Source organism: Coturnix japonica, chromosome 15 (assembly GCF_054131305.1).
Source record: "Coturnix japonica strain WE chromosome 15, WE-NBRP24, whole genome shotgun sequence".
In the NCBI taxonomy this organism is placed as follows: domain Eukaryota; kingdom Metazoa; phylum Chordata; class Aves; order Galliformes; family Phasianidae; genus Coturnix; species Coturnix japonica.
In genome coordinates, this window is record NC_140677.1 from 13,553,049 (window position 1) to 13,687,237 (window position 134,189).

The 134,189-nt window shown below is 42.3% G+C and overlaps 1 protein-coding gene across 5 annotated transcripts; it reads right to left on the reverse strand.

Moving 5' to 3' along the window:
* Positions 1 to 14,238: 14,238 nt before the first annotated feature.
* FBLN2 (fibulin 2) lies at positions 14,239 to 115,590 on the reverse strand. Of its 5 annotated transcripts, XM_085516542.1 has the most exons (20): positions 115,517 to 115,590; positions 112,083 to 112,205; positions 105,221 to 105,281; positions 103,431 to 103,564; positions 70,649 to 72,114; positions 41,232 to 41,343; positions 39,076 to 39,205; positions 35,443 to 35,629; positions 33,694 to 33,900; positions 31,332 to 31,448; positions 30,784 to 30,885; positions 26,114 to 26,248; positions 24,293 to 24,430; positions 23,828 to 23,971; positions 22,038 to 22,166; positions 21,391 to 21,516; positions 20,212 to 20,328; positions 19,224 to 19,352; positions 15,610 to 15,733; positions 14,239 to 15,166 (listed from the first exon to the last, which is right to left on the reverse strand). In XM_085516542.1, the coding sequence occupies exons 5-20, from the start codon at positions 71,985 to 71,987 to the stop codon at positions 14,809 to 14,811; spliced, it is 3,594 nt and encodes a 1,197-aa protein (XP_085372668.1). In that variant the 5' UTR covers positions 71,988 to 72,114; positions 103,431 to 103,564; positions 105,221 to 105,281; positions 112,083 to 112,205; positions 115,517 to 115,590; the 3' UTR covers positions 14,239 to 14,808. The 5 variants fall into 5 exon arrangements, with proteins under 5 accessions (XP_085372668.1, XP_085372669.1, XP_085372667.1 ...); XM_085516543.1 differs by lacking the exons at positions 103,431 to 103,564; positions 105,221 to 105,281; positions 112,083 to 112,205; positions 115,517 to 115,590 and adding an exon at positions 97,407 to 97,543; XM_085516541.1 differs by lacking the exons at positions 103,431 to 103,564; positions 105,221 to 105,281; positions 112,083 to 112,205; positions 115,517 to 115,590 and adding an exon at positions 96,263 to 96,408.
* Positions 115,591 to 134,189: the final 18,599 nt, after the last annotated feature.

Consider the following 134,189-nt stretch of genomic DNA (forward strand, 5'->3'; position numbering starts at 1 on the left):
CTATCTGGCTTTGTAAATTGATATGGAGAAGAACTTTTTTGCCTATACCTAATGGCTTTGCAGTACAGTTTCTCTGCAGTTTCCATCAAGTATAGGATAATACATGCACGCTCATCATCTTGATGCAGAGATTTTACACAGTTCTTAGTGCTTGACTGAACTATATGGAGATTAGAGGAGTTTTGCCAATTTCCTTGCTACCACAAAAGGGGAAGGCTGGATTTCTCCTACCTTCAATGCTTGATAGGACGATATTCAGTAAAAAAATAATATTACAAAAATCCCTCAGCACAAACTACTGTGGGGTACATGAGGCTCAGAAACCAGTCTAAGTACTTTACTCTGTATAAAAATGGAATGCAACGAGCATAATTTTAACAAATAATCACTCTGGGGGATGTTAGAAATAATAGATTCCTCAGATTGCCTCTTTTACCTTTCCTCACTGGTCTTTAAGAACTGTATATTTATGGTGACTGAAATACATTCATCAAAATAACCTTCACTGCAGTGTTCCAACATGTTGTTTTTTTCCATCCAACTTTTCCTGTACTGCAAAGCTACTCAATTTCAAAAGATGCTCAAAATCTCTTGTTTGAGGAGACCTCACTGTGGATTTCCATTGACTTTGAATAGATTACTCACAAGAATAAATGAATTAAAGAACAAATTGGTTTCTTGGTTGCCCTGCACCTCTTGAGAGGCCAGACCACCCCTGAAACTAAGCTTCTCCTGGAGAATGTGATGCATAGCCTACGTAGCCCTCAAGATTTGAAGTAACCCAACTTGAAAACCCCGCTGGTATCTGTATTTCATCAGGAAAGCATAACCACAACAGAAATCTCAGGTTTGCAATTTTCTGGAAGTTTGTTTAGTTCTGAACAAAACCCTTGAGGCAGAGCGTTGATATTATGCTTTCTTAGGTGCAGTGACAGTTCCCATCACGTTTCTGACTATTTTGGCTGAGAAATGTAACACACTACCTTGCTTTAGATCAGTGGATGCCCCTCTTGAGGCCTTTATCCTCTGAAGCTGAGAAAGGGTTCTTGCAACAATTTATCATAAACGACAAAAGCTTTTAAAAATACTGCTCTCATTCTGGCATACCTATAACGCTTAGGTTTTGTTTTCACTCAGAATCTTATCTCAGAAGAGCAGAATCATTTGGCTTTAGTGGTGCAGATACAACCATAGGAGCCGAATCTTGCAGCCTGTCTGCTTCAGGGCCACCAGATCACAGGGAAGCAAAGCTCCAGAAGGAGAACTCTGAGAATGAAGGCCTACCTATAACACTAGAGCTAGGTATTACCTAGCAAACTGCACTGTCCATCACCTCTGAAAGCTGTTTGCTGCCCATTGCACACCTTGTGATTTTTGCATATTCTATTACAAATAAATAGTGTTGGCTCAGCACATCCCTTAACTTGCACTTTGCTCCACCTCAGCAGTTTCATGCTTTTTTTCTTTTTGCATCCAGCCTACATTAGTTATATAAATTTATGCCATAACTGGAGGTAGCGGCCACCAGCCGTAAATTTACTGGGACTTGTAAAAACAAAAACATTTGCACAGGTAGAAGGAATTACGGGACCAGAAGGGGAAATGACAGCTGTAATGTCACCTTCCTGTAGTATTGTGCAGTACATTGGCATGTTATGAGAACAGAGAATCATAGAATAGTTTGGATTGGAAGGGACCTTTAAGATAAGTGAGTTCCAGCTCCCCTGCTATAGGCAGGGACACCTCCTTCTAGACCAGATTACTCACAGCCCCATCCAGCCCAGCCTGAATTCTTCCAGGGAGGAGGCATCCATAGCCTTGCTAGGCAACCCTGTTGTGTTTCTGCACCCTCACAATAAAGAATTTCTTCCTGATATCTAGTCTAAATCTACCTTCCAGCTTGTTTTTTTGGTTTTTTTTTTGCTACATGCCCTTATAGAAAGCCCCTCTCAAGCCTTTCTGCAAGCCCCCTTCAGTTACTGGAAGGTCACTATGACATCCACCCCAGAGCCTTCTCCATGCTGAAAAGCCCCTGCTCTCTCAGCCTGTCCATGTAGGGGAGGTAATCCAGCCCTCTGATCACTTTTGTAGCCCTCCCCTGGACCTCCTCCCACAACTCCATATCCTTGTGTTGGAGGACCCAGAACTGGATGCAGTACTCCAGATGGGGTCTCATGAGAACAGAGTAGAGGGGCAGAATCATCTTCCTTAACCTGCTGGTCACACTTCTCTTGCAGCAGCCTTCCTGGCTGTCAATACACATTGCAGGCTCATGCTGAATCTTTCATTAACTGACACTTCCAAATCCTCCCCAGGGCTGCTCTCAAGCCATTCTCCACCCAACTTGTATCTACACTTGGGATTCCCCTGATCCAGGTGCAGGACCTTGCACATCACTGACTGCCCACTGAGAACAAAGAGTTCTACCTCAAATTTCAACACAGCACCAGTCAAATTTCAACTTGATGCACCACCAATTTACACAATGCAAACAGCTAATTAAGCAAGGTCATCGTGGGTACAACTCTAACCACAGCTGATTCCATAGAATGACTTGGAACCAGTACAGGTTGTGCAAGCACATCCTGAGCCTGGCAACGTGACTGAGGCTGCAGCCGAGTGAGATGGAGGGTGCAGGTGTGGGATGCAGCTCCTGTGAAAGCAGCACAGTAAGACAACTGCTAATTAATTCAATACTAAAATACTTGCTTAGGTAAAAGGCAGCTTCTGTAATCTATGCAGATTTAAGCAGCCAAATTGCAGCTTCAACATTGCTCTGTTTGCATTATTTTTCTGAAAGACTCAAAGACTTTCATCTTTGTGAAGAAATAACTGTAAATCATCTCAGTTCAGACATATGCGGTAGTAACTCGTGAAACCCACAGATCAAAGTTCCCACTCCTGTCCTCATATCTTGAATATCTCTAGAATCTCTTCTACTCTTTCTGGACTGGTGTGATGTGCTGAGCTTTAAGAGCTGCAATCCAGAATAAGCAAAAGACTTTTGTTGGCTTTCCACTCTGCTATCTGTTAATGTTCCACATTAATGATGGATGGCTGAGAAATTCAGGAGAAACATCCAATGAGCATCAAATTTCTCCTATGAAATTTTGAAGAAAGTCTGACTGAAAGGATTCTCAAGACTGTCCCTTCAATCAAATAGCCAACATATGCATTTCTATTCCTTATTACTACTAATTTCTATTCTACAGAAGTTGGATAACATAAGATCTGATTTGATTACGATTATACAATTTTCTAGCTTAACACACAGTGCATACATATGTATTTTTATGGCGCTTGTAACATTCTTCTGTCTCATACATTTCACTACAAGACAACAAAAGCATTAGGAGGAAACCTAAGCAATGAACTTCTGCAAGGCTAACAGTTACTTCAGCAAACTTAACAGGACTCATAGGAGTATTTTTCAGATTACATTTTTATTAAGACATTGAGGTTAATATTCAGCTGCAACTTCCTTTCCCCCCCCCAACCATTTAGCAACATCTCCACATACAGTCTGCATTAGAGGCATTTATTTCAGTTGGGGCTTTAATGTTTTTCAGTTCCGCTTCAAATAAATCATTTGATCAGTTTCCATCACTTACTATCCTATCACTGCCTGTCCTAATAAGTAACACATTGAATTTATCACCACCTTCTGCCACCATTTATCATAATGTCTACTACTATCACCCTTCAACAAACCTCACCTCAGCACTGAGGATACGCAGGATTTTGTCCACATGAACTTAAATGGCACATACTTTCTGAAGCCCTTCTGATGTTAGTAACTCAGATGGCCTGTTTTTCTGGTTGGTTCCTCCCCCATCACTTTCCCCCCAGAGGAATCATACATAGCTTTACTGCCACAATAAGTAGATTTATACTTATATTGGACTATTATTTACTTCCATCTGCTACTTAAAACCTAATAACAAACAATGAAGTTATTACTCAGTCCATAGGATACTCCTAATCTAAATTTAGATCCAGTACAAATCACTGCTTATTGAAACTTTCTAAGTAAATAAATATTCAGCAACAAAACCCTCAAGGGTAGCAAAATAAACTCTTCCTCTCCCATCCTTTGCTTAACTTCCCCGAGGTATCCAGGAAACGCAGCATGCCTTAAAGGTGGGTAAATACAGACAATCTTATCAAGCATGGGAAAACAAGTCTACAAGTCAAAACCTACCAGTGTAATTTTGGTCATGGAGGTCTAGGGATACAAGAGAGATAAGGTTTGAAAGGGAAGAGATCACATCTTTGTTACATGTTAGAAAGCAGCAAGCTATGGGCTAAAAAATGCTTTTTCAGCTTGTATGCTCTAAAGCTTGTCTGGTGTGTGGTGTGTTTTTTTCCAGGTACATCTCAAAAGCGATGCTATCTCTCCCTGCAGGCTTACAGTGCTTAAAATGTCAACTCTTCTTCAAGATGTCTGCTTTGCACCTTTTGTCTGTTCGCAGGGAAGCTGCCTCCTGCCACTGCTTCTCATCCCTCCCACACTCCTGTAGATAATAGTTTCCAATTAATTGATTACTTCTACATCAACATTAACCTCATTTCCCTACACAAAACTAGTGACAGAGACCACAGAGCTTGCCATATGAAATCCTATTTATAGGACCCAGCACTCGAAGTAGACAGAAGAAAATCTTGCCAGTAAGTTCAGTGCAATATATGCATGATAAAAATCAGCTGAAAATCATGAGGAAAAATCTAGAAAAGGATTAGAGGGTAAGATCTGGTGGGTGTAGTGAAATTGGATTCAGTCCTTCCCCCCAAAAATAAGAAAGGCCAAAGCAAACTGGAAAAATGCTAAACCTATATTTCAAGTGCCAAGGTAGCATTTTTATATATTGTATGCGGGGGAAAAAAATAGTCTGTCACATGTCCATTCAGTGCATGTTAAGGGACTGCATGCCCACTCTAGAGGAAAGCAAGGAGAATGGAGCTTAGCTGATTTACCCACTCACTATAGTCTGTAGCAGTTCAAGGAATTAAGCTCTGGTCTCTTCCCAAGGAGGGGCCCACAGCACAGCTGCTCTGTCCCTTGAAAAGAGCATTCCCACAAACAGCCAAAGCAGCTCTCTTGGGTGAAGTCCCACCATAGTTTTGCAGAGGGCAGAAGGGAGACAAGGCCTTTTGGCCAGCAAAGCCACACACATGCTCAAGCCTCTTTGCCTCACCATGCCAGGGGGTCAAGCAGCCCAAATACAGATACAGCTTTTACCCACTGAAAATCATTGCTAAGATGCGTGGTGACCTCAGCAGTAAAGAAAATGAGGCCCAGGAAATCAATTGCCGTGTTCTGTGCTAGCCTCCATCTCAGCAGCATACAGGCAGTGCCACCTTCCAAGAGCAAGGGGACGAGGTCACAGATCGTGCCAATGATGCCTACATCCCTAATGAAGATCACAGTCTTCCTACCAGGTCAAATAAAAAAGATGCAGTCTCTTGGCCACAGCTGCTACCCAGGGCAGCCCAATCCTTAACAACACAATGTGCACTCACATTACAAATGCCAGCCATGCTTGTGTATTCATTGCCAGCAAGAAATCCACCCACTCTTCTGGCTCCTTTCTTCAACATTATGTCAGTCTGCTATAAGCCAGTGAAGCTGGCTAGCTCCCTGCTCAAAGCCCTACACTCATATAATCTAAAATATTCCTTCCTTCTGCTCTTGCCATCTTTCAGCAAGGGGGAATCTTGCCTCATACCATTTTTTTAGAGCCAGCCACATGCCACACTGCAATGATTTCATCAAAGTCTACACGATAATCTTGCCAACAACCCAGAACTGGAGTGCATCTGCTGAACCACGGTAAGCCTCAGCACTTACAGTTTGATGGATTTAATTCCTTGCAGCAATGTCTCAAAATGGTGCTTTCCCATTCTACATAGTGGAAAGTCTCCAGGAGCACGTCTCCCCTAGCTTTCAGTATCCAGCATGCAGACCAAGCACACAGAGGTGGGGCTCACTGTGAGGATCAGATGGTCATGGCATAACAAATGGGCTGGCCTGGAGATGGGCTACTTCCCCAACTGCTACTCGTTAAAAGTAGTTAATGAACCATACAGCTTATTATTTTAGGGTCCTTAAAATGCTACGCCATTAAGTCTATGTTTAAATGTTTATTGTGCCTGTTAGCTAATCATTAGCTGACAACATGACTAGGATAACTGCAACTCTTTCAGTCATCGCTTTGACCAATTGTGCTTAAAAGAAAGTCTTGATTTTGTGGAACTTCTTGTTTTGTGGGTGATCCCCTATTTGTTTTTAAGTGGTTCTTTCATTTACTCCCTCCCCACAGACCTCTGACAAACTGATTATAGGCTCTTGGCCTTTTCTTGTGAGTAGTTTGTTGTCTGTAAGACAGCCCTGCAGCACAAGAAGGGAGGACAGTAGGACTTGCCTTAGGGAGCTCAAAAATCCTCTTTTAGTTCGTTCTATAGAATAAAGATCAAATCAGAGCATCACCAACATTACTGGGAGTCTTTACATGTACTACATATCTTGAGATGACTAAATACTGTTCAAGTAAACTGAGGCATCTACCAAAAAGAAAAGCAAGTTTCATTTGAGGTAGGAAATCCTTTCAGCTCAGCACAGAATTGAAATGTGAGGATTACTGAAGATGTCAGCATTTCTGCAATAACGGTGATTGTGAATCATCAAGGAAGAGGAGTCAGAACTGCACAAAGACTATCCAACACCTTCAGCCAGAGCCTGTACTTCTGAGTTAACTGTCCCAGCCCAAGCTTTCTCTGGGAACCTCAAACCTCCAGGCATTGTGGTGAGCTCCTGAACCTCTGCCATTCAGCACAAAATATTCTTGGCAAGAGCAATAAGGGCACTTGTTCCAAATAAGGAGAAATCTAGAAACTGGTTTGTCTCAGCTGCCTTGGAGCCAAGCAAACCAGTCAAAACTCATGGAGATGGACATGGGAAGGAAAAAAGGAAAAACAGAAAGGCCCATATGAAGCAATAGAGTGAACTTATGACTGTCTGTCTGGCCAGCACCCTCAGATCTCATTAAAGAGCAACAATGATGAAATATGTTGAGAGTAAGCACAAAGATCTGATGAAAGACCTTGAAATGTTTATGCTAACACAAAGTTTCAGTTTCACATTCCACACAAGATTTTAAAATAATAGCAGTGCCGGAAAACAGAAGAATGATCTTAAAGTTTTGACTTGAAAGAAAATAATAATCCCAGCTACCCAGTTTTCCAGTAAAGCCTGGTTTGCAGGACAGGTTTAAGAAGTGGTTCAACTTGTTTGCAAGACAAACCAGAGGTGGAGCCACACACTTCATCAGGCTGCAGCATGGCCAAAACCCTGACTTAGAGTTTAGAGAAACAAGGTCCAGCAGAGCCCCTGGCAGCCAGTAGCAGAGCTGCTCAGGTGAATATGGCACAGCCTCATTTTACACCATGGAGAAGCCACCCCACCACATTCACAGTTCCTACACAAGTATTCACTAACAAGGTACTGATGAGTAGAGGAAGAATAATTTAACAACTTGGAAACAAGAACTGAAAAAATACACGCAGGGAGCTCACGTGCAGTTTTAACTCCAAACAGTTATTACTGAGCCTAACTGCCCCCATTCTATTTCCTCTCTGCTTTGAACAACTAATGGTCCAAGAAAAGCAATCAGCAGAAGAAAAATATATTCTCTCCATCTTTGAACTGCTGTGACAAGTTTAAATGCATCATTTTCCCTGTTCTTATAAAGCATATTTCTTCTGTGGCTAAGATAAGAAACAAGGAGAAAAATGGTAGGAGAAGGTAGGGGGAAACTATTATTTTATTATGTAATTAGATCAGTATTAGAAGAAAGTGATCCTGCCCGCAAATCTTTACATTATTGATTTTGAAGAGAAAGCTGCAGTACAACTGGGATAATAAAACACCTTGATTTGCATTTGAAAATGGCAATCCCTGCCTGCAATATGGCGATGTACAAAATAATTCAGTTAGTATAATGGCATAAAACCACCGACAAGTGGCAGATTTAGGAAAATAGTGGCTTTGGGTAACAACTGGTCTTGGACTTCCTTCTCTTCCAGTGTCAATAGGTAAAGAAAAGAAATCCTCCCATCAATCCTTTAGTTTCTATGACTAGTTCATCAATCATTACTATGCCATTACCTTCCCTGAAACATGTCACCACTTGAGCTGTTCAAGACTGTCAGCCATACCACCACTAAAAGGAGAAACAAAAATGAGAATAAAAATAACCAGTCTATGTCCACAAGCTGAGTGAAGGACCTGAACGCTGACTGTGGGCAATGCCAGACACTGCCATGGCGATGCCCACTGCTCCTCCCCAAGTTAACTGATAAAAAAGGCAATGCTTAGGGATACAAGCTGGAGAATCCAAAACCCACGTAAGAACAAGTATATAACATTAAATGTCATATTTGATCTCTTCCACAAGCAGACTAAAAAATAATAATTAAAAAAAATTTTAAAAAGGGAAAATAAGTTATTATTTATTAGTGATTTCCCAGAGCACTCAGACAACAACACCATCTCCTGTTATTCCCAGCAGCATCCAGAACAGCTGCCTTCAAACCTGCCACATTGCACAGTTTAATACTATAGTGTAATTTAAATTATTACTCTCAGATGCTGGACAAGCAGATCAATAGCACTGCCGTGAAACCAGCAAGCTGCTAACAATGGTGCAGTCTCTCAGCAATCAATGAAGAAAAGGCTGATGGGCTTTTGAATGATTGTGGTTTTGAACTTTTTATAGGGACAGAATAGAGGAAAAAATGCCTCCTGACAATAAGGGAAAAAAAGCAAGAACACTATAGGATGCACCTGCAGAAGGGAAGAGAGGCTACAAGTGGAATACATAAATGAAGATGAAGACTGTTGCCAATTTAGAAGCACCAAATACAGCATGGAAGTCCAGAGATTTCTAAGAATAGGCAGATTATGAGGCATCTGCTATGCAAGACCCTCACATCACCAGGAAGAAGGAATTAGCAGAATTTAGGCCAAGCCTTGGAACAACATCTATCTGACCACGGTATACACAGCTGATACTGTTCTTACAGAGTAAAGCAACTCTTGTATTGAATGCAAGATCTTCTAGAGGCTGTAACTAAGTGCAACAGATCTGCACCCAGTTATCCACTCAGAGCCCAAATCAGACTCTGAGTTTTCTGAGTCCCAGTCAAGTATTCAAGCCTTTCCAGTTAATGGCATCACTTGCATCAGAAACAGCTACTTTTATATAAATAAGAATGCAGACTCTTGCAAGTGCAAGCCCAATTTGGAGAACCATAGTCTAATATATGGGAAGATGCAGGGGAGCGTCTGCTATAGAAAAACTCACTCTACAAATACTCACAACTCCAGTTATAGATTCCCCTGAACTACAAATTCAAGCTAAATGCTACGCTGATTTTGGGAATCCTTGAGGATCATGACTGAGCTCCACACTTGTGCCCCCCCAACTCCAGTGATATTGAGTCACTGCAGAATTGCACCTTGCTCTCATCAATACCACAGTGCATTCACACTAATTTACATTAGGCAATACAATATATTGGTATAACATTGCATACATGGCCTAATTATAAAAACGTCTGAAATGCAGTACATCATTATGGTGACATGCAGCTGATAATTACACTAACGGCCACTCACAGCCCCCCTCCCTACCCACAGTAGGTATTTGAGACAGTATTGTATATTTACTCCAGAATTACGCTCTTCTACATTAGACAGTCTGAAGCTGTACAAAATACTCCTGGTCAATGTGAAAGCTATTTCTCAAAGGTACGCCTGAAAGATAATAAGATTAATCGTAACAGTTGTCTGCAGCAGCTAAGATTAACTGGGATTATTCTTTTATAAGCCTGTGAAGGACATCAGTAAGAAGAGAGGGAACTTCATGATTCAATGGCTGTAGCATCTCAACACTCTATCTTAACTACAGGACACACAAATTTTCCTTTGGCAGCAAGGGAAGGCATGTTTTCACATACCCTGAAACACATTTGGGTGTTGAGCATTGCCATCCCAACCTAATGAGGGAAAATCTTCACTTTCGAGGTGCAGTGACCAGCATCTATTGGGTATTACAACCATAGTCAGAAGGGGCCTTTTCTGTCTCAAGGACCTCTCACTTCTATGACCTTTATGCTTGGAGCATTTACTTTGTTATTGCTAACCAAAACAAACTTTTTATCATGATACACTGTCTAGAAAGATCTCTGTGCTTGTCAACCCTGTATCACTCCTTACATATTTATTCGAATTCCAAAAACAGCATCACTCTACTTCAAACATACTTCATTCTAAGATCATCAGCCATTTCCCCAAGCTGAAAGCATTTTATGTACAACTCCTCAACACTGGTGCTGGGGAGAATCTGTCCTCCTGTACAGAGCACATGTCTGCAACCAGTAGTTCTGTAATCACAATGAGCCAAAACCACTCTCTGGGGCATAGCTCGTTGGTGCCTACAATAACCAGAACAGCATCTCTACACTTCCATTCTCTCAAATCTCTATCTTCAATATCCTTAATTTAAGCGGAGTCAGTTGTTGTTAACTTTTTCCACAATTACTTTCTAAAAATGGTGACACAGAGAGAAATTTACCACTTTGCGTGTTTTGCTATTATTCCAAAATAGAATGAGACTTCTAATTTATTGTGGGGAATTTTTGCAGTTAGCACAGTTCTTGGCTATGGCTCAGAAGACTTGTTGATGCACAAAGGATCGCCTCCCCTCCCTCCCTTCCTTCTCAGTATGTAGGGCACCACATCAACATCCCATTCCTCTCCATTCCCAGCTAAAAAAAGAAAATCCACAACACATGTTAGAATTTATTACTCTATCAGGAGCTTTTGCTCATGGGAAGCCAGCTTTGCCACTTTCCCTAAGAAGCCCCCTGAGTCAGGTGGGCTGAAAGATACCATTCCTCCCACACACCAAGCAGAAATGAGAACAGCACATGGAGCTCTGGGGCAAGAAGAAGCACCAACCTGCCATTTCCAGCAGTGTGTGCCAGGGTACACCCAGCAAAGGCCCTTGAGGAACAAAGGACTCTTAAGCTCTGGAACGTTCCTACCCATAGACTATTATTTATAAAGAACAAGCAAATGAGAAAAAGAAGTGTTTTTAAAAGACAAAAAGCTCAAGTCTGTGAATTTCATTTCACATGATGGAAACTGGATATAATTAAATCCTAGTTTTCAATAGCCATTTCAAAATGAACGTCTCGATCACACAGAGAACCCTAAAAGCAGGAAGATATTTTTTATTTAACCTCAGAATCTATTTTTACTCCTGCATCCTAATTCTCCCCAGCTGGAACTTTCTCTTCATCACAGCACAAGTAAAAATAATGGAAATATGAAAGCATAAAAAACAACTACAAAGAATATGGAAAGAGAATCTGCAGCAGCTTCCCCCTGTCCCACAAAACAAATGAAAGCAACTTCTTGCCCTTCCAAGGTCTAAAGGAAAAAAATTTATCTACCCATAGAGGACACTGGTTTTAACCACATGCACAAGCCTTCACCTAGGACCAGGTGGAAATCCAGATTCATTACTACAAACATTTATCACAAGATAACCATAAAAACTTACTTTTCTTAAATTCTTGCTCTTCTTTGCTTTCCATCTTGTACATGCAGCTTTCAGCACTCTCTTCTTTCCACACACAATCCAAAAAACAAGACTTTTCAGAACACCACCACCTCTGATGCCATACAAGCACATGGCACAAGCACACACATAGACCCAGCAGGCAAAGGGGAAATAGCCCCCATCCAGTACCCAGCTCCACCCAGAAGCTGATTGTAGGCAGGTGCTGGTACCAGCAAAGCACTACCAGCTGGGGAATAAGAGGCAATTTGTTAGTTTCACAATGACTCCATGCTCTCAGTGCTGAAGCAGTCTATAGATGGGCAGTGCCCCAGGTGATCCCCATTAAGAGGGAGCAGCTGCACTTCTTCCAGGGAACTGCATGTGCAAGGGAATTGTCTCCTTGACTGACTGCTAATCACAGCAGAGGAATAGGGGAATGCTCAGGATTTCACCTGCTCCCTGAAATACCTCCACCCCCACACATGCTGCTACATGTGTTTCAAATGGGGCCTTTGAAGAAGAGCCCATCTCATGCCATTGTATTAAAAAACAACATTGCTGTTTATCCTTAATTCCAGTATCAGCCTCAAAAGATGATCCACAATATAAGATTCCTAAGTTTGGAGTCTTTTTTTTGTCTCAACCTGCAAAACTATGGAATAAGAGACATAAAGATGTAAAGAAATAAAGGTGAATAAAGTTCTGTTTGTGTGATCTTGGAGCTAACAGCAGAATTTGGGCCCACTAAAATTCACCAGATACAAAGAGGTCATTTCATGGAAGCAGGGAGTAAACGATCTGAAAAATTAAACAGAACATGCATTGTTCAAAAAAGCTCATTTCCCATCTTCCAATTTACCACCAGCTTTTTCTTTGCTTGGACCAGCTGCACCAAGCAGCCATTTCTACATGTATCAAGTGCCTGTTGTACACGGTGCTAATGATGACATTTTTTAATAACACAGCATTTCTCTTATAATCATATGCAAAGCCTTTCCTAAAACTCTCTTCATCAACTACCTGTCTATAAAGTAAAAAGTCTGTGCTACAAACTGCCAGATCCTTAAGATGATTGACTACGGTTGTTTTTCAGTCAGCAGAAGGTCTCCGAGTAACAAATGCCTTGTCCATTTGTTCTTTAACAAGAAAGGCTGTTGGCACATGAATATCATTTACGCTCAATCACACGCTAATGCTGATGGAAAACTCTGGGTTTCAGTAACTCCTATGTGTCCCACTGGGGCATGGAGAAACATATCACCACTTAACATGTATGCAGCGTAATGAATCTGGAAGGCGCTCCTACTCCTTCTTGCAGTTGTCTCTTCATCTTTCCAGGCCTGTAGCTGTAAGATATGCATTAATTGAAATGACAAATTGAATAAACATGTGTTTCTCTGTTGGCATTTCTTTGCTAAAAGCTTGTGAAACTGGTAGCTGTGGAAAACAAAAGATAGATGGAAGATTGCTTTTACAAAATTACTTTTATAGACAAAAGAAAACAACAAAACAAACAAAAACAAACCAAGAAACTTAATGTATGCAAACTTTCAGATATCCCATATTTTACAACCGAGGAATAGCAATATTTCTTCTCTAGTAGTAAGTCTTTATGATGTGAGACACAGAAAGATTTCTGCTTTATCATCAATAAGGGAGTCTGAATTAAAGAAGTAATTTACCTGTAGTAGTAGAAATTGGCCTTGGGACATAATGAACACAGTACATCTCCCCTCTCACTCTGTTGGTGGTGGTTACAAGACTTTAAGATGTATTTCAAACAACTGTTTTTACAATATAATAGAAGTATTGATTATGGCCTAAAAAGCCGTAAGATTTTATTTCTCTTTCTCTCTCTCTCTCTTTTTTTTTTTCCTTTAATTATATGTACGCACCAGTCAAAATCAGAATGACTGTAGAAAAGAACAGATTATCAAAATGCAGTGTAAAAAACATCAATATATTGTAGCTATGTTTTTCCATCCAAACATTTTACGGAGTAATTATAGCCAGAACAAAGGAAGTTCAGTGAATTTCAACACTGGAGCTTTTTCTTTTCCCTCTGAAAAAGAGACGTTCTGATGTTCATTTCTAAATTCTAACAAACACTTTGATTATACTAAGCTTTACCACATCTGGCCTTCAGGTTTGGACCTCTTCCAGTTTCCTGTGGAACTAGAGGAAATCCAACTCAAAACTGAAGTTGTGCTGTTTCTAAATGGCATAATACAAACCACCAACTTAAACAGCATTTTCCTCTGCGTCATTTGGTAACACAACTGAAGAACAGAAGCAACACCCCTTTTGTTTATTTAAAATAGTAAATGATGCCTCAGCAGCACACACAGGACTTAAAATAAAGGGCAGCAGTTGATTAGTTCCACATTTCCTCTTTGACTTTCCTTTAAGGATTATAATACATCTAGTCTGCACATATGGTTACCTAAATACAATGCTTTTGTGCAGAGAAGAATTCCAGAACCTATAGAAAACTATTAAAAATGGCAGTGCGAGCTTTTCCCCTGAAGCACAATATCCTCTGAAGGCCAAGGTCTTGCCAAAGTCTATCATAGGAGCAGTCCTACTAAAGCAAGGCTCAGTCATAGGCTTGTTCACTGGTGGAGTTTTCTTTTATTTATATATGTATTTTAAGGCAACATATTATAAAAGATGGAAAGAGGAAAACAAACCTGTAACATGAGGTGAGTCAGCTGTCATTGCATATGCACAGCCCTTGACACAGTATCTCAACAAACAAAAAACTTCAGTGGCCAAAACATACCTTTATGTAGTAAAGAGAAACTGCTCAAGCCTTTTTCTCCTAATGCAAAAAGCAGTGCTCCCAAGTGAACATTTCTCCTCTCTAGTGCAATACCTTGCAAATGTGACTAAACCTAAAAGTAATTTCTAAGGAAAGGTTCCTGCATTTAACACAATGTGCGTACTGCCTTTCTAACCCTCCTTTTGCTCATTGTCAAATGATGATGTGAAGAATTATATAAGAAAGCAAAACAACAAAGAAAAAAAAATTAACTTAATTTACACAACCAATAAAAAAAAAAGTTTAAAGCAATGACAGAAAAATAACATAAAGGCTACATACGTTAAATGCCAGTTCAACAATATCAAGCTTTGGTAGCACAGAGCATAGCACCAATAAATTCCAATGTCAATACATGCTTCAGTATGCATGAGCTGTGATGAAAATGTAAATTTTGGCAAGAAAAGTAGTGTATGTTCCCTGACGCCACAGTTTCATTTCGACATCTAACAAAAAGTCTTTAGGCTCTTTGACCTGTCGCTGAAGATAGACAATGCCCGTGTATGAGTTCAGCCTCCGAGTGCTGAAGTAATTTTCTTCATTTCCTTTGTTGATAGTAAGGATTATGTTGTCTCCAGCATAGGCAGGTGATGGTCCAATACGGAAAATGTGCGCTGGGACCATGATGTTGGTTTGGAAGTTCAGCTGGTAATAGGTGATGCGCACTGGGGTATTTTGGCAGTCTAGATAATTAAAGCAGCTGATTCGTTCACACCTCCTGTGAGAAGCAAGATGAAGAACTGTCAGTGTCCGTGTAGTGGGTAAATCTTATATGCATTTCAGAAAACTGAAAAGTCAAGCAAATCTTCAGTCTGTACTAGGTAAACAAAAGTCCCACAGATATTAACCAACAAGCCCCCAAACCACTCTAATAGCTGTAAGAGTAGATTTTTTAAAACTCAGATACAAACAGAGCCCTTTCAGAGCTTTGGTAAGCATGGGAAAGTATGACTGAAGCTCTGGTGACTGCTATTATAACAACAGGAGATAAACGGAATCTCTGGGGTCTGGAAGAATGAAGAGAAAAACTGACAATTCTGAAAACTCTATGTGCTCCAGGGATCATAGCAGTTTATTACAGCTCTGAGTGCTTTGAACCACCCCCATACTAAAGCACTACATAACACCAAACATGGCTACTACTGCAGCAGACATACTTACATGTCTGACACCTTTCTGTAGTTGGAGGGGCACTCAAAGGACAGGCAGCGGAAACTGCCCTGGATGTTATAGCAGGACTCTGCAGCTGAGCAGTTGTGTGTTCCTATTGCACATTCATCAATATCTGAGGAGAAGAAATCAAAGGGAAAAGACATGGTAAGTAATCACAGTTTATGGGCTGTAACGTGCTTACAAGACAGACTGTGTGTGCATGAGAAACAAGTCAGGGTTTGGTTCTGTGAGCTGAGGGTTCCCACTTTGGCTGCTTGGTTGCTGTGTCCTCAGTAACTCAGCTCACTGCCCACAGGTCTGCACTGTGAGAGCCCCAGAAGAAACATGGGATGTGAAATGCTCAACAGACGGGCTGTGTCAGGTCCAATGTGTCACTTTTTGGTTCTTGTTGTGACAACTGAAGCATGTCGATCCCAATTCTGTTACAATTCACATCTTCTGTGAAAAATAAATATTCCTTCCTTGACGTTATCAGTTAGTAAAAGTTGTTGGCATCACTGCACGTCACACACAATAAACAAGAGAGCCCACCATAAGCTGCATGTGATCCCTCTTGCACTTTCTGCAAGCCCTCCCTCTACGTGACAAAGGCTGTGGCCAGACATGGCCAAGGCTGACTTCTGCAATGACCAGGTTTGTTTCTTGGCTTTGCAAACATTTCCACACTCCTGCAAACCTTGCTAATCTCATTCCAAACATATCTGATGCAACACAGGGTTTAACTTCCAGTGGAGAATAACCATGAGAAAGAAAAGAGTTTTAATACTCAAGGTCCTCCTGTATTACAACTTCCCACAGCAACAAAACATGGAAGGTTCAAAATGAACAAGGAAGTCTAGACAGAATTGTCTGTGTTGTCATTTTCTCTCTTGGTCCTGATGCATCAAAACCTGAAGTAAGCAATATTATAATCTAGGCTGAAAGAAACAGAATGGTATAATCAGATTGTGGTAGGCTAAGGCAGCAGAAACCTTAACTTCCCAGAGCAGCCAATCTGTCCATCCCTGCAGCTGCTGTGTAGGATCTCTGCAGCCATGCAGACTGAAGATCACTTTTAAACAGTTTCATGAGTAGTTCCATGTTCATAGCTAGCCTATGCCTTGCAAGGTGTTTCTAAATGAGTGAGGTGCCTGTACAGTTTGATGTGTGAGCACAGCGATGAGCTGAATAGCTGGGAAACATCTAACTGCTTTCAGGTGGCACAGCATATATATGGGTTAAGATTAATGCAATTAAATTAAATACGAGGATCCGCCCTTTATAAGAAATAACGTCACAGGAGACAACAAAGAGCAGTTAAGGCTCAAAGATACTTAATAGCCTAGAGCATAAATGTTGGTCCCTAAATAACACATATCCATAAGCCCAAGCCACGGACCTTAAAACACTGAAAACCAGACGCAATAACAGGAATCTAGCTTGAACAGAAAATATTGGCAAGGACCTCACAGTCACATTGTGTACTCCCAAATGTCTAGACAATGCACGGAGGCTTTAGAATGAAATAAACGCTAACAGACGAACCACGTGAACTGTGCAGGACTCTGCAGTTCTGCCAATTGTCACAGAGGAGACAGACTCTTTGAAGGAAACCTATCACCTCCCTTTCCCCACATCGCCCCAGGATGAGAACTGATTTCATACACTGCGCTGACTGGTTTAAAAGCCTTGCAAAGAAAAGAAAAGTATACAATAGGAAGTAAGAGAGAATCAAAGTAAATTAAATCCCTCGCTGATTCTCCAAAGTGCCCCTAGGTGAAAAGAAAATTTCTTCCATATTGTAATCATTGTCATGAAAACACTCACTTCACCAGTTTGGCTACGCTGCAAAATACCATACACTGTTTCTCCAAAAAGATCCATATGTTGGGATGCCGTTACATGAGACACGACTCATTTGTCTGAAAAAACAGGGTACCTAGGAACTGGTCAGATGACAGGCAAGTGAGGCCAGATCCTCACCTGATGAAGCCAATACAACCTTCTTGATTATAATCCATCTGACATCAATTCAGACTGTTTTTCTGACCATATTTTCAGGAGGCCTCCATACCTCACCCTGCCCAGACTGGTAACTACACGTTTGCAGAGCTCAGAAGTCTGTGCTGTGTGTTTATTTGTGCAAAAAATATATGGCAAATATCCAAGTGTTCTTTCCAATGCCTGACGAAATGCCAGCTTAGCCAGCCATCCGCAGAGCTGCTGCACATCTGCTGAGTTCTGCGAGTAGACCAACTTCATCCTCTAAGGAGGCGGCATGTACCAGATGGTGTAGGTTCTTTGGAAAGGTTTTCTGTATGTTAACATTTAACTCAGCAGGGCTGGTGTATGTAAAAGGAGCCCTTTTCACCAAGGGTGAGCATGCAGTGAGGGTTCATATGATAGACAATACAAGTACAATCTATATGTTCATGTGCCAAACATTCTTCCTTAGAGACGGCTCTAGCACCAGGGTGCCCCTGGCTCAGGACAGCTGTGCTGGTAGATTAAGGCAGTGATTCACACCATTAGCTCTGGAATACATCCTTGTCTCCAATCTCAGTGCTGGCTGAGGTGGTAACAAGCAGGCCAGTGCTCAAAATTAATGGCAAACACAAAAGTCTGAGGTAAGTGACAGCTGCAGGTTTTCTGGAAGGTGGCTTTTACATAAGAATATAAATGCACATGGATATAACTGGAGGTAGATTTGGAAGTCTTACTCAAAATCAAACTAAAAACAATAACAGCTTGGGAAGACTCTTACTGTCATTCAGTTCATTTCTCTGGTCCCAAGGCAGGTTCAAGTATGCTCCTGCCATTGGTGATTTACACAGTGTAAATTCACTGCAGTTACCACCAAGAAAAGAATATAAGCATAGGGGATATGTAATCAAATGCTATATGAAGCGTTCCTGAAAAAGTAAGAGCAGGAAATGCCTGGTAGTGAGTGTAACCAAATGCAGGAATGCGTGTAGAGTACATAGAGGTAATCAGATCTTCAATCTTCATTACAGAGTCAGTGCAATCCTCTGGAAATGGGCGATTTTTGCTTCAAAAACAGACAGCTGCACACCAGATGAAAACCATGAAGCACTCAGCACACATTTCTATGAGTCAGAGACAAGGGGTGTTGCAGTGGAGGACACACGTCAGTTACACTAATACTGAGTAACACCAACATAGTTAAGTTTAGGTGGCAAACTCCAGGATGCCCACATCCCCATTACAGCTCCCACATTCACTCTCCTAGTTTTCTGGATCAGGAAATCACAACTTACAGTGAAGCCAAAGATCTGCACATCTGACACCTCCAAAAAACAGATCTGATGAACCATGAGGCCCATGTAAGCAATCAGGTGCCCCAGTTCGGGTGGTGATGTAAATTCTCTTAGAAATAATTAGCTCACACCTACAGTTAAATAGGCTCACCTTTTTTCTTTAAAATATGGAAAAAGTGACATTTTGATACCAATATCTGGCTATTTTGTCAAATTAACAATGGCTTTTTAACAATGGCTAACATCCAAAATAGTGACTTGATTGAATAATCTTCATGTCTTAGATCATTCAGAGGACTAAACTTTCATGACATGCCTCTTTCAGTTCCTTAAGCTCCTCCTTACCTCGACAGGTCCTTCCATTTGCTGCCATGGTATATCCCTGCTCAGGACAAGCACATTGGTAACTGCCAGGAACATTCACACAGCGGAAAGTGCAAAGAATGCCCGCGCTTTGCGTGCACTCATCGATATCTGGGTAAAACAAACAAGCAAACAACAAGAAGATACAATTACGGCTATGAAAAGGAAAAAAAAAAAAAAAAAAAAAAAAAAAGACATAAGAAATCTCCAAGAAAAAGCAGTAAAATGTAAATAAATTTGTACATGAGTTATTTCCAAAATAGTCTTAAAGAAGAATGTAACCAGGAAGATTTGACATTGCTCTAGTACAGTTGATGGTGCTTTTTGTAACATCAAACACTTTTGTAACATCAAACACTGAACTGCTCCATGAACTCATGGAAAGGCACAGTAAGTCCAGGCACATCTGGGTTTGAAAATGCCACCCCAATATCTTGGCCATTCATCCTCTAGGATTGTTTTTGGAGCTCTTTTGTGCCTGGAAGCCTGTGGGTTTCTTCACTTTCTTAAACAGAGACTCTCTAAAGTATGTGTCAGTATTGCTAACCTTAAGAGGAAAAGCTAAAACCCTTACTCACTCCTTTCTGATCACTCTGCTGCTCATTCACGCTTCACCAGTAGAAGTCAGAGAAAGCCTCCATCCAGCCTTTGGTGAGTGGTAGTTATAGCTGATGATACATAAGTAAACCCCTCTCCTGTCCCCAGTTTTTGAGCTGCAAGCTGTAGCCCCACGAAACAATAACATCGCTGGTTGTACAGTCACACAGGTATCTTCCAGCCCCAGGTGGACGTGAAAATGACTTGCATTTTCCAGCAGCCAAAGTAACTACTTGCAGTTTCTGCAGCAGGGTGTAACTTACAACTATCCTCAGGCATCATCTGCAGCATCAGGTGCTGCTGAAATTTAGACAGCACTTAGTGTGAAGGAGTGATATGTACTTCACTTGACACAACAAAGCAGCAGCCTTACCTTTACAAGAATGGCCATCTTCTGCTAGCTGGAAACCTTGCCTGCAGTAACACTGATAGGAACCGTAAACATTGGCACACTCCTGGCTGCAGGGACTTGTATCACATTCATTCACATCTGCACCCAAAAATAAAGGTACAGGCATTACCTTATTGGTTCAGAACACAATCTTGATTGCAATCTCTCCTATTCTAACATTACTATGCTTTCCTTTTTCTCTCCTCTGGAAGGAAAGGAAAAAGTATGTGAGGGAAAAGAAGAAACTGAAGAAACAAAAATGAAACAATCAGAGCTTTGTTTTAGCTGAAATATTTTAAATTGGATCTGAAAGCTTCTACTGAACTTTTGGTTGGTTTTTGATTCATAGCAAAGGTGACTGTGGGACAAAAGATATGCCACTATAACACTTCAATTGCAGCACTCCTATCTATTGTAAAACCAGAAATTTACAATAGTTCCAGATTTTTGATAAAATAAAATGAATATTAAGAGAAGTTTTACTCATAGGGAGCACCAGTAAATGTGCAAACATTGCAATGCATCCAAATCTCATATACTGGAAGGTCTGTGATAAGAGATGTTCTTTAGCTGGAAAAGAGTTTCTTGGTATGCATTAAAACCATAATCCCCTCTGCTTCAATAGACCAATGTTTTCCAAAGCCCAACTGCCTAAACGATGTGACATAGCTTCTAAATGGTGGTTGTGCTGCATATGGCAGAGCTGTCCAGAGCCAAGTTTGAACAATGGCCAATTACTTAGCACTCGATTGTGAAAAGAAAAAACAAGGAAAAAAAAAAAAAGGAAGCTTAAGAGATTATAGCTGTGAGTTATGAGTAAATATAAGATGGGATAGGAAAGGGTGCCCCGAATGCTTTGTGTGTCTTCATCTTGTAAGGATTTGTTGGGAATCAGTTCTGCAAACCTACAGCTTTGCCCAGCTCTTGGGGAACACTGCTTGTGTGGGAGCTATGGGGAAGACTTTCAGGTGCTTTGCTGACTGGATAAGTACAAGGCACTAAGATGAGTCCACTCCAATCTGAGTTTGAATGTTTAATTCAGTACCTAAAATTTCAGCATGCATACATCATAGGCTTCCTGTATTTATACTTCACCTCAAGTTCTCTAGAGTTCCTTAATTCACACTGCATATTTAGCCTCATGGAGAACAAGTCTCATACCTTCGCAATGCTTTCCATCATAAGACAAGTGGAAACCAGAAGTACAAGTGCAATGGTAGGAGCCGGGGGTGTTCTCACACGTGTGCTGACACAGGCGTCCAGGGTAATTCCAGCATTCATTTATATCTGACAAGATAACAAGCAAATATACAACTGACTTAGAAACAAAAGCATTAAAAGAGATGCAGGATGTTTTTTTTAAGTGTCAGAGATTGATTTGCAGAGCATAAAATGCTGCAACCTCAGATTTTTTTTCTGTTTGCCTTTATGCTTTAATTGGTGTATAGTAGTGATAAAATACAAAATGCTCTATCATGGTCTCTTACGAAGAAAGTTGTGAAGACTTTAGAAAGACAGATTTCCTCATCAAGAGAAGCATAACCTGCAGGAAAATACTTTGCAGATGACTTTAACTGATAACCTGCAGCCAAACTAAACCAAGGACACCTCGTCCATACTCATTGCAGAGGGGCAGAGCTCTAAATAGCTGGTTGACTGAGCGACGGCTGCTTTGGAGTTGAATCCATTATCTTCTGAGGCACTGCAATGCAGAACTAATAACTGCACACTACAATGGTGCTAAATACCGCCTTGAGGTCCAAGGCTCAATCAATCAGTTGTTTCATCTCAGCTTGCACCTTACATACCAATGCAGCTCCTGCTGAATGCATCATACTGATAGCCCATCTTGCAGTCACAGCGATAAGTCCCAGGAAGATTATGACAAATCTGTCCTTCGCCACAGCGGTGTACGCCAGTCTGACATTCATCCACATCTGCAGAACCAGAGAAAGCAATTAGTTTTAAATAAAGTTTGCTGAATGTCACAGTTTATGGAAAGAAAATAAAGTCAGAAGTAAATAACAAGGGCAGAAAGTATATGATTCTTCTGATCGACAGAGCAGAGTGAATATTGCTTTGCCCACTCCGTTCCTCCCAGACACACATATCCGCCATATATATCACATATAAGCCAAACTTTTGAAAAGCAATGTTATTTTAAAAGCGAAAGTGGCAACTTTCAATGCAATGGAGCTTTTCAGCATTTTCAGCATTTTTAATTTTAATTCTTTTAATTCTGCTCACACCGTACCATTTAAACACCCTGTTCTGACGCTCTGCCATTGTGCATTGTGTGAATCACTGCGAGCCTCTTAAAGCAAACTGAGTACTGAGAAATTCTGCTTCTCCCTTGAACTAAAGCAATTGCTGTTTTTGACTCCAGTTGTCCTTCCAATCCTGCTTCTGTTCTGTACCTTTTGCTCTTTCCCACTGTTGATCTTTTTTCTTTTCCCAGTCAACTCACATTTTTATACTCCTCATGGTTTCTCATCAGAAATCCAACACCGACAAATTAGCTGCTTCTGCACTCACATGCATCACTTCCAACCTCATTTTAAAAACTCGCAGATGGAGATGAGAGTTTTCAATACAGGCTGATTTACAAGACTCGCAACATGGCTAAATAGCTCATCAGTATTTAACAATTCTCTGTAACCATCTGTGACAAGATGCATCAGAAAGTGTGATTAGCCCACAGAAACTTGTATTTCTTCAAGTATTCTGAGTATTGCCTTTTCCTAAGCCATCAAATCCTGCTTCCTTCCTATTATCCACATCTTCAGCTACTTTGACAATCCAAGTCACTGTTCATGTAAAATTAATTAGGATAGCAGTCTAAGGTAGGAGGATCTCCTTACTGCAGTGCTTTCAGTCGCTGCCCTATTTCAACTCATAAATTCAAGCACTATTTCATTTCAAAGGGTTCCTGGTCAGTTCTTCACCAGGCAACAGCCTTCACCTCTGCAAAGCAGTCATGTGCTGTAAGACAATAGGGAAATGGGAGTAAGCTCCTTATCACAAAAGCTTGGATCTGGATAAGTGGGAGCTGTGCCAGCCATGGTCAGAGGTGCAAATACTTCCTTCCAAGCTTCAGCAAAGATTCCTACCATAGCAGTCTCTGCCTGCACTGGGGCTGGTGATGGCAGGAATGCCACTCTCACAGCAAGGGATTCCTGATCGGCTCATTTCTGCTGAAATGCTGCCTTCTCATTTTTTTCTAAGATCAAAGGTAGTATCACAACAAAGAAGTTTTTGGTTGGGGAGAAACATTTGTAAATTGTTTTATTTGCAATGAATTTGAGTGCAACAATTCCATTAGTTTGTCCAAACTATATATCATCCCACTGCATTCAGCCTTTAACTAGTTCTCATATATCATCCCACCAGAAGTACGATGTCGTTCATGATAGTTACAGCACTTTTCAGTTAAATCTGACCTGGGAATCTAGTTAACCACTGTATTGCCTTGAGGAAAATAACTTTTAGCATTTTAGCTTGGATGGCCCTGGGGGAAAAATCATGAAGGATAATAAAAAGAAAATATGACAAAGAGGAGATTTTTTTGCTTGGGGTCTTCTATGGAGTTTGCGCTTACCAACACATCGAGTTCCATCCTCATTGGAGTGGTAGCCTCTGCTGCATGTCAACATGTTCCTCTGGCAGGTATAAGACCCAACAGTGTTGATACAGTTGAATCCTGGCTTACAGGGCTCAGGAAGAGATGTGCATTCATTAATATCTAGTGGGGGAAAAAAAAGAAAAAAGAATTAGAATAGTGAGAAAAGCTATTTAACCTTTCAGGTCTGTTTTCTTCCAGCTGTCACTTCTTTTCCTTCATTTCAATTTATTATTTTCTGAAGATAAAAGCTGAAGAAGGTCTGCTATATGATAGCAGTTTCAAATTCAATACGCAAGTGTGCATATCTCTAAAACAGCAGCAATGTTTAAGTACACAGCAGGATATAAAGAAAATTACATGCAGTCAATGCATACCCCTTGGACAGGCTAAAAGGGAGAGGAATTTGGCAGTGCTGCTTTATCTGTTATTGGTCAAACTTACCAACACAGTTTCCCTCAGGATCTTGTAAAAATCCATCCATGCAACGTTGCTTTGACTCACAGTAGAATGACCCTTCTGTATTCTGACAAACGAAGTTGACTTTGCAGCTGTGAGTTCCTCTCTCGCATTCATCAATATCTGTTAAGCAGATCCCAACACCCAATTGTGACTACTCATTTTCAATAGACTTCCTGGCTAGTTTATAACTTTACTCAGAAAGGAAGTTAGGAGGCATCATTTGAATGAAACATCCAAAAGTGCCTTTGGGAGAATCGAGGGTTTGCAATGTTTGCTCTGCAACCACTTCAGCACAAGCTTCAGAACTTGGCAGGTTGTGCCATGGTTTGCTGCAGGTCCCTGCTGCTGTGTTCACAGCATCTCTTGCAAACCACTAATTCTGAAAGATCTGCAGATTTCGATCCTGAAGGCTCAAATTAAAACTGAGTGTGAATAAAACATAAACAACACTATTTCAAAAGCAAAATAGTCTTGTACAATTTACATACCTCAAGAATTCTAGATACAAACAAGTTTCCACTTATTTTGGTAATAAAAGAGAACCTCACTTGAACAGGTTTGGGATTTCATTTTGTACACAGGCACGCATGAGGAAATCCTAGTCCTCCAAGCAGACAAGGGGAGAACCACGGGCCCCCTCTCTTTCCATTCCAACTCCTCAGTCAAACGTTAAGGTCACAAGAGAACATCCCCAGCCTCTCAGAGGATAATGACATTAATAACTCTTTACCCTGAATGTATAGACTGAGATAAAAAAAAAAGTGGAATTCATGTTTTCATAAAACTGCAAAACAAACAGTTACGTGTGGGCAGTTTTACACTGAGTAGATCAGGAATTGCAGTCTTCCTTGTAAGTTATTAATTTTAAGGCTACTTATAATAACCGATTGTAAATTTTGTAGCTTGTTGCAACCTAACTTTAGGATTAGAGAACAATTTAGAATGGTAATAAATGTTAGATAAGCCATATTGGTAATGAATGTTTGATATGTCACAGAATCTGATGGAATATAATAGTGACAGCCTAAGAAATCCAAAGTTTACTTATGAGGGTTATATATAAAGCAAGACTTCATACTATTTCTATTTTGTCAGTGTTGAGCTACATGCCAGGAGCTAAGTTCTTTCCTCAGGTACCTCCTATTCCAGTTGTCAGGAAGCTCTTGTGTGAAAATAATTAAAACTCTGATTTTGTCCTGGAAAGGAAGGCACACGTGTCTTATGCACACTCACATACTGCAGAGCAACTTCTGCTAGGCTACTGCTGCTGAGCTTTGCTCCTCCATTAGATCCACATACAGGCCAAGAAGGGGGGGGTGGAGGGGTGGGGAGGGGAGCATAGAATAACTTCTTAACCCCATGACCATTCACAGTGTAAATAAATGCAGACAGACATCCTAAACACAGGAAGGCCTGCACTGAGCCAGCCCCATGATCCGTTCAGGCTGTGATTCAGCCTGAAAGCAAACAGCATCAGCCTCTTCAGGGAAGAGCAGAGCTTTCCAGAGTAGCACAGTATGAATTCCTCCATTACTGAGATCTCACTCTAACCCCCTGAAAACTGCGCAAATCCTACTTCACAAGGTTTCCTATATTTTCCAAATTATTTATAGTTATTGTTGGAAATTGCTTCAAATGAGTGAATGTACTGAATAGACTTAAAAAGCCAAACATTTCCATGATGTTCTGCCTTTTTTAGTTCAATCCTGATATCACAGACCAGCAGCAATAAAATGCTTAGTAAACCCTTTCTTTCCCTTCCTGATAAAAGCAATTGCTTTAGTGGAAAAACACTTGTCTTACCAACACATTCTCCATCCTTAAGTTCATAACCTGGCTGACAGCTCAATTCCTGCAGACATTTAAATGATCCCATCGTGTTGACGCAGTGTTCCCTCCGCTGGCAGGTGTGCGCATCCGTTACGCATTCGTTGATGTCTACAAGAAATGGTTAAACAAGTCAGTGCCTCATGTTTATGAAGAAGTTTGCCTCTTCCTGCTCTTGTTTGGAAGGAGTCAGAAGCTCAAGTCAAATCATTTATTGCCAAAGATATTCAGTGCGGATGCTGCCACAGCGTACTGATGAAGGATGTTTTGTTTCGGCACCTTTTGCTAATACAGAGTAACATTAAGAGATACTGCGCAGCCTGAGCTGGTGAAGGCAGTCAGCCCATGGCAGGGGGGCTGGGGCTGGATGAGCTTTCCTTCAACCGAAGCCATTGTATGATTCTACGACAGAACTGATGAAATACAACGATAGGCAGAGGGCTTCCAAAATAACTGGATAGAAACCACCTGGATAACTGAGTGTGAAAGCGCTGACTGTTCATTACCATGTTTTCACAGCTATGACTACGCATCAGTCCTGCTGCTACTTGCCACATAGAGGAGCTGTTGGTGTGGAACTGCTGTGACAGATAGGTACTGAAACCTCCCACCTTGCTGCAGGTGTAATAATGTAACTGGATAAACATGAAAACACGGATGGAGGAACCCCAAAGGCTAAATCAACCTCACAAGTTTGTATTTACATCCTTTAAAAGATCTGATCTCAGCAGGTAGAGCGCTGGAAAAGTTATTTAAAGAATCCCTTAAATACCAGATTGTGGAATGTAGGATACAATTTGGAAAAAATATGCCGCATGTTCTGCTATCTCCCATAAAATAATTTGCAATTCAGGTTTTGCTTGTTTTAACAGTGAAAGTGAGGGATGTCAAGATGAGCAAATAAAGGCAACAAAGAGAAGTGGGATCTTAGGAGAGAAACTTTCTTCCCATTCCTCACACAATCAGACACATTCACAGATTTCCATACAGCTAAGATGTATTCCCAGAACAAAGAAAGAGATGCCAAACACGACCAAAGCTACTACCAGTCATCTGCACACAGCGCTGTTTACACACCACACAATAAAGCAAGCATTGTTTAAATAAGATTTTTGCTTTGGCTGTAGAACATCATTCCCAGATAAGTACAACATCAAAGATATTACTTCCCCGTGAGAAGCACGAAAACAGGAAAAGCCCCGTTAGAGGCTTTTGTCTTCAAAAACATGTCAGCTTGTTCTCTGCCAAGCAAGTGAAGAGGAGCACCACATTTCTGATCCTGCTGAAGTCAGCTAACGGGTGATATGCACTGAGATTTGTAAGACCAGTATGTTAACACCAAAATAAAAGAAACTCCCATGCTGAGAGAAGAACATCAGCTGTGTGGATCTTTCCCACCTAACTAGGCTTAGTTCTCAAATAAACTTGAAATTAAAAGAGGACAAAAATATCTGTGAAGAGCCACTCAATACCATGCACTGGTGCAAGTCTTGACACTGATTTAAAATGGCTTTACAACAGACCTTTTCTTGCCAGCCACAAAAAGTCCCACATAAATACACTGTCAGCACAGTGCTGCATTCACAAACTTATATCACTTCGGTAAGATGTCAAAATTACAGCAAGGAGGAAAGCATGTTTGAAATACAACTTGAAACCCAGAAGCTAGTAAGTCAAATCTCTAAACTGTGAATCTGTATGAACTTCACCACTTGCATCCTCATGCCATATGATGCTCATTACTACACAGATCATAGAGCTTTAAAGGATAGGAAAGCAACTGAAGCTGTGACACTGTGTGACCGTGATGGTGATAAAAAGAATGTTAAAAACATTGGGAGAAGGACATAGATGGAAGAAGGTGAACGCATTCACCCATGATATTGTAGCTATAGACACTACTGCTTTCATTAGTGACAGGTCTCCAAGTGCTCTGTTTTTCCAGGCATTACCATATAACACTAGAGCAGCTCAGGCCTGTGAAAAAGTACCCCAAACAGGAATTCTTTCATAAGCACAGGCCCTGCCTTCTTAAAGAAAATGAAAATCTCCCAAATGTGCTTTTAAAAATAGATTAGTTCCCCACAAGAACATTAGTAGCAGGTATGATATAGCAAAAATATGATGCATCTTTGACTTTTATACAAAGAAATTTTTGCCAAAATTATCAGAGGACTAATCCACACTTTAGAATTCCAACATACTTGAACAGATCTTTTCCACTGCCTGGGCCTACGCAGACTTCTTTAGCTTTATTTATGAAGTTTTGCTGTTTCCTGTGTCTGAGAATTTGGCAACACGGACACTGTGCAGGGAGATCGACTGCTATGCAGTCAGTTCACTTTAACAGTCATCAGTACAGCCGTGCTCATCAAGGGTATGAACTGTTCTGATTTTCAAGCAAAGTTGTTTGCATCCTGAGAATGCAGTGCTAAGTAAAAAGCTGAACAGCGTACAACTCACAGTGTTAAGTGGCTGAGCAAGCGGTGCACATGTGTTTTTACTAACTCATATTGAAATGTCATATGCAAAGATGGCTAGAGAAAAATTTAGTACAAATGGTTTAAATGCATTGCAGAGCATGGAGAATTATGATGCTGTGCTGAACCGTTTATGCCTATCATCTTACCAGCACATTCTCTATGCCTGTTGAGTATAAAGCCCTCTGAACAGATCACTCTGTGGTTGACACAGTAGAATGATCCCAATGTGTTCACACATAATTGTCCTCTGGAACAAGCGTGAGCACCTGCGAGGCACTCATCCAAATCTATATCAACATGTTGCAACCAAAAGGGAGAAATAGAATTCTATTAGAACAATTTCTGAAATGAAACAACATTACTTTCACACTGGAGATCCCTAAATGAAGTGTCTTGGAGCTACCACATCGGCACTTGCTATAAAAAACAGTGCTACACTGAACATAAAGCTGGAATAAACCCTCAGAGATCATCTAGCACTTGCTCTTGCCTCTGCACCCTTGTCCTTCTTAAAAGTAGGCACAGATGTAACACACCCACTTCCCAGGTAACCTATTCCACCCTTAACACCAAATACCTTTTTTTTAATGTAGATTCTGAATGTCTCTTGCTAAAATTTAAACTCATTACTTCCACTGACATTCCAGAATTTCTTCACCTCCTGCAGGAAAGTGACTGCCTTGAAATGTCCCTTTTGATTCTGACATTAATTAATCAAATTAGCTTCCACCGCACTTGAGTAAGCAATGCACAGTGAATATTTATCTGGCAATATTAAATTCCCATTTTCTTCACAGGCTATCTGGAATTCCATCAAAATGATTTGTTATTCAATAAGATATGAGATTAAGAGGGATGTGGATCACTTGTGAGCAATTCTGAGTTCAGAAACTTCTACTTGCATTTCACTGCCAGCTGTTACTGTTCTTGTACTTACAGATTTATAATAAAGGTACATCACAGGGCATTCTTTCTAACCCCCAAAATCTTTCTGGTGCAGAGACATCCTTTGTGACTACACAAACATGTCAATTTAAAATTGATATACTGTAAATTATCACGATGCAGCTTTGAAATTCACTGTTCATCATGTGGATGCCTGAATGACAGTGTCAGGTGAAACCCAGGGAGCTGTACCAGCTCACAACAGCACATTCATCCCACCAGTGAAGCCTCAAGTTTTCAAGGAATGCAAGCAAAAACAACAACAACAGAAAACCCAACAGTCAAAACAGGTAACTCAGCAGATCTGTAGCTCTGGGAGGGTTCCTCAATGAAGCAAACATGCCTACACTTTACCAGCTACTGTTCCCAAGAAGAGAAGCTGCACATCTTTAGCTGAACAGACAGCCTGGGGAGAAGAGGCAGTAGGAAGAGACACCTGAGAGGGCTCAGAAGAAGTCTAAGACACTGGGGGAAAAGAGTACAAAACCAGGCTTGTCTTCATCTTAAAACACACAGACTGGATAGACATGCTTCAGAAGTTAGTTGAGAAGCTGTCCTGGTATTCCTTCTGCCAAATGCTCTCAAAGGATGTAGTTTTCTCTGTATTGCAATTCACAATATTGAAAATAAAGACTGCTTAAGGAAATATCTTGAAGTCAAAGACCAGTGGGATCTAATGACAACATTGGTGGACAAAGGTCAACTGGTGCCTTCTACCTGGCCTTGTGCAAGGCTTCTGACATGGTCCCATACCACATCCCTATCACTAAACTGGAGATGGATGGATGTGAAGGATGGAATTCAGGGTTGTGGTCCATCTATGTCCAAAGTGGAGCCCTGTCACAAGTGGTGTCCCCCAGGGGGTCCATCTTGGGACTGGTGCTCTTCAATATCTTTATCAATTACACAGACAGTGGAAATGGATTTAAACCAAAAGAGAGAAGATTTGGGTTGGATGGTAGGTGGAAATCCTCCATTCAAGGTGGTGAGGCACTGGCACAGCTTGTCCACAGAAGCTTTGGATGCGTCATCCCTGGAGGTCTTCAAGACGAAGATAAATGGGTTCCTGGGCAGCCTAATCTGCTGGAGGACAACCCTGCCCATGACAGGGGTTGAAACTAGATGATCTTTAAAGTCTCTTCCAACCTAAGCCATTCTATGATTCTATAATTTAAAAACATTTTATCTATGTCTCTGTGTTGAACCTTAACCACTTACCTTCACAAGAAATCCCATCAGCCATGATAGTATATCCAGACAAACATGAGCATACAACATTTCCTTCAACAACACTGCATATGTGCTTGCAGGGGCCATTATCTATACGAAACAAAATTGCAAAATACATTAGTACTCACAACACAGATCAGATGAAGTTACAAATGTCTGGGTCATCAAAATATACTCCCACCTTAAACAATGGGGAGTGCAGTTTGTAAACAACCTGTCCAGGAATGCCTAATCACTACTTACAATCCTCCTATTACACAAAAACACACCTGTGCCACCTCTATTGTTTAAATTACACCACACAGCTGTGGTGGTTACTTTAAACTAAATAGCAGGTGTGTAATAAACCTGAAATCAGAGAACAGCCTCCAATTACCTCCTCAGGTTTCCCTTGATAATTCCTCAGGCTTATACCAGAGGTAAATAACTAAGGATGTGCTCTGAAATCAGATCAGTAAAGGGATGTGTGGAATTTTATTCTGGCTCTTCAAAGGTTCCTCATCAATTTGCATCTGCAATTTATCCCTCTGACATACCTTTACACTTATCCTGCTCCTCTTGTAAGGACACGATGAGAAGAGGCTGAGAAGGAGAGGCTGCTGGGGGGATAGTGGCTTCTACTTCCAGCCTTGTCACCTGTCCTCGGTCAGGATCTGTAAGGAAGGGAGGCAGATGTGGGTTAGGGTGGCATCGCATCCTCCTGGAACCCTGCAGTAAGGGCACCTGTTGCATTCGTCCCATTTCATCATGGTTTGTAGGAGAAAACATTTTGATGCCATGGACAGCTGTCTATGAATGGAGCTAAACTGTTTCACAGGATGCCATGTGTTTGATGTGAGCAAGTGTAACAGTGCACACATGCAGAGTGCTGCAATTTAATGGAGATGCTCACAAATGTCATGGATATGGATTAGGGAGTTTGGTTGGATAACTTCCACAGAGTAAAATACATCAACATCTAATGAATCAAAATGTTAATTTTATCAAATGATGATTTAAGGATTGTGGCTGTTTTTAATTTGGAGTAAGAAGGAAAAAAAGCAGAACCCAAAACAAGTTCAAACTTTTCATGTATTTCAATACAAATGGAAAGCAGATGCTCACCTTTAAAAGCACAGAATACTCTGCAATGACTTTTACAAAGCCAAATGGGAAACATGACAGCTGCTGTCATCAAGATTTCCAGCAAACAGTAACTTCAAAGGTATCAGAATGGGATTTTGGTTTGTTTGTTCATTTTTTTAATTATTATTTTAAAGCAGCTTTGTTACACTGCTAAGAATAATCCAGTTTCTAAATAGCATCAAAATGTAAACTTAAATCCATACTTCTCATCACCCAGAGAAAAGCATGACCCAACAAACAGTGACAACAGGAAGGAAATAAGTTCATTTGCAATACAAGTTTTGGGTAGGGAAGAGTGATTTCATCACAGATAAAACAAACCACAGACAAGCCATGGGCCACAATACAAGAAATGCCAATGAAAGACACACATTTATGGCATATCCAAATGCCACAAGGCACTGAGACAGGTAGGAACACAAAACATGGTATCTACCCACAGGACACCAGTGTGAGATTTAAAGATGTCTGGTGAAGTTCTCTACACTCAGAACATGACAGATGTGCACAAATGCAGGGGAGTGATGAGGAGCAAAAAGCCAGAATGCCACATCGCCAGGAAGAGCATGTATGCTTTAGATATGGCTAGTGAGGGAAGTGCCCTGCCATCGCCATTGTCCAGCCGATTAAAAACTAGACTCAGCATGACATGATGACAGTAGCAGCCCTTCCATGCTTTACTCTTCCTATGCATCTCAGCTGTGCCATGTGCAGTCCTCTACCCTTGTGTCTCAACTCTCTGTCTCAGCGGAGCTCTGTAAAACCCTCTACACCTCTTGGCACAGCCATAAGCACTGCAGTCTTGCAGGTCTGCCAAGAATACTGACTCCTCAGATACAGCTTAACCCAAATCTGCATTTCAATGGAGTTAGTAATGAGAGAAGCAAAGCAAAGCAAAACAAAAAAACACAGATATGCTCCAGGTGGATGATCAAGCCAAATTTTGCAGAACTAAAATAAGAATCACTTTCTTTACCTCTTTTGGATCAGGCTCTTTCCCCAGAATTTTAATACACATAACAGAGCAGCCAGCTGCTGCAGAAACGCTGTCAAACACATTATTGATGTAAGCACTGTAACATCATGTTGAGAAGAATGACATAATGAATGCTCATTATTTGGCTTGGGCAGAAAGAATTTGAAGTCTGAGGAATTTTGTCATGGGATAGCAACACTTTTTTTGCTTGTTAAGTAATTGAAAACACTTGTAAGTAATCTAAGGTTTCAACTTCTTGGGTTATCTGATTTGAAATCTTGCCATTGGAGAAATCCAGACATCAATTCAATTACTACACAATAAATGCTCTTTTCATGACTTCCTCTACAATTGCCATATTTGGATTTTGTATCACTGAAAGATTTTATTGATTTAAGATAAAAATTGAAGTTCAGGAAGTAATGCTGTGTGTCTGAAGCAAATGAAGTTTGTCTAAAGGAAAGCTAACTGTGAAATAGAACATAACTCTAAGGAGGAAAGATATTCTACTAACAATCTTCACAATTCCTTGTCTGAAAAGTGGAAACAGTCTTGCTTTGAACACATTAAGTGTTATCCTGATATTATGCCACAGATAGACAAAAAATGAAACACAATCTAAGTTTCCTAGGGTGTTGTTTTTCTTGATGTTTTTAACCAGCACAATTTTCAGGAATAACATCCCTGTTAAAAACTTCACCATCTACAAAGAAGATAAAGAAAGAAAAGCTTGGTAGATCAGTAAATGCAGCAGAAAGCCACCATTAACCACAGTGTTTCCTGCTCACGTTCCTCACCTGGAGCGCAGCTGGTCCCATCCTCTTGCAAAGTAAATTCTGGGAAACATGAACACTTGTAGGACCCCACAGTGTTTATACACAAATGCTGACAGAGTTCCCCACCATACAGAAGACATTCATCCAGGTCGTCTCCAGGCAAGTTATTTGACATTTCGGCTTCGTTACTGATGGACAACGCTTCATTGTGATCTTCTGTCTCTGAAACTAAAACAGAACAAAACATGCTGGTTCTTCAACAAGTGCTCTGGCATGAGGTATTCAGTATGGAGTGTTTGTTCATGCAAACTCCAGATACAGTAAAATCTACCCAAAATCTTCAAGGACAGGAGAAAATTCATCCATCCTGAAGATAAGCCCAGTGTTGAATATCTACTGCGTCTTTCAGTAGAGATGTACGGACAGACATTTCACAGAAGCCATGGAGTAAAAGACTGATGTTGGGAGCTCCCCTTTCACCCTAACAAACACCACTGCTATCACCATCTGTAATACTCTATACTGTAATACTGAAGCCCCATCTGAACTACCTCCACTGCAGAACCACACTGATATTTTTTTAATTTCAGGAGCAAAGGTTAACCAGTCAGTTTGGAAACTTTTCAACACCAATATCTATTGATTTATTAGCTAATTCTGCAGCTAACATTACAATATTCTGCAGCCCACTTATCTACTGTTTTTGAACACTGGTAAAAGCACTCGCCATCTTTCATCTCTTGACCAAGTTTGGCAAGACTTTGTGATATTAAAATGAGTTCTTCAGTGAGTTTCACAGTCGTCTTGTCTTAAACACATACATGTGAATTTTGTCGCTCAGTGGAATCTCTGTTACATTGAAATAAACCATTACTTATTTTGATAAGAGAAAAAAAAAGAACAGCACCATTTATCACATGAGAAGAGAATGGACAAAATGTGAACCCTAACCTACCCAGGAGGTTACAAAGCAATTCATGCATGACAGGTAGCTGCAGAGTGATGCTGGAAGGAGCACGACCTTGGGCTCAGAGTGGAAGCATAGCTGTTTCAGCTCCACATTTGTCATGCTTCCTTTGTCACACCTTGTTTGCTGCAGGGATTTGACTTAGTTCTTCAGCACTGCTAACTTCACATGTTGAAAGAACAAACAAAACTTGCAGTGCTTTGGGACTTGTGCACCAGGACAGCTCCTGTGCTGTTCAGTAGCATAGTAGGAAATCTGTTCCCCACGGGTTTTATTGCTACCATAATGGATGGGACTACTTTGTCTGGAAAAACCTCGTAGTTCATTTCACACAAAAGCTTTCAGGACAGCTTCTGCAAAAAGGCAATGACAAACTTCAGCTTTGCTTCTTACAAAGGATTGGTGGCTTCCTGTCCACCAGTGGTCTAAAAACAGATTAAAAAAGAAAAAAGAAAAGAAGAAAAGAAAAAGCTACCATACAGGTTGCACCCCGCTGGCCTTCATGTTGCACTATGCACATCACCCACAAGAAGCACCAGTACTGTTTGATGTGCAGCAGGTCTCTGCACTGTGCGGTTCTGGGGGAATAAATCACTAAAGGGAAGGTATGTGTTGAGGATCAGAAACACCTACATATCCTTTCCTACTTCAGAACAATTTTTAAGAACAAGTCACTCTGTACTCAGTCTGAGAGGAAAGGCAACTGTGCTGCTATAGCATTACTATTTCCAGCACCTCCCCACATGGCAGCATGAGATGGAGCCTGTATTTGCAATGTGTTCAAATTAAAACTGGACACTTACTCTTCTCAGGTGTTGCAGTTGGCGAAGGTTCGGGATGCTTTTTTATTTCTGGATGGATGAAGTGATCTCCGCCTTCACAGCAGGACAGCATCACGTGGCTGCAGGGATAGCCCAGATTTATGTTGGACTCACAGGTTTTCCCCTCACTCCTTAATCGCAGGCCCAGACTGCAACAATCACAGCATTGCTGAAAAAAGAAAGAGATCATTAGTAACAAGGGTTTCATAAAGTCTGCTTCAGGGAAGAGCCCACACACACACCTGGAACTGATCTTCACTTTCTTTAACAGTGGAACATCTGGGAAAGCACTTAGTTTGCAAACATCAAAGCTTTACTTCTGCTTGTTTTTGCTATTCTTGTAGACGTGGGTCAGCCACAATTAAGATACAAAATCTTGCTGTTACATCAATTTCAGGATGTAGCAGCACTACAGGTTGCCTTTTTCCAGCTCTTGCATGTAGCCATTGCTTTGTTTGCAGTATATTGGAAACAAAATAATACAGATCCATGCATCTTTGTAATAGATCTTGAAAGAAGGCCTGCTGCTTGAAGCAATGTGAAAGAACTGTAAACACCTTGAATAGACACGAGGAGCAGCAGCAGCCCCTGAGCTCTGTCAGTGACACTATTTCCTCTACAGGGCAATGCCCAGCAGACCCACTGTGACCTTTAATTACCTGACTGTCATGGACCCCATCCCACTGAAGCAACGCCCAGAGAAAGGCCAGGAAGTATTTTATGACCTATTTGCCTTTCGTTTCTTTCCTGAGTGAATCCAAAGCAGCAGCTTCACTGCAAGGCTGATGCAATGAGGCACCCCTTAAATACAGTTTCTCCTGTGGCTTCTGCTGCTGCAGGCTGCAGACAAAAACAGCCTTGTGCTTTATTCCAGCATATATAAGCCTACTGCACATTTAGGCCAGAAATGTGTTACACAAATTATATCAAACTATATCAATACTGTATGCACAGTGGATCCTTAAGCAAGCAAGGAAGCTGAGGGATTGTCTGCTACAGAGACATACAGAGGTCATACGTGAATTGAAGATGTTTGTCTGGATTTAAATAGAAGTGTCCTGACATCCCTAATGCGGAGATTTAAGATGCCTTCACTCTGATTGAATAGTTATAAAGTTCAGGCTATTTCCCTCTGCAGCACTTCTGCTAATCAACACACCCAGCTCAGCAGTGCTCATTTATAGTTTGCAGCTAAACTCCAAGAGCCTCTATGAACCAAGAGAACTGATTTCAGCCTGTTCAAATATCCAGTCTCTGAGCAGGCGTCAGACACATAAAATGAAGGCCATAACTCAAACTGGCACCAGTTAGCTATGTCAACGGAAAGTCCAAGGGCTGAACAGAAGAAACTGAACTAAGCTCTCCCTTCCCAAGAGAGAGATCTCTGACTTGAGGAGAGTGAGTAAGAAAAGCGCTGTTGTAAGGGTTGGGCGCAGAATGGGAATGGAAAAGAATCATGTTTCATGATTAACAATCCTAGATTGGCATCCACATTAAAACAAAGTCTGTCTCCACCAAGGAGACAGGAAAACTTGCTCGCCAGCAGCGTGATCTGCAGAAACTCTTCTGCTGAGTCACTTTCTTCAAGAGTCAAGCACTGCAACTTTAGAGTTTCACGGGTATTTCGCACACACTGTGTGTCCCTTGAAAACAGCTCATGCTTTATGTCCATTACTTTTTTTTCTGAAAGCTCCCCAAATATCGCAGATAGCAGAAATTACTCATTGTTCATGTTTGCAGACTTGCACTCCCCTGAAGATTTGGTGTTCTTCCCCAAGATCAGACTGACATCTGCACTCAAATGTGTTTGTGAGAAGCTTACAGCACAGCTCCCAAACATGTTAAATTACTTTTTGACACTAAAGGGAGTAAATCATATGTCCAAATTAATCACTTAAAAAAATCTAACTATCATAAGCTATGGTCATGCTAGAAATTAAGAAAAACCCTGTTTTCATCCAGAGTCCCCACATTTGACTCAATTCAAAATTCTACTTTCTGTAAACATACTTAAGTTTTCATACATGTATTTCAACTTCCATATTCAAGATTAAAGGAGTTACATACAATACATATTTCAAGAAAGTGCTGTAAGATGTTGTAATTTTTTTGCCATGAAAAATATGTTTTTTTCAGACAGTTTTGATTCACAGTTACCCCATGTTCAGGCATCACAGAGGGTACTAAATCAGTCATACACTTTTGGGTTCACATATTTTCCAGATGTCTCATTTTCCAGTAGAAAAATATATGCACCAAAAAGTTCCTCCCAAAACACAAAAATTTGAGCAGCATTGACTTTCTGTTATCCAGGTTGGGGATTTCTCCAGAATTCTGCAACTCACTTAACAACAAATACAACTATTTGTTCACTGACATTGAGAATCATATCTTGAGAAGTGTTGTTTTATTCCAACTTGCTCGGCTCCCTCATGTTTATTACCTGGGAGTAAAAGCCCTGAAGACATTACACTGAGACTGGCACAAGGGGCTCTTCCATGAGAATATTTTGTGACTTGCTTCAGCTACAACAAGAACAACAAAGTTTTCTCTCCCCATTCACTTCTGAGGAATGGCACGTGCAATAAGACTTACTGTACGCCCTGCCTGGCATGCTGAAGACCCTTGGTGAAAACCTAATAATTCTATCACACTTCAGAATTATTTTGTCTGCTTCCAAATGCAGAAATTCTCTTTGCATGCTAATGGTAGACTCTGAGCTCAAGTAGACAGTAGTTCTGAAAATGACAAATTGGCAAACCTAATTAAACTTTAAACTCTGGAGTAGATGCTCATGCATTTTGCTTTTCCAGTGAACAGTTATCCACAAGAATCACCAGCGTATAAGAACAGACAGAACTAATGAGTTTCCTGCTGAGACAACAGAAGCTGCACTTAAACTTAGATATAGCTATGTAAATTATTATCAGAGTGAAATGAATTCTGAAATGTAACCTTCTGGTAAAAACAAGACAAGCAAGATGCTGAATCTTCAAACTGGTTTAAATTGGTTTGGCTCCAGTGATTCTCATAAAGCAAATTTCATTTATACAAGCTGAGGCTGTGGCTTGTGGTTTGTGATTTGAATCGCCGGCTAATGGTCTGCCATTGCTAATGAACAAAAGCTTCCATCATCATCTAAAACACTTGTTCATCCAGTCCATCGTTTTGTTTAAATGAGAAATGAGGCTGCAATTCAATATTATATCCAAGCAAACTGTTCAATAATGGGTTTTCCCATTAGGTCTTCAATTGAATTTTGTATTGTCATTTTCTGAAGACTTCCACCACCATAAAAACCAAAATGATCTTTTCAGCTATTTGCAAAGAAAGGAGGCACAAGTAATACAGCAAGTTAAACCTTAAAAATAGAGATGAATGTAGTTCATAACAACATTACCACAAAGTTCTACAAGGGGCTGCATCATCAGGCAATTGAAACGTGAACACTACCAGCCAAAAACCTGTTGTTCTTCATAATTCCCCTGCCTTACTCCTGCGACTTTATAGGCTACTGAGCTCCATAATAACTCATGAAGAAGTTACTGCTAAATACATGAAATGAAGTCAACTCATATTCAGAACAAAACCTCCACAAGCAGCACTGCAGCTCACCTTATACGATGATCCTCCACAGGTATCGCTTTCCTCTGGTCCACATGCATCTCCCTCCTTTGCAGCAATCATGCCAGCCAGGCAGCTATTCTCCTTGACAGTGGAGATACAACACTGCTTCTGAGCGATTCTGCAAAGGATCACAGAGGCAAATGTTCACTGACATGCAGAGCTACTGGATTCACAATACATTCCACACTTTCAATGTCTCTGAGAATCAGAGAAATATTTATATGCAAACAATTTTTATAGGTCAGATACTATTATCACTGCTACAAAATACTGTCATCCTTGGAAACAAAAGCTGTTCTTTTCTAAGCGCTTCCAATTCAGAGCTTTCAAACTAATGGTTCAATAATATATATATATATATATATAAAAAAATAACAAAAAAGAAAGCTGTATCTTTTTTTCCAGTTGGAACCAACTGGTGACAGCCACTTGGCTACCTTCAAAATGCCAGTGGTTCATATGTCTGCTTTACGTCCATATGTTTATTCTGGATTCCATAAAAGAAGTATAACCAGGAAGTGGTGGTTTGAATTTGATTACAGGAAGGGGATTAATACCACCACATGCTTTGCTTTCTAAGCTAGTACTAATTGCCAGCTAGAGAAATATATGTACATATTTGAGCTAGGAATGGTTATTACCCAAATACATTCAAGAACAAGTAACTTACCCATTACAGCTTACCAGCGCAGCAATGCCACTGTATTAAACTGACATGAGTATCCACTGTAATGCAGGGGGTCAGCAAAGTCATGACCCATACAGCTGATGCTAGTACCACATAAACAAACATTTCTCTGCTCTGATAACACACTGCAGTCACGAGATAAAAACAACTAAATAGGGTCAGATGACATTTCATCCAGACTGACATCCTGTCCTTAATACAACCAGTGGTGCACAGTCTGTGAGTAATTTTAGATCTGGCTATCAGTGTCCCAGGGTTTCCTGTATCTTGCCTATTTTAAGTTCATTCATCTAGATGAATTTCTACTCATTTGACTCTTTCCTTGTAATACCAGTTACAACAAACATCTCCTACATTCCTATGTAATTACTTCCCACTGTTTAACAATACCAGTGTTGTCTGTACCATCAATGAAAACAGACAAATCACATTAAATAAAGATTTCACAGATAAGAAATGTTTGTTTTACTGCATGACATTTAAGAGTTCTGGATAAAACAGAAAAATCATAAAATTCACACCACTATGCAATGGGGTTTCATATAAAACCTTCATGCAGATAAAAAAATATCAGCATGTCCATCATGTCCATGACTGAGAAACACCTCACATTCTTCTGCTCAAGGGAAGTGAAGCATTGCACTTCACATATCACTTGCTCCTACCCATCTGCTTTCAAGCTAATCTTGGCCTGAACACTTCTAAAGCATCAACTTCAATTCCAATTAACACATTTCCCACCCTGTAGTTAGTGCTGTTCACTATGCAGAGATGGGCGAAGTCAGGATATGAGTAGAAAATATCCATAGCCATCAAGATACATCAACAAGTAGCTTCAACAGTTACACTTTTGCCATGTGAAGACTCCACATTCATCTTTATGTATCTGGGCATACAGATAGGTGTGTGATGAGCAGCTCCACATGCTGGCACAGCTTCTAATGAGAGCAGCAAGATTCCTCCGTGCTTTTAAGTTTTTCAAATACTTCTCTATATTAAATGTACCTTTAAATGGGATATATAGAGGTGTTCCTTAAATTGTTAAAACTGGGACAGAACAGAAATTCTGAAGTATAACAAATGAACTTCTGCTCACAGATTCTTTTAAATCCCAGGGATTCACAGGGACATGTGAATCCAAATGGACTGCCAAATGGAATAAAAACACATTTAGATACTTTTCTATTTATTTGCAACTTAGAAACAGCAATATGTGAGAGGAAGGAGAAACCTTATTAAAAGGCTTTTGCTCTGATTGAATTTAGAGGAAAGGGAGAAGGAAAACCTTCATCCTATTTTACCATGGTATGTTGCAGTCTACCAATAACTTACATCAAAATAAAACAGTTCCCAGTTCCCAGTCTGTTGGACATTCCATTAACTGGACCACTATCTAATTTATTCTAAAGGGCTGCTCTCCACATTCATATTATATGATTGTTTTTGACTTACGTACCTGCAAATATCACCATCCACTCCACTGATAGGAGTTTCTGTGCACTCCCCGTTGTCTATAGCCCACTGCTGTCCAGCTCCACAGCAGCTCTCAATCAGTTCCTTTGTAGAACCTGTACAAAACATACACAGCGAACATTTGGTGTGGAATGTACCGCGTTTGGCTCTGCTTTCTTACTTGAGAAGATATTTTAAATAACAACTGGTCAGGATTTGTATACATTTTATTTAATCCTATGCAAAATAATTTCTTTTATATATATATATATATATATATATATATATATATATATATATATATATATATATATAATATCAGAGAATTGTATGATATTAGTGAGGAAAGGAAACAGAGTTCTCAGCAAGTGGCTGTCTGCTCACTGACTCCATTTGAATCAACTGAATTTGGCCTTAATCAACCTCGGAGTATCCAAGCTCAAGCCAAACTGTACTCAGCTGTGTTCTCAGAAGACAGAAATCCAAGCTATTTAACATAGAAACTTGCATTCATTTTTACGTGGAAGTGTATCATTAATATTATTTACACTAAAGTTCACTGGAATGGATTTTAATCTTCAGTTTTACAGCAGTGTAACCCTCCTCACTACAGAAGAATAACTTGGCCAATGGCCATTATCATAACATAATTCTTAACATGCTGGAATTGTACGCTTACTACTGTAAGAGATATTTTTAGTAGTGGGTGGAATACTTAGCTATATATCATACCTTGTAGATTCATTCTACTAGTGGCAGATATGGAATCACCAGCCCTCTGCCCCAGAAACATGACAAATAGAAATAGATAGACAAATAGATAGAAAGACAACATTGATACCAGCAGTACCTTGGTAGAATGATCACCTGCTCATGTCTTTCAGTGTAGCATTGGAAAAACAAGACAGAGTTATAAACAGAAGACATAACTGTCCTGTAGACAAGTCAATCCCTGATGCATTTGAAAAAATAAACTGAAAAATGTTGTTTGGCCATCTCCAACCCAGAGCACATGGCCCCATTTCCCACATCCCAAACTTTGGGAGCAGTCATGCACTGTTGGGTATGAATACAGTAAAGTGATTCCTTTCAGAGAGACAGGAGCCGTGCTATAAATGCTTCAGGGCTGTGATTTCACAGTATTGATATACATGTCAGCACACATAATAATGACAGTGCTTTAGACTCATGGGCAGTGGCATCGTGCTGACGAGTTGGAGCACTGCCTGCACCCTTCCATCTAAAGTGCTCTAATTCCTTTAAAATCCATTTATATAGAGACAAGAAGCATTTTGTGCATGCTATTAACCCTCCCAGGCCTGTCTCTGGCATGGATTGTTACCATGAAGAAGAACCAAGACAAAAGCACCCTGAAGCTGTGCCTGAAGTTGAGATGTAGATGTGTGGGCACAATGGACCTTGTGTAGATCCACATTGCTCCCTGACCAACACCCAGCAACCCACACTGCAGAACAGTGTAATTCCAAGGTCATCCCTCAGCCTCTTTTTAAGTAAATCTCTCCCAAATCAGTTCTGCCTACAGTGGCAGAGCAGGCCTCTTTGCTTACAAGGGTTTGGGGAAAAATGCCCCTGCTACAGACTGGCCACTGGATATCAAGATTAAGGGGTTCAAATGATGCATAGTTTTATCTCCTTAAGAAATCTGGTACTTCTGCAAATAATAGAAACCTCCTCAATGAAAAACTGTTTCTTTGTAAGTTAGGAGTTAGCTGTGCCCTAACAGCTCTGAGCACTCCAGTTGCCAGATGGAGCCCATTGGGATGGTCTCGCTATATGCCTATGCCACAGCACCAAGGATGAACAGGGTGAGAGGAGCTCAGGGCTGAACCTGAGCTGCCTGTGGAGGTGAGGGACTCTGCATGGCTGTTGCTTGGTGCTCTGCTTCTGCTGAGCAGTGGGGCCCAAGAATCTCCCTTCCAACAAGGAGCCCACTAGTGTGCAGATGGGGACAGTAAGTGATCCCAATCTGAACTTCTTGGGTTTGGGACAGAAATATTTGCATTTTTTAATTACAGTTTCCAATGAGAAAGGAAAATGGTCTGTGGAAAATAACTGTTTGTCTCTAACTCCAATGGATGGAACAGCAGTAGTCTCATGGCCTGGAGCAGCAAACATTGTACCACCTAATGCCTAACCCTTCAGTATGTTTTGGCAGTAAATCAACCAACAGAAACTCCAGAAAAGTACTTATCTGTGTGAACAATGGACAAGAGGCAGGGTTGTTCTTCCAGGAAGAAGAAACAGTGCTTTTTTGTTCCCACAAACTCCCATCATGACATTCCATGTGCTTACAAGGAGAAGTGAGGAGGCACAAAATAATTCCTGTACACAGATCCTGAATCTTCTTGAGGGGGAAATGAGGCTGTGCCTCAAATTTTTCTAAGTTTTACCTTGTTTTCTAGAAGGTTTAGGGTGAGAGACAACCCAAAGCAATGCTGTCTCTGAGAGTCTTGAAAGCTGTGTTACATGTACGAGGAGCTATATGACATGAGAAGGATGGTATCTGCACTCAGAGTAGGCAGAAAATACAGCTGGTACCAGATAATTACAAAATGTTACTACAGAACAGTTTTTCAACACAGTTTTAATTCAATCCCTGGAGGAAACAACATTAATTTTACCAAGTGTTGAAACACATTCATAGCTACAGTGTTGCTAGTTTAAGAACACAGCAGAATTACTAATACTGCAGTATTCTACTTGATTTATAATTCAAATAAAAATGAGCTACTCATTCCTCACTAAAGATTCAATATCAGATTGCCTCATTGAAGTGCCATACTATTAAGCAGTCATATTTACAAAATATATTGCCTCTTGTTATGATCTTGCGAATAATTAAATCTAGAATGCAGTTATCATAAAACGAACAAGCTATTGCATTTCATCTCAATCAAGAATTTAAAAAACCGAATGATTCATAATAGATCTTGCAGTCATTAGCATGGATTTATGAGATTTTGATTGTACAGTAGTCAGAACAAATATATACAACTAGATACACACACAAGACTGAAGATCACAAACGCTGGTTGGAACCTCTCAGCTGTATGTATAACAGACTTATAAGTTATAGTTATAACTTTTAGGTAGAGTTATACCTAAAAGTTCGATGGGAGCTTTATTTATTTGGGGCTTTCATGATTTAGAAGTAGATTCACATCTCTCATGCAAAGCAAATTCATCTGAGAAAAGCATAATTCTGAATGTTTGCTATACTGTGTGCATTTTCAAGTCATTTAAGAAAATACCCCTTAACAGATAATTTACTATTTATGAATTTCTTCACTGGAAAAAAAAAAAAGTAATTTATTTCAGGCCGCACTGCAACATGGCATCGTGTCTCCTCACTCGTTTTCAATTTTCTAACTTATCTTCTGCAATTATCATTCTACATCACTTTAAAGATATGAGACTAAAGCACATTTTGGCCTAATCTCAAAACACTGTGCATTGCCTTTTAGAGACATTTATAATTTAATGCAAATATTTACAGAAACGTTTCTCCCTCCAAAGAATTTTAACTCATCCATCTCTGTGCCTTAAAACGTCATGCTGTCCCAGCCCCCGGCCCCAACCTGATAAGAAGTGGGATGGCTTCCTATTGACTTGGGGTCATATTAAGGTTTTCCATACACAGCTTTTCTGTGCTGCTTCCAAGGAAGCACATCTTCAATTCAGAAAAAAATCTGGCATATGTGCTTTTTAAAGAAGTTTCACCAAAGCTCAAACATTACACTGAGGAAAACACACAGTTAAAGGTATTTTTTTCCTCACATGGTGAACCATAAATTTGTTAGAATAGTAAAGAGATTTTCAAGAGACATACCCCACCAAATTTTATTCCCCGGTATTAACAAACCATGCTCCATGAACTGTGAAACATCAGCCAGCTGTATGGCTGATCAAGCAGGACGAGAATATTTCAGCTTTTTTTTTTCTCCAGAGCTTTTTTGACCTTAAATCAAAGTTTCATTGATTTCAGCTTCACCTGAATTTCCACTTAGAGCATTAACACAATTTAACACCTCTGATTTCTTCCATTCTCACTTGGGTTTCACAGAACATTTGCACCAATGAGTGACTCCAGACACACAGATACCTATTCTTTCAGAAATGCATAGACTCACTGGCTGAGCTATTACTACATTCTTATTCACCATTTCCCTACTTAAAATGGTGCCCTTTTTGTATAGTCAGCACAAGGCAGATGAACCTTAGGTCTTCTGCTTTTCCCCATGGCAGATGAACCTTCATAGCTTTTCCTCACAATCACACCAACCAGTTCATCCATCTCTCCCCTCAAAAGCAGTACACACATTACATTTTGGCTATCAGCTTTAACATAACCCAGATTTCATTCATTTAAAATAAGCAATGATTTCCCTCTCTACTAAAAACAACTGTAGGAACCATAACACATTAAAGAGCCTTAGATAATATTTTTTGTCAACAGAGAGACCCAGATAATCATACATATTGCAGGGGCTTGGGTACATCCATTTGATCCAAGACACAGCTCAAGTTCAGTGCTAGTGTTGCTCACAAATAAAGTTTTCTATTACATAAAGACACTGAACCACGTTCCAAATGAAACACAAATCACTGAGACAAGCAGCATTTCAGGGGCTGAGCAACATGGTGGGCCCTGACCCCAAGCAGCTCTCTCCCTAATGCTAGCTTTAATTTATGCTGTTAATTGCTGGACTCAGGTACTCATGTGTGAAAGAGGCAACAATCACAACTGAGCTGAGCACTTGTTCTTATAATGAAGCATGCTGTTCATATGCTATAGCAGAGGAAAAGAATATTCCTTAAAATTACAGTACTTAGTTTTTGTGGAGAAAAGAAAAACACCCAAAAAAAGTAATCCAAAAACAAACAAGAAACAAATGAGATAAGGAAATCAGTTTGTGCACAAGGATTAATTTTGATGTAGAGCCTTCCAGAAAATAAGGCACTCAATGAGAACACGTCTTCATTTTGAAGGACCTCATTGATCATCCAGACGGGAAGCTGACAGCCACAGCTCTCAGGCTGAAAAGTACTGTCAAAGAAGCAACTGCACAAACTGCCCATGTGCAAAGAGGGCATAAACCAGCCCCAGCTGCATCACCTGCAGCAGGCCAAGGGAACAGCCCAGCTGCTGGGTGCAGGCAGTGGGTCTGTCCAGTGACATCCATGGCTCCCCAAGTGGCAAGGCACAAAGGCTGGCTCCTGATTCACTGGAGTACAGCACCAGCATTTATTAACATCTTATTTGGTGTAAAAGCTCATCTGGTGGGATAGATTGCCTCTAATCATTGTCACTAACCAGAAATGAGTGCAGAAAGAACTGAAATATCATTAGCTCACAACAGGAGCGGTTTCCACCACCTTTACACCAGCACACATGGCTGAGGAGGGAATCAAAGCACAGTGCTGCTTTTTCTGCCCAGCCAATGCTCAAGGCTTGCTTCCCTCTTCATTATTAACATTAAAAGAGAAAAGTGCAGCGATTTTTATAGCTTTATGTCTATCTTCCCTTTTAAAGGAAAGGATATCTATAGACCTATGCATACATATCACAAGAATTATTTGCTTGCATGGGAGAAATAAGGCATAGTATTACCTTACCAAATAGTTTTCTGAGAACATAAGACCATGTATTACAGCAAATAATAAAGAACTTCAGACAACAATGATTAACTTCAAGCAGCTTTTCAAATACTGAAAAATACCTGTTTGCAGTGGGACTTTTATCTGCTCCAACTTCTTCCTCATTTAAAGATTAAATAAATAAAGAAATGTACTCTAAACTTCACCTCCTAATAGGTTGTCATTTCTTATCTTATCAATAGTTTGAGAGACTTCATTAAATTCCCTCATTGAATTTCACCATTTGGTTGTGCGATGCAACACGTTCTTCTCTTGATTTATCTGAGACAGCTAAGAAGACGTTTTAATGAGGAAAGGTAAAGTGGAGAAGAACATTTATCTTGGCAAAAAATAGGGGAGGGAGGGAAGGGTGATAACACAGCCCCAAATCCAGCTGCTTTCACTTGACGCTGAACTATCACTTACATCATGAGGACTGGTTAAGCTTTCTTCAGGACCCGTTCCCAGATACATTAGCATATGGGCCATTCTGTGCAGGTTACTGCAGGCTCCTTAAAGTGACCCTAAATTTTACTGAAATGAAAGTTGCTCCTGAGCGTTTCCATGACCAAACCCTCCATTAGCTCATTGCTGGGGAGGAGGTTTAACCCACCTGTGCTCATTAGGCTTTCAGGCTCCTCTCACTGCAAATAATGAATAAAGCCAATTGCAAGAAAAATATAGGCTGAGCCAAGAGTTCAACACATATCTCATGGCATCAGTCTGGTACTTAATCCCTCCCTCCTCTTTTCCAACACCCTCTTCCATTCCTACTGGGCTCAATTTGCCATGCCATCACCACAGCAATGCAAGTGATGCTCGCCACACTTGCGGCAACCTGCCTTCATTTTGAACTTCATACAGCAAAGCATTTTTCTGCCTTTTCCTACTTCCTCTTCAGTCACCTGTGTCTCTTTAGAAATCCTTCCCACCATCCACTCATGTTCCCGTTATATCACCTTCACTCCCTGGGAGGCATCTGCTTTCCATTTCAATCTGAAAATGCTCTGTTTCCAACATTATTCTTTTTTCATAAATTCCTTATGCTGGCTTACTTGGCAAAATACGAAGAGTTGTGTCTGCCCAAAGGCACAATGAAAAACTGGATAAAACAAACTGAATGTTCTCATTTTACTACATGCTGTACAATACAGACATACATCAACATAACCTCAGCCAGGATTGTTTGGCAGATTTTGTTCGAAGTGTGAATGAATAGCAACCTTATATTCCCTCTGGCTTTAGTTCTGGATAATCCCAGTAAGTCAAAACTTGCATTACCTGTGCCAGAGGTCAGATAATTTAGACTATGTTTGGTCCTTAAAGTTTCCATGACAGCACACTTTATTAGCTCCAGGTTGAAAGGGGGGAGTGGTCCCAAAAAAAGCCAGCTAAATGCATTCTTTAACCTTTCCTCATCAGTTAAAAACTTAAAACAATTTCTTTCTGCCTTTAAAAAATCTGACTTATTTGGATCTGTCCTTCTGTCATTGAACTTAAAGTACAGCAGCTCATACGCAATCATCCTTCTATTAGCTACTACAATAACTCAAAGGAGTCATAATGTATCTTGCCCTTCGGCACAGCCTTGGCTGTATTTACCTCCTCAACGTTTTTTCCCCAGATATTGCACAGTGTATCTGTGCTGTCTGTTGGCCTTCAAAAGAGATGGAGCTATGGAAAGCCTGATCCTGATTATTCTTGCAATTCCTATATAGCGAATTTTATCCTGGGGCTAAGCATGTTCCTTTTGGTAGCTAGGTAGGCTCCTCCCTTCAAAGCCAGCATTTCCACCAGCTTAAATTTAAAATGAAGGGGTGTAATCAGGGGATGAAGTCAGGGACAGACTGCCAGAGCACTTGGGAAAATTGGGTAGGATCACTCAATCTGCTGCAACTCCCGCATTAAGTAACAAAGAACACATCTGAAAGTGCATTAGTTACAGATTGTCCAAGGGAACTCATTACAAAGAGTCACACCAGGCCAAACCCACAGGCACTCATCTTTTGTGATGCAGTTGTAAGCCATCAGGTAGTTGTGTTCTGGAAAGCAAACCAACATCCCAAGCAAATAACCACTGCTTTATCAGCTTTGACCAGTAAAGCATGGACTCTGACTACACACTGAGCTGCATTGTTGGAGACCCTGTGCAGAAACTGTTCACCATAAGCACTCTTAATGTTATTTTGTGGAAACAAGGCCAAAATTTTCTCTCTTCACAACCAACTCAAGTGAAGAAGGAAAAAAAAATGAAGTCTATCATTGAAGCCATTCACTGTGAATTGAATGTTCATCTCTATTAAGAACCACACTGAAACAAACCGGGGAGATGCATTCACTGACTCATCACCAGCTGCTGGTGTCAGCTCATTTTCTCTGCTACATTTTTCAATACAACTTTGAAAGTAACTTATAATGTACTAATAAAGTACATTAACAGCAGATGCAGCAGGCCCAGCCAAGCAGCCTTGCACACCTTGCTAAGGTTAGAAATAGTGTGATTACATGCTTCAAGAACCTGCCTGCTCCCCATGAAACACATCCCCCCTCCATCTCTCTTTGAACACGGCTGAGGATTGCTCACCAAAAAACTCAGAACGTAGAAGTAAGGAAACCACTGAGTTTCTAATTACTGCATAGGGATCCTTAGACTAAGAAGAAGAGTCATAGGGCTCCAGCCTTCCTTATTTGGGTATCCTGCTGTACTCCTTGCTAGTCCTTGTCAGGTTTATAATTATAAATCCGATTGTTTATTTATTTTATGGTGTTCTGAAGAGCTCCCTCATTTCCTTTGGCTTTTCTTTATGAAGTTCTGCAATCAGTGTTTGTGCAAGAATTTCAGCAATAATGATGGCAGCCCAGGGCATTTCCTGGATTAATGATGGGCTGGAAGAGCTGATGGCCCACGGTTCTGCCTTGATCCATTAACCCCAAGGAGGTTTAAATTCTCCAGGAAGCATTCTGTGCCAGAGCGGTTATTGCAATGGAAATTCAGCAGGATATTTTTGTCAACAACATAACAAACTTCCTTTTATCCCCCACAAATGGAGGAGGAAGTATTAATTTGGATGGGTGAATAATGATGTTTGGAATCTTTCATGGGAATTCAGCAGCCTCCAGCAGGAAGTGCATTGGGAAATTTCTCTTTTGCTGTGCAATACGTGTCAGAACCAGAGACAGTCAGAAGCAAGATTTTTAGACATTAAAGATATGGAGTTTTCAAGTTATAAATGAAGCACCTTATTTGATATTGCTATTATGAATTTATAGAGGAGTTACTGAGTGACTCATTTTGAACATCTCCAGCCTAAGTGACCTCCTTCCTCTCCCTGGTGCAGACCTGTGTGTCCTCACTGGAGCCTTTGGCCACTACATACCAAAAGAAATGCAGTGACACAGACAGTTTAAGTCCCTCTAGTCAAAAGGTAATGCCTCTCAGATCACACACAAAACTCACATTTTTTGTTTCACCTCCATTTTGCTTATTAAAATGTGCAAGTTGTGCTCATGAACTGCTCATGAAATCACCTTGAAATAAGGTCACTATTGCTGCAAGCTGTGGCAAAGGTGGATGTTTTCACTTAACTCTATAGGGTTTTGACCAGCACCCATGGCAGCCTACAGGACATATCCGATCTTTATTAAAAGGAGAGCACAATGCCCTTGAATATGCAGCACAACTATAGTCATGCCTATTTTATATCAAGTCCTTAGTTCTGTAGCACTGATGCAGCTTATCCACATGGTGAATGAAGCCCTTTGCTGACTCAAGTCCTGTACAAGGCACAGTGGGAACAAGTATGACAGTGCTTCCTACAGGGAACATCCAACAAGTTAACATCTGTCTCCTTCAAAGCATGAAATAATCATAAGAATACTGAGAATTGATTAGCATTTCATTAGCTGACAGCTTCTATCTGTCCCTCCAGAAACTATTTCTTCAGCAGACTCAGCATTTTATGTATTCTGTGAGCTGTAGAGATAGTTGCAATGCTTTTCCTTCTGGAGATTTTACATGCACATCGATTTAAACAAGCACAAACACAGCTGGAAAGGCTCTAGCTTGGCCACACAGCCAGTACAGAGCTGAGATCCTGGCCAGCCAAGCAGGGCTGGGTGCTGCAGCAGTATTGGGGCAGGCTCAGCACCCTGCACACAGCACCTGAGATGGCTGCAAGTTAACTCTCAGCTGGAACTCCATCTCCTGCAATGGACTCTGGCTACACTTCCTACTTGGAAACTATGGACTGCAGCCAATTTTAAAGGAATTTACATTCCAGAACATACTTTACTTTGGAACCAGAGATGAAGAGAGAGAAATGGGACTGACTTGTGAAGAGCTCTGTGATTTAAATGTGTTTTGGAACATTCTAATTCTAATGAAGGGTGGAGGAGTCTCCTCATCTCTCCCACAAACACTCTTTATAGTTATTGTAAGAGACATCCAGAACAGAGAGAAAAAGAGAGTATTAATAAAAAGGCAGAATTTCACATACTGCTTCATCTATACATTTCCAAACTACAGGGTCTGTTACTTGTACACACAGAAGTAACGAGTCAAGTGTTCATTTTCTTTCCTTTCTAATATTCAAACCAAAGCTGAGAAAGCAACATCTGTGTACAGACAGCAATAGTACAGGCTGACAAAACACATGCTAGATAAGGGAGGAGATAATGGAGAACAGAAGTAGCTCAAAATCAGAGCAGGGGAGTAGTCTTAATGGTCTGTTCAAAGATGAAATTACAACTGAATGATAACATTAGGATGGTTCAATTTTGAAAACTATTGTCCGTGTTTCTTGCTTGATTCAGCCTACTAATAGGTAGCAGTAGGTGTACAGTCTTAGTTCTGTACCAGAGGCTGTTGGCTATGCAATCTATACAAAGCACTTAGTGGTGATAGAAACCTCCTAGGGGAACATGTAAGAAAGGAACTAAGTGTCTGTAAACTGAAAGCCAGAAAAATCTGGACATAGTTGCAAATGGAAAATAACTTGCTGAGTCATAACCCAAGAAACTGGGATCCAAGAGGTTGAAACATCAGGCTCCTTGTGGCTGAGAGATCGTGGAGCACCACCAAATCAGACAAGTCCACATAGACAAGCACAATGCTGAGGAAGATATGGATCCCTTATAATATTCAATGAATTCTGGTGCTTGTTAGCTTAACAACTGTGCTCCATTAGCTGAGTTAGCCAATAGATCCAAAGGAGACAAAGCTCATTTATAGTCTCAGGCTGCATGATGTTGATGCAGAGTCAAGCTTTGTGGTGTTTGCACGTGTTTAAAATAAAAGGCTTTCTCTCACTTCTCTAGAGTTCTCGGTGGCCAAATAATTTCTAAGGAAAATGAGTACAATCCTTACATCTTCACTTAGAAGCCCATTTTTTCTGGATGAAGGAAAAATATACTCACAGCCCAATAAAACATAAGTAATATCTTCATGTAATCCCAGTAATTACTTCATACAAAGCTTCTTATATGCTGAGGAGCTACAAGCGTGATCACGGTAACCACTGACATCATTAAAAGCAAGTTATATAGTCTGCCTTCACTCTAATGGTGGCTCCGCAGCCTGAGCTTGGTCTCAAGTGTGTGGTTACCACCTTGACTGTGCTTCAGTCATCCAGCTGCATTACCACCCTTGGAATCAAAGGGATGTATTTATAACCCGCACAGAGACCAAAAAGCACTAAGCAGGTATTTTCTTCAGTGCTTTTAGTTCCTGCATCAATACACTTCCTGCAAAACAGATTCTCTAAACAAGGTCAGAGCACCAGAAGACGAATGAAAGATAAACTCACCCCCTCCCATTCTTTTAATAGAACCAGGACAAGAAGAGAAACATCTTAGTGCTGAGTTCTCATATGCTGTCTAGGCACACTGGCTGTACTATTTATACACACTGACATCATTCTGTGTGAAGCACTATAACGCAGATTTTTAATTCTGTAGCTGACAACCTGATTTATTTTGTTAGTTATGTACATGAAGGTACTCAGCAAAAAATAGCTCTTTTACAAACTACCCCATAGAAGAAGTGCTCTGCACATAATAGCAGGTTTCTCAGACACTTGTAAATGATGACTTCTCTCTGAGGTCTAATCTGCTTTTCCTTGCATTTGCCAATTACACCTTTATATGCTGTGTCTGCAGTCTCAAATGGATGTGAAATAAAGCTTAAAAGCCAAATACAACACTACAGAGTATCCAAAGGAAATCCATAGCACTCAGGAAGGTGCCAGCAGCATCCCCTCACGTTCTCTCCCTCATCTTCCTTGGGAGATGCAATTTCCCACCAACTTCTCATCCTCAGAAAGGCTTATGAGGAACCAAGCAGCACATCCCGCACATCCCAGAGGGGATCCTGGTAGCAGGAAAGGAGGTGAGATCCTGTGGCAAGGACCCTCCTCATCTTCAGAAGACCCCAGCTCACATTAAAACTCAGTAAATCAATAAGCCCAATACCTGACTAACTTGTGTGAGCAGAAATCCTCTTGTACAGAGCTCAGCAGGGAGCACCAATGGGAGCAACACACACCACAGTGCAGAATGGGACAGCATGTTCTTGGCAGTGGCTGGTCACCAGCCAGATCCCTCCCCCAGCAAGGAATGTATCTTTTCTTCATCAAGGGAGAAGTTCAGCTTTGAACTTGCTTCTTCTCCCAGTGGACAAGCACTCATTAGCTGCCAGCTGTTTCCTAATCACTGGGAGACATCAGCTTGGACAAGCACCAAGCAGGGCTGAGAGGAGGTGAATTGTTCCCCCTGGCCATGCAGTTGGAAATACAGGGTCAAATTCAGACTTCTGGTGTGGATTTGCCAGTGTGGGTAAACCTTCCACTAAGAGGTGTGGAAAGAAGATGGGACTTTCAGCTTCAGCAAGGTTAGGACCACCAACAGAGTTTATTGGCAAGGCTGCTTCCTTGGAGGCGTTGTTTGTTTTAAAATTCAAGTTAAATGCATTGCAACCACATTATAATGAAAGATTGGCTATGGGGCAAAAGGCAAGAAGAAAGCTCTTGGGAACATCAGTTTTCTAGGCACATTGTTACAAATTCAGTTTCTGTTAACAGAAAAGCACCATCCACACTTCCAGGTTAGCTGTGCTCTCTCCAACCTTCTCGCCTCACCCACATTACACTGGCAAAGGCAGTAATGTGCAGCCAGCTGTAACCACGAGCTGAGTGCCACTCACATGGCGTGGTACCAAGCACATAAGAGCACTGGCAGCCCAGCTGCAGGAACAGACACATGTAACTACAGCACCAGTCCCCTAAAACACTAAGCAATGCCATCTGAGCCCAGCTGATTTCCTTTAGCTCTTACCCTGGAAGGTTTCTACCTTTCACTACTGGTTTTCATCTCTGAGATCCTTAGTCTTTGCTGACTGCATACATACTTCCTATCTTATTTTGATCCTCTTTGCTTATCTCCCTGAAAATGCTATCGCTCTTTCAGTGTCTTTTTGGAAACACTACAACAGAAAATAAAATAAAATAAAATAAAATAAAATAAAATAAAATAAAATAAAATAAAATAAAATAAAATAAAATCTCTTCCCTTCTATGCCAGGACCCAAAACAAAAAAACACCTAGCAAACCCTCAATTACTGACATTATGTTGATGGGGCACCACACTGCTTACATGATCCATCTGCCCCCCTCAGCCCTTAGTCACTCTTATATCCTTTTGCACATTCACTCCCTGACTCAGCAAAGCTGTTGATTTCAGTCAAGGTTCCCAGTGCTTGGAGTGCTGAATGTGCTCTTAGCCCTGAGCTCATTTCTAGCAGGTATGGAGGGGAAGGTATGGGAAGAGGTGATCCATCACACTGCTGGCAGCACCAGCATGCGCTGTGCACCTCTGCACCACTGCTGTGCACAGCAGCCTCAAACCAATGGATAAAATGAAAGTGATGTGATACTTGCACTGAATCCACACAATTGGAAAAGATTTTATTCCGGTGCAGCAGTTCACTGATTTAATACCACTTCTAATCTCCACAGTGTGCACATGAACTGACTGGCACAAGTGAATAACATTTCAAGAAGTTGAAAGAACATGGAAGACTGAGTTAACAGCTTTCATGCATTCATAACGATTTTAAGATTACTTACATTTGCAGCATATGAAGTATAAAGCAAAACCATCTGACATGGCATGACAATTTGTTATTTAAGGCTAATTACTTCCCCACACCATCCTCTGTTAAACTAATAATTAGTGCAACTCTATGCACTCGATTTGCAGATTATAGTTATCCAGAGGGGAAGCAATCTTAAACATTGAAAGAAGTGAAAAGAAACCTTCTGAATACAATTTTGCTTTCTACCTTCTCTTCCTCTTTCAAAATTCTCCTATATTACTGTTGCTGAATTGCCTAGGATGAGGGAAGCTTTCATCTCACAGCTTCCCAAGGCTTTGTGTCAATCTACATCTAAAACAAAAAGTTGGATGACATCAGCTGTCACTGGGAATCAGTGATTAAGAAAAGATTTACAAACATCTGTACAATGAGATTGGCACATAAAGCAAACAAGCAAACAAACTAAAAACAAAAGCAAATGAGAACAATGCATTGACATTCAAACCCCAAAGATTACATTAATTCCCAAGAGCCAACATCTGGCTTCAAACAAACTCAGCCCAAGAGCAGCAAGAGCCCAAATTGCCCAATTCTCTGCCAGCAGCTTACAGATCCATCTCAAACAGTAATGGTGCCGGCAGGTAAGACTTTCTAAATGCTATTTCCATGGAATAGTTCCAAAGCACTTCGTGTTTAAGAAGCCAATTAAATTTGATATGCTTTCTTGACATCCAGTGATATTTGCTAAAAAGAAAGACTTAACATTTTTAACTCTTGAGGTAATGTTTTCACAATCCAGGCCAACATATGAAAACAAGTTATAAGCTGAGTTTGTGAACCATATTGCCAGCACTGTCTACTCAACTGTTGCAGGAATGTAAGTGATCCAAAACTTGTCAAGGCTATACCTGCAATCAGCAATTTAAAAATGATTCCAGATTAGAACTACAGTCATAACCCAGCAAGTGTTCCCACTGCAATCTGTCCATGTTCTCAGCAACTATTTGTATTTAACTTCTAAGGTCGGCCTGACCTGACACCAACTAGAATGACTTCCAGCTGAGGATATTTCCCTTCAATAAAGCCGTAAATTTGAATCCTATCAGTCTAACCCACAATAATCACTCTTTGTCCATAATCTTGAAATTCTTCTCAATGCCTTAAGAATGGCTTTGTCTGCTAGAATGAGGCACTGCTCCCATTCATGAAGTTGTATGTAGCATTGCTGAGGTCATCTTAATTTTGTCGTCATTGCTCACATGACTCTTTCCTTCTTTTGTTACAAATAGGTCCATCACACATCACATTCCCACAATGTTCTTGGTTGTTTTTTTTTTTAAGATGCAGAATTCCAGCTAACAGCTTTATTTTGTTCTGTTTTTACCATCTTAAGGAGGTCTTTTTCTTTTAGTAGTGGCAGTCTCCACTTCCCAGAGCTACAGCAATACAAATCCCCCTCCTACCTTCCACTCATAAAGAAAAGATCATCTAATTTATTTTTTTTTTTAAATGAAAAAAACACATTCATTTTCTTCTTATAACTCACAGGGTTTAAGGAAGCTATGTTAAAGGGATCATGATAAAAGATAACACAGTGAGAGAGGTTAATATCTCCCAGTTCTCCCGGCAACAGCTCCTCCAACAAGACTTCTCTAACAAGAAGGCAAAACATTTAAGCCAAGCTCCTGATCCATGTCACTCTCCCAAGTGAAGGCTGCCAACTCTCATGCCAAAGCCTTCGCTGCTGCCAAATCATTCTGGCTGCTGAGCCAAAGGGAGAGGAGGTGCAGCATGGCTGCTGCATGCAAGGTCCCAGCAAATTCCCTTGAGTCAAATGAACAATCAGAACACTTGGGTGCTGGAATGACCCCATGGCACTAAGGGGATCCCCGGGCGCTGCTCACGTGAGGCAGGGCCCCACTACTGGTGCCCAGTGGCAGCGCCCAGGGTTGCAGCTCTGCCTGAAGCAGCCCACATCACTCCTTCCTCTGGGAAGGAGCCAGAAGATTGTCCTCTCCAGGCAGAAATTATCCTTAGAATGATCCCCACCTCTGCTAACACTGAGAAGTTCATGCAAACTGTGTGCATTGTTCACTTGATTTACTATATCTGCAACACGCTCCCAAATCCCCCAGGCAGAGTTGGCTGGAGTAGCTCTAGCTCACAGGTATGAGCATTACAGTAGTTGTGATTTACTTACATAGAAGAGAAACAAATTGCGTAGCTGCAAGTTTATTTCAGCAGGCAAAAAAACCAGCCAAACAAAGCAACAAGACCAGCCACATGTTCTCATTAGATCTCGTGTATGGCCCTTTCTACAGCTTAATCTGACTTTAAAAAAAATCAGAAGGGTGTAGATCTGCTGCGTCTTATAGTACATGGCTTTTGAATAACATTGCCAAGGTTTGTACTTATGAATAAGCAATAAATTAACTAAATTGAAATTCATCTCTGGAAGACTTCTTTTGAAATATCTATACTCTCAAAACTCTGCTTGCATAACCAGTATTTAGGACAACTAAGACCATATTTAAGTGAAAAAACAAATTTTGCTATTTTTTAAGCGGGTAGACCTACATCTTCTTACGCAAATAGTTTTCAGTGCAGAGACTGCAAGATGAAAACTGCCTGTGAGATTCCTCCTCCCACAGAGCCATCTCAGAGCTCTGGAGGAAGACGTGTTTGGGCTGAGCTGGTTGGGCTGATGGAACAGGGGCCATCCTGTCCCTGGTTCTGCAGAGCCCACCAGTGTCTGGTGTTGATTTCCTGCTTGGTGAGCTCAGGCACCCCACCCCCAGGTGCTGTCTGTACCTTGCTTCTCTTCCTTCCTTCCACCCAGAAAACTTCAGCTGAAATATGAACTGTTGGAGCATTATGTAAGTCTGTTAGTTAATTAAAACTATTTTTACTCCCCCTGGCGCCCCTCACTCACAGTGTTGCTCATCCTGTTCCAATCACAGCAATCCTGATCACACAAAATCACAAGGCACAAAAACAATGTACGAACATTCACAGAGTGGGGAACCACTCATAGTTCATTCTGCTTCCTTCAGGTTTCAAATCTACAGTAAAAGAAACACCTCTGAAATAAAACAAGAAAGTTTCTGTTAGCTAACAGAGGTATTTAAAATGAACTCTTAAAATCAAAAGGTGCCACAGCTGCCTGCTACCTAGCCTAGAGACAGCCTAGAGAACAAACCCATTAGATCTAAAAAACACAGATGTGAAGTGACAGACTGACGTTCTGGAGTGATATAGAAACCCACTCATCTGCTCATTAAAAGACAATTCAAAAATAAATTTCTCATCTTGTTGAATGGAATTACTAGCAAACAGTCATTAATGCCACTAAATAAATCTTGCAGCCTCAGACTCTTTAATTTCTTGATTACATATGCAATACATACCAGGAGCTTGAGGTAATACAATAAGCAAGAGGACTGAATCATTTTTTGGCTATATAAAGAGGAGATAATTTATAAATGTACGTAATTTTAACAGACTGACAGCTGAGGTAACCACCTCAAGTGACAGATATATCTCAGAGCTGTCTGAGCCATGGCACTGTGCCACAGCTCCTCATTCATGGAGGGAGTGCTATTATCAGCATGCAGCTTTACTTCTTGGATTTCCCCTCGTACGGGAACAAAATCTTTACCCAAACACAATGCATGAAGCTTAAATACCTGCCAACAATATGAGGAGTGGGAAAGACAATTAAAACAAAAGATCTGCTATAGAGAATCACACAAATATACAGCCCAGGAGTCACACTGCTATACAACTAATAACAGCACAACTCAAAGGAGCTCAACTGCAGGGCCAGTTTGGAGTGCTTAGCTCAAGCAGTGAGGGCTCAACAAACCAAAACAAGTACGTTATTCACGGCACTGCCCTGTGTCAGACATCAGATTCCACCAAAGGCTGAGAGTGTTGGGCTACCAATAGGACTCTGGTGGTGTTTCACAAACATTAAATGTAGCATTAGACCCCAAGAAGAGCACCCTTCCAGCTATCTCTCACATGTATTGTGCCCTTAAGGCACCTGTGCATCATGCCTTCAGCCCCAGGCACACGTGAGTGTTACAGGAGGCTGTGCTGCACAACAGATTCAAGATGTGAAAACACAAAATGTGAATTTTTAACCCACAGCTTTCTTAAAACTTGATTTAAATTTGAAAGTGCAGCCAGAGCTGTCAGTCACTTGTATGCTAGAAGGAGAATGAAGTCCTTAGCAAGGCATACATTCTCACAGCACAATAGCTTTGAGAGGGGAGGCTGATGATAAAGAAGCTGACTCAGATTGGGAATTGACATCTTGAGAGCATCTGCAAAGCAGAATGGACGAGATCTCTGCTGTGATGAGTCACCAGAGGGATGCAGGAAACGAAGATCACTCAAAACAGGAACAATTATCACAGCAACATAATGTTGCTTAATGGGAAATTAATGTTTTATTCAAGTGATGTTTGCTAGATGTAATTCCTTGTATCCAAGCATGTCTAGAACTCCAGCTCCACCTTTAAGGCTTCAATCTGACTTTCTGCTCCATCATGGTCTTCCAGAGTTGCACAAACTCGCAAACAACAGACTGTGCCTCCTGACAAGGAGGAAAGCTGCACAAAATACACTGAATGTATCATACACAATGTATATGGTTTGGCTGAGGGTTTGGTTTTTTCCACCTTTTTTGTGTTTTTTTTTTTTTTAATAGATAAATAAAAGCTCTTTAGAAGCAAATGTATATTATAAAAGATTAATTAAAAAAAAAAAAAAAGTGATATAAAGTCTTCTATAGAGTTTGAAAGACCAACCCACAAAAAACACTCAGTTCCAGCCTTATCCACAAATGTAAACAGTTCAAGGGGGCTGGTTGTTGTCCACAGCCTGCAAGTAATTAAGCACTAATTCTCTACCACCTACTGAGGAAGAAATTGGAGAGGAAATATGACACAATCTTAAGGATGCACTTTTCAGGCCAGGCTCAGCTGATGTCTTCTGTGCATCTCTAGCATCTTCACTCGACTGGTACTGATTTGCCCTCCCATCTGAAAAATGAACAGATGGAACTAGAAATCTCCAAAGGCAGAACCACAGACTTTTATCTCAAAGTGAGAGATTTCCAGTGCAAACTGCAGTAAGTTCTCCAGATACTTTCAGTGCCACCCACAAAGCAGGAGGACAGGAGGAAACACTTCCATTCCCTTGAGTGGGACTCATTTGCAATAGCCAAATCCTTGAAAAGACCTTCATCTCATTTCACCAAAACACGTTTTGTTTCCACTTTACTTGCAGATTCTTTTTCACTGAAAGAAGATGAAAGGCTTAGAGGCCTTATCTGTAATTAGACACACATTTGCCACACATTCCTGGGACAAATACACTGAATTTACCTTAATGGGATGCTTTTATCTATGTGAACTACTTTAAATTTGCTGCTGCTTTCTTGCTCAGTAACATCTGCAAAATAAAAATCATTCGCAGCAGAGCAGCATTATGGCATTTTTCTGAGCTTTCCAGACCTCCTGGGGCAAGAACAAAAAAAAAAAAAAAAAAAAAAGAGGAAAACGTTTGAAGCTTTAAGGATTTTTCCCTTTGCAATGCCTCCAGGCCCATGCAAACCCATGCTGGAGCTGCTTGGTGACGTCAAGCACACCCGTGTGCTCTGAATCACTGACTGCAGCAGCCCGAGCTTCGGCCTGACTCCTCAAACCCACTCAGGTTTCATCACTCAGGTCCAAGTTTTGCTTTGGCGGACAGACTATAAGCTTAGTCCAGACCTTTATTTTCAATTTAGATGAGTAACCATGGCAACTATGATACTATTTTAAACCATTCCTATTTAGCCGCCTCCGGGTTGAAAGTAAAATAGAAAAACGACCAAGCCCACCCTGTCACCCATCCCTCTGACAGCTCATAGTGTGTGATGACAACATAGGACACACCTGCCTGCTGATTTATCTTACTGATAACTTCAGCAGCACTCTGTTTACCCTCTTTTGTGGGTCTGAGCAAAAGAAATGCCTTCATTTGGCTTTCATGCTCCCATGTACCTGGCTCCTCTGCAGTTCTTTGCCTTCCTCGGCTCCTCGGCTTGAGGATAACCAGGTGCATCATTGAGGTCCCTCATAAAGACAGTTTCCCCCCATTCCCAGCCACCCCACCGTTCCAGGCACAACACAGGTGTGCAGCTCTATGCTGGAGTAGAAAATGGTGTTAATTTGTCTCCTCTACACTTTGGGCACAATGCTTGATAAGCAACTTAGCCACATGCTAGAATTTCACTTTGTCCTTGTTCTATGCAATACTTGCTACAAAAGGCAGAATTCTGCTAAATCCATCAGTTTGCATAATGGGCAGTTATGGAAGAAAAATCCAGGCAAGAACAAGCTGTGAGCAATGGTGCCCTGAAACACAGTGCCAAGTGAAGCCGGTCTACGCAGTCACTGCTGTTTGCAAGCTGCAGTTAGAAATGCCCCACACGTTGTGCTGGTTTTGCAAAGCAGGACCTATTTTGCATTACTGTGAGGATTTTCTGAGTCTTTGGGCTCAAAAGAGTTACAGAACAAACAGTTTCCTGCATCCCTAGGGATGCCTCATGCTGTGGCTTGACATCCAGTTGCCAAACCTATGGGGACGTCTGCAACACTACACTTTTTCGGAACAAGATTGGATTTTCCATGTGTTTGTATCTTAAGTCTTTTCATTCAGCTAGCAAGCATTCCTGTGGCACCGTGTGAACCCATGGTTAACATTGCCAGTTAAACACTGCTGCTTCTAAAACACTGACTCTCAGTTACATAAATGGTGGCAGTGGCCGCCACCACCACAGAGCTGACCTCTCTGTTTGGGACAGCCTGACACAGGTAACATGATTGGAAGTTCTTCAGTGTCAGGAAGAGAGGGGGTTTGGTTTGTTTTGGTTTTTGCAACCCATACACCAGCACTGGCTGTGTTTGCACATTCATCCCACATGTTGTGTAACTTCTGGAATGAACACCAGTTTGAAATTCTAGGCTCCAGCTCAGCCTGCATCCCTCTGCATGCAGGTACAGCTGTGCCTCCTTACTGGCTGCACACACAGTGCCAACCTAAAGCTGGTCTGCAGGAGCCTGTATGCTGCATCTTCTCCTAATTAGATCAAGATACAACACAGATAAAGCCTCAGCTTCACCCTTTCAGTCCCATGTGAGACAATGCTGATAAACCTGCTCTGTATCACCAGCTCTACCAGACAGAAGGGCATGAGAGCAGATAATGTGCTTTGCATTCTTGGGAGAATGGCAACACGTACCCACAGCACTAAGCAGGTTACAGTACAGGCTACAGTGCCAGAGGTATCCGTGCTCTTTACTCCATGGCTAACTTGCATTTTCCTTGTGCTGCAGCAATGCTCTCTCCCTTGTATTCATCACTGGCTTTGGCAGCTTCCAGGTTCTGATGACTCTGGAGCAGATTCAAGCTGCCAAAGAAAACCTCAGCAAGGTGGCAGCAAACAGCCAGCCAAAACAAACAAGGCAGAGCTAGAAAGCCTCTCTACTTCATCTCAGAAAATAGAATCAAGCACCACTTCAGCATTGTGGCCCTCTGGCCTTCCAGGATATGGGGCTAATTCCTTTATTTTGTAGCATACGTATATTTTTCTTTCTCGACATTAAAGAACATAAAAGTGCTGTGAAGGTTTCTGCACTAGTAGAAATGCCTACTTGTGTTGTGACTGCATCAAAGTAGGACAGGATCTGCTCCAGGAACAACAGTATTCCGACCAAGTATGAAGGCAGTTCACAAGGACGATCCTCACACTAATTTATTTATGAGATAACACAGGTACTCTAGGCTTATCAAGTATAATAATAAATTGGTCTCTCTCTAAATGGAAAAACATAGCTACAGTCATCTGAAAAACTGACTTTAATCCATATGCTTGTGGTCAGGCACATGATTAACTCCATGGGGGAGCATGGGCTTTTCCACACCAAGCATAAAACAAAGCAGTGTGAACATCAGTTCTGTTGCACCAGCACGGATGGGAAAAGTCTGCTCATCCATCAACACCAGTACTTTTTTTTCCTAGAGGAACTATGCTTGCAGTGCCAGATGAGAGGCATTGAGCCCCTCCTGCCCACCATACATAATAAGGTGGCTCACTTGTGACCTCAGTGCCATGTTGTGCTGTGTGCTCTCAATGCTATTGACTGCATCTCCATAAACATCCATTACCCAGACATTCAATTTGGGGAATTTACAAACAAAAAGACAAATGGCTCTAATAATGTATTTGTATAATGATCATACATTTCACGAGGTATTCGCTTGCTATAAATTAACTGTAAGATCTGGGAGAGGAATTTGAGCCTGACAGGAAATATAACAGACAGAAACAAATAAAGGTTTTTTGCTGCAAAAAAAAGCCTTGTGAAGTGAGACCAGCTCACTTCACCATTGCACACTATGAAATGTAAGGAGGTCTTCTTTAATGAGGGTATTTTGTTTTTAGGATTTCTAATGGTTAACAGTTGCCCTATACCATTTTGCAGTAATATAGGAAGAAGTAATACAGCTGAAATGAGTGTATATCTTCCTGGAAGTAATGGGGTTAATATAGCACTGACAGAACAGGATTTGACCTTCAAAGTCTTATTACAAGGAACATTACTGACTCCATTTAGAAGCTGAACAAGTAAACTCCCTGAAATATCAGGGTCAGATTTCAAGACTGCATAAATCTGCTTCACCATACTACAAAGGGACTTCAGCGTTACCTAATAAAGGTCAGATCCCATAGCCTATAGTGGTGCAGACAAACAGCAGTGCAGGTGAAGCATCCCAACCATCCTGCTGCAGATGAGCTGTGTGCCCTGCCAGGCTGTGCTGGCATGCTGGGAGGTCGGCACTCACCCAAGTGAGAACAGCAACGCAGCACTGAAGGTTAAAGGTGGATCAGTTTCTGCACCAAAATGTTTAATTCATTTAACCTTCGCATTTGAGTGTGAGAATAAATAGTAAACTTAAACTGGCATCTGCTGCACCATACCAGGATATGAGACTACTCACACTGAAAGACAAATATTGGTTGACTCTAAAAGACTCCATTCACTTGAATTAGTTGGTCATACCAACACAAACAATAAAGAAACAAGTTGTTTAATTCTTTTTCATCTAGATTGGTCAACTTTTACCTAAAGCCAACGCAGTGGGAGCCTCTGCCCATCCCACTGTGGATTCCAGGCACACAGCAGCACAAGTCGTCTCCTGTTGTGCCTGGGGCCAAGCACAAAGGGGAAGGGGCACATGCAGTCCTGAGAGGATTTCTGCCCAGGGACATATCTGGGCAAGGCCTATGTCTGTATTTCAAGAATACATTTAAAGCATGTTAATTAGTTTAAAGCAACAACTCAAAGTCCTGAGACAAGATTTTGGAAAGCCTACATATTTATCTCCAATCCCACTTGAAGATACAAGCAAAACCACAACTTGCTTTTGACTACATTCAATCCAAACCAATTGAAATTAAACATTTATGTAACCTGGTAATGTAAAACAGACTTTGTACCGAATTCTTTTGATTTCACTGCCATAAGTTAAGACAATGCTTATCAGCTTTGATTGAGAGCCAGTAAAAGTTTTATCATTAATACATGAGACATTACTTAAATGTATGTTATCTTCAACAAAACCAGTTACTCAGAGTAAATATCTTACAAAATCCCTTGGCTAGAACACTGTAGTTTTGAACCTGGAAATGAAAACTGCTGGTAGTTTCATGAAATAAGCAATTCCAACACAAGAAAACTTAATGCAAATTGCAGAGGAAAATTCTTGGATAAGGGAAAATTATACTAATCCAGAGCAGCTTATAGGCCATAAACAAGATGTTTTATAGAGCTATGTGAAAAACTGCAATTGCGCCTGCTTGTGCATTGCAGAGAAACAGCCACCAACTTGTGAGTTCCCTGAGCATGGAAGGTAAAGATGCACCACAGGTTCTCACCAACATAAGGGAAAAGGTGCACATTTTTTTGATATTAAATTTTTACGTAGTGACAAAATAAAGTTCATCCTTAAAACTTATTTATCTGTGAGACACACTCACATGCTCAACTTAAATCACCTTAGTGGAAAGGTATATAACAGTGTAAACAAACGTAACTCTTTTGCAATACAGGCTGCCCGAGATGCAAGCAGTAGCTTGCTGTAGGATCGGTAACAGCAAATGGGGAGATTTAGGTAAGATGTTAGGAGGATGTTTTTTACCCAGAGGACAGTGAGGCTGCCCAGAGAGGCTGGGGGAGCCCCATCTCTGGAGGCATTCAGGGCCAAATTGGATGAGGCCATGGGCAGCCTGATCTAGTGTATGACAACCCAGTTGGAACTGGATGGCCATTATGGCCCCCTCCAACATGATCCAAGTGATAGCATGACTGCTTTTTCCCTGCCCTTCTCTCATGGGCTTGGTGTCTGCAACACCAACTCTGGGGTAGGAGTTATGGACTTTTTGATGGCTTTGGAAGACAATCAGTCATCTCAGACTCAGCACAGACAGATTGGGAATAGTCAATAAAACATAAAACCCACTCACACATAAGGAGATCTTTGTAAAATCCCAATTACTGCTGGCTTGTTACTTAAGAATCCCTGAGAGGTAAGAGATATGGCTCGCTGAGAGGCCTGGGGTAATGAAATTACAAATCCTTTCATGAGTAAGCATAGGCTAGAAAGCTGCATTCCTTTGGCCCACATATTTGAAACTGTTCAAAAGGTTATTGTCTGACAAAATTTAAACAAAAATTACTATTTGCTTCCTTCTAATGAGCTATACTCTGTGTCAATACCTCAGTGATTGATTATAACAACACAAACACTACTCCAAATAAATCGCATTTAAATTATGTTTCTTAAAAGAAGAACTCTCAAGTACATACTATAAATAAAGAGTAGGTGCCATCATCTGTGAAACCCAGGAGCTTGGGGGTCTTGTCTTTTCAAGAGCTTAATTAAGTGGCACAAGACGACCTCCATCTCAATTCCACAGTTTGTCCCCAGCACATTTTAATTTCATAATTGAGATCAAATGCTTTTGCAAACTAGAGATGAAGCTAACTTATCACAGAAGATGGATGATGTTTACCCCTACAAAATAGGTACAGATCACACTGAAGTGAGCAGCTGCTCTGTTCAACTTTGTGAAGAACAGAAGAAAACAGAAATCTATCTTCTCCAAAAGCTCAACTTGCAAGGACCTTATGTCCTTTGGTTGCCATCTCCATTCCATGATGACTGGAACAAGGTCCTCGTGCCCTGTGTTCACAGCCTTGTGCCACAAGCAGTGTTTAGTGCACACCAGCCTGAACTTACTGGTCTCATTAACATAGAAAGTAGCAAGAGATATGCAAAGGGAGGGGGCTGGGATTCCCCGATACACGGCAGCATCCAGATAGCACCTGGTAAGGTCAGACTGACATTTTGGGCAGAACATCTATTTTGTGGTTTTCTTTTAAAATGCTTCTCTATTTTATTGTATTCTCATCCCTCTCTTTCTGCAAGTCCCCTCACCTGCCCTACACTCATTCACGCTATCTTCCTCCATTATCCCTCTGAAAGCTGCGCCTCCCAAGAGACAGCTGAACACTTGCCTGGGGCTGTAACTCAGCCCAATTCATACTGCTGGCCTGAAGGCTTTTTCTCCCTACATCCCACTCTCCCAGGTTTATTTTTATTCTGCAGTGATCTTAGTTTGAGGGCTCAGAGCTGATTTCTTCCTGCTGTAGAAAGAGCTGGGACCAAGTATACAATACAGATTGAAGCCTGAGGTAGTGCAAGTAAACATGAAAGAACACATCACCTAATATTTAAAAACACAAAGTAACTGCAGTTTGAGATTGTGTTTCCAAAGCTTCACTCACAGCATTTACCACCCTCTGTGCCTTTTACAGCAGCGGCAGGACGAAGGGCTGAAGGGTTGGCATGCTCAGGGAAGCCCTCAGTGCAGGCCTGTTCCATGGATCTCTTGTTTCCCATCTGTCATCAGTTACTAACAGTGAGGTCTTTCTTTATAAACCTCAGCCCCTGAGCAAACACACAGTAGATGGGATGGCTGAAAACCTGCCTACATCCTCAGGAGTTGCACAGGAGCCTCCCAGTGCCTCCTTCCTGATAAGGATTCACTTGCAGTGAGTGCTATTTTCCAATCCACTGATCTTGTCTCACGAATTTACTTCAGTTGGAGAGCAATTATCCTTATCTCTGAAAATGACCATGATAAACTCATCCAGAACTGGCAATTGTTTTTAAGTGGAAAAATACCTCTATTCTGGAACACAGTGGTTCCAGCTAGACACAAATTGCTATTCAGGCTGCCAAAAGCAGAAGGCAAATCATAAAACATTCAGAACGAGGCTGCTCGCTACCTGAGCTACATTTATCCAAGGAACAGCGCTGCTCTGGCACTGCATGGGGAAATGGAAACAAGTAGGAAAAAAATAATAAAAACTTGACGGTAAGATCTTTAAATATGTTTTATTAAGCCCTTCCCTGTTCAGGGCATTTTTATTATGAGGAAATAAGAAATACAGAAATTAAAACTCCCTCTGTTGCTCCTACAGTAAATGACAGGAGAAAATCAATGTTTGGAAAGAGACTGTATAAAGACTATAGTCTCTATCAATCTCATCCTTTCCCTTGGTAACAGCATTTAATTTACACTTTCTCAGCTGAATAATTACCTCTACTTTACACTTACTATTCCTTTAGGAGTGGATTAATTAGCATTTGCCACAGCAGCTTCAATAGGTCTGCATGTGGCTGGAGAACTCTTCAGTCTACTACTGGGATCTATGACAAGTGCACTCAGTTTAAAGACAGAAGCATTTCCACAGCAGAGTGGTGTGGGTTGGCACAGAGCAGAGGATGGTGAACCCCTGTGCAGCAGCAGCCACCAACCCTGCAAGGGCAGGTACCATCTGCTGGGCTCAGCTCCCCAGAGCCACCAGTGTTTAACCAGAGGCACCAGCGATCCAACCACTGAGATCTAATGCCAGGACACAGCTGATAGGAAGGAAAAAAAGATGCAACAGGAGGAATTTTTAGTGGCAGCAAATGTTTCTGTGAAGACCCTTGTACTACTCTAAGCTCCAGGGAGAAAGAAATATTAGAATAAATAATAAAGAGTGTCCCCAGAGCAACAAAACAAATGTATCACTCGGGGACTTGGGAACCCAAATAAACACAGGAGAAAAAAAGCAATTAAGATGAAATTTTAGTAAATGTACTGAAGATTTCAAGGAAGGACAACCTAAAATAAAGCAAATCCACCCCCACATGCAGACTGATGAGAAAAGCAGGAGAAATCAATTAAGTGCAAAAAGAATCCAAGTAATCCCCTAGGCCAGCCTGCTTTCCAGGGCAGCCACTGCTGGGCACACACAGCCTGGGGGCTCCTGCATCCCCATGCAGCCATGCTGCACTCCCTACTGAGAAGATCCTGCCCAGAGCTGCAGGCAATGGGGCTGGTTCACACTGCAGCCCAGAGAGCTGGGCCTACCCATATCCCTTGTAGGGCTGCATTCGTGCAGCCTCCAAGGGGAGTGAAGCTGAAGAGGATGATGAGAGGAGAAGGTATTTGGCAATTCGAGCAGATCACACCATTTCATAGTTAGAAATAACACGCACAAAATTTATGCTTTCATTCTACATCTGCAGGCAGAATTAATCTTCCTTTCAAGGCTGACTAATGTCTTCACTTGCCCTCTATCACCAGCTCAGGAATCACCAAAGAGACAGAAGATGTATGTGTTTTATTACATGGAACATATGGATCAACTCGCATGAGTCACAACCACATCAATTAAAAGAACACCACCACCACAAGTGAAAATCCATCAGTCCCTAGGCATGAACACTGTGACTAGTCATGTCCAGGGAGACTCCTGGTTTGGGGAAAGGTTCTGCAGCTCCCTCACAGCACACAGGCATCATTTTTTGTTGCTATCCGGCAAGAAGCCTGATCTAACCAACCTCAGTCAGTCCTATGCCAGCCAAGCAGTTCAAATGGATGACAGACTGAAAGCATCCCAAGGAGACTCCAAAATGCGGCAGCTAGCTCTATAGTACAGCTCACATTTCACAGAGCAGGCACAGGTCTTATTCTCTCATTCAGGTTAGACAAACTGGAAGGTTGGAACCAGTTTACTCCTTGGATCATCAGTCAACCAGGCCTAGGAGATTCATCTTTCACAGAACAAATTTATCTAGACGTGAAATAAAACAGGCATCTATGGAGAGAAGGTAGCACAGAGGTAAGGCTTGGAGCACAGAAACTATCCATCACATCACATTTGACAGCCTCCATCTGTTAATGACATCCCTCTTCATGGTATGTGTGTTCAACCAGTGTTTTCTCATTTCAAGGCACTGGGTTCAAACTGCCTCCTTGGAAGCTGTCTGGCTTACAGCTGTAATGCAGCGAAGTTCTTCAGGTAGACCTGATTTGCAGAGCATTGTGCTGGTGAAATCAAGGTCGGATTATGGCTGCTATCACTGGCTAAGAAGTCAACATTTACAGTAAGAACATAACACAGGAGAGAAAGAAGAGGCTCTCATCTCCATGCATGGACCTCATGCCCCTTTTATTTGGTAAATAAGGCATGCTGCTTACATGGACACATAAAACCTCAGCTCCTCCTCAAATCTACCACCTCCTATCTCCCTTAAACTTCTTGAGTAGACAGACTAACACATATAAGGGCTACCTAGGTAACCCAAGAAGAAATATCACTGTATAGGGAGTAATCGGTATTCTTGACTCAGACTTCAAGTATTATAAATTTGAGTTCTCATGAGAACATTTTGTGCCACATCTTGAAAATGGAGATATTACTCTTGATTTGATGAAAAATGAATTGGAAATATGAGCTGTATACATGCTAATTTATAGCGATGAAGTTTGCATTCATTACTGTAATGAGCCCTGCATAAAGCGTATAATCAACATTCACTGAAGATGTCAAGAGGAATCCAGAGGCAGAGAGGAAATACATACACTTGCCACAGTTGATCATAAACATCATCAACTTCCAGCCCCCCAAAAAACTCAAAGCAGGAGGCAGTCCTTTCTCTGTACTAGTCCTCAGTGGTGTTTGAATGTATCTACCAAGTTCTTGTACTAATGAGCTCAGACAGCCTTTCAGCCATAGGATAAACATTACAAGTGCTGCAAATGTTTGTGTAGGATGCACACTGTGTCCTAGAAGCATAACCATCTCACTCCTTCCTCTAGTAAAATATGAAAGCTACAAGTATGATTACATTCAGCTGGTAAATGGAGAATCCAAACAGATAAATAATTAAATCCAATTCCTTTCCTGTACAGTAAAATGTTTCTCTGACATTGCATTAGAAATGAAGAAGAGAAAATAATGAAAGGAAAAATCATTATCTGAAATAAAGTTAAAACACAAGAAAAAACCATCCACCATCTGCAAAATCAAAACAAGACGAGCAATTATGCAACAGTAGCTGTTGAGTCACATGAAAGACAAACCACCTCCTGAAAGAGCTAAAAGAAGGCAACTGGAGGTTTGCTTCACTTCGTGTCCGTGTGGAATGAAAATAAGGAAAAAGAAATGCCATTATAAGTAAATGTTACATAGGCAGCCACACTACAAATAGTTCTTACCTTCTGGTAATCTGGGGTTAGCATGAATAGAGTTGGGGTCCCCATCTTCCTCAGGGTGGTAACGATACAGTGTCTGTGACTGCTTTTGGGATGACTGACTACGGTCTTCCTTTAGAGCAACAGGGGGAGAGGTTGTTGCACTGAACTTCACCTTGGGAAAGGCATTTCCCTCATGTGTTTCCTGGGAAGATTTTGCTGAACTTGGCTCTGTTAAATTCACCTCTTTCAAGTCTAGATGAATACTGTTCCCCGGGTCCTCTTTTCTGACGTGCTTTTTCATTTTAGAGTGGGGTGCTCTTTCTTGCTCATTCCTTTCCTTGTCCCCCTGCTTCCCCTTTGGCCTCCTGTCCAGTTTCCCCAGCTGTTTGGGTGTCTCCGTGGTGGCTGTGGTGTGCTCCAGAGGAGCACTGGTTGTTACTGGGGCTTCCTTATGCGTTGTTAGCTGTGGGGGTGCTGCAGTGGGGCTGGGTACCCTCTTTCGCTCAGTTCCTTCAGTGGCACTGCGAATTTCAGAGAGGAGCTTCGGTGCTGGTGTGGTGGGCGGAGTGGTTGTTTCCTCAGTGTATGTATCAGCCACAGCTGAACTTGAAGGAGCAATGCTGGCTGGTAGGTAGTCATAATCCTCGCTTTGCTCCTGGCTTATGCTTTCCTGCTCGAGATGGGAAGAATAGCTCCTGTATTTTTTTGGAGATTCCACCTGGGTGTTGTCTCCTTCTGGTGCCTCCTGGTCATAGCTGTATGGATCATCATAGTGCCTTTCTGGTTCATTGTCATCAGCATCCATGGGACTCACGGTGTTTAAGGCGAACGTGTTGCAGTCGGGAAGCTGGTAGCACATCAGCTCGCCACCAGCATTTGGACAGTGGCAGACCTTGCACGGCGGCATATGGAAGGTGTGTCCTGCTACATATTTCTGGCCCTCGTGGAGGCAGCCTATTCTTCCACACTGAGGGCAGCCATCCGCTGGCACCACTGCATCAATGCAGTTTGGGGGCAACTCTGGGCACAGCATGAACTGGCAGCTGATCTTACCCCCTCCCTTGGGGCACGAACACTCAGTGCTTCCAAAGTCCACAAAGTAAGACTGCCCTTCGGGTACTTTGCCATTGACGAAGCCCACATTGACACAGTCATAGTACTGGTAGCCTTCACATGTGCAGCCATGCTGCAGACATGTGGCGCAGCACTCACCAGGCTCCAGCACATCCTCAATGCAGTTGTCCAGGGGCTGGCACTCCACGCCTGTGCAGTCCCTCTGTGCGTGGGAAACGCTGCTCCACAGCAGCATGAAGAAGGCAGCATTCAGACAGCTCCGCTGCCAGCTCTGGTGCTTATCCATAGTCTTCCCAAAAACACAGCTCCAGTCCAAAGGTGCACTTTTAAGGGTTGCTGGTTCCTTTCCTAGAAGGCTGTATATTCAGCTCCAATTCTGCAGCGTTTTCCCGAGTTACCTTTTCTCATAGACCCTAGAATTATGAAAGAAAACTCTGTTAAAGACTACACTCAGCACATATCCTGTTAAACATTAGAGGTCTTTAAAAGTTGGGACGAAATCCAACATCTGGAAACCTAAGTATGAAATTAATCATAAAGTCTTCCAAGCATTGTAGGCACTAAGTATGGAGTTACAAGCTCCCCTCCTCCCCCCCCCTCCCCACTACTCCAATGCCTATTTCTAAACAGAAAAAAGGCTTTTACTATTCTATTTTTAATCTGCTCAGAATATATTTGTATATTAATATAAAAATAAGGTCTTTATGCTTCGTGTCCTTTTGTTAAAACAATCTTTCTAGAAAAAAAAGGAAGAGATTCTTTTGGCAGATAATAAACAGATGCAGATCCTCCTCTGTAGATGCAAATTTAAGATATGTGAACGTTTTGTTTCAGCTACAAAGATCCAAATCTTAAGGATCTTTCATGGCCAAAACTCAACCTGAATATTTGTCTGTTAACACGTGTTAACTCGAAATAACAGGAGTTTTGTTCTGCCTCCTTCTTCCATTTAGCAATCATTTGCACTTCAGTTTTCAGCATTAACAGTTATTTTCTTGCCCCAGAGGTGCTAAAATAGAACTTCTTTGTATACTGCCATTACCGAGTGGTTAAACATCATATTAGCTATCCTGTAACACATATTAGAGGCCAGATCCTCAGCTCAGAAGTTGGCTCAGCTCCACAGCAGGCCTGCAGTGCACAAGGGATTGATTGCATACACTGGAGTTACAACTGATGCACAACCAACAGGCATTTACTCCAGTTCAGGATACGCCACCAGTGGGACACACTTCTTTTCTTTTTGACAGCACGACTGTTCCTTTATGCAGAACTACAGCACTGTGAATAGAATGGCTGTTTAAAAATGAAATGAATTGGCACAATAAAACTTTGCTAAAATTGGTCGAGGAGAAGAAAGTTATTTGTTTTTTAATCATTCAGTCTTTTGACCGTAGAAAAGTCCGAGGAAATAATCTGTTGGCTTTTACATCAAAAGCCTGCTCAAAACGCTATACAACTAGCATGGAAGAGTAGATAAAACAGAAAAAAAAAGTTTGTGTATAAGATTCTATAGAATTCACAATCTGATTGTTTTTCCTGAACCATTCCCCACCCCAAAAAAGAAGGAAAAAAAAAAAAAAGACCCTAAAACTTTTATCTAGCGGGTTAAATGTAGACACATCACCAAGAACAATAAACCACACACGCAACAGGAATCCTGCCAGAAAATCCATTCAGAAAGATTACTTCTTCCATTCAAAGCGGGCTTCCAACAAGTCTGCTTAGGCACTGCTGGAAAGCAGCCAGGCCGTGGGAAAAGCGTGCCTGTTCTGATAAGATACGGACAAACTGTGCTGAGAATTTCCACAGCTCCGTCCTGGAATCTGAATTACTTCAGTACGTCGTACAGAGATAGAGTTCTTGTAAATGAAAGGTTTTTACTACTATTTGAGTATATTAGTTCAGCATGCTAACGGATACCAACAATGAGAAATAAAAGCTTCAGAATGTATGCTAATGGGCTTGGAAGAAGCTCACTTTTTCAGATCTGCTCCCAGCAGTTGGATATTTGGTCCAAGGGAGTATTTTGCAATAGGTGGTGCTGAAATTAATTTTTTCAGAGTGCAGTCTGGGAATTAATAATTTATCCTACTTCCAGCAGCTTCTGTGGGTAACCAAAGCGTGTAATTATTACCTTGCTTTAGCCAGGAAACAAAGAATGGAAGGACAGTTAAAGATAAGCTCCCTCAGTAAGGTTCCCACAGAAGCATTTTGTCATCGTTCCCTCCCATCGGTACCTCCTGGTGTTAATGCTTTGGCACATGGAAGTCATTCGGACAGTTCTATGCCTGTGGGATCACTGCTGGTGCAGCTGTGCCCAGCCCTGCCCTCTTCTCCTCTCCCATCCCAATTTTTCCCAGGTGCTTTGGATGCCGCACCTTCCACACTTACTGCTCAATGCCTCCTTCAGTCACTCAGTCACCCTGTATCCTTTTTTGTTTGATAACCTGAATATTCGGTTTTCAAGCTACCAATCTCAAACTGATAAGTCCCAAATCCTTACAAAGCCTTATTCTGTTGGTAACATCACAGTATTCCTTATCCTCAGGCTCATTTTCTTTCATCAGAGACTTCTTGTTTCTAACTCCAACAAAAGCATCTCTTTTTATTCCTTTAAAGCACTGCATTTTCCCTGTACTTTCTCCATCTGTTCCCCACACCCATGGCTCCCCTCTGCCAACCCATAAACTTGCATATCATAGAAGCAGCCTCTATGTCAGGCACAGAGAAAAAGACTGGAGCAAAGCAGGCAGACACAACTATTAAGCCCCTCTGAGAAAACACTCCCACCTGAGCGAGAGAGCCCTGCCCAACCCACACAGCAGATGTGGGACACCCTCTGGATTACTGCAGCTGGAAGGGGCTCTGGGGACAGCAGCTAATAGCATCAAAAGCTGGAGCTTTGAAATCATAGTATCATACTCCTCAGCTCCTTCTTTCCACATGATACCTAGGAAAGGCAAAGCAATACACTTTATAGCAGCTTTAAAGAAGTGAGAGCTCAGATGAACGTGAAGGACAAGCACACGCCTTCATGGAAAAAGGGACAGAAATTTATGAATGCTGAGATTTCTGCAAAACGATACACTATGAAAGTTATTTTCTTGAATCAAAGTCATAACATAAAGTCAAAATGAAGAATGTTGACTTGATTAAAACAGTTTGGTGTTACTTGAAAACGCTGATGAAACCAACGTGTTCCACACAGACATTTCAAATGTGCAACATCTTTAAATTATGAGGAGTACTTTACTGGGAGATTTTTTCCCAGATGGTTTCATTTCAGTGCTAAACCATAAGGCTCATTGTAGGTAAGCAGAGGTGACAAGAGGCGCTTTGCTTCAAAGCCTTCACAGGAACATGATCTCTCATGATAAAGGTTGTTCTGGAGACAGGAAAACAACTGCAGAAGGTGTGCACGTGTGGAAGAGATACTGCAGGATCAAGAGCATTCTTTCAAATGTTCACGGAAGTAAAAAAGACAGTAGTTTATAAACAAAAAGCAATAAGCAGAATAAATTCAGCCCACTGCAGAGAACACCTGCGTGAGATCCCACTGATGTCCAGCTTTGAAGAAGCATATGTAATTTAGCCAGACATAGAGCTTTCCAAACAGTGCGCACAGAGTTGCTCTTCTCTCTATCCTTACTCTATGTTCCTCACCAAATGGGTCTTTGCTGGAATAGTAAAACCAGCAATAAAGTTGTGCTATGCATTTTCTCATTTTGAGCAGCATAGAGGGCCAGATGCAGCCAGATGAAGGCAGAAGGTGGCAGACAACTGCACGACCTGTCCTGCACTGTGCCAGGGAGCACAGGACCTGCAGGGAGGAACTGTGAGTGAGCTGCTCTGTTTGTCTGTCCATCTACACAGCCAGGTCTCACGCATATAAAGAAGGAAGCCCACATATGCGCAAATATGGTCGGACAGCAAGAAGGAAATGCAGTAGTGGCACTTACCACCTGTGCACGAATCAAGACATCAATTCTATCAAGGATTCTCCTGGTCTCCCAGTAAAATTTGGCTCAAGCTGCACAAAGCCAGGACCAAACACAGCCCTGTTCTCTGATGCTGAATCTCTTCCCTATCATACTGGCAAGAGCATTGCAATAGGTACAGGAGGGGCTGAAGCACAAATGTACATCCATACCATACAGACAATGGCATTTTGCCTGTGTATTTAGCACCTCGCCCCAGCCAGACATCACTGCTCTGCTACAGCTGCCAGCAGCTCTTAAATGGCTACGGACATAGCATAGGCTATGAGTGGAAGAAGGGAGGGGATGGAAGGAAGTATCAATTTTAAAACAATCCCTTTAAAATGCAAGAGACAAATGGAAATTTGTGAGAGGTTTTTCTTATATGAAAAATAAAAAAACTCTAAGCCCAGTAACTCCTGGCTGGGCTGTGCCAGCCCATGGATTAGCTCTTCCTTTCACACCCTTTCAATCCGGAAACTTGTGATCTCACCAGTCACTGGAAGTGATTGCTGCTGGCTGCTCCCAGCCCATCTCACTAGCAGAGGTAACTACAGTGCTATTAACCAGATGGATGAATGAAAAGCAGAGAAAGATTTCCTTTACTGCTCTCATGCACCATACAGTGTGTAGAGCCGTTCCCTTCTGCCTAACTAATGAAACCTGAGATGAGCTGGAGCCAACCTCCTCATTTGGGACAGCTGGGCTGGGTGAAAAGAGAAGTACAATAAACCCCAGTGAAAATTCAATTCGAAGGAGCTGCCCTTTTCTTATTGAAAGCAAAGCACAAGATACTTAGTCACTTCAGAGTTGTCAGCGCTCCAGTTCTTGGCAAAATCAGACAGTTTTCAAGAGTCATAGCTTTTGCAGGTGGTTTTTCTTAGCTTTATTTTCAATAAGAAATAAGTTACTGTAAACCTCCTTTTCATGGAAAAGCTTAAAAAAATGGACATTTGGGAGCCCAGAGGATCATTACTTAATTCAACAGAGAACTCAAGAGTGGGACAAACAAGGAGTGAGCAGCACAAGATCATAACTCACGTGGATTCCTGAGAGCGGTTCCGACAAGACCTCCCTGCCCAGCACAGGCGCCCTGCAGAGATGCGCCTGATGCTCTCCAGGATGTTGCCCGTGCTCAAATCCAAACAGGAACTCAACACGCCAAAGTAATGGAAAAGTATCAACCAAGGTATTTCAGCTGAAGCAGCCAAGCATTAGGAATAGCGACCAGGCAGCTCTGGGACGTATTCCTCCAGAATGTGAAGATTTCAAATCCATTTTTGAAGAACTGGAGACTAAAGGCAGCCTTGTTCCAAGTGAATGACTGGACAAAGCTGTGGAAGGGAGCGTCATGTCTTGGGTGTAGCGTTTCAATGCTCCCCCTTGCTCCAGCCTAGCCCAAAACAACAGGGCAGGTATTTGGCTCACTGAACAGCAAAATTCTGTGTCATTGGGAGTCTCCACTGCAGTAGATCCAAAGTGACTCAGTGGGAGGATGGCAGCTGCATGGAGTGATAGAGAAACGACTCACATGGGGGAAAGAAGCAGAACGGCAACAGCATCCCGCCCAGCACACGTGGAGGAGCTGGTCCTCATCCCAGCTCTGACACACTGGCTATGGATTGCTCAGCAAGGGGCTGAGTGTGGACGGGGGGCTGGAGCAGCCAAAACACATGGAGTGTGCTGCTATGGCTGCAAGGAGCCTGCAACATATGGAGGAGAGGATCATGGATCCTGGAGCAGCGCAGACAGGCAGAAAGGCACAAGCTCTTAAGTCAGCCCTACCCACCAAGTTTTTTAAACCTATTTCCCTATTGTGGGGCTGCAGGACATCCTAATGCGGAAGGGACTGAGTCTCTGTTGGACCAGTGAAGATTTGGTTTCCTTAAGGACAATGTAAACACAATGTCTGTGCACAGGATGCTCAGCATGCACTTGCAGCTCTGCAGCAGAAGGAGCCTATTTATTTTTAATGCAAATAAATGTGTTTAATATCAATATACTTTTTTTTTCTTTAACATTATTTTAACATCACCAGGTTTCAGGTGACTGTATACAAACCTCCAGAACACAATCAAATAATCCATCTATTTCCACAGCAGCCAAAAAAATCTGGGAACGGATTAAAGCAAAGCCAACAACAGCCATTCAAAAACATTTCCCAAGGCACAGCCAACAAAAACGTGTCAAAGCTCATAAGTTATGAACTAATTAGCACAGGGAGAGCTCTTCTGGCAGCATGCAGGCAGAGCATGTCCCTGGGTTCCCCAGCACCAGGAGCAGCCACACATGCAGACACATCTCTGCCCCTGGGGCGTCACCAGCACTGCCTCAGTGCTCTAGGCTCAGGTGAGCATTGTAACTACTGGCAGCTGCTCTGATGAGAGAAGGAAAGAAATTTTTAACGTTTACCTAATGAGTGACACTCCTCAGTTTCCACTCATGTCCCTATTTTTCCACAGTACTCCCTGTTATTGAGGCCATTCTGCTGGAAGCCATACGTAACCAAAGCAGAACTTGTGCCTGTGTTTGGTCTCAGAGCCTGGCTCCTCACAAATAATCCCTTCATGTCATGAGATAAACTTCTTCATTTCCCTGACTTTCTCCTGGTTAATCCAGCCCTCTGCCCCTTCCCTCTACTTCCCAGCACACAACACATATTTTCAGGGCTGCTGCTCACTATTACCAAGGAATCACAGACATGTTATGGCTGGAAAAGACCAGCAAGATCATCTAGTCCAACTGCCATCCCCACCATGCCCACTAACCACGTCACTCAGTGCCACATCTACACCTTTGGGGACAATGCCTCCACCACCTCCATGGGCAGCCCTCTCCATGTCCTGGGAAAACCCAGCTGCAATCTCAATGGCAGCAGCATGCAAAATCTGAGCACATTGTTTTCATACACATCTCTGTCCCCTCTCACTATATCCAACAGTAGCATGTGATGCTACTTAGAACTTCCTTTAAGAAACAAATTCAAGCTTTGGGTTTGTTTCCTTAATCCGGTCTTCTGCTCTGTGGGAGCCCAGCCAGCACTTTGAACCTCACGGGCCTTTGCAGTGAGAGCCAGTACAGATCTTCTATCTGGAGGAGCCAAAACGTTTCCCCACCCTAAAACATAAATTAGTCAAAAGAGAACCTACTATTTAAGCAACAGCAGTGTTTCTTCACATGTACCAGTTTAGAAATAATTAACAACTGTTTTATTGAGGGAAGAGTGAAAAGAATGGCAAAACTATTTTCGACATTCTATCTGTAAGGAAGAACTGCTCACCAGCCTGAACTTTAACTGAAGAGTTTGGTTTGAAGCTCTCCAAAGTAACACAGACGGCTTTACTTCATCTTCAAATTAATTTCAAATGAATGTCAAAACAAAATGTTAATAGTATAATTTTGTAGTACATAATTTTTCAGTATGTGTCTTGGCCTTGTCATTGACATGATTAATAGTGAAACCCTATCTGCTGAGTTGAAAATAACCCTGATTGTAGAGTGAGCATTTCATAGTCTCCTACTATTTGAAGTTCACAGTTTCTCCACATTGTCTATATGGAGTTCTGTCAACGTACACCTTTCGGTCATTAGCACATGCAGTTGCTGCCTGCAATCAGGATTCCCCTAAGAGAAGGCCATGCATGACATTTTCCTGACAAAATGCGCAATGATTTTTAACATTGTACTCAAGTCCTCAGAAGGGCCTGAGATCAAACCCTTTCCTTTGGTGACTCAGCAGGATCCAAATCTGTCCCTCAAGAGAGCAAACGGGCTCTCAGTAACAACTGCAGCAACAAACCAACTCTTTTCATTAGCTACATTCTGCTGCACAGCTGAGAAAATACTCCTGCTCTCCCAGCTGCAAAACGCACCTAGCTGAGCCTCACAGGACACAAGGTGAACTTCTGCACACCCACTGTCCTGCCTGTGCTCCAGCTCTTTAATTAATAACACTTAAGGACAGCACAGGAGGCCATCACAGCCTTTGTTCCATACAGACAGGGCAATATCTGTCCTTTTACTCTGGATACCAGCTGTGGGAGAAAAACTGCGACTGGGAGCAGATGAAAAGCTTGCTCAAATTTACTTATTGAAAGTGCACAGTAGTAAGAGATCTCTGGCAGGTTTTGGAAGCGTTACTCTTAAATACTGCTGTCCTCTTCACCTCACATTTCAAGGAAACGTCTTTGTGTCAAGTCATTGAGATTAGAGTAAATTTTATCAGAATTCTTCATTTTCCACATCTTCACAACCCTGGAACAGCCCTGAGCACATTCTTACAGCTGCAATCACCCCAGATTTGCTAGTTCTGCTCTTGACATTGATCCTGAGAGTTTGCTGCGCTCTATTCTGAACTGAGAAGGGACAAGAATAAGCAACACAAGAAGAAACAATAGCCCTCACCATCACTTCAATGACCAAGACTTACCAGGAGCAAGCCCAGGATGAACCACAAGCTCCACAACACGACACGCTGCACAAATCCCTTGGTATGACAAAGATAAATGGGGTTTATTACTGCACTTACAAACGTACCTTCTCTCCACCCACATATCAGACAATGAACTGCAGACAGAGCGCATCTGTGGTGAGTGCTTGTACCGTGAGCCATATTGCCTATCATAAAATTAATAAAGTCCAGAAAAAGAAACAATGATCAATCTTTCAGCAACAGTTTCCTATCATATGGTGACAAAACAAATCCCAAGTCAGTTATTATATATACGCCAATTAAATTCTTTTGCTAGAGAAAAAGAAATCATTGTAATGTAGGAAAAACTGGAACATTTGGTTAAGATGTTCTCACAGAAATGTTAATTACCACAGGCATTAAGCAAACGGAAATCAAAGTCTACCATTTGATGAGTACTTTTCAAAGTTTTAATGCAAAAAAAGTGCTTGAAAGAAACCTTCAATTTTTCCTCATGAATGAAAGCAAATCCCTGTAAATGAAGCCTACATCTGTCATGCTGCTAATCAGTCAGCAGCCACAGATGTAATCCATCAAAACCATTCCTGTGCAAACTTTCCGTAGAAGATAATGGAATTAATTTGCTTTGTTGGATAGCAAAATGTGAAAAAAGTGCCCACTCTGTTATATCATCTTGGAGTCCCTTGTTTAGAGGCAATAAAGCCGTATGTAACCAACAGATCTCACAATGTCACCCACCTTTAACCCTGTGTTTATTTTTTGCTAATCCTCTAAAACTGCAAAGAGTTGCGTAAGAGAAGTTGAGAACTGCTGTATGACTCCTGGTGTTGGAAAGTGAACCACAGATACATGGGCTGAGCAAGAGGGATGGGAAGTTTTGCTTCTCAGAGGTCAAAAAATCATCAAGGTGACACAACAAGCAGGTTTGGGGCCGAGGCACCCAACTCACGTACAATGCTCAAGACCTCTTATGGTATCTTCTGCAGCGCACAGTGATGGGAAACAAACTGGACGTTGCCCACAAGGCGTCCACTTCTTACAGACACAGCAATCTAGCACCTTGCTAGAGGGGATCTGGGTGGGCAATGCTCTGAGCCCTGCTAATCCTCTGCAAGGCACCAAGGCCAGTAATACCACCTCATTCACTGAAGATTAAGATATAGAGAAGTGTTCTGGATGAAATAGCCTCATTAAAACTCACTTACAACCAACCTGACACAGAGTTAAAGCTTTTCAGGGGCTGACATAAAATAAAAACAATGACCGGTACTTCGAAACTCACGTAAGCAGAATACCTGGTATTATTTCAGTCTGAAAGGTGCCAACGTGTAAACATGTGCACAAATAAATACACATAGTTCTTGTATTCCCCTTCCTGTTGAGAAGAGCAGTGCTTTTTTCAGCAGACTGTACAGAATTTCATGCAGACAAGCTCAGCCACCGCAGATAATTTGTTCTGCATCTAAACACGTTTAGTCAATTTCTGCCCCCGGATGCACCTATTCAGTTCTTGTGTTCACAATGATTTGTGGTTCTGTACACTATTTACCCTACAGACCAGAACGATATTAGAAGAGCAAGTGTTGTTTACTTTGTAAGTTATAAATTACATTTTCTATTACCACAGGAAGTTAGTATTAGTTTGCTGTGTAAGTAAGCAACCCATAGGCCTGAATATTTATCATCAACAAATACAAGTAAGCCCATGATAACTTGCAACTAAAGGCAGAATGTTCAAAACTGAAAATGTTGGCAATTCAGAAATGCTGACACTGTGAAGCCTGGTTTCATTCCAGTGAGGAACATGCTACATTTTAAAAGACATTTAACAACAAGGAGAGTCAACCTCAGCTGCTGCCCAGAAGAGAACAGGTCTCATTACTGAAAGAACTAAGCAGCCTTATTATAATATTTATGCAAAAAAGTCAAATGCAAACTGAATATTTTTAAATATATATTACTTGGTAGACGTGCATATGATTTAAATAACAGGAATACTTCTTTTCCTTTGACAACATATTTGTTGCTGTTGTTGTTCTTGGTACATTAAGATACATATGTGTACTTTGGTCGATGTTTCTCCTGTGAGAGGAGGAAAGTATTTTATTTTCCAACTGAAGAAAGCCTACAACTCTAACATGATTTATGTATGGGGAAAGAAACTATTAACACAGGGGAAGAAGAATGAGAAGATAATCATTTCATCTCCAAGCTCATTATGCATAAGCCAGAACAAGAGTGGCAAGAAGGATTAAGATAGAAAAGTGGCTAGTATATACAAGACAAAATAAAGTCTCCCAGAATCACAGAACACTTGGTTAAAAAGAAAAAAAAAATCACTTGTGAATAGGGCTGCACCATATTCTTCACAGTGTGAGGAGAGGTAATCCAGCTGTCCTGCCTTCCCTCAAATTCCAATGCTGGTGTTCCACGAACGCCAGCTCTGAGCCCGCGGTAACGTGCAGCCATCCGGCAGAAAAGGCACCTGCAGAGAGCCTTCCTGCAGCACGACCCTGCTGCTCCCCACAACGATTTTAAACACTTTGGCAGCCCAGTCAGACGTTCACAACCATCTGACTGCCTGGGGAGGCTGGGAGTGGGAGGATTTTCATCAAATAGCCAATCGTTGTTAGAGTGCTACAGAATCATTTTTGAAACACAAGTTGATGATGTTGTCTTAGGTACAAAAAGCACGAAGATCAGATGGATCCATGAGTCTAAGGTCTCTACAGATCAATGCTTTAGTTTAACTTCAGTTTTCTAGAAGTTACTTCACTGATGAAGCTTCTTCTAGTCTGTGAAGACACGAGTAGAACTATAGAGAGCAATTAATATCACTAATTATCCATTTTAATTATCCTTTTTGCAAGAGCTGCAAGATGTGAATCATGACAGAGATGTTCTGCTCAGTTCTACTGGGATATCTACGTTATACACCAATATGATACAGACTGTCAGTATTACATTTTTCATCACTTCAACAGTATTCTCAGTGTGCAGCCAAAGCTCTATAAATCCAATAAGAGATAACTTCATTGCATGGAGACAAGATGAAGACACAGCCAATCTATCTGATTATAAGTGTAATGTTCTTTTTATCAAGAGACCACTGTCAGTATATATTGACCATGTTCTGTACTTACCACTGCCCTCCAGATCTTCATATATATGATTTCCCAGTTGGGATATGTAAGTGAAGTAAGTGTTCACCTTTAAACTAACATTACGCAGTAGTTTTCCATGTTACCTCCCAATGCATACTACCATTTTAGACTACACACAGTTTTTTTTTCATTCGTCAGAGGATTTCAAGATGTTTGACTGTACCCTGTTTATTTTACACAAATGTTATTCCTTTCTTACAGATGGATATGATCCATTGAAGACCTGAAACGTTTTATCCCATAGCAAAACTCATTCAGTGTACCATCTGTTCTTCCTGCAGGGGCACAGCAATGCCAGAAACTGTTTAACATTCCATAAATTAAGACTATATAATGGATAGCTCATTGTTAAAGTGAAGCAAGGAATCATTTAGAACCTGATGACAGATATTTATTTATCTGGGATTTTGCTTTAAAAATAATATCCAATGTATTGCTCTGTGTTTGGTTCTTTAAAAACATTGCACACAACATCAAGCAGCAAAAGCATGTCACAACCTAGACCACCTTAATTCTTAACTTTATCTCCACTTTCATCAGGGTCAGCGGGGTCCTTTCTAATGACTCCAGGGGGGTTGCGCTGGTCCAATGGGTTAGAACAACTTCACTGCAAATCCACATTCTGTTCTCATTTACCCTGGGATGTGTCTGTTCCATGTGCATGATGAACTCCCCAAGAGCATACAATTCAATCCTGGAGTTCAAGAGTTTGTAAAATATGTCTTATTTTATAGATGTTGCACTAATATGACACACATACAAACACATACATACATCTTTTTACTTACTTGTAAGAAATGCTAGTCAGAAATTAACCATTACTTCTTATTCCTATCTACATCTAAATGCAAAGAGATACAGAATTTTCATCAATAGAAGGGCTGGACATTAAATCCTGTTATGAACATGCATCATTTTGCCATCCATACAGAGAAATGACAGATTAAATAGAAGCCAATAACCAAGAAAATAAAACACGCAAAAGAAATCAATAGTGCTTAATTAAAAAAAAAAAGGCCCTACAAGGTCCTCCGCCCAAGAGGGGCTCAGTGGCACCCTGCCCAGTGCTGCGGGTTCCTGGGGACACAGCGTCCTCCCGAGCATGCAACCCTCATCCCACGCCAGGAGCTGTGTGCCAGCTGTGTTCCCCCGGCTCAAGGCACAAGTTGCTCTTCTTAAACCACAGAGCCACGATGTATCAGTACGTTTCAAAGCTTGTTAGCGAAATGGAGAAACCAGTGACCCTTACACACTCTAAGGGGTAAAAGTTAGCAGCTGAAGCTTGAGCTATTCGCCTGCAGTCATTAGTTCAGAATATATAAGTAAGCATATACAATTATTGCCATCCCTTTGTGAAGCTCTCACTGTGGTATAATCAAATTCACAGAAAGAAAGTACTTTTAACCCAAGCCTCACCATTTCCAGAGACAATGCACATATATTTGTATCCCACCAGATCCCTGACGGTGGGGGAAGGGCAGAAGTGGTGGGAAGGGGGGAAACGCAACTTGAGAAGTGGTAAGTGTGTCAAAATTTGAATTACTTGGAGATATTTTGCAGCACAATCATCCTTTATGCTTGTGCAGCTCGGCTCATATGGCTCACATTCAGCCTGTCACACCAAATCACTGCTACTTCTTGACTTACATTAACAAAAACAAACCGAACTTTCGCTTCAGTATGTGAGGTAAAAATGCTCTCTGAATTCACAGTCAAAAGGCCAGGAGCAACATTAAAAATAACTGTTTTTGTAAGAAGCTCCTTTCTGAAGAGAGGCAAGAAAAGCCTGGGAAGATCTGACTAATAGCACTCACACACATGTGGTGCTTATGGAGTATTCTGCAGAAAACCGTACTGTAAAAAGCTTTGTCCCTGAGCAGAGTAGGCGCAGCTTTAGCAGCCTTAACTAACAAAGCAAACCCACCTCTACCTACTTAAGTCTTTAAACTGAGTTAAACGGAAGGTATTAATCAAGAGTTTTAGAGTTTCGTGAGCAGATAGAAAGTAAATCTGGAAAACAAAGTACTAAATCAGAGAGTAAACAGCCAGACACAATCTTAGCAACTAGCAGAACATAAGGCATAAAGCAAAGCCAGCACTCAGACAAAGTTATTTCATGCTTCTCCCAACAAATCTGCAACAAACATCCAGTTAGGAAAAAATTCTGCTGACCTGTGGATGTGCAGCACTGTAGATGCAGAGAGTTTTCCTATCACCTTTTGTTCCCAGCCATGTCAGCTGTGCTCTGCTCCAAGTGCTGCTCACACTCCCAAATCCCCTTTTCCAGCTCTATCTTAGGAACTGCCCAGATTTTGTAGTGTAATCTGAGCAGGGAAGTACCATGTGCCTATGATATGGTCAATTCACGTTTTACCCCCTGCAATGCTTAGGAAGCTGCTTCACATTTCAAAGCTGTGTGACCGCCTGACCCAGGTATGGCCGGAGCACACCAGGGCTGCCTCCTCCACCCAGATGGGGCTGATAAGCAGCTTGTTTCCAAACACCAGACCCTGGGATGGGGACTTGCTTGGCTGCTAAGAACCACAGCTCCCTTTCCCCAGGGTGCAGGGTACAGTGGTGGCACAGCACCTACCTGAAGGAGCCAGCCCCCTGCCCAAGACCAACACCACAGAGCTCTGGCCACTGCCAACACAAAGCACTGCACTGAGTGCCCAATGAGGTCGGTGAGCCCCAGTGAAGCTCAGGTCTGGGACCTATGGCAGTGAGGACATTAAATGGGGCATACAGCAAAACCCCAACCACTCCACTCCAGCATGGTCACCAACTAAGTGGGAAGCCATCTCATTTTCTTCTGTTAATGGGAGAAAGCTTTCCATCACAGACACACACACACACAAATCACACTCAAAACTTTCTTCTTTTAATTCTCTCATTAACGTTCTTCTATTTTTATTAATCTACTTTTGTTCCCTATCTGCAGTCATCATCACCTTCAAACCTGCACTGCATTGGATGAAATGTCTCTTCTTCCCATATGCTGCACTGGGAGGAGATAAACCAGTGGTGAAACAGTAGTGTGGTACAGAGGAGGTACAGTACTCTGAATCTCATCACTCCCACTCATCCACACCCAACCACAGTGTCAGGTCCTAAAACCCAGGTGGTTTACAAAGACACCAACCTGGTGTAGATTTTTCTTCAGTGTTTACATCTTGAAAAGGTAAAGCACAAGCAGTCAATGGCTGTGTTAATCCCCAACTTTCTTGAAAGCAAATTCTTTGTAATCCCAATGTCAACACTGTCAAAGTTTCAAACATTTCTAAGTCAAATTACACTGGGAAGTTGAAAGAGCATCCAACCTCACTAGGCAAGGGCTTGCCAAAGAAATGAGAGGTTTCTACTGACTTTCTTGGCCAAGCTTGGGCAGATGAAGGGAGAAGATATAGCTGCATTCAAACAGGTGAGAAAGAGCCCTTAGAAAACATTTAAGGGGAGTAACGATCACGGACCTTGGAAAAGGGAAGAATCTAAGACAGAAGGATGGCTCAAAAGAAGAAAAGCTCTCAGGAACCTTTAACTTTTGGCCAGAAGAATGCAAAACAACATCAGGCAAGGAATCTGCTTTTTAGTGCTTGGCCTTGTGACTAACACCTGCAAATACCTTGTGTGGGATTTTCAATGCTCCTACAATGAATCTGCAGTTTTCCTTTCTTCAAACCCGAGACAATTAGATAAACCAGCTTATTCTACAGCAAAGGTGCAAATTCCACCTTCCCTGTTGAATAACGTAACTAAAATCAGTTATTTTCAAAATTAGAATGTATATTAGTTAGAAATCACATGCCATATCGGACTACCTTAGAGAACAATATGCAGCCATCAAAGACAGATTCAAGATCTCAATCAGCTTGGAAATTTGATCTTAATCAGTTACAATGACTATTGCTTACAGGAAAAAAAAAAAGAAAGGAAAACAACAAAAAGGAAGTGATCTCAAAAGTCGGGAATTACGGCCAACGCACTCTTTTTTTGCCATCTGTCTGCATTTGTGTTCACATGTACCTCTGCCAAGCACTGGTGTAATCTCCACTGTGCCATGGGCAGCACTCTCTGGTCCTCACCCCATGAAAAGTCTGGACTGAATCCAGTGGCCCCTCCAGTTTCTATACAGACAAAGGCCTCAGTGCCAGTGATGGGTGGTGGGCGCTGTGCAGGCAGGGCAGATCACAGCTAACTGCAGAAAGCCAGTTCTTTGCTGCTTCATTCCGTTAGTCTGTGCAACAGGCTCTAATTTGCTGAAATGACAATTAATCAAAACTTCTTTTTGTCTAAGGCAGTTAATGAACAGGCAATTAAGTGTCTCAGTAATTCTGAAATAACAGAAGGATACTCTCAGAAGTGACAACTAGCAGCTATTTTACCGCGATGCTATCTTGTGTTGTTAACCACGTCTGGCTGAACGGGCTGTAGATACATCATTAGAAGGTCCTTGTACCCACATGTCACAAGGCCACCATTTTTCCTCTGCCTCTGAGAGTGCCTTCAAGCCCTGATGCCTGTTCTGAGTGACGTGCAGACACTCAATGCCAATTGTGGGTTACCCCTATGTCCCCACTGCTGCTGCTTCCTCCCAAGGCTTTACTCTTCCTGCAACCCAGACTGCAGACATCCCTTTCTAGCTTCAGCTCCAGCCGACTACTCACTCTAGTCCCTGTGCCCATCACTGTTCTTCACATCTGTAGGTGGAGGACAGGGCCAGGGAAAGGGCAGCAGAGCCCTGAGCAGCACAGCACATCCACAGCCTACAAGCTCATGGGGCATCACTGGCATCTGGTGGCCCAGTTCCTATCTTTGCAGACTCCAGACAAATCCAAGAAAGCTTAGTTCTGATCACATAAATCAGGATAAGACTAAGACACATAAACATAACTTAATGCAGTACTAAAGACACAAGGAAAGACATTTTTAAAACAAGCTGTAATCTTTTTCTTTTTTCTTTCTTTCTTTTTTTTTTTTTTTAAAGCATTTCTTCAGTGGGAATTGTGCTGGAGCAAAGAATGCAAAACGCAGAAGCTTCCAAGAGGGGGTCATGTGAAATTACTGTATTTCAAGATTTTTCCAAATCACTAACGTTTTGATTCTGAGTGCATTTAGAAGAACCTGCCAACAAGCAATTCTTCATCATCACATCAGGCAACTTTCTGGGCAGTTTGTAAATGACTTTCTCTGTTTCAGGTACAGGAAAAAACCCAACAACCTCCAGGACATTGTGGAGAACTCATGCCTTTTCTCTAGAAACCCCAGTGATCCGCAATGACACTGCAGATTTTTTTCCACATTCTCCCCCCTCAACCCCCCCAGATAAGAACAAAGAACAGCCTTTGTTTCAGACAAAGAATTTCAGGAGAAACCACAAAATGTTCAAGCAAAACATTTAACGTTTGATTTTCCACCCATTTTGCCAGCACTGTAAGTTTTCCCATAGTTCCAATATCAGTGTAAATAAGGAGGGGAGGGGAAGCAGGTCAGAAGGACTACGGCCACTCTGTAACTTAAAATCCATGCTCATGGAAGGGTAAGAACAGGATGTGAATTGGAAAGGAAAAATAATAATTAAAAAAAAGTATTTTAAATTTGTTTTTCCTTGTTTGAATAAATAAGAAGAACCTCATTTGCATGTCAGGAAATCTCACTGAAAACCAGCTAGAAAATGTTAGTAAGCATTATTACACAAATGCTGCCACCCAGGTGCTTGCCAGAAACACCCAACCCTGCACCCCATCCTGGTGACCAACCCAAATATCACAGGCTTTGTGCTTGTAGCATGAGGGCCCAAGGATGTCACCCACGGCAGATGTTACTTAGTCTCTCTAAATGAGTTTTAGAGAAGCAGGCTTAAAAAGAAATGGAAACATTTCATTTTAAACCCAGTGGAGACCGCTTTATTTAAAACACACACATGCTTGCCTGACACACACTTTGCTGCCTGTTTGAGTGGTTTTTTCCAATGCAGAGATGTATCCTACTTAACAGCACCTGGAACCTTAGCTGCACATTAGGCCATCTCAGTAGCCAATAGCACACAAGCAAAGAACAAAAAGGCATTTCCAGGCTCAGACACAGGCAACCATAGACCACAGCAGCAAATCCAGGAATTATAATTCATTGTGACACTGTCTAGTCACACAAGGTGTGCTTCAGCATCACGATTAACTGCTAACTTATTTTTATTCCTGTTTACATGAGGATTTTTGTAAGCATAAGTATCAGTAAATATCCTTTTTGACTGCTAGCATCTTAGCTCATTTTATTTGTATGTAAGAATGAAAGCAATGCTCTGAGGTTACCTGCTTGCCCAGACTGAGATGTTATTGCACAGTCGTGTTCTTTTACACATCCTAAATGCTCAGACGCTTGCAGTACCTCAGGGCATAGTGTACTAAATTGACACTTCAAGAAGAATGCAAAAATCTTAATAAAAAAAGAGCTCTCTTCTCGTGCACTCCTGCTGTTCATGATTGCATTTTCCAAAAGCCCACAGATTATTTCAGACACTTTCCACAGAGCACATCCTTCTGGCTGAGAGCAAGCAACCATGCCAAAAACCAAACAGCATGTCAGAGAGCAGAGTGCAGTTTTGGTTTTCTCTAAAAGCAAGCTGCAATGTTTCAGAGCATACTGCAGATCTGCAGATCCTCTGAGCACATGGATCTATCTGTGCTATTCCCCCAAATCAATCTGCTCTCTATGATATCAGATTATATCCTTTCCAAGTGGCCATCCAAGCTTAATGCGTTAATCATACTCAGTCTTTCAAGATAATCAGACAGTGCATTATACTGATTATTCAACAGAATTCCACGCTTGAGTTAGATTAGTTTAGGAAGCTAGAAAGGGAAATAGAAATAAGATGACATACTACCAGATGTAAGCGTTCCAGTAACAAGAATTGAATAAGGGGGGGAAAAAGCCTTAATGGACCTGGCAGAACCAGCGGGTGAGCCTTGGCATCTCAGGAAGAAAGATTTCTGTAGATGAATGACTTCCTGAATGGCCTAAGCTGAGGCCATGGTGCCCACTGCCCCTCAGCCGTAGCTGTGCTGGTGCAGAGCCCTGCACTGCACTGCTCCCTTCTCATGTGGCCGTCCAGCAGCTTTCACCATCCTCCCCACAGTACATCAGGAAGGAAAAAGACAAACCCAAAAGCCAACAGGATTACCTTCAATAGTCTAATTAGTGGCTTGAGATAATCCACTTGATTTTGCCTAAAGCAAATTAGGCAGAGCTCACTGGAAGAACACAGCCAGCAGATAGAAGGCTGCTGCCTCCTGCCAAGAGGCAGTGACAGCAATGGGAGGCAGTGAGCAGGCACAGCTGCTGCCAGGGTTGATGTGGCTGTGCTCAGAGGGGACAGGTAAGATCACACTGCTCACATGCCCATGCAAGCTCTCGGCTTCAAAGCCTTTCAGATGTGGTAACCAGCCTCAGCACAAGAAGAGTAACCAGCATCTTCTCTACCAATTCAATTAAAGGCCAGCAGTATATTCTGCAAAGCAAAACTGTTTTAAAACTGAAACAAAATTGGGCTTCGGTATCAAAACTAAAATCTGGCAGCCTGTTCTCACGCAAAATCCATCATGAGCAATACATGTGTGGAGGACAGCTGGAACAAATCCATGACATCTAGTGACATAGTAAAAGCAAACCCTGAACAAACAACTTTAAATCATTTGAAATACTACTACTGTGAATGGATGAAACCTTCCCGTGCTCACATGTTATGATAATTAATCATTTCTAAACAGTTGTTTTTAATTCTTAAAAAAAAAATCATCATTGGCAGAAACATTTGGGTTTTTTGTTGTTGTCACTGTTGGGTTTTTTTTTCCCATTCCAGTGACGTATTTAAAGCAGCATTCATCTGGGGAAAGGCTTTAGGTTATGCAGCACTTCAAGCTTCTAAATGCATTCTGTCTCCCTTGTATCTTAAGTACTTGCGAGACTAGCAAAACTTCTTTACTAGCTCCCATCTTATATATTAGTAGTAACCTGGCCTCCACAGTCCAGTGAGCCATAAGGAAATGCAGAAGTCATAGAAGTTGCTTCTATAAATGCTTAGAATGGGATCGTTACAGAAACATATACAACAAATTGCATTTAATTTAAACAGCAATTCAAATCTCATAGGCATCCTCTAAATCACTCTACACGTGCATATCCAGTATCATCTTAAATGATTCACAGATCATCAGGTAACTAAGCAGGCCTGTCCTTCCAGGGGGTAAATCAGCAAATTAAATACCAAACTATTCAATCTGCACCATGCAGACACCCTTAAGGAGTGACCCCATCCTGATGACTGCCACAGAGCTCTGTTGATCTGTGAAATTTCCCAGAAAGGGCAGTTAATGAGACCTGAACTAGGACCGGACCAGGGGATATGTGCTGAGCTGAAGGTGAAGGGCAGCATGAAGGCAAGTGGCACACCTTAAGCTAATTCTGCCTGACAAACGTTTTAAACTGATGCTGGGCAAATGGCTCAGCTCTGATTTAAGCAAAGCCCAGGGGACACAGACGGCTTCTCATGGACGTGGCTGCAGCAGGAGTTGGCCAAGGACCAGCAGTTGGCTGGTAGTTCCCCACCACACGTCTGGCAGGAGGGACAGAGGGAACATTCACAGCACTACTGCAGACTCAGCTAATTTAAGTCAAAACAAAGGTGGTTTGAGCTAACCTGGCTGACTTCACAGCAAGGTAGATTAAGAACACCCAGAAGACCCCTCCTGCCAGCTCTGTTGGGGATATAACTTTTGCTGGTTATATTTTCTGTTTCCAAAAAGTCATGTATCCATGCCCCAGGAATTGCTTTTTCCTCTCTCCTTCCATCACCAGTCTAGACAAAAACAGGCTAAGACCCTTCTTTTGCCAGACATGTACAGGTGTAAGAGGTTAGCAGTTACTAAAAAGTTTTGCTGATATAGGAAAAAATGAGCTCCTTGTCTCCAAGGTTTGTTCACCGAATAACATCAAGAGTAAAGACCAGAAATGAATTGAAGGAAGCCTAATGCTAAAGATCCAAGAAAAAAAGAAATCCTACCGAAATCAGCAGGGAAGAAGTCTCTGAAATGAGCAGGTACAATTATTAAACCTTCACTTTGCTAAAGAGTGTAATTTACACTTCTCCATGGCTTTCTCTCCCCAACAATCCCTGAGCCCAGCCCACCCCACAGAAGCAGTGCAGCCACACACAGCCATCCCATGGTGGGACCGGGGAGCCTCCACCCAGTCTTCACAACACCAGGCTCCTGGCACCAGTCTGAACAGCTTGGCAGTCATTGCCTGCCTTCATTCATAAAAATGATACCACACTGAGGAGAGCCACAGGATGTAGAGCACTCAGCAGTAAATGTCAGTGACATCTCCTGGCCACTGTAGGATACCTAGAGGTCATATCTGAACAAGGACATGAGGTCGAGCTGCATGCAAGGATCGTGACTGCACTTTAACTTCTGCCTGGGTTTGGATTCAGTCCACAATGTTCATTAGCAAGCAAGTCAGACAGGAATGTATGTCTCATGTAAAGCAGAACAGGAGATGTAATTAGCACAACTTAATTTTCATGAATAATATAGTAGGTTTGTAAGAATTGAAATGTAAGTCAGAGGGTCTGATCTTGCTCTAAAAGCATGTTCAGAAGAAGGAGCACAAATGAGCCTTGAATGAACTGCAATTTCATAGACCAATTTCATATTTACATAGGGTATACGTTTGTTTGATTTCTTAAAGGAAGACCAAAGTAATGTAAGCAAGAGAAAACAAACCAGTCTTTGGAAAGCCCCTCTCATAAAACTCTTGCAGCTCTTAATCAATGTGAACACAGAACTGGAAAGGACCCCTGGGACATTAAATCCAGGCCCCTGTTATTGAAGGCAATGTGTCACATCCAGCAAAAAGAAAGGTTAATATTATGCCAATGAGCTGGCAGGAAATCCAAATTTCTTATGCAGGAGAATGAGGGGAAAAGCTAAACAAAAGTGAATACGTGAGACCATAAACCTATATCAGAGCCTTATTCTAAACATATGAGCTGCTGGTACCTCTAAGAAGAGATAAGAATAATTAAGGGTCAGGGTTCTTTCTGCCACCAGGGATCTGCATAGAACTTAAAAAAAGAAACACTTTGGTACAGTTGAGCCCTGGGACAGGGGAGGAAGGGGAGATCCCAGCAGGCATAGCCCTCTTCCTGGGTAGTTTAAGACACCCGTGACCATGGCCACCTCCAGAAAGGACAGGAGCATTCTCCAAGGCTGCTGGCTCAGAAAGGAGTCAAGCAATTCCAAAATACCTTGGAGCCAGATAGCCACACTGGTTCCCTCAGGATATGATGCTGAAAAGCCAGAAGGCAGCTGTAGGAAAGCCTGTGCCCAGTGAAGTTTTCAACAACCACAAAAATCTCCAGATAACATAAGGGACTGTGCTGGTTATGCCAGAAGCAGTTCAATTTCAGCTTTTACCAGCAGACCAGGTGAAGAAACTCCAAGGCATGGGATAATTCCCAAACAGCAGTTTGAAAGAAGCCAACAGTGTAAATATTTGTCATGCCCCAGAATAAAAGAAAGCAAGCAGCTGTGAAGGGCAAGGCTCTGTTTGGTTCACAAGGGATATAAAATCTAAGGGCATGAGGATGACAATCAGGTTATTCTTCATACCCAAAAGCCTCCATGTAGGCTTTGAGAACTGCGAGCAGATACCAAACACTACAGCAATGAGAACTATGGAAGCCTTTAAAGGTAAAGTGCAAAAAGCAGTATTTCCAAAACAGAGAAAGCCGGTCACAGCATGGATTTGGCATGGATCTACTTTATGCTTTTGCAGATCCTGATGGATGGGCATCTTCAGGACTAGAGCAGTTCTGGCCACATGGAAGTGCCCAAGTACCTCCCTTTCCATTATAGGAGTGCATCTCCTTGCACTGCTGCTCTAGAGTTATCTGTCATTAGAGTCAAAAGCCAGCCTGGGGTGCCTGGAGGGCTTTGTGTTGCCCACATACAGCATAAAGCCATGCCCACGAGCACTCCAGTGCAGACTCATGCAGGGTCATGGGTCTTTTCCAGTGGGTCCGTGTGGGTTCTCAGTTATGCACACCCAACCAGCTCTCACATACACAAGTTAATGTTGCCCTCTGATGCTGTAGGTCTGACCAGGACATAAGTTACAGATGACACTGGAATGTAATTCCTGCAGCCGTTAGATACCATGAGACTTGCTGCCCATCATCACCCTTGTGAGGCCACCTACCACTCAGTGCACCAATTCAAATAAAGACAGCTTCTGCCAGCTTTATGTAGACCAGATAAATTTATAAGACTACAATGACGTATAACCACTTAATGCAACTCAGCTCCTTTGCCACTGGCTTCTTGACTTCACAGGAGAAGGTGAAAGGGAAGTGGAGTTCAAACCAGGGGATCCTTAACACGTCCTCCAACCCAAACCGCTCTATGATTCTACAGTTCCAGGCATCACATTGACTTCAACAAATCATGCTTAGAGTCTTTGCCCATGAGACACAACACATGATACAGTTACAATAATATGGCTGTTGAAGGATAAGGCACCACTGGAAAAAGTTTGCCAACACACTAATGCCAACCAAAGGTGTGATTTTTGGATGGTATTTTTATGTCAACACCAGCTCTATTGATGCTAGAGTAGCTGTGCCTTCAAAACGACTTCTCAGGTTCAATTGAGAGCCCTTGGGAAAATAAGCAGTTTAAAAAGTGGGCAAACCTTCTTTGGCCTCTACAGGCCCCATTTTGCCACTCCAGGAAAAATCGTTTGTATTGAAATTAGTTTCATTCACCCGAATAACAAAGGTGATTTACATCTATAAAGTTGTATCCTTCCCAAATACTTCCATACCTGCTAATCATATGCCATAATCTGTAGCTACTACTGTTGTTACATCACAGTTGAGCCAAGCTAAAAGTAAAGCTGAGTAAAGCTGTATCCATCACCCCCCCACAGGCATCAGGGCAAAGACGCCTTTGTTTTAACAAAGCCTTCCATGAGGAGGTGTATTCAGGTGCTAATGATCCCTTACAAAGCGATATGAACAGACACGCCCTCCCATCACCACCACCTCTCCGCTCATCACCTCTGGGCTCAAAAAAAAACCAAGAACTCATCTGTAATAACAACTTTTCCTTTGGTACCAAAGGAAGAAGCCAGTCCTGCTATGGCACCAGTGATCTCGAGGGACCAAGCAGCACAAAGCACGCGCCCAACCTGACCTCCTCGGCCCCGCTCAGGGTGGACAACGGGCTCCAGCACGAGGCTTCGTGCAACAGGAGAGCGATGAGGTGAGGGGAGGCATGGGGCACAGAGCAGGCTCTCGCTCAGGTTTCAAGAGCCTACATCCTGGGGCTTGATTGCATCAGAGCTTCAGGTCTGCTCCCCACATCTTGACCCCACACTCCGCTTTCCTTAGAAGGCAGCCAATGGGTGCTCGCACCCAGCGCTGCTTGCTTCAGGAATCAAAAAACACCAGCAAAAACCAGGCAGCGAGCACTTCCCTTAGTTATCCCATGCATTTTTTCTCCTCTTCCTTGCAAACTTCCCGTTGGTTTTCGTTAAGCTCGCATGAAGCGAGCGAGCCTGCACGACTTGGAGACCGCGTTCACAGGGTAATTTTGCCAGATTTCCCCTACCTCCAAGTGACATCTGATTTGCAAACGCTCCCACCCAACCGCAGGCTGCTCTCGCCTCCACCCAGGGAGTTGTTTTCCATAAAGCAACAGCTCCGAAACATCTACAGCAACTTTTTGTTGTTGTTGTCGTTGTTTGACAATTTGCCACTTTCAGAACAACAGAGAAAGAAAAGACGGGAGAGAAGAGAAACAGCACAAGGAAATATTTGCATATTTGTCCCGGTAGCCAGGAAACGGCTTTGGATCTCGTCCCCCTATTCCGAGGGGCTGCAGCCGGCTCCGCTCCGCCCGGGACGGCAACGCACCGCACTTACCGTGCTGCTCCGCTCCGCTCCGCCGGGGAAGGGGTGAGGGGACCCCGGGAGGCGGAGGGAGGGGCCGGAAAGCTGCGGCAGGGCTGCCCCTCTCACCGGGGAGCGGAGCCGCTCCGCAGCGCGGCCAGCCGCAGCCCCGGGAGCCCGAGGAGCGGGGCTGGGCAGCCCGAAACAATGAGGGAAGCTGTTTTGTAAGGCTCACGTGAGGAAAAAAAAAGGTCTGCATCCCATTTCCTGGGTTTCCATTAAAAGAAATTAAAACTGAGAGGGGAGTGAAAGCCGAGCCCCGCGCCTGCCGAGGGGGCAGAGGTGCCTTGCCACCTGGGTTTGCCCACGTTAAGGCCGCTCACTCAATCAAAGTCGGCTTCGAAATTGTGCTAAGGAGGGCTTTGCATTTCCTTTCTGTCCCACTGCCGCTGACTGAGATCTTAGCCACCCCTCACTTACCTCTCTGTAACCTGTCAGGGGAGCATTTCGGTCATTTTGAGCCATTTTTTTTCCATCAGGAGGGCCCAATTGTCATATTTTATGATGATAGAGACTAGATGCGGAGACCCGTCCTGGTACAAATTAGAGACCAGATTTTGGGAAGAACCAACTCACTGCAGCACTATGTCAATGAGAAAATATCCCTCTGAGAGTTGTAAGGATAATCCTGGTGCCTTTCCCTCACCAAACAGCAGGGCTGTGCCTGCAGGGCTCCCAGAAGCACCATGGCTCAGCCACAGGTAGCCCATCCCACCCTGCATGGCTCACCGGGCACAGCCCCCCTGCCCTTCTGCCCCTGCAGCACAAGCCATCGCCAGCCTTGGCCTGGCTCTATGGCTGAGCCCAAGCTCCTGTGTGAGGGGCGCTGGGGCAGGCAGCAGAGGGACACAGACAGGCTGGTATCATAGTGCAGAGCTCATCCATCTCCAGCATTTAGTTATGAGAAAAAGGGACTGCCCAAACACCCCGACACACTCAGACCTCACCCATCTTCCTGCTTGAAGCCTGCTGGAGAGGTTGGCAGCCCACTGCTCTGCTCAATCCCGCACAGACAGGGCTAGATAAACCCAGCACTCGGTGCCCCACCAAGACTGTCTGTTCAGGAAGGGCTCTATCCCAGCAGCCTGGCCCCAGCACAGGTAACAGCAACAGCTACCTGCAGATATGTGTAGCTGAGCATCCACAGCCTGGCTGCTGGCTTCTGTGTTCCTGGTGACCGAGAGATGCAGCAGCAGCTTTGCTGGCTCTCGGCAGTACTGTGTTGCTTCCCCCCATCTCTGCCACAGCAGGAGAAATGCCTCAGCATGCCCTCCCCTCTCCTTCTAGCAAACACAGCCCAGCCCACTCTCACTGAGAGAAAAAACAGAACTTTACCTAGCAATTGGAGAAGCTTGGGCTGCCTCCGGCCCTCAGCAGCTCCCATTCACAGGCAAGTTTGAGATCTGCACCGACAAAATGTGTGTACAATTATGGAAAAGTAGCAGGGTAAGAATTTCCATTTCTGAATAATGTGGTATCCTGCCTCTGACACGGCCAAAGCTTGGGAAAGTGGGACTGCCTCATTGTGCAATGCAGCAATATGGGGAGAGGGGTTGCTGCCAGTCACTGCTGGACACCCTCAAGGCAAGAACAACTGCACAAAACTGTTGTGCAACTTTAGCTAAAGAAAAAATGCTCTTTACTTTGTGAGGAAACAATCAACCCTCCAAACATGGTCCTACACTGTCTTGAATTTCATCTGACTGAAGAAGGAAGCAGAGGACGAACAGATGAATAACTTGCTGGAGGACTTGCATTTCTCTGCACCTCAGCAAAAACGCACTGTGAGCACTGCTGCTCTGAAGGTGGCATTTACAGCATCCTTAAATCTTTTGGTGATAGTCTATGAGTGCCACTTGCTGCCACCCCGCTGTGTCATGAGCAGATGGGAAGCAGCAGAGTCAGCTATTTCATCTGTTCATGGCACTGGAGATTTGTGGCTGAGGTGGATGGGAGAAACCCATATCTGCTGGCACTGTATGCCAGGATCTGAGTCACACTGGTTTGGGAAAGACTACAGAAGTCCACCCTGTGGCTGTGAGAGTCTAGAACAGGAATTAAGGGGATTCCTGGAATCACTTTTGCTGTTAAGGCCCTGATGGTTACAGCAAGACATAGTCTAGGACTAACATGTATCATCAGACTGATTCATACCTATGGAAAATACTCAGCAAGCTTTGAGGCACACAGATTCTTCCTCAGATCTAAGAGTCCTATGCTGCGGTCCATCTTTAGGCACTGCCATCACTCCATCTTCCTAGAGTAAAAATATGCCTCAGAAACAGAGTACTTATTTTTTCTAACATCATCAGATCTTTTCAAATATTCTGCTTTATATTCAAGTGACACTGAGGAGCTAATACAGCCAGGACTTAATAAAATGAAGCTAAAAGGAAATATCCATCATCTCTGAATGAAAGAAAGCTGACAAAAGGCAACGTTCAGGGACCTAAAGGGTAAGGCAGGCCGTGTGAATCCACACAGGATACAGAGCGGCCATCGCCATGGGTGGGATTAGCACATACCCACTTAGGGACTAGCTTTGGAAAGCCAAGCTAGCTCTTTGGAAGTCTGACTCAGGGAGGAAAAATGTTCTTTTGGACTTTCATTTGTCCATTTTTCACATCCTCAGCAATCCTGCAACTCTTTCTTCACAGGGCACCAAACAGGAGAGAGCTGGTGTTGCATTCTCCTTCCAGGAAACAGCCAGGAAATGTGGACACAGAGAAACCTCTACATGTGACATAGGTGGGCATATAGAACTTGACCCGATAACAACTAAACAGAGCTTTTCCAAATGAAAGCTCCAAAGAAGAGGAATTCTCTCCTCTGACACAAGGTGCTATATTTCAGAATCCCAGAGCTTACACACACAAAAAGCCATAAGCGATGATTTCCTTATTGCAGACAAGTGGGGACCCCACCAGCAGCATCCCCTATCCTTTTTTTTTCCTGCCAGTGTACATCATAAGAGCTATTTTACCACACCTACCCCATAACTATCTCTTATAGCATTCCCACTGTAAAGTAGTGCTACTCTGGATAACCACAGAGCAGGGCTGAAAAACCGTCAAGTGTGGGCAGACTCAGAGTGAAATATTTTCTCACATGTTCTCATCCAACCAGTTTTAATGTAGAGTTCAGAAAGATGTCATAAAGCAACAAAAAAACAATGCCTACTTGGCCTAAGCCAGCCATCCAGCAGCCTGCTTTTTCTTGCAACATACAGTTGGGAAACTCCTCACATAGGAATAGCTTTAAGCATACGCGGCTGCTTTGATACATCAGTGCATCTGTATTCTAACACATTTCAAATCAGAAGAAAACTGTGCCATTTTAAAACCAGCCCCATCCAAACAAATCCAATGTCCATCTGCTCTGAACATCCCAGTGGAGAAAGTCTCATATTGTTGCCAAGTCTTGCCATGACCTGCATGGTTGAACTCTTACAGTAGAAAGCTAAAGAAATGGCTGATGAGAGGATTCCCACTGTACTGGGCAAACACAGTGTGAGAATTGTTTACTCTAACAGTTGATCACAACCTGTTTTCTCTACAGCTGTTTGGCCAAACTCTTCACTCTCTTACACTCATTTGGTGCCTTGGAGGAAGCTGCACATGTGAAATGGAACAATGAAGTGTAATTCTTTGAGGGCAAATGTGTCCTACTGTGACATGCTGTTAATTTAATATAGCAATAAACCAAGAGCACTTACGTGCAGCACTCAGGAAGGTGTTCAGATTAAAGCAAGTATCTAAAAGTTGTACATAAACCAAACAAAAAATGGCTCTTCAGGAAAAATGGCAGGAAAACAATCTTTGTCTTGACTTGAAGCTATTCTTTGTTCTCAGGCTTCTTCACCACCAGTTAATCCACAAAAGAAGTCACGGCTCTCATGGTAGACATGACTACAGGCACTGCTAATGGTTTTTCAGAAGAAAGCATGTCTACAGCTACTGTGCCAGCAAGCAGAGCCCCTCCCTGAAGGAGCACCCTAACACCTGCAAACATCACCCAGTCCATGAACTTTTGGACTATGAATGCTACAGAGACAAACCCTCTGCTGAGATCAGCCTCCTCCTTTGCCCTGTGACCACAGAGGCAGGTTTGGCGTGCTCTCTTCCAGGGCTCATAGCCTTCATTTTCATCATCTATAATAAAGAACCCAAGAAACCCTGGCTGAGTGCATCAGATATGCTTCAGTTTGGACTGATTTCCCATTATGCAGTAGTGACTTAAATCTGACAATACAGGCATGCGGAGAGCAGGCAGATTGGCATTTTCCCCAGTTACCCCTATTGGCCTCTCCCATTTCTTCCTGGCAATCTTCATTCTTCTCAGAGGATCTCCTGAACATTTTGACAGTGAAGAAATTGAGGATAAAATTGAAACAATGAGCTCCTGCTTTCTTTTCTGAAAGCGTTTCAGTATTGACCTTGAAAGTGATGGAATAAAGAAGATGAAGCTTTATCTCCTTTGGTGGTGGATGAGATGACTAATGCTCGTTGTTTAAATCCTCTTCAGATTTGCTGCACTGAGTTATGTGCAGGTTGTAAACCAAACAAAGCAAATATCCAAGATAAGAATGACCGTCAACATGCTGCATCACGTGCAGTTACCCTCCGAGTGGTTTCTGAAAAACACTCTTAAATTAAGAAGGGGTAACAGTATTGAAATGTCAGCAGAACATTACAGATATTGAAGGCTCCCTGCTAGGACCCAGAGCCCACGGGCTCCTCCTGTGTGGGCTCTTTTGATGTGGGTTTCTGCACCCACATCCAGCCCTGCAAACGTCAGAGGGACTCTCTGTGGGTGCAGAGATCTGTCATCACTGCACCCAGCCTTTCTGGATATAGCAGTAGGTAGGATGCAGGAGAGCAGTCAGTGTGAAAGCCAAGATGGCTGCAGGTTGCAAGAGGAAAGTAAATGAGAAGCCTGGCAGCTGAACCACGAGCAGGGCTGAAATGCTCAGTTTCAGCACAAGTGAGGACTTGTCAAGCTTTCAACCCAAAGTAAACTGAATCTTCTGTCATTCCTTTTCTCGCATACTTAGTTTACATACTTGCCAATTACCGACTTCTACCTTTTCAACTTCAGCAACCAGGGGCTTTTCTCTTCATGGCAGCATTTCTGCTCTCATCGGTGTCAGGGCTCATATTTGTGTGGCCACCTTCAAGTAAATCTTTTTTCCATTTGCTTCCAAGATGAGCATGCATGCACCTCCTGCTGCAGTACCCTCTGACTACTTGAGGGAGCTGCTGTGTACAGGACCACAAAACTTATTTCTGCTCTTGAAAAACCTGTGGTTAACTCCCATGTACACAATGTTAGTTATCTGTGGGCATTTCACATGTAGCATCCTCTGTAAGATTCCCTTATTTCCTAAGAATATATTATTTTTCTAAATGTCTAATTGTGGTCCTAAATATTCCCAATCACAAGCTCTTTTTCCCCCTCCATCACACACTTCATTAACAGTTCAGGGAAGACTGTATCTTCAACCCTGAGACAAAGTAATAATTCCATCTGATATTCTGTGTTCCATTTTACCATTCACCAGGTTCGTGTTTTCCCACATGGAGTTGCCCACCACCTTTTTTTACACTCCTCGAGACTCCATAAAACTTCTAGAAACATGTGAGTCTTCACAACCAAGCAGAATCATAAATCAACTACCTCTGCCTCATCTTTAACGTTCAGAAACGCAAAGTGAAACACTGTTCAAGCCCTCCCCAGCTCTTCACCCTCCATCAGGATCTCAAATCCCAGCAGCGCTTTCCATCACTTCACTTGTTACCTTGCACAGAGCTTGTTACCTTTTGGAAGGGGGCATAACAGGCAATTCCTTACCATAACACTTTTGTTAACTATTGCAAGCTATTATCATTATCAGCTCTAGTCCACCCTAGTCCAGGAGTGATCCAGCCTTGAGGCTGGCAGAGCTGCATCACACCACCTGGCTCTGCTCACCAACAATAGACAAATGTGGAAATGGATGTGGCTCAGGCTGCTGGTTTTACTGCTGTCTTCTGATCCCACCAGCAGATGGTGGGTATCAACAAAGCAATCATTATTTTTCCCCAAAGCAATTACCTATTAACAGCCACAGCACTTTTTGCACAAAAAAAATGAGCATTACGTTGACTTAAACTCACTGCATTGAGAACCAACTCCACCCTTATTTAACACACAATTGTTATTGCTGATTTTCTTGCTTGCTTCAATGTACAAATGATCCAAAGCAATAAGTAAAATTGCATTTCGACAGCTGTGTGGACATGGGCAACTGTCACTAAGGTCTGGTATATCATGTCTCTTCTCCACCCAGGACCAAGGCCTCACATTGGAGGCTTCCAGAACTGAATAAGGTGTAGAACTAATAAAACCTTCAATCAGTCTGGAGACCTGATGATTCAGCCTTGGAAAGTTGACGGCCATGTGAGCCAGTGAGTACTGACTTCTAGCATGATGCATCTCTAACAGCATGCAAAAGTTATCGTCTAGTGAGGCAAAACATCCTCACTGTTGTTGGGCAGCACAGACACACTGCTAGCCAAGTTCTTAGCAAAACGGCCTCATGAGACCCACAAGGACTGCTTGGAGATGTCATCCTGCATAAATACACATAGTTCACACAAAATCAGCTCAGTTAAAGGTTAAGTAGCCCGAAAATTACCTGCTCTGGAAAATCCAACTGAGGTTTTTCCTGTTCTTTTTTCCTTCATAGCTAAAACTGCAACTTCAGAGCTGAATCCATACAACAGGCATCCCTTTTACAGCATGTGTTTCTGTGCTGAATTTATGGATGCTGCTGTGTAGTGAAGCAACAAGACTATAATACTATGTGGCTCAAGTCAGTTCACAACCAAAGGTCAACTCGCAACTGCCTTAGATGTAGTTCTCCTGTTACTACTGAAGGGAATAGATGACCCTTTAGGACAGACAGCAGCAGCACCCCCTTCACAGCTGTCTCCAGTTTCTCTCCTGAAAATTGGCTGAGTGTTTACTTCGAGTTTCAGAGCACAGATGTAAACTATTTAGGGATATCCCCGCTTTTCCTTAACAATACCAGAGAGAATGAAAATGTAGCCCATTAGTTTTACAGCCATCAGGGAAAAAAATCTCTACAGTGAGGTCTGACCTGCAATAGATGGGTCTGTCTTACAGTGCAGTTCCTAGGGAAATATTGCTCTGAAGAAGTTTTCAGGCAGCAATGGGCAGATCCTCAGCTGTGCACAGATCCTATTCTGGTGGTCTCCGGAGTAAGCCAAGTGCCTTCAAAGGAATGCAAAAATGAAGGGTCACAGAGGGACTTTTCTCTCTATATATGTGTATGTGCATATTCAAGATGAAATCTGAATATGATTTCTGAGAGAACTGGTATTACTATGGCAAAGGCTCATCAGAACAGCCCCACTCACCTATGTTTTACCTGCTGGTGCTCTGGGCTTTTTCAGAAAAGTTACATCTAGCCCAGGCTTCACTCTTGCATGAAGAATAGAAGAGAGGAAAGCTGGAGCCCATGTGAATTCCAGTCTGTGCCACCTTCTTTCACCAGGGAAACAGGGAAGGACCCAGGCTGCCCCTGTTTTCAGCACAAGCCCTGTGTGTGGATGGGGTTCTATGAAGCCAGCCCAAGGCGAGCAGCTGCCTGCAGGACCCAGTCGCAGCCATGGCTCAACTCCCAGCACACTGCTGTTGAATTTCACCCCGAGGTGTGTGCTGGGTGCAGACAGTCCCTCCTGTGTCTGATGGGGAGCTGTGACATTTCAGCAGCCTGCAGGCCCCAGCACTGGGTCACGCTGCCAACCCCTCACCTAAGTGCTGCCTGCCATTTAGAAGTTTCCCAGCAGAACTTTAGTCATCTCTGCACAAGATTTGGCAGGGCTATATTTAAGCTTGCAAGCTGTTATTTACCACACTTTTTTCTTTCTTTTCTTTCCTTTCTTTCTTATTTATAAATATATATATATTTAAGAGAGGGAGAGAGAGATCTGTGTGCAAAGTGCATGTGGGTTTGAGGAGTGGGAGAGAACTGCAAATAGATTCAGTTCTTCACTGGTTACCAAAATCCTGCTTGAGACGTAGATTCACGCTTAGTCCTCAGTGCAGGTTGTCTTAGAAACACGCAGAGACCTGAACTGATGTCTTTTTTTTTTTTATTTATGTAGACCTTTATCTTCAAATAAACCAATGCTTTGCCTTATGCAACACAATGCTGTAGAGAATGGCTTTCATCTCCAGCATTTGCTGTTATGTGGCATTAACACAGCATTTGCTGTAAAGCAACCTGATGTAATAGTAGTTTAAAGTTTGTTTTCTAAACAGAGCCGTTGTTTGCCCATAAGAATGTAAATTTGCAGTTCTCCTTTACACTTCACATATGATGAGAGACAGAGACTTAAAATCTCCCTGCAGGAGAGAATTAATTGTAAAGTAAAGCACTAAGTATGGCATTTATCAGAGACTGTAAAGGCTACGGTAATTAAAAAAGATGAAAACATATGGTGCACCTCATAAGGATGGATAGTGTGATCTCCCAGACAGAACTTTTTTTGGCTACTGAGAAGAAACAAGAAAATGCAGCTATTCTCCCCAGTGTTGAATCATAAAATGAGCTTTAGTTGTGGTGAAGCAGGAATGGCATTCCCATTTTAACTCTGCCAATCTGGAGGAGAATGATTTCCTTTCATCTGGTGAGCAAGATATGATCTCCAGTTTGGATCTATTAGTGCCTTTACAATCGGATATGAGGGAAGGAAGTTGTCATTAGTGGCTTGTAGCAGTCTGGCAGCTGATGTCAGCACATGACAGCGCCATGCTGCAGCCAAAGGAGTGTCACATAACCCCTACACTGCACTTAAGGCACCTTCCCCTGTGCTAGGTTGCTTATCAGTGATGTTATGGGTGTAATGTGGACCACAAACAAACCTTGATCAGCTGGCTGTCTCACAGGCTTGAAAGAATGCAATCTGATCCCAGAACAGCAGGCCTGGAAATTAAAAACAAACAGACAAGAAAACAATTGCAAAACGACAGCAAACACATCAGTAATCAGATAGTATACAGAAGGTGAAAGACAAACCTTCAGCAGGCATTAAAGACCAGCACAGCTCAAGTACATCATTACCCACTTCTCTCCATTCAGGGCCCAGTTCTTGTTCCATAGTTGCTAAGATCTGTATTTTCACTTCAAAGTGCAGGGAAAAAAATAGACTCAAAGGTTTGTGCTACAAGTTTTAAAAAGACGTTTTGTGAAAATCTATCCTGGGCTGGAGCCTCAAGTGTGCATCAAGTGGGAATACACATCTTGGGATGGCAAAGTGTCCTTTCCTGAGGGGAAATCACCTGCTGGCTGCTTAAGCCTTCATTCTGAGAGGGCACTACTAATGAAATAAATGTGATGAATATTCACAGCTCTTAGGCTTTCAGGGAGGTAGTTGAAAAGGAAGTCAAGCTAATGAGAATTACTGTGGCAGTGATAAGGAAAGTGAAGTTCTAGCAACCATGAATTTTCCAAGGCATCTCACGGGTGATTTTAAGTGCCCTACATGAAACCCCATGGACTGAATCAATGCATTGACAAAGTGTTGCAGCTCAGTGCTTTGCTGCTGCTGGGCAAAGGGATATTTGCAATGATCTAGGCATGGAAAGCAGAGCATGAACCTGATAAGGTACTGAAGTGTGTCCTACTCAAGGAGAGAGAAAACTGAAAGCAGGTAAGGAAGGAAAGGGCACTTTTCCTCTTTGTTCTCTCTAAAAAGATCAGAAACTAAGAATATTAGAAAAAGGCAAGAAATATTGTGACAAATATATCTGAAAAGACAAACAGATAACAAAACACACCTGACTGCCATTCAGCCAAGCATTATTTAGTGCCTGATATGTTGTGTATATATATACATATATATCACTATGTGTAAGGGGTATCACAAGAAAACTGTTGGAATCTAGACACATGCTGCTTCCCAGATCATTTCCCAATATCAATGGGGAAGATGACATCTACTGCAGAAATATGTGAATATAACATTGACTAAGAACCATGTTCCTCAGCCCAAACACCTTCTTCCCATGTCTCCTTTTGCAATGGGTCAAAACTTAGCACTGAGTTACTTTGTTCCTAATAGTACACATTAGCAGGCGGGAGAATGCACTGTAATAACTGCACTCAGCATAACTGCAACTTCCATTCTTGCATCTCAGCTGGAACAGGGCACTGAGGCCTGATGAGAGGCACGATTTGGGGTAAGGGATATGAAGGCTGGTCCATCTCACACAAATTGAGTTTGTAGCTTCATTAATTCAAAGTGACACCTTCAAGGGGAAAGAGGGGAATTTTGGCATACTTTTTGTTGGAGAGAAGCCTGAAACTCATAGCCCTCAGTCAGAAGCATTTATAAGATGTAATTTGCCCAATTAAATGACATCACTGGTGGAGAAAGACGGGCTAATCTGTTAGACCTGCAAAGCAGTAACTGTTAGTGACAGCAGCAGCAGCTAGAACTGCAACAGTGCAGCTAAGCAGCCCAAACCTTTAGCAAAGGAACCAAAATTCTTCCCTGAAGAAGAATTACGTTAAAAAAAAAATCTATTTCTGTATTATATGTTATATGTATTAAATATACTATTTCAGCAGAAGTAACATCAGTCTCATAAGAAAATGAGGTTTCCTTTTTTTCTTCTTCTAGGTAACCTGGAAGCAGTATAATTTCTCTGGTATTGAAGTGCTTTCTGACTACAACTATTTCTAGGTTCCCCAAACCCCACATTTTTAGTTTTATACCGGGAAAAAAATGTGTGTCTTGCATTTTTAGAAAAAGCTTCTCAGATGAATCTTTGTAGATCTGGATATAAATTAAGGCTCAGCTTCCTACGTGATGGCAAATCTGTTCTGCAACTCCCCAACTGTCTGCAGCCTCCAGTAACTACAGAAGCCAGTAGGTATTTTCTCAGGTTGAGTTTGCTGCATTCATCTGAGTATGAGCTCAAAGGCAAAAATGCTTCTTCTTCTTCTACCAGATGCTTTCTTTAGATATGATTTACATAAGGGAAAGACGTGTGAGAAATATCAATATTTGCATTTTAAACATGATCTTGGGATGTCTGTCGTGGTTCATTCATCTGCTTTTTGGCTCTTCAGTACATTCAGTTCACTTTTATTTGACTATAAAAACATATGGGACTCATTAGCTTAATGGTAAGCTTATTTATTTTTCATCCACTTGCTGGCACTTTTTAAACTTCTAACTGCAGTAGGGGGATAGGTGAACTCTGTTCATATTCATCTGTTTCCATATCATAGGAAATCACCGATCTTAGATAAATACCCAAGAAAAGTGAAGGTGATATTCATCTTGATTTTCAGTTTTTCTGGTAAGATGCTGTAAGCAGAAACCTTGGAGAAAGACGGCCAGCAAGGACAGCAAGTTGGAAGTACCTCATAAAGATGCCTGAGGAACTTGTAGCATCCAGGTTCTGAGCTTCATCACCGACACTGACCAGCTTTAAAAGCAAAGCAGGTAGCAGTGATATAGGGCTTGTTTTCAAGCTCAGGAAGACCCCAGCACTGGAAATCAGCCAGCTCAGCTCACCTGCCTCCATTCTGCTTCCCAGAGCTGCATCTCCTCAGAGCTCACCTTAGCAAATTTCACCCTACGGTCTATCAAAAGTAGTTTCTTATTTAAAGCCTGCCTTTTGTGTTATACACAAGGGTCTAATTTCTGTGAACTACTTTTCACGTTGTAGAAAGAGAAACAACATGTGAGAAGGATTAAATAAAAAATGGCATTGCTTCAAGAAATCGATTCTGTGATGAAGAATAATCACCTTCTAAAAGCAAATAGAGTGTTTCATTTCAAATTTATGTGTACAGCCAGTATGAATATCTAAAATAATTCCATTAAAACAGAAAAAAAATTCTTTCCAAGATAAACCACTCTGTATGCAAGAGAAGGGGAAGCTGGTCCACTCTTACATGCAAATTCTCTCTGCTGGAGAATGAATGTCCCCAGGGCCCAGGGATTACCTGGCTTATCCACCTAGCCTTGCTTCTCACTTCCTCCTGCCTCTGCATCTTCCAAACCAGAGGCCCCGCTGGAGCTCAGGGAGTTGGAGCTGGCAGAAGCTTGTGTCCAACCCCTTCTGAGCTGTCCCATGGAAATTAGGAGGATGCTGAGAGAGCAAATTCTATTTAGCTGCCAAAGATAAAGCAGAAATCCAAACATTTCTTTAGAGGGATTTTGGTTTTGCATAAATCAATGGTCCTAAAGGGATCCCAGAGGCAGAAGTGATCTGCTCTCTGCGAGGTGTACTAGGAGCCAGGCAGTGCTGGGCAGGATACATGTACCACAAGACTCCTCCTCCTGCCAGCTTGGGCATCATGCTTCCCATCGTTACCTGACTTCCTCTAATTGCACACATGGCCATTGCCATTTCTGCAGCCATCTGTGTCCACTTGGGCTGCAATTTCAAACAGTGTATATGTATACTTACAAACCATCTGTAAAGGATCATTAGTGGAGAAAGCCATGAACTACAGCACTTAATATATAGTTAAGTAAGAGAGTGAGCCAGTTGCTGTAAGTCAGCCTGTCATCAAAAATGTCACCCTGGCAGCCAGGTCACCCAGTGGAGATAAAGAGCTCAGGATGTAACAGGATGGAGGGACTGGAAAGCAATAAAAAGGCAGGTGCAGTCTCTGAGCTACTCATCTATCCTGCCAACATCACGCTCAGACCCAAAGCCAACCTTAAAATGCAGGGAACAGCATCACCTGTCTGGAAAAATTATTCAGTTTAGAAGTTTGTTGCTGACATGCTGCAAATTTTTCCAGTTGCAAAGAGTTGTGCACAACTGTTGGTTTCACAGGAGCTGGGATACAAGCAGTTAAGTAGTAGGTACAGTGATTATATACCAGTGGAGAGAAGGGCGGAAACAAGGCTCACTCAACATTTTGTTTGTATTTCTGGCACGGCAGTAACAAATGCAGCAAAAATGCCAGGGCAATGCTAAGTCTGGAACAGAGAAGAATCTGCTGGAATGGCAGAAACTGAAAAACAGATTTAATGAATGCAGCTGCAGTCCCAATACCATCAGTATTGAGGCTGTGCTCTCGTCACACTCGGACGTGCAGGCAACGTTAGTAGTGGTCTTAGCTATTAAAGGAATGCCAAAGGAAGCTGAAATTGGTCTGCTGTGAGAACAGAAAAGACTATGTAAAAGTTAAGCAATACAAGAAATCACGATGAGATCTAGAAGTTCTGGATAAAACAGTAATAAAACATGTACACACCACAGTGCATAGCAAAAAACCCACATTTCCCCATGAATTTAGGTCCCACAACTCTTTTCTGCCCCAGCTTTGGTTTCCTGCCTATCCTTATGTGTGGGACTGGTTTGTTGTGTGTTGCATCATGGCTCAGATCAAGTGAGATGCTTTGTATCTCTTTAAAGGAATAGGGCCCAATACGAAGAAATGTTCCCTTAATATTTTGAGAATTAATGATGCATGAGTAATGCTGAAGTCTGATCCAAGAAATGTTCCAGTATACTTTCATATTATCGAGTTTTTCCAAACACCTAATTTCACAAACTGCCCACAGAGCACTGGAAGCAACCGGTAGCCACCCGCTGCAGCCCTGGGATCACCAAGGTGCAGAGAGGGGGGCTGATGGGGCACCTTTCATATACACACACACACAACCTTGCTGCAGGCTTCTGAAAGACGCTGGAAAAAGTTATTTGCATTAATGTGGAGTTTGCAAGGAAACACTCCCCATGAGGCAGCCAGAAAGTCGTGCACCAGCCTGCTTGCATTGTGCCTGCAGCAAACCCCAGGCACCAGCTGATAGCAGCACGAAGCAGAAAGGCTGCAGCCTTGCTTTCTTCTGCTGACAACCACAGGATTTCTGCTAGATTCCTCCTAACTGGTGCTTTCTGGAGTTGAAGAGTTCTTGGAACTCAAATGATCATATGGTGTGGCTTAATGAATTGCATGTTTTGTCTTGCTTCTGCAAGCTGATTCTTTTTGAGTCACCCAGTAGCTTTTGTCAGCTCTGAGCAGCCTCTCACCAAAATGTTAACTGTGGTTGGGTTACAGCATATGCAAATCCCTTACAACCTGAAGGTTGTTACCAGGAGAAGGGCAGAAGATGCTTCAGTAGCCCAACATGTCAGACGGTGACATTGCTTCCATAGGATGCAGGCCACTCTGGTAGTTCTGAGTATGTATGTATGAAAAACACCTCATTGTATTCCTCAAGAAGGGGATGAGATTACTTAAATAGCTCCCTGAGGTGAAAAAGCAAGACTATCCCTCCCTTATTCTAAGAGAAAAGATGACAAATCAGTAAACAGTTGTGTTTTAAAATGGTGTGTCCAAAATATGCTGAATCTGCTGCTGTCACCTTGACAGACAGACATAACCATGTCAATATATCACATAAATCCACATGCGATAGGGAAAGTATATGTAGTTTATTCTGCTCCTGTAGAGCTAAGTAAGAAATTGCTCCATCTCTGTCCCATCTCTACCAGCACAGCTCACTGTGCTGTTGTGCAACAGAAAGAAATTTCAGCCAAGTATAAACCTAGAAATGGATTTCAAAAATGTTGGGTTTTTCCCTTCATGCCTTATGCTGCCCTTACACAGGAAACAAAGAATAGTTTGCATGTCCCCAAGTCTCTACTGGCTTCATAGATGGGGATGCTTTGCATAGGCAACACATAGTGTGTCTCATCACCCAAACACACGCGCCCCAAATTTACTTTTCACTCGGATGCCAAGAACTGGGAGATTTGTTAAGCAGGAATGTGGCATGGAGATGTGGATAGCCATGCTACAGGCCTGCTCTCCATAGGCAAAAATCATACTGGGAGGCTCCACTGCAGTGGGAATGTGAAGCCCTGCAGCCATTTGCATCAGCTTCTGGTGTCAGAAATCTTCATGCTCCTGCTGGGCCGAAAAGCTCCTGCTGGGGCTTAGATTCAAAGGCTCTCCTCCCACCCATGTTACTGTTGGAATGTCTTTCTGCGTTCCCGTAAATGCCAATGGGTTTTCCCATGTGTCAGTAGTGGTCTCCTTGTCTATCCTTCGGTTGAGCCACAAAGAGTCATAACTTACAGGTGTCTGCTTACAGTTCAGGCAGCCGGAGGAAATGTTTTGTGGCTGCAAAAGATTTAGCACAGCTTGACTGAGGTCACTGGGCTTGTTCCTGCTTATTTCTTCATGTGGTATATGGGAAGAGAGAGCTAGGAGGAGCGTGATGTCTCGGAATGGGGTTGGCTACAGAAAAAGATTTACCACGCAGCCAGTTCTGGAGCCATATTGGCTTTTGGAAGCAGGAAAGAGCTGAGGCTTTGCATTCAGTGTGCTCTGAAATTCCTTATCACGTTCCCATCCCCACAAACAACAGAGGCATTTCTGACACAGCAGCAGCCAACTGGGAGGAGCACAGGAGATCAAAGCTGTCGGCTCGCACCCGGCAGCTGGGGCCAAGGCTGTGCTGTGAACTACGTGACCCCCCCTGAACCTGCTGAACCTCGACCAAAAAGCATTTGTCCCATCCCTGCATCTGTGAAGTCTTCAAAGAGCAAAGCTGGTTTTCATTAATTGCCAACTATTACTTTTCACAAGCTAGTTTTCCTCCCACTTTTACGCTCTCTAAAATTTACTAAGAGTCCATTCACTCCATCACTACAGTGGGGCTGAGGGTATAACTCCAGCTTCTCTTCCAAATCCCCTTTACTGTCAGATGTTGGTGTGTGACAACCCATCCAACACATCGCCTACCTGAAATCCGAGAGCTCTGCTCTGAAAGATGCTGTTCAGGAACACTCAGCACCAGGCCTCAAAATGAGCAGTGAGCCCAGGTGCGCTCAGGCCTTGAAGAAATGTAGTCATCCCACCTGTCACCTGTGGCAGGAGAGAGCTGCTGTGATGGCTGTGTTGACAGCATGGATATCTTGCAGTGTTTTTGATGAGCTCCATCAGCAGTCAACTTGATCCAGAGGGGAGCAGGGCAGCTCCTGCCGCCATGTTGTGGGCACAGGGAGACTGCGGCCGCCATGTTATGGGCTTGGGGCAGCCATTGCTGTGGGTGCAGAGCAACCACTATTGACATGTTGTGGGCACGGAGCAACAGCAGCTGCCATGTTGTGGGCATGGGGTCATTCTGTGTGCCCTGAATCCGAGCTGTGCAATTCAAACACATTTGCACCTGGGGCTTCCTGGGTCTCCTGGGGGCAATGAGGCAGCTGTGTGCTGTGGGCTGACCCTGAGCAAGGGCAGCTGCAGGCCCTGCATCTCCAGCTCCAACATTACATTGTCCCTGTGCTCTGCTTCCCACAGACTGTGCGGGATGAGCAGGAAACTCCCAGCTGAGAAACGCTGGGACTGTATTTCAATGAGAGCCCATTCCTGGTACTTACAACTACCATCTTCCTTCACAGTTTTCAAAATGAAATGAGTTGGGTGTCTCTGGTGTTTTCCTGCCAACGCAGGGATTAAAAAAGATCTGCTAATTGAGCTAAAACTGAATTTCAGGCTCTGCAGCTTCCCCTGCAGAGGAAGTGCTGACTTGTGATCAGTTTTAGTCACAGCCCTATATGTCGGCCTGCGACTGTGTTTCTGACACAAAATGTAAATATCTGCTTTTCTAAATTTTATGCTAATTTGCCTTTTTACTTTACATAATTAGTTTCTTCTCAGTGGTATTTAAGAATTTAAAATATTTGTTCCATTTTAGTCATCCATTAAATAGCTGGTTTGCCTTTAGTGAGTGGAAATCAGCACAACCATTTCCTTGTTGCCTGGGAAACTCGTCTCAGGGTTTTCATCAAGTTAACATGTCAGCAAGGTCCTCCTTTAGATGTTACCCAAAAAGCACCGAGGATTGCAGCATAAGGACAGCACTTGTCTGAAATCCCCCCCTCCTCCTGCTGTGAGTCCTCCAGACAAGGGATGAAGAGAAGGCAGGATTGACGTCAAAAGGCCCGAGCCACAGTACTGCTATCAGAACAGGGACAGCCTAACCCACAGTATCTTACAGGCTTATTTTTCTCCCCATTCTCTTACCAAAAGATTTAATTCTCAGCATGCAGAACAGGTTGGGTGCTGTAGACGCATTGCCTCCTAATCCTCTGAACTCCTTGAAAAGGGTGGGCTATGCAGCTTCTCTGCATTCCAAATAATGTAAGAGCTTTGTTTTCAATTTATTTCTTTTTATTCAGCAGATAGTCCTCAATATCTTTCGCATCTCAAAGATATGCCATGTAAGTACAGCACGGATGGCTGAGTGGTCGTTTCCTCTCCCACATTCACAAGTTGTTCCTGGATTACAGGGCTCTTTGCACAGCGATCACACTTTCAGTGATGACAGAATGGGGTTTTCTTTCTCCCAGCGTTCAGAGCTGAAGTTTTGATTCTAATTTGGTAAATCTAGCAGAAGCACTTTTATTTTCACTTATAAAAACTTGAAGGGAAAAGAACCAAAAACATTAATTAATGGTCCCTCATGAGGGACCTGGTAAACGTGTCCTCACTAAAGCAGGTAGGCAGAGAGAGTTATCCACTCTTTCTTCAATGGTTGGCTGCTCTTTTCACTGATGTGTCAATACAAGTAGAGGTCACAAAAAAAAACAGTGACCCAAGATGAACACATAATTAGAAAGAATGTCTGCTTATGAAATGGTATTTGATATTTCTGAGAGACAGATGCAATATGTGCCATTGATTTTCTCATTGATTGGTAACGTTGACATAATGGTGGGATTCGTGTCTCTCATATTTAATACTATGGTGGGATCCACTAGAAAGAGCAAAAGCACAGCACAACAGTTTTTCAAAGGATATCATGTGCAAGTGTACCAGCCTGACCTGCACATGTCTGGGGACACAAAAGGTCTGCCAGAATACAGGACAGCATTCAGCACCAACCTTTGGGCACTGCTACATGTTGTCATCTAGTTTTATATTAAATACATTGTACCTGGGGGAAGAGAAACATATGAGAGAAAAGCCCTTATGATTAAAAAAAAAAAAATAAAATGATATACTTTCTTTAGAGTTAGTAGCTCATGAAATGCCTGCAAGGCTTCTACTTCAATGTTGTGGTATGAAGCTGGAAGTCCATGAAGCTAACACCCCACACAGCCATTAGAAATCCCAAGATCCCAAGTTAATTCCAAGCAACTCCCGGTGAATCAGGTGGTATCAACACATTTTACCAGAGCACAAGGGAGCTGTTGCTGTTGTGTTTGTAACAACAATTAGAAGGCTGTCACACGTTTTTTTCCAGTGGTGGGAAAACAGGCAAAGGATACAGAAAAATGCCAGGGGATGAAGCTCTGTTTGTTGCATTCCTGATTGTCAGCATGTCCCCAGTACGGGACAAGAGGCTTAGTATCTTTAGGAGCACTCTTACTTCTTTTCAGTCACCTCCAACCAAGCTATCTATCAGACTGAATTCAGATTCCAGTGCAGGCAAATGCTTTTGTTCTACAAATGGTCTTCAGCCCTTCTCTCCTGTGGTGTCAGCAGCAGCTCAGAGCAGAGAGCCCCACATTCCATGTGCATGCCTTGAAGTGGTTGTGGTGCTGCCCAGGACAAAGGTATTCTCATCTCTTGCACACTACACTGAGGAATTTTGTCTACCAGATGGACTACAGAGTGAAGAGCCAACAAGAGACAAGCCACAATTCATAGTTTCCTTGAATTCCTCCCACCAACCACACTAACCAGCATTTGTCAACAGGGAGTGGATGAACAATTAGTCACGGGAATAAAAAGAGCAGATTCTTGAAATGAACAGAGGATTGCTACTGTATAAAAACATCAAAATTAGATTGGATCCTTTTTCTGAGAAGTGAAAAATTTAGAGACCACGCCAAATGTTCAAATGTGAACCTGCTTCATTGCAGGAAAAGGCTGCAATGCTGACAGATATTATCAGTCTCCTTCTAGAATGAGTCATTCTTCCAAGACTCAAGCTATGAGGAGGCACTGCTTCCAATCCTTATTGCTAAAGAGTCATTAATTTGTACAGTTACTACCATGAATGTGAATACAAGAGCAAGATGAAATCTAGCCCTGGGATAGGCAAGAACCACAACACCAGCCCTTACGTGTTTCTGCACATCCCAGGTTCCCCCCTCAGAAAGGGATGTGTTCTAGTTCTACTACACTTGAAGGCACTTTAATATGGCCCTGCAGATCAGGACACTTACCTTAAACCAATCATCCTATTCAAAACCTGGTGTCAGCACCCCTCACCTCCCTGCGGTGCTGGGCTTCAAACACGCGTGTGGTTGTCCCCAGGGTCCTATTGCTTCACAGACTGTGCTCAAAGCACAGGGCTTCCAGGTCAAAGATTATATCTATAGAAAAAATGTTGATATGAGAGAAGTATTCTCTGTGGGCTTTAAAAATATACAGTCTTTCCCTGAACTATGGTTCATATCTTTCTTAATAGAATACAGCTGGCTTAAGGAATAGAAATATTCAGGAACAATTACTTCAGCAAGTGGCGGAAGTACCCCCCAAAAGTGTATTTATATTCTATAAAATTGATTTATTAATGAAGGCATTTATTCATAGGAAACATACTCGGTAATGATAGCGAAAATTAATCAAACACCCTATTTGCAATTACTATTCCACCAACTCTAATCGAGAGATAAAACGTCCTTTAGCTGTATTTTTGTCTATAAAGCGCACAGTGAAGCGGTTATTCAGGTACCTGTGCCAGAAATAGTTCAGCAGATTTCAGGGGTAAATGGATGCATCAAACAGTATCAATTAAACCTCATTCTGGCTTAAAAAAAAAGTAATGCAGTGTTCTCCTTGGGGTTTCTGTGACTTTCTAGTTATTTTGCATTATTAATTTGGAGTAATGCTTACACAGACACCAAGAGGAGTTTGACAGAAAATTAACGCAGAGACTCCCCCAGAGATGTGAGATTTTTCTAAGCCCATTTTTCCTTACCTACCGTTAATGAATAATCATCTCCTTGGCAATGGTTCCCAGAGTAAAGGGCTTGTACTTTGGATCCTGTAAATATAGAAAAGTAAGAAGTGTCAGATAACGTAGTATCAGGGGGGTTTATCTAAAGCATCTTTAGTGAGTAAATACCCTCCAATGCACTGAGTCATTTACTTGCTTCGAACTGTTAGGGATATTAATATAACTAGCTTCAGTATAAAGGGATTTGTACAGAAAAGTAACACTTATTCTGGTCCTTCTAAAGATACCTTGAAATCTTCTTCACACCTCTGCACATCGCCCACATCCATCCACACATTCTTCTGTCAGCCCTGCAACCAGTCAGTAAATTCAGGGAGTTCTTTTGTCTTTCCTTTCTCAAGCTGTGGGACAATGACTTCCATAGGGGCTTTCCTTGGATTTCATCACTCCATTTATCACAGGCATGGAAGGTGAGCGCTGGAAGACTTTTCCTGTTGCCCTTGTGCTAACAGGAAGCTGACCCCAGGGCAGCCTCTCATGGAGAGAGATTTCCTTGGGAAAATCTGAAACAGAGCTACAGCTCAATGCCCTTCAGAGAACCGATGAACTCACCCCCTTTACTGATGTCTGCAGAGCAGGGGCTGTTGCTCTGGGAGAATGCTCTGCTTGTCCCTCCTGAAGCTGCAAACCCTGCACTGCATTTCTGTATAGCAACATCAGCATGTCCTTGCACAGGAGACCTGAATGCAGAAGGGAAAGGTTCTCAGGTCCTTGAATGGTGAGAGACAGAGTCCAATGGCTCCACCAGCAAGGCATGGCCAAAGAAATCTTCCTGGGAGTAGGAGGTCTGTGCCCAAGGGGCTCAGAGCATCCCATGTGAGACTATTAACAACAACCAAATGCTTTTCAGTGGGTTTTCCTGGCTACAAAACACTATTTTTCAATATAGTCACCACTGTTAGCTTTGCACTGTTCCCAGCAATGAAGAAGAGCCTGTATGCTGTACTTTTAATAACCTGTGCTAATAGCACTGTTGCTACCACCAAAACACTGCCCACCATCTCACTGTACTCATATCCACTGTTTGGTCTCCATAAATGTTCAGCAAGCATTGATGAATGTCAGTGGGTATCATTTCAATTCCATGCTTTTGCTTCACCTGCACTTCCCTATCAGACACTGCTGTGTCAGCAACAAAATGTAATGGAGAACTGGTGGGAAGGTTAAACTTTCCCTGTCATAGCTCCAGCACCTGCCTCTGACGTTGTGGGTGAACACAATAAAATGCAAGGCAACATTTTTGGAGCAGTTCTTGTACTAAAACCATGGTATTGAAACCATGGTATTTTTAGTGCACACCATAAATAGCTTCTTAAAAGTAAACCCTAGAACAATTGTCCTGTCATACAGAAAATGCTGTTTACAAGTCCCACCTGTATACCCACCATGGACCATACTCAAAAGCATTAGTTTGTGCAAGGACTGCAGCACCATGTCTCAGAAAACACCATGGAAAACCAGTCCCGGCCCACACCTCTTACAAAGCACAGCTGGGGCTGGGGGAGAAGACCAGGAAATAATGAAGGCAAATTGTGCCCAGGGACCACCATTATCCAAACACACATCACCTTTCATAGGACACAAACAAGTATGGCTTTGAGGCTCAGCCATTCCTCAAACACAGGTGTATCTGTAAATTTAGCATCTTAGTTATGAATAACAACAAAAAGATCAATCTGCTGCAGGCAAACCATCAGCTGTGGGCATCACCCAGTGTTTGATAAGCTCTTATTGACGTCACTAAGCCCAGGTTTCTGTTTGAGCAGATCTGTCTTCTCCTCGAATAAAAGCCAAACCAAACAGAAGAGGTAAATGTACAAAGGAATCCAGCTTACTCCAGGCCCTGGGTGAGCTCTGTGTGTTGCAGAGGGCAGCTCTCCCCAGCTACCAGCCATCTTCACTCAGTTCTCAAAAATATTAGTAAGTTAAGGACAAAAATGTTTTGTTTTGTTTTCTTTGCAAGGACTGCAAGATAGTTTGGCACAGATAGGGGATATAAGTTACAAACTAAAATGGCTCCTTTGAGGGAGCTCCAATGGAGGTGCAACTGGAGGTGATATTCTACCAAAGCCTATTAATCCAATTGCTGGGATCCTCATCTGGGAGGCTCATGTGTTGCAATACATCTACCACCTCACTTGGATGTTTCTGTTATCATCATCTTTTTGCCAAACCAAAAATTAGAAGACACTGAGAGCACAGAAAGTGCTTTCAAGTTGTGCCTGTCTGAATGTAGATCGTTCTCAGATTCAGGTGAAAACAAAGATGTTTTAAATAATATTTGCATCCCATAAAGGTTCCCTTCATGCCTATGCACACCAAGGCAGCAAATGGAGGCTTTGACAAGAGAAGTAATTGTATAGAAGTAGTGTTGGGAATAAAAGAGGTAGAAAAGCACAGAGTATGCACAATATAAAATTATTGTATTTTTTACTTGATTTACTACAGGATATTGTTCAAATAGTAAAGGGTGAAAGGAAATAATGATCAGTTAACTCATTATTAATGCTCATTTTCTTTTCCAGAATTGCCAGCGGGTTGAGTCAATTATTAAGCATGACAGCAGGGCTTTAATATATCAGCTATAGATTCCAATCACAGCGGTCTAGTTCAATAACTGGGGTTTTTTCTGCTTCATTTTGACTAATGGAATACTGCAGAAATTATTAAAATTCATCTTAGCACAAAAACCATTTAAAACCCCATGAAAAAAAGAATAAAAAATGGCAGCGCAGCAGACCTCTGCTCATTATTTACCATAGAATTCAAAACAGCTACTAAGAAAACATCGAGCAGCTTCTCTGAAAACTTTTCAACAGCTACAACGTGACTGTGGAAGTTCAGTCAATGCCAAGAGTGCCTCTGATGAGCTGAGGCCCCATCTGTTGCCAATAAAGTGCATTCAGATTTTACAGGAAAATAAACTTCCCTCTGAAAACATGAATTCCTATGTGGGCCTTTGCCTACAGATTGCTCAGCTGAGCTGTGGAACATCACCAGCATTGGAGCAGCCTGGCACTGATCATGTGGGACTGGAACAGGCATTGCTGCCTCGCTGTGTGCAAACTGCCCCATGGGTAATGCAGGGAGGATGGGATTCTGCAGGACAGGACAGTCACCAAAACAATAGGAACAGAAGGGAGAACATTTCCATTGGCACCCTGAAGCCAAGAAAGGGTCATCTTGTGTCCAAATAGCATTTTGCCCCTAAACTGTCAAGAGCAAAAGCATAAGACAGTAATTAACCCACTCTCATGTTAATGGTTGAAAAAACTAAAGAATTAAGCAATAGTGAAGACTTCACAAGATCATTTAGTGGAATGCCACTCAAGAACCAAGCCAGAACAAATCAGATAACAACATTTTAACATCATCCTCTGGACAAAGTTTAAGAGCCACTAAGGGAAGGTCATGGAAGTGACCAACACCAGTTTGTTAGAAAATTCAGTCCAAATCAAAATGCTTTTGGCAAAATTCCTTTTGGCTCGAGGCGGCCAAGCTTTCACTGATGGTGCTTTATCATTCCACGACACTGCTAAAGGCTTTGTTTTGTGTGCTCAGCTGTTGCACAAACCAGCTTTTGGCTAACCAGGCCAAGGTTCAGTGCAGAAGAAAACATCATTATCAACAGTGGAAATGATGCTCTAATTGTTGATTTGCATATCTATCTGGTTAAATAATGATCTGGGGAAAGAAGTACTACATATGTTAAATTAATATATTTCATTTTCTTTAAGTAAATTAATCACGTGGTATTATAAAATAATCCCTATTCACATGTTGAGAAATAAAACTATTCCTCATTATTTTCATTCTAGCCTTATGAGAAATGACAAAGCCAGACTTTGACATCTATCTCTACTGTTATTACCTATTGTACTGCCAAAAGAGCGTGAAGGAAGAGAACTGCAAATTCCCTGTCATAGGGAACTGATCTTTAGGACCCTGATTTATGTATGCCAGCAAGACAAGCACAGACTCTTGGGTGCTAAAATCCTGTGTTTGGGGAGAGCAGCAAGGAGGTGGGTGGCCAAACAGAGCAACCACAAGCACCCATCTGAGCACTATGATATAACTTAGGTATCCTCTGTCCAGACCAAATATACAGCGTTACACTGAAAAAAAGCCCCATGAACTGCTAGCAGAACTACAGATAGTGAAGCCATAAGGGAAATGGAGGTAAAGGAGCAAATGTAATAACGTGTACACAGTAAATACACCTGCCCAGTATTTTGAATTTCCCATATGGTGAGACTTAAGTAAACAAGTCTTAAGATCTGCAATAAAAGATGCAAAGCTTGTTTCAAGTACAGCTGTTCTTAAACAGAGTTTTGTGCCCACATAAGTGCCCACAGCAGCACAAGCACCACACAGAGAAGTGCTGCAGCACAGGATTAATCACCTCAACTGAGCAACTTAAGGCAGGATCAACATCCCCACTCAAATCTCAGTCCTGTATTAGGGTGAAAGCAGGTATGTTCAGAACCCCATCAAGCTCTGGCTGGCACCAGCACCTTTCTCTAATTAGCTGCTTGCATTCAATTTGCAAATTTCAGCTTGAAAAAAAAAAATTGAATTAATAAAAAGTAATACATTATTCATGAACCTATTCAGGCAATTTTATACCCTGCCATTCTAATTAACAGCAGCAATTAGAAAATAATAAATTGGATTCAGGCAGTACTCCAGTCTCAGTTAATGTGAAACTTTTAAACCAAGTTTACAGGTGTTCCTTGTCTTTAATATTAAAACACTATAGTAGTTAAATGGTGATAGCCAAGGCCAGAACATTGTGGGGGTTGTTGCTGTCCCTTTCCCACCCATCAACCACAGGTTGTACATCTGATCTTAAAGGCAAAGCAGGAATTGAGAAGAATTACAAAGAATCCATGTGGGATGGCATTTGTAAACATACTTGTCTCTGAACTGGAGATAAATGGATCTAATGGATGGACAACACTTTGTTCTTTACTCAGAGAAAGGTGAGGCACTGGCACAGCTGCCCAGAGAGCTGTGGGTGTCCCATCCCTGGAGGTACTGAATGCCAGCCTGGGTTGGGCCCTGTGCAGCCCAAGTTGGTGCGGGCAGCCAGCCCATGGCAGGGGTTGGGGGTGGATGGGCTTTGAGGATATTTCCAACTCAAACCATCCTATGATTCCAGAGTTTGGATTTGTTATGATGACCATTTACTCTCGCTGTTCTGAGACACCTCTTTCTTGAGAGTATCCTCAAATAAACGTTTTAATTACTTTGTTCACATTTTTTTTGTACTAAATTAGATGTTTGCTGCAGATAAATCACTCCACTGGACTTGTAATATGTTTATGTGTGTTTGTGGAGGCAACAGTTTGTGTAGCGATAGAGCACAGAAGCGATGCTTGGTTCAGGGTTTCCACATCAATCAGTTCAGAACACTAAGTAAGTAAAAAACCACTGTAAAACAGCTCACCTTCCAACACGCCAGTGATAAGTGCAATAGGAACAACAAAACGCTTTTAAAAAGGCACATATATTCTTGGATAATTTCAGAATTACTCAGTGCTCAAAGGCATTTCTGCTTTGAAATAGCACCTCAACCTTATAAATTCTACAATGCGAATTGGTTGCTGAATGCCATCTATATATCAATTAGCAACCAATTAGCCAAAAAACACTTTCTTGTGGAGAACCCATCTTTAACTACAACTGCACATTTAGAAATCATATGTTAATGAAAGATTTTCTCCTCTTGATAGTAACAATGCAAGATTGCAAGAGGCCCAGTTTTACATTTTAATTAAAATCTATGGTACCTGGGGGTGCTCCAGCAGTACCTGGCTGCTTAAATGGCTCTCAGGTTCCCCTAAACACACCTGAGCCAGTCCAGGAACATTTTGTAGCTGCAGAGTGCAATTGCTGCACTCTGAAGCCAGAGGCCTGTGCACTGAACAGGGCATTCTCCCCACACCCTTTGCTAAAGGTTGTCTTTGGCAGGTAAGAGCTCTGACTAGAGCTTATCCAAAGCTTCTCAATAGCAGAGAATATTGTAATAGAATCACAGAATCATTGAGGTTGGAAAAGGGCTCTAAGCTCATCTAGTCCAACCATTCTGCTTTGTCTCCATCAGCCCCTCCATCCCTCAGCCACCCGCCAGCAGGGTCTCATCAGGCACCACAGCCCTGGGGACACACACCTTGTAAAAGCATCACAGACTGCTCACATGATAGCGATGTGTTTACACTGCTGGGCAGTTATGTCACTGCTTCCTCAATAAAGTTATTTCAGGGGGCTGTAAGTTAGGTGTAAAAACTCACTTTGAGCTGGAACTTGGCACACACAGGCATGCAGACACAGCCAGATTTCTGGGAAGCGGGCAGAGATTTTGCAGTATTTCTGAGCTGTGCAGGTGCACAGGGTTTTGTGTGTGATTTCCACAGGGAGAAGCTGCAAAGCTCCCATGGGACAGGGCCTGGAAAGTCGATGGAGACTAAAACCACTGCCACTGCTTCCTTCCTTCCACCTCTGCAAACAAAGGGCAGAATGCAGCCCATCTGCTGGCTGCAGGAGCCCTCAGCTGAGAGATGCTTGTTTCCCAAGCACAGACTAAAACTACAAGGGCAAAGGGAAGCTGCAGAGGCCACATCACAAACCAGTGTCACACTGGCGACTTTTTGGAAGCCTAAAAATACTTGAGATGGATTGAAGCAATCCTTGAAGCAAGCTTTGTTGCAAATGAGTTTGGATATACCACCCGAATGCTACTCAAACAGCAGAGTTAAAATGCCTTCATGTCACCAGGACCTGAGACACACACAGCCACAAAGAGCGCAAAGCCACTTGGCAGAGGTCCTTTCTGCAGGACATTGCAATTCCTGTGCTGGCACTGCAAGAAGAGCTGGTGGGTTTGCATGGGATTTCTTTCATCTCAGTGGAGAGAACATAGGAGTTTCTAAGATGGGAAGGGAAAAGTGACTCTCTAGCAACCTCTTAAAACTTCCTGCAGAACAGGACACAGATCAACTCTAACCACAGTAGCCGGTGGACCATTTGCTTTTTAAAGTGTTTAGTACACTTGACCTTTTATAATGAAACAATAAACACATTTTCTTCACTTACTTCACAGCCTACCACTCTGTTACAGAATAGACCAGACTCGAAGCACTTATTTGCCATGACATCTTGTTCCTCGAGTAGTGGGACGCTCCACCTTCATGTCATTTTTCCTGTGCTTTGCTGGGTTGAAAATCCATGTCTAGCCCCTGGGAGGTGAGTCATTTTCCCATGTGCTTCCACTTGGGCAGCAGCTGCAGCCTTCCTAGACTCTAAACGATGAACATATATAAAGAAGAAACACACAGAAAGAACAGTAATCATCTGGTAATAGGAAAAGGAATGTGGCTGACAATGAGGGTATTCTTATCTAATCTTTTGCAACCATATTTAGTGTTGTTAGTGGTTTAAGCACTACTATCTATCATCCCAACTGGAAATTATCTGACTTCCTGGTTCCACACATTGCTGGAGCTCAGGAACACATCACAGCCACTTCTTCCCATGGCACGTGCAGCACCAGGATCCTGGTCACTGCTGAGCAGAGCAGGCACTGAGCACAGCAGTTTGCTCCAGCTCCAAGCACGATGTGATCCCAACTGAGAAACTTCAGGAGGATGCATGATCAGAAGTATAAATACAGCAGGAATTCTGATGGTTATCACGAGACAATCATCACACATCTGTATTTATAAGACGCAGGGCACAGTCTGGTGCTTCCTACTCCCGAGTGACATGATCTCATAGCCACACACCCCTGGAGCTGTACTGAGCCCTTTATGGGGAAGTATGCATTTCTGTGCTGGAAGAACATGCACTTGGCAGCTCATAGCTGTAGTTTACGCAAAGCTGTTTGTTTCTTGTAAACAGATTTGTTTTCCTTCGGTGGTAGGGACCCAAGAGAACTCAGTCTAGCAGCAAACAGAGAGTGTGCTCTCATAGAGCATTAGCAGGGGACAAACAGACCTCCCAGCATGGGCAGAGTGCTGCCGTGATGGCTTTCACATGAAGAGGTGTGGTGAGTATATAAGGTCAGGAAACCTTTTGCTATGTGTATGAGCTCCCTGATGTTCGTGTTGCAGCATTTTCCAGGTGCCCTGCTCTGAGGCCGGGTGACAAATCCATGATGCTTATTATTTCCTGAGTCTCTCTATAACTGCCTGGTCATTCTTCACAAGCTATAGCTGTGACCCAGGTCTTTGTTCTCTCATCAGTAGCAGGAAAGATTAAAGGGGTTATTACTCTTCCCCACTCAGGTAGTTCTACTGATACAGACCCAGACTTCATGAGCAAAATATCCATACCCAAAATATCCACCTGATAATACTGAAGTTAACACACGCCGCATGCATCAGACCCCAAAAAGAGAGCAGGAAGAAGAAGCAAGGGCTGAGGCCCAAAACCAAACCCTCATAGGACTTCTCAGTGGATGTAGGGCTCAGGGAGGTTCTCAGGAAGGAAGGATGATGCCCACACACCACCCACACTGTGGCCAGAAGGCAGCTGGAGCCTTGTAGGCTAACAGCACTGATCTCTTCAGAGTGCCCATCTCTAAACACCACTTATAAGCTTTTACAACAGCGTGGTTATGTGATCACCGCTTTGTTTGATTTGATTCAAGGAATAAGCAAATCTGTTTCACACGTTTTTAAAAGCTTGCTGAGCCTGCCCAGCACACTGGGTGGCCGCTCCTATTGCAGCCAGTAAAAAAAAAATCAGCAAACAAACACAATATGCCCAGCAACTCGATGTGGTGCTTCCTGCAGAAAGGATGCCAGCTCCTGATTCATGGCGAACAGAGAGCAGTGCCGATTTTCAGCTGGGAGAGCCACTGTGAATTCATAATGCACTTTTCCAGCTGAAATAATACACAGACCTGTGTGAACCAAATGTTCACAGTGGGCACATTTTTCCTCTTACTGTTTCCAAATAAAAATCAAATATAAATAGCAAGAAACCTACTAATGAATGGCAGTGTGAGAATATCAGCTGCCTTTCAAGTGAATACCTTTCTGGTACAGTGTATTAAGCTTTTCCTGGAGAGCAGTAGAAACCTTTGTGCTTGAGAAACTCACTTTCTGACAAATCCATAGGTGATAAAGCAAAGGAGAACATATATATTTCCTTCTTTAAATCCTGATTCAGCTTTTCATTCAGCCTTTCATCCATCTTAAATAGGAAACCTTCTGTGAAGCTCAGTAAGCCTGTGGTTGAGCAATGATGTTAACCACCATGCCAGCAAGAAGACACGAGCTGAAGGGGCACATTCACCCTAAGGCATCCAATTCATAATTTCTACTGCAGGACACACTCAGACACGATAGTGAGAATTAACCTGCTGGAAATTCGCACCTGGTCACAACCAAGGAAGTTACAGTCTTGACATTTGTAGTCACTTTGAAGGATATTTCTGAGGATATTTGTCATTGGTGTGTGTGCAAATACCCTTCACCCATTGTGTATTTCTGCCCAGGTAACGCTCCAGTCTCTTGGGATGGATTTCTAACACAACATGCATTAAAGCTACCCAGGCTGTGGCAGGCCCAGCCCTACCTCCCTGAGGAGGCAGCTGCCCACATGCACTTCCCCAGCTTGCTTTCCCATGGAACTTGCTTTAGTGCTGTAAAAGACATTACTTCTGCAAAAAACAGCTCAGCAGGATTTGGGAAGCTTTATGCCCTTGTTTACGTTAGCTTGTTAGATTCTTTGAATAAAGGTTTAGCTTTTGTTGAATGATATATTTCACCTGGCAGAAGAACTGATGCTCCATTTCTTTCAGAGGCTAAACTCCCATTGACTTTAATAGCTGTCTGGCCAGCAAAAGACCTGGAAAAACCATTTAATGGAGCCATTTAACAGAAAAGGACCTAATAGATGTATGAAAAGAAGCTTGTTTAAATGTTGGAGACAATTAGGAGACCCCTTATATTAGTCAATAGCAAATCTTCCTCCCTCTCTCCTTTCCACAGCTTGCAATCAGCAGGTCTGACAGAGTTCTGTTCTCCAGAAATGAAACTATGCTTTTACCCTGGAGAAAAAGCAAATGCACTGTATGTTCTCATCGTCATAAGAATGAGTTACTCAATAAAAACATGCTAATAACTCAGATTGTGGAACTGTTTCCTCAGATTGCAGCACTATCTGAAGGATTTTCGTGAACTGCCATCCCTTGAAAGAGGAGAAGCACTATAATCTTTAAAGGCAGCAAGATACAACACAGCAGCCTGTAGATATCACTCTGGAGCCATGCAAAGCCACAAGATAACTCTCATTTTTAAGATTTTTGATTAGGTCTAAACTGCTATTGCTGCGTGCCTGGCATTCAGAGCCAACTACAGCAAAATGGTCTCAATCTGAATGGGGATTCTACTGATGGATAAAAGCAACCTGAAGGAGGGCCCTTGCTGCAGGTAACCACATCTAGGATAGCTGTACCACCCTGCAACAGAGCTGTGTGCACACAGGGATCAGAAATAACACCTGGTAAGGCACAAGGAGGGCAGTGAGCTCCCGTGCCCTTTCAGGCTGAACAAGAATGTGCCTCACAGTGAGGCACTGCCAGTTGGAGCCAGGAGTGCTGCTGGTGGGCTGGGACTCATGCAGAGCTGCTGCTTTGTTCCACGTCTGCAGCAGTAACAATGGTTAAATACAGCAAGTACATTTGGCCATCAAGAACAGGTCAAACTCAGCTGCCTTGTGGCCTTGCTGTTCTGGTCCCTGTCCTGCTTAAAGTTGGCTGCACCCTGCCGTGATGTAAATTGAAAGTACAAAGTGCTCTTATTCTCTCCATCCAATGTGCTAGGGTTGTGACACCAGAACTCTTATGGGAGCAGATCAGAGCAAGCAGAGGGCGGTAGCCCAGCTCTGAGCAGAATACAAAGCTCCTTATGTTGGGAGATAACCTCAGGGTACTTTGAGAGCACTGAGTGGCAGCCCAGAGCAGCATGAAGCCCAGGGACACACTGTCTCCATCTTATCAAAATATGTTGGACAGGGATGAAGAAGTCGCATTCTTTGCAACCAAAGTGCCCCTGCCTATGAGGGTAACAGCTTCCTCTTTGTTCCTCAGACGTGTTCTGTACACTGGAAAGGACAAGAGGGATCAAACTAGTCGAGTGTTTTCAGTAACGGAGCTGAGTCAGCTGTGTATATTTAACACCAGTTTTCAGAAGGCTCACCTTGCCTCTGCAAGGCATCAGGTACAGAAAATCCTGTGTTACCTTCTCATGGACTGACTCACAGGGACTCTGATAGAAACCTGCTTACTTGCAACCAAGGTAAAACATAGACATGGAACAGAAAACAACGCTGTAGTTGGACTCAACCACGTGCCCAAATCACGAGGGAAACAAATCCCTCCTGGCTATTGTGGGCATTTGGAAACACATTTGTTAACTTCAAAATGGATAATGAAAAATATCTCTTTTCCTAAAAGGACAGCTATATTGTTGTGTAATAAAGAGCAGATGTAAGCATTTCAAAGACTTTATATATATATATATATATATATATATATATATATATATATATATATATATATAAAATAAAGTTAAGAGCTCAGAGCACTGCAGTGCAGCCCCACAGCACCGTGCCATGTGTGCCATCAGGGCTCTGGCTGCCAGACCCCAATGCTGGCACATGTAGCTGGGCAAAGCCCCACTAGAGTGACCACAGCACAGCTGGGAATTGCTTCCCCACTGTTGGAGATTTCTCCTGGTGCCTCTGGTCACATGCAGAAATCTCAAAGAACAGATGTTGGGAGAATCTTGCCTCAAAACGTGCAATGAGGGGCACAGCCAGGCCCTGGGGGTGTAAAGAAGTGTGGTGCAACCCCAAGTGTAGTGCTCAGGAGAGCCAGGGCAGTGAGGCTGAGGAGTGCTGCCAGCTTACAGCACTGAACAACCAGCTCACTGCTTAAGCATGTGCTCAAAGAGCAAAACTGAGATCCAGTTTCATATACAGTTTTATTAGAGGCCAGGATTGAGGCCAACTGTTTATCTGGTGTCTGGCCTAAGCGCTGATAAAGACTTGGCTGAGATTTATATAATCTGCCATTAATAAAGGCAATTTATGATAGTCTGAAGCAAACACATGACCACTGCTGGCTTCAGTCATGGTACGCTCGGCAGAGGCCAGGCATTAGGCAGCACAGAGATGAGACTAAATTCACTTCTTGTCCCCAAGTGCTGAAGCTGTAGGTCAGACTGAGACCAAAGCCTACAAAAAAGGTTCTGAGTTGAAACTGCCAGGGTCTGCTCATATAAACTGCATTGTTTTAATACAGCTCAGTACTGCACTCCATCCACCCAGCTGCACATTCACAGTGTCAGCTCCAGGAACCACCCTCCCACTGCAGAGATAAACCTGAACCTGAACTGATAGATGGATGAGTTAAACGCTACACACTACTAGTAGTTATGCTGCTGTGCACTGGGATGAGTCATAGCTCATAAACACCTTTTCTGAATTAAAAGCATCCAGATCAGAGACAGAAAAGCTATTACATTGCTGCTGCATTGTAGTAATTTGTGAACAGGCACAGAGGCTGCTGTACTTTGCATCTGCACAGCTCTTAGCTCAGGTGCCAGGATCCCAAGGATCCCAGCTGTAGGAGCCCAGCAATCCCTGTAGGACAACCACTGATCACCCCCAGGATAAATCACGACAAGCAGCAGAAACAAGCTGACAGAACCAAATGTACAGGAACACTTTTGATCTCTATTCATAACCAAAACAGAATTCAAGGAAATATACTTATTGGTCAAATATTACCCTATACAAATCCAGCTTAATATAAAGGTGCATATTCCATTGCCTGCAACATATTAGAATTTACACTTCCCTATAATATACAAATCTGATCCTTACATAAGCTCTGTGTGTTTAAGGAATGTATATTGAAATCTACATGCACATTTATAGTTCAGATTCATCACTTAAAGAGTTCCATGTCCCTATCTGAAAGCCAAGACATTACTTTTCAAGATCTGCAATGAATGAGATCCAGATACAGGGTTGTTTCACATAAAGTATCATCAGTGCCAAAAGCTTCATCCAGAGAAAAATTCCAAGAATAATTATGCGGATCTAAATATCAAAGACCTGGTCCTGCTGTATTCCAAGCAAAGACGACGTCTATGAATGCATGGATAAATCACGTAAAAAGTGCATGTCAGAGGATATTAAAGGCAGGCACATAAAATAACTTCTAGAATAACGGTAAATGAGTAATTTTTCAACTGTCTTTTCAGGGCCTACTATAACATCACTGTGATTTAATGCTAAAGGATTCCAATATGTTTATTTATTTAAACGTGGAATTTAATCATCAGAGCTTGATCACTCTAGATCATCTGGCTCTATAGCAAAATTTCACTGAAAGGCATTTTAAAATTCATCTGGGTTCATTCCTCTCACCATCTCCACCTACTCTGAATTACTCCCATACACCAGATCGATGCCAAAATTCTTGGCAGCAGAGCTTACACCATGCTAAGATCTGGCTCCAGGTACGAAGCTGTCAGGAGAGAAATGTCAGCACTTTCTCCAACAGCTCTTCTGAAGCACCTGGCTCAGCTCCTGCTGGTTTGCCCACCCTGCTCCCCTGCTGAGCTCCCCAAGCACCTACAGCCATTGAGGTTGAGGCCAAGCACGTCCAACGTGCCGTCCTACTGCTAGAGAGAGACAAAAAGCTTGACCCATGGGTTTGGCCAGTTTGCATCTATTCACTCATTGAGGCCCAAGTCCCTCACAAGAGGGAGCTCTTATTGATCTCAGGACAAAACAAGAGGAGTCAGTAGCTGAGGATGCAGCATGGCACCACCAAAGGCAGGCACCACATGTAGCAGGAGGCTTGGCTGTCAGCACTGTTTATTTGACAGAGAGCAAAGTTTAAGCAGAATCCAATAGTGTATACCTAAACCTGAGTCTCCCATGTGCCTCTTGGTGAGGTTGCATGCTCATTACTGGCCCGGTGCTTATGGAGAACTGAGGGCCGTGAATCCAGGCACAGTTGTCCTTGACCTAAGGGGGAAGAAGTTCCCTCCAAGTGATACAGAAAATCAATCACCATAAGCAGATTCAAGACTAAAATACCAGTCTGAGTGAGCAACAGGCCTGGGAGGTACAACTAGAGGTCAAACTGCAGAGAATACTGACCTCACAGCAAAAAAAAAAACATGTTATTTGATGCAACACAGAAGAGAATTTGATGCAGTCCTATAGCAAGTCTTAGAGACAAACCCAAGTGCTCTCCTAATAATGTAAGCACAAACTATTTACATTTTTCATTGCTTATGCAGCTGGTTTGGGCCTCCAGCTGTATAGAACTGATCAAGCTCTGTATGCACATCTGGACTGTAGGAGTCATTTATAGAGGAGAAAATTCTATTTTTTTCCTTCTAGGCTCTTCTTTTAGGTTATTTGCATCTCGATTATTAATAAAATACAAGATTTTCCACATAAAGAGAACATTATGGATATCTTGAACAGAGGGAGATGCTGGAAATCAGCAAGATGCATTGCAGATAAATGTAAGCAGTTTCTATACAATGCACATGGGCATGCCAGTATTGACACAGCATAGGAATTGACTGATGAATACTTCCAGACTATCATATTTCCTCGCTGCTATAACACCACTTTATCAGAGCTGAATTCAATCTTAGACATCTCAGTGATTCATGACGACATAACGGAGCCAGCTCTGTAATTTAACCAGCAAATTACCTCTTTCCAATCTGCAGGAGAAGTGATGCACAGTATACAAGAAAATAGGCAGCTCTTGGAGGAGATGCATTTCTCTGATTCATGAGGAAAGACGTACGAACTCGGTAAGTTTGCGGTACAACGGGAATGAGCTGTAGGATTGAACACAAGAATATTTACTGCTTTTTGAGATATTCCTCATTGTTGGAGCAGTTCTGTGAATGTAATCATGGTATTTAAAGTCTAGATGCAGTCCTGCTGCTACCATGGGATCAGTTTATAATTACTGGAGTCAATGAAAGGAGCAGCAAATTCTGTCAGTTTTCCCTGAAATGTCTCTGTATTCCCATTTGGCTCCAAATACAGGGGGGAAAAAAAAATGCTGTTTGTCAGACAGCCAACTTTGGAAGCTGTTAAAGTTATCTGAGGTGAAAACAGGAGAAAAAAATTTGCACCTTCTTCCTTCCCAAAGGATGTAAAGCTGTGCCCCCAGTGCCTCCACAAGCTGGACACACACACAAGGCCAGGCGTCACACACATGGTGGTGCTGCATCCCTGCCAGACACCAACACCATGCGCTGATAAAGTGTGAAGCCATCATCCCATCTCTGCCATCCCCAGCCTGATCTTCACGGGGAATCCCACACGTGCATGTCCTTCCTATTCCCTCTCACACTTTGCATGGAGGTGATGCCACAGAGCTGCCTACGAGGCAGGGTCTGAGCAGCAGCCCACCTTCCCACTTAGGCCTTGATGGCAGCCCTCATAACAAAGGCCAAGGCTTAGGGAACCCAGAATGGATCAAAACAATAAGTAGGATCTGACTGCTCATAGATGAGTGGGCTCAGCAAATCAGTCTGTTGCATGGCCCTGCTTTCTCAGAGACACTGAGCAATAAGTTGTCTCATTGCATTTGTTTTCACCTGGGGAAGAACAGCAGAGCTGCCTCTCTCTGGGCATTGATTCAGCTCTTAAAGTAGAACCTGAGCATATGGGAGCACTGTAAATAGTTAAGGCACAAAACAAACAAATAAATAGTTGCTGAGAGTAAGTTAAGCCAGCAGAAGGAAGACCTCTGCAATTTGGCAGTGTTAAACGTGCAATGATTAATTTCCCCAGTAACAATGAGGCAGTGTCCTCTAGTGGTTATAGCACTGGACAGAGCCGTGAGCCCAGCAGTTCACTCCTTGTCTCACAGGTCCTCACAGCACAACCTCTAGCAGTTCCCTTTGCATGAGTTCCACAACACCACTATGGTGCCTCATGTGATTGAACAGCACCCAGGAACTAAATAGGGCCAAGATGCCCAAATGTTATCAGAAATTAGGTCCCAGCTGATGTTTATTGATGCCCTATTAGCTAAAATTAGTACCTTTTATATTTTTATTTGTTAAGAAGTCATAAGCCATTTCTGACCATCATTGTAAGTGCTTCTATGAGGACAGAGTAGGCAGGGTATTGAAAAGAAGACTGATAACCCTTTACCACATGGGACCACATGGAGATGATGCTGGGATGCCCACAGTGTGGAATATACCACCTATGATGAAGAAACAGCACATCAGGTCACTGTGAAGACTCATGAAATGGTCTTGAAATGTGCATCCTAGAATAAGGAGACCCAGCACGTAGCAGAGTCAGAAATACTAAACATACTTTGATTCCATGGAAAATAACTGGTTCGCTTTACCACAGAATTACTATATTATCAACATCTTTAGACCAGAGTGGTATCAAAAGAAGAGTTTCTTGGTTCTTTCCTGGTTCTTTATGCAAATCATATTGGTCCTTCAGTTGAAAAAGATTCCTGAATTAACAACTTGCTAGACCGCTTTCAACAGCTTGCTGGAAAACACTGTACCAAAGCCAGGAAACGTCTGCTGTGAGATTTCAGCTACACTGTCAGCCAGTTTTAGAGCAGAGAACAGGTGCACCACAAACCTCAAGCGAAGCTTTCTTTATTTTTACCTGGGAAAAAAAAAATTAAAAATCACATTCCATAAAAAGATCAGCTTGAAATGGGTCTTGTAAAAATTCAATATACTGAAACAAGCCGGTATCACAGAGTTCCCAATTAGTCTGGCTATAACAAGGTGACTTACACAGAGGTTTTGGATATCTGCACATAATGTTTTGAATTCTGCTAAGAACTTTTCAAAGTATTGTTAACTTGAGATTTAGCTTGGATTTAAATGACCAGATTGGTTGATTAATAATAATATAATTAATATAATTACACCGGATAAATACTCATATAACTGAATTTGTCTAATCCAAAACACATAACACACAGTAAGAGTAATAAAACAACGTCACTCTGAAACTGAGACTTATGGAAACAACTAACCAGATAGCTCTGCTAAAAGAATGCCATCTTGCACTTGCAATAACTATTCTCAGCTCATTGCAGAGTTGGTGGATTTCCAAGCAATCACGATTGTGATACACTGAGACATGTTACTAGGGGAACTCGAAATGCTATAGTTGAGTGAAAATTTTTGACCTAGTGGGAGTCCTGGAATTTCTCAGAGCATTGCACATTTCTCTCTATTTCAGCCAAAACCAGCAGGCCAGCCTTCAACATTAAATGCTTCTCCAGAGCACTAACAGCTTCTACAATGGAGACAGAAAGCTTAATCACATTTTAATTGAGCCAAATCAGATTTCCAAATTCAACACACATTTGATAGATATTTCTTCCAGTTAAAATGCAAAACCACTAGGTCTCCTGCAGCAAGCAAGTAACTTAGCAAAGATAGACTGAAGGGTTAAAATATAACTGTGTGTATGTGAAAAGACATCTTTTAACAGAGTTACCAAAGGAGGTAACTCTGTTTTCTTCAGGGCATAGGATTTTCCTCTCCAGGACTATGCAACCTATCTAAGCAGCTGGGTTCCCTATGAGTGTATGATAACCACTGGTCATCTCTCCCCTCACCATGTTTTTCTGGACTCTTCCTGTGAAGAGAGGTAGAACAAGAGATGGTGGTAAGACTGACAGAGGGTCAGAGAGGCAATTTCCTGCCACACAATTATGGTACGTAATGAGAGGTAGACCGTGAAGCAGCTCATGAAGAGATTTAGGCAGCAGCTCAAAGCTTGTTAATCTGCATACTTTAAAAAATAATATTATGACTGAA

Excerpts from the sequence above, each read along its gene's own strand:
- FBLN2 (XM_085516542.1), bottom strand. The coding sequence starts at position 71,987 with ATGGATAAGCACCAGAGCTGGCAGCGGAGCTGTCTGAATGCTGCCTTC. Across the intron at positions 41,344-70,648 it reads TAACCCCAGATTACCAGAAG|GTTCTACAAAGGAACTGATT; the intron begins GTAAGAACTATT and ends TGTTTTGTACAG. Across the intron at positions 22,167-23,827 it reads GGATGGAACTCGATGTGTTG|ATGTGGATGAATGTCAGACT; the intron begins GTAAGCGCAAAC and ends CTGGTTCTGCAG.